The sequence below is a fragment of the Triticum urartu genome, chromosome 6A (assembly GCF_056163025.1).
Source record: "Triticum urartu cultivar PI428250 chromosome 6A, HENAU_Tu73, whole genome shotgun sequence".
Lineage (NCBI taxonomy): Eukaryota > Viridiplantae > Streptophyta > Magnoliopsida > Poales > Poaceae > Triticum > Triticum urartu.
Window position 1 is genome coordinate 3,664,143 of NC_141878.1, and position 144,179 is coordinate 3,808,321.

The 144,179-nt window shown below is 44.0% G+C and overlaps 6 protein-coding genes and 3 long non-coding RNA genes across 18 annotated transcripts; all 9 read right to left on the reverse strand.

Annotated features, from left to right (window-relative positions):
- Window positions 1–12,387: 12,387 nt before the first annotated feature.
- On the reverse strand, window positions 12,388–15,781 carry LOC147962963 (uncharacterized). 4 transcript variants are annotated; one of them, XR_015609499.1, is made up of 7 exons: window positions 15,512–15,781; window positions 15,297–15,391; window positions 15,167–15,217; window positions 14,944–15,077; window positions 14,184–14,648; window positions 13,299–14,079; window positions 12,388–12,679 (listed from the first exon to the last, which is right to left on the reverse strand). It is a non-coding gene; the product is annotated as an uncharacterized LOC147962963 (long non-coding RNA). The 4 variants fall into 4 exon arrangements; XR_015609500.1 differs by having other exon boundaries at window positions 13,299–14,648; window positions 14,956–15,077; XR_015609498.1 differs by having other exon boundaries at window positions 13,299–14,648.
- Window positions 15,782–17,252: 1,471 nt separating this feature from the next.
- Window positions 17,253–19,927, reverse strand: LOC147962964 (wall-associated receptor kinase 3-like). Its single transcript, XM_087529420.1, has 3 exons — window positions 19,672–19,927; window positions 18,856–19,068; window positions 17,253–18,357 (listed from the first exon to the last, which is right to left on the reverse strand). The coding sequence occupies exons 1-3, from the start codon at window positions 19,925–19,927 to the stop codon at window positions 17,369–17,371; spliced, it is 1,458 nt and encodes a 485-aa protein (XP_087385546.1). The 3' UTR covers window positions 17,253–17,368.
- An 11,349-nt stretch (window positions 19,928–31,276) lies between these two features.
- Window positions 31,277–31,771, reverse strand: LOC147962965 (uncharacterized). Its single transcript, XM_087531274.1, has 3 exons — window positions 31,662–31,771; window positions 31,498–31,573; window positions 31,277–31,408 (listed from the first exon to the last, which is right to left on the reverse strand). The coding sequence occupies exons 1-3, from the start codon at window positions 31,769–31,771 to the stop codon at window positions 31,277–31,279; spliced, it is 318 nt and encodes a 105-aa protein (XP_087387400.1).
- Window positions 31,772–45,519: 13,748 nt separating this feature from the next.
- Window positions 45,520–49,482, reverse strand: LOC147962966 (uncharacterized). 5 transcript variants are annotated; one of them, XR_015609491.1, is made up of 7 exons: window positions 48,645–49,481; window positions 48,430–48,524; window positions 48,300–48,350; window positions 48,077–48,210; window positions 47,317–47,781; window positions 46,432–47,212; window positions 45,520–45,811 (listed from the first exon to the last, which is right to left on the reverse strand). It is a non-coding gene; the product is annotated as an uncharacterized LOC147962966 (long non-coding RNA). The 5 variants fall into 5 exon arrangements; XR_015609490.1 differs by having other exon boundaries at window positions 46,432–47,246; XR_015609489.1 differs by having other exon boundaries at window positions 46,432–47,781; window positions 48,089–48,210; window positions 48,645–49,482.
- A 901-nt stretch (window positions 49,483–50,383) lies between these two features.
- Window positions 50,384–53,071, reverse strand: LOC147962967 (wall-associated receptor kinase 3-like). Its single transcript, XM_087529421.1, has 3 exons — window positions 52,804–53,071; window positions 51,987–52,151; window positions 50,384–51,488 (listed from the first exon to the last, which is right to left on the reverse strand). Exons 1-3 carry the CDS (start codon window positions 53,069–53,071, stop codon window positions 50,500–50,502), a joined length of 1,422 nt encoding a protein of 473 aa, XP_087385547.1. The 3' UTR covers window positions 50,384–50,499.
- Window positions 53,072–67,194: 14,123 nt separating this feature from the next.
- Window positions 67,195–67,689, reverse strand: LOC147962968 (uncharacterized). The gene is made up of 3 exons (XM_087531275.1): window positions 67,580–67,689; window positions 67,416–67,491; window positions 67,195–67,326 (listed from the first exon to the last, which is right to left on the reverse strand). The coding sequence occupies exons 1-3, from the start codon at window positions 67,687–67,689 to the stop codon at window positions 67,195–67,197; spliced, it is 318 nt and encodes a 105-aa protein (XP_087387401.1).
- Window positions 67,690–101,454: 33,765 nt separating this feature from the next.
- On the reverse strand, window positions 101,455–105,349 carry LOC147962969 (uncharacterized). Of its 3 annotated transcripts, XR_015609515.1 has the most exons (6): window positions 104,579–105,349; window positions 104,402–104,458; window positions 104,235–104,285; window positions 104,012–104,145; window positions 102,367–103,716; window positions 101,455–101,746 (listed from the first exon to the last, which is right to left on the reverse strand). It is a non-coding gene; the product is annotated as an uncharacterized LOC147962969 (long non-coding RNA). The 3 variants fall into 3 exon arrangements; XR_015609516.1 differs by having other exon boundaries at window positions 101,455–101,695; window positions 102,367–104,145; XR_015609514.1 differs by having other exon boundaries at window positions 102,367–104,145.
- Window positions 105,350–106,319: 970 nt separating this feature from the next.
- On the reverse strand, window positions 106,320–109,007 carry LOC147962970 (wall-associated receptor kinase 3-like). Its single transcript, XM_087529422.1, has 3 exons — window positions 108,740–109,007; window positions 107,923–108,087; window positions 106,320–107,424 (listed from the first exon to the last, which is right to left on the reverse strand). Exons 1-3 carry the CDS (start codon window positions 109,005–109,007, stop codon window positions 106,436–106,438), a joined length of 1,422 nt encoding a protein of 473 aa, XP_087385548.1. The 3' UTR covers window positions 106,320–106,435.
- A 14,102-nt stretch (window positions 109,008–123,109) lies between these two features.
- LOC147962971 (uncharacterized) lies at window positions 123,110–123,604 on the reverse strand. Its single transcript, XM_087531276.1, has 3 exons — window positions 123,495–123,604; window positions 123,331–123,406; window positions 123,110–123,241 (listed from the first exon to the last, which is right to left on the reverse strand). Exons 1-3 carry the CDS (start codon window positions 123,602–123,604, stop codon window positions 123,110–123,112), a joined length of 318 nt encoding a protein of 105 aa, XP_087387402.1.
- Window positions 123,605–144,179: the final 20,575 nt, after the last annotated feature.

Here is a 144,179-nt window from a genome sequence, read left to right on the forward strand (position 1 = left end):
CCTAACCGGTGGCTCCATAAAGTCATCATCATGAGCTGTAGTGGCAGCCATCTTGCCACGACCAACACCAACAATTTTCTTTCTTCTAGCAGTAGCACACCTTTGTAACCTGGGCATGGATATACCTACAATTGGAAAAGAAAAATGTAAATTGCGATGGAGAAAAACGACCGCAATCGGCGACCATGGAGGTGACACTGGCTACCATGGCCAAGCTATACGAAGGGAGAGATGATCACCTGGTATGCTCGTGTGAAGATGAACGATGGACCAATGATGATCTGATGCTTGCGGAGAGGACGAACTAAGGAGAGGTGAAATCGGCGGGGAGTAGAAAAAGAATCGGGGAGAGTGGACCACGTATAGGTATGTAAAATGCGTGCTGGATGCTTTGATTTCGTCCAGCTTTAATTCGTCGGCCAAATTATGGCAGTGCATGAGCCTTTTTTTTGGGTAAGCAATCAAATTAGAGCGCAACCTTTATTTTTGGAAACAGTCGAATTAAATATCAACAGAATAAAGCGAGACATTATGACAGGTCCTAAATGATCCGCATGCAATATTTTTGGAAGGTGGAATCGTGTACTTTTTTCAAATCTGTGATCTTTTAACATTTACATACTTTTTCCAAATCCCCGTATTTTCCCAACTTTGTGTAATTTGATCAAATCCAAGTATTTTTCAAAGCCATGAACTGGTTTTGAAATTCGCAAACTCATTTCAAATCCACATGCTTTTCAAAGTCTGCATTTTTTTCAAATCCGTGTTCCTTTTATAATCCATGAACTTTGTTTGAAATTCACGTACTTGTTTCAAGTTGAAATAATTTTTGAAATCCACATATTTTTGCATAAGAGAAGTCCACATCGGCGTACTTTTTTCAAGTTCGCATAAAATTTTCAACATGAACTCTTTCAAAAAAATGTACCCGAATATGAAAAGGTACATCAATTTAAAAAAATTAAATGAACTTAAAAAACTAAATGAACTTTAAAAAAATACGCATATTTGAAAAAGTACATGAACTTGGAAAAAGTACGCAGATTTAATAAAAAGTACACAAATTTAAAAAAGGTTCACGTATTTGAAAAAAGTAACCAAATTTGAAAATATTACGTGGACTTGGAAAAGGTAGGCAAATTTGAGTCGGAACGGTCAAAATCTGGGTGGGACAACACCAAAACCGGTCAAAACTGTGATCAGGGATGAATCTTGTCCGGTTTCAGGAGTTAAGGGTGCAAGTTGTCCGGTTTTGAAGTTGAATGACTAAATCTAGACTCCGCCAAGAATTAAGGGACGAAAAGTATACTTTTCTCGATATAATATGATGTATATCGGCAAGATTTGATCGTTTCAAAAGTTTGTATGACCATAAGAAAGTCAGTTCAATCTTCTAGTGTCTGATGGCTTATATTCACTTTACATTACAGGTCCCCAACGGGCATGTTGCAACGAAGGGAGGCCGGCACCGTTGCAGTTTGGGATAAAATAAAAGTAATGGCCGGCCGCCCTTGATTGTGAAGTCCAGGTTGCCGGCCGTGCGCGTCCGGACTCTCGTTGTCAAATGCTTGTCGTCTTCATCTTCGCCCTGCTCTATGTGATTCCTGTTTTTTTTTCTCAAATACGCACAAGCATGCGTATCATATATTCATAGAAGAAAAGCCAAGACGGTTGATACAACGCCTTTCGGCAATGTGCCACCCCGAGAGGTTAACACCCACAATCACCGTGACAACATCGGCAACTAACACCCTTGCCCAAACTTAAGCCAAACAATAGCGAAAAGTACGGACACAGAGCACAGGCCGCATCCCCCGGTATCAAACACGTCATAGCACGACAAATCACCTAACCAAACTAGATCAACGCACTCTCCACCGATGGTTCCTAGAAGATCGGCCAGTGGACAGCAGGAGCTAGTCTGACTCGAAGAAGACATGGCCGATGAGGCATCGATGATGGAGTACATAGCGCCCCGAATGCTCATGTCCACAGCAACATCCCGCACATGACAGCCCTGCACCCCAAGCCACACCGCCGAGGCGAGCGAGGCAACCCACCAGCCGCGTGCCCGGACGACACCCCAAGCACCTAGGCAGCGCCTCCAAGAAGGGGACGGCGCCGATACGCCACCGCTGCCTGGCCCGGTGAACCGAGCCTAGAGTTTCCTCCGGTGTCAGTAGAGCGGATGGACATGGCCATGACAACGCCTCCAGGGAGGAGACGGTGCCCACGAGCGTCGCCGTTGCCCTCAGCCGTAGCCGCGCCGGATTTCTCCTTGGCCACGCCCATCATCTCCGGAGCTCAGCAAACTTGAAGTGGGGGGCAAAGCTGCCACCTTGGGCCATCACCGTGGAGAGGGGAAGCGAATGCCGCCGCGCCACATCCGCAGACCACCACGCCGCCTAGTAGGCGCGTCCACCGCAGCCCCTGGTCGAGGGAGACCAGCGCCTGCCTCCACCCGCCGCATCCCCGCCGCCCTCACGGCCAGGGACATCATCGCCTTTGCCGGGACGCCGCCGCACATCCGCCGCAACTCCCAACCAGCCACCATGATGGGACTCCGCTCCGGGGAGAAGACAGCGAATCCGCCTCAGCCTGGGGCCGCCGCCCCAGCATACCAGCACCGGACCACCCGCCGGCGGCAGCCCCGGCGGTGCCCGCGCAGCCCAGGCGGCCAGATCTGGCCGAGCCAGACCAAGCCAGCCCGGCGGCCCCGCGTAGCCTCCATGCCTCGACCAGGTGCCAGCGGGAGCAGCAGGCCGCGCCGCTCGCCCCCGCGCCGCCCGCCATCGCGCCATCACGCCCCGCCGCCAGCGCGCCGCCACCGCTCGATGCAGACGCCCGCGCCTGCCGACACCGCGCGTGGGGAGGAGATGCCCCGCCGCCGCCGACGCCGACCGGGCTTTGCCCGGCGGCACAGCCCGGCGGCAGCGAGGAGAGGGCAGGAGAAGGGAGAGCTCGCTTGGCGGCGCTGGGGTTTGCCCTCCCGCTCGCCGTGCGGGAGCGGCGCGGGAGGGGAGGGAAAAAATAAGACCATGTGCAAATTGCTTGTGCTCTATGTGAAATATTTCTACTGCTGCTGCTGCCTACTGCCCCCTTATGCTTTCTAGTCTGTGATCTTCGTTTAATTTTTGGACAATCAGATTTGTGATATATTGCTTATGCTTTCGAATATAAGGGTCAATTTCTACTGGTGCTATTGCCTACTGTCCCCTATTTTTTTTCCTGTAGACTGTGGACTTAAACCTTGTGTATTCGTCAGTTTAGTCTTAGCAGAAAATAAACGCTGCTTAGTCAGCTGAGTAGATAAGTTTGTTAGAAAGTTTTTTTCCTTAGAAGTAGTCCACACCCGCACGAGCTGGATCGTGGGATGGCGCGATCGTTGTGGCTCGGCTTGGTTGTTTTCTCGGGCCGTTAGTGGCCTCGTTTCCCTTCTGTAACACAATAAGAGGAGAAGAAGAAATGCAGAAAAGTTGCAAGTGTTCGCAACGCAAAACCACTGTCTTCTGAGCACTCTCGTGTGTGTGTGTGTGTGTGTGTGTGTGTGTGTGTGTGTGTGTGTGTGTGTGATCGGTGCTTACAATTGGCAACAGAGCCGTTAGTACGACCCGGCGGTCATGGCGGGAAGCAAGGAGCCCCGGAAGGGCTCCGGCGAGGGGTCGCGAAAGGACTCCGATCGCGGGTCCTGAACTCCATCGCCGACGTGTGGGCGCACGCTCTCGTGGTCTCCCAGGGCTAGGCATAGCCGCACCGTGCGCGAGCGCGAGGTCGTCGCGCCGGTGGTGCAGAGACGCGAGGTGGCCCTCCCAACAGTGTTCCCAACACTGACCCGGAGCAACTACGGTAGCTAGTCTCTCCTGATGAGAGCCATCCTGCAGACTCGCGGGCTATGGGACGCCGTCACCACTGGAATCACCGACTACCACGACGACCGCACCACCCTGGAGGCCGTCCTCCGGGCGGTGCCAGAGGAGATGCTCGCGGTCCTCTCCACGAAGGAGACGGCGAAGCAGGCCTGGGACGCCGTCAAGACCATGCGGATGGGCTCGGCCGCCATGCGCGAGGCCAAGGCCCAGGGCCTCCGTCGAGAATTCGAGGATATCCGTTTCAAGCCCGGCGAGAACGTCGACGACTTTGCGATGAGGCTCACCAGGCTCGTCAACAACCTCTCCATCCATGGTGGTCCCGTCGGGGACGCACGTGTGGTACGTAAGTTCCTTCGTGTTGTGTCCCGCAAATACGCTCAGGTGGCACTCTCCATCGAGACGTTGGTCGACCTCGACACCCTGACGGTGGAGGAGCTCACCGGACGGCTCAAGGTGGCGGAGGAACGCCTCGACCAAGACGGCGGAGGCGAGGATGCCGGTCGCCTTCTGATGACCCTGGAGGACTAGCGTGCGTACGAGAAGCGTACGGCGAACAACGACGCAAGCGGCAGCAACTCGTCAGGTTCACAGGCGCGCGGACTAGGGCGTGGCCGCGGACGTGGCCACGGCGGTGGACGTGGTGAAAAAGGCAAGTCCCCTGCCGGCACTGACGCCGGTGGTGGGAAGAACGGCGGCGGCGACGCGGATCGTGACAAGTGTCACTACTGTGGCATCGCAGGCCACTGGGCCCGGGACAGCCGCAAGAAGAAACGCGAGGAGGAACATGCCCTCCTTGCACAAGGCCAAGTAGGCGAGGACGACGATCCGGGTCTACGGATGCTATGCTACTCTGCCAGTAGGTGCAGGGGGTACTTGCATGCAAAGAACATGAATGAAGGTCGGAGCTGCTCTCTTATGTCTGGATCCTCTTGTCACTCATGGGGATGGAGACATCTGCCGATAGGTATCAGAAGTCGGAGCCTCCCGAAAACAAGGAAGAAGAAGAGGTAGAAGGTGGAGACGTTGGTGGTGAAGGCAGATCCATCCAGTACGAGATTAACATACCTGTCTAAGTTATATCCCGAATATTTACTTTGTTTGTTTATGATGTATCGCTTTTATGTTTTCATTTGTATGGCCAGTTAACCACTCTATCTCTGATGGTGTATACCAATAATACAAATATTCTCCAAGAGATATTTGTGTGTGTTTGTTGATTCATTTGGCACGTTTCAGTATAGCAGTGCTTTTGTGGTTGATTCCGTATGATTTCTGCAACCATGTTGTTCATACTTGTAAATTTCGTATGTTATTAGTACTCAGTGCGAAGTGATTTGATGTTGGTCTGCTTTTCCGTACTACTAACTGATGCTACAAATGTACGGTGTGGTATGTATTTCTGCGTCTTGACTGATTTCTGGTTTTGTTTCTGCAAGTTGCTGGCTTGCTGCTGCTGTGAGAATTTTGTGTTTTCTTTTCTAGTTTTGTCGTTTCTTGTTTCAGTAGCGACGGTTAATAAATGCAAAGAGTTGTTTTTGGGTGTAGGTGGATGGGCTGGCCGGGGTATAGTCCTGCCCCGGCGCACACCACCCTTCGTCACCGACGGCGCCTCCTCCGAGCGGCGGTGGCGACCCCTGCACGTCTTTAGTCATGGTGGTCTCTCTTGGCAGTCGGTCAAAGCTTTGCGGTGGATCCCCGTCGACATCACTTTGGTCCCGACGGCCACGAACCTGTGTTCTCCAGTGTCCATGGCCTGTCGACGCAATACTGGTGCGGATTTTCAGCCTCGACGCTCCGGTAGCTGCGTCCCTTCCAGTTACTTTGGCTTGTCAATGTTCAGACGGCCACGTATATCGCAGCCCGGATCTGCGTCCCCTTCCGTTTCTTGGCTTGCTAGCGGCGTCGGCCACCACCATCCCTCCGCATCGGCTCTCCACCTGCTGCCTTCCCAACCCCGTCCACCCATACGCCATGCCGGCTCCAAACCTCGCATTTTTCGGCGGTGGCAGGTGCAGCCCCACATTGCCCCCTTTTGTGGCGGCGGTGGTCTGGCGTGCGGACTTCTTCATCTTCGGATCCTCGTCTAGCGGCAATGGGATTGCTCGAACTTGCTCGGCTTGCCTGGAGAATGTTCACGCTCCTTCTTCAACTGGGCGAGGCTGAAAAGACTTGCATTCATTAAATTAATTCAGTGGCATCATGGATGCTTACGCTGAATTGGTGATGCATCGAGAATCTCTGCAGCAATCTATTTGATGAAGATCTACGAACGAAAGATGCATACAAAATGGATGGTATCCTCAGCCAACAAGACCCTATGAACGACAGGAAGGGGCTCTCTGCCTACGTGCAACGAAATTAACGCAAGACTCGCTCTGGCGTGTACCACAGCTGCAAAGTTGTTTGCTACAGAAATAACTCAAGAAACTGGCAAAACTGAACATCGATGTGCTTAACATCTGTTGGTCAAATTTGACCACATTCTCAAGGAATATTTTGGAGGAGGTCTTCAAAAGCATTGCTTGGTGCATGGAACCGTTGGGCATCGGTTTCTTCAGGAAAGATTCCTTTTGCCCGATTTTGGAAGATTCCTTCTTTTGTTTTTCTAGACTGGGTTTTCCTTATTTTCGTCCTTTTCCCATATTCTTCTTAATTTGTGTATATTTTATAAATTCACGAACATTTATTTTAATTTACAAACATTTTTTAAATTTTGTAACATTTTTTTGAATTTGCGATCATGCTTTAAATTCATGAACATTTTATAATTTTGTTACCCCCTCCCATCCATATTAATTTGAAAAAAGTTCATTTTACTACCCTGAACAAAGTCAGTGGTTCACATAACCCCATGAAGTCCAAAATGGTTCACTTAACCCCTTAATAAAACCAATAGCGTTCAATACTCGCTCGAAGTGGATTTGGTTAGGTGGTTTTGCTGAGTTGGACCCGGTCAAGGCTGTTTTGTTGGCCGTGGGATCTCCTCCTCCTTCCCTGTGTAGTCTCGGGCCTCTCTAGCCGGCGACGCACCTGCCTGGCCACCGGCGGCGACTGGTGCGGTGAGCCGGGGTCGCCAGCGGTGACTAGTACGTCGGGCTGGGGCTGAACTAGGAGCACGGTCGCTCATTCTTTCCCCATCTCTCTCAAATTTGAGCACCGCATCGAGCACCACAGAGCGCCGCCAACCGTCGACGTAGCCACCGGCCACCCCTCGCCAAACTAGCATGTCCGGAGCCTCCAAAATATCATGCCGGACCTCTGCACCGAAGGATTCAAGCCCAGATGCCCGGAGTCGGCCCAATCGGGTTGTCTTCTCCGGCTGCAGCCGCCGGACGCCGACAAATGATTTGTCACGCATAGGCGAGCCCAGGCCTAACCTTCGCCACAATTAGACTCGCGGTGATCCTGTCTCAGTTTGCCCTCTCCTTTAGAGCTCGCACTCGTGTTGTAGCCGTCATCCACGCGAGCTCAGCGCCGCCGTCCTCCATGGTCGCCGTGCTCGTCATTGCCGAGCTCCCCTTGTGTCTTTATGCTACCTGTCCTGACCCCATAGGTCCGTAGATTACGCCCATCTGGCTAGTCCGCTTGGATTCGTGTCGTAACACCGACATCGTCGGAGTCGTGCCTCTGCCGCCGCTCAGCTCCATTGGTAGCCTGCCTCCGGCCATCCCACAGCCTCCTGCGACCACCCATGGATGTGCGCGAGCGCAAGCTACACCCTGGTAGCCTCCAACACCGCCGTTGTGGCCTCCGGCGAAACACCGCCGTGATTTGAGGTCGCCGGCAGTTAACCTCGGCTGTGCCGACACGAGGCGTCATTAGTTCGAGACAGTGACATGTGGGTCCCCCAATGTTAATGATGCAGTTAGGGCTAAATAAATCCCCTATCAGTTTCTGTGCAACCGAGATGTGGGCCCCATGTGTCATATTTGACTGGCACAGTCAGCGTTGACCGGACCCAGAAGTCAGTGAGAGTGGCTAGGAGAGAGGGACCCACCCTTGGTCAAATACCGCCATTGATTGGTTTTTTAGGCTAGACGCTGACAGGCATTAGTGTGAATGCACCCTCCCTTCTTTAAGATGCCGTTGCAAGAAAAACGATTTAGTCATATGTGTTTTTTTTTTCTATCGTGTCATGATTGTATACTCGGCTTGTGGAGGAATTTGGACTTATTGCCTTCTATCAACTTTGATAATGTTACGGATGTATGGATCCGCAGATGCAAAGGTTGGAAGATTTTAACCCTCCTTTTATGAAAAAAAAGAAAGAAAGAAAAGACGTTCACTTATAGCTACATACCAAGATGAATTGACATCAAACATGACACGTGACACGATGCTCACCACTCAGCAGGATGCCAGTTGAGTTGAAGAGCTACTGTCTTAGAAGGTGCAAATGGACGGGCAGCTCCTGTAAGCATCGTATACTCCCTCTGGTCCCTTTTAGTCTGCATATAAGTTCTGTCCAAAGTCAAAGCACCTCTACTTTGACCAACTTATAGAAGAAAGTAGCAACATCCACAATGCCAAATCAATATTGTTAGATTCATTCTCAAGTGTAGTTTTTTTTTTTTAAGAAAACGCAGAAGATTTGCGTTTCATTGCATTGAAAAGGAAGGGGTTTGAGTTACATCCTCCTAGGAGGCAATCATACAATGCGAGAGTGTTTTAATTAGTGTACATCCCAGGTGTGGGGAATGAGAGCACGCAGGCCCACCGCGCCGGCTTTGGCCCAAAGGGTAGCCTCCTCCTTGATCTTAGCCAATACCACAGTGATTGAAGGGCTAGCTCTGTCGAAGACACAGTCCTTTCGATGCTTCCAAAGCATCCAGTGAATGAGCAATGTTGCAGAGGCGATGCCCTTGCGCATAGGCTTGGGCGTGTGCTGCCGCACAGAGAGCCACCAGGTGTTGGTTGATGGCTTGCTGTCAGGCGGGTTGCGGGGAACCCTCAGCCAGCTCAGGACTTCGTACAATACGTGCCGAGAGAATGGGCAGGCGAGGAGGAGATGCTGGATGGTCTCCCGCGCCTGGTCACAGAGTGGGCAGCGCGCGGGATGCTGCAGGCCGCGACGGGCGAGGCGGTCGGCCGTCCAGCATCGATCTAGGTGGGCGAGCCAATGGAAGAAACGGACCCGGGGCGGCGCCCAGCATTTCCAAGTGAGCTTCCAGGCATCACATCGGGTGGATCCGTGGAACGTGGCAAGGTAGACGGACTACGCAGTGTAGGTGCCCTTGGAGCTCCACTTCTAGAGGAGATGATCTGGCTCGGCGGAGAGCGTCGTGTGCTCGATCATGTGCCAGAGTTGCATGTACTCGCCGATCTCCTGAATCCCAATGGTGCCCTGTATGCTCGGTTCAGTTTCGTTTCTCCAGGAAGGAATCCTAACAATGGATTCCTCCTTATCAACGTCTGAGCCCTTTTCATTTGCGTGTAGTGAAGGACATTGATGTCTCTCATACTGCTCGGTGGCTCGGTGTATGACATTGCAGCCAGTTTCCGGCCAGAAACTTCTCCAACCTCTGTTGACCAGCACATAGGCTTTGCCAGGTCAGCACAAACTAGAACGGCAGAACCAAGTTGTTTTTCTTGAACCCTTCCTCTTCTTTAGCCATAGTTTTCATGCAAATTATCGTGTACCGGCATAGCAATCAAATTATTAATGAAGAACCAAAAGAGAAGTTCCCCGTGTTGAAGAGGTTGTCTCTGTGTACCGTCCTTAATTGGTTTGACCCAGTATACAGATGAAAAGTACCCTCCCTTCTTGAAGATGCTGTTGCAAGAAAGATGACTTGTCATGCATATGTGTTTTTTTATATCTTGTCATGATTGTATACCTGGCTTATTGACGAATTTGGACTTATTGCCTTTTATCAACATTGTTAATGTTATGGATGTATGGATCCACAGATGCAGCGGTCGGGAGATTTATTCATTTGTGAGAAAAAATAAAAAAAGAAAGAAAGAAAGAAAAGACATCCACTACTTGAGCTACGTACCAAGACGAATTGACATCGAACATGACACGTGACACGATGCTCACCACTCTGCAGCTGCAGGGTGCCACTTGAGTTGAAGAATTACTGTCTGAGAAGGTGCAGACGGGCAGCTCCTGTCAGCATCATTTTTTTCGAAAAGGGGACTCCCCGGCCTCTGCATCAGAACGATGCATACGTTTACATTTAAAAGAAAGTAAATAAGGTTTAACAAGGTCTTAAAGTCTGCAAACAAAAGGAACGGCTAGCTCACACAGAGCCTCAACGCCAAAACAGAAAGCCCAACAAACCACAACCGGCTGGCAAAATAAAAAATAGGTAAACTAATCGCCTATCCTATTACATGACCGCCATCCAAACCGGTTGAAGATATCCCGCGCTACCATCTCCCACCGGACAGATCCAGTAACCAAACGCTCCCTGACCTCCGTCGGAGTGAGTAAGGACCACATACAGATCAGCGCAGTAGCCCGGAATAAAACCTGCAAAAAATAAATAGTTGTTCTGTTAAAAGGCAAATCATTTCTGCAATTCCAAATTGCCCATAACAATACACATACTCCTATACGAATGTGTCTAGCTGTTTCGGACTCTATCCCAGCAAGCCACACCCCGAATAACATGTTGACCGAAGTCGGAGGAGTAATGTTAAAGGCAATTTGCACAGAGCGCCACAAACCTCGTGCCAACGGGCAGTCAAAAAAGAGGTGCTTGATAGTCTCGTCCCGATCACAGAAACTACACCTAGTAGAACCTGTCCAGTTGCGCTTAACTAGATTGTCCTTTGTTAAAATTACTTGTTTATGTACAAACCACATAAACACTTTAATCTTCAAAGGGACCTTAACTTTCCAAACATCTTTGGAGCTAGGAATCACACTAGAGTTAATGATATCGATATACATAGATTTAACTGTGAACTCCCCAGATCTAGTAAGCTTCCAACACAACTGATCGGGCTGAGGAGTTAACTAAACCTCCATCAGTCTACGAACCAAGTGAAGCCATGCTTCCCATCGATCACCCACAAGCACCCTCCTAAACTGAATGTTGAGTGGAATGGACTGCATAACCATGGCACCAAGAGCCTCACGATGCTGAACAATATGATATAGGGACAGATACTAGGTCGCCAAAGGCGCGTCGCCAAGCCACGTATCCTCCTAGAATCGAGTGTTGTTGCCATTACCGACAATACACCTAGTTCTGTTAAAGAAGGTAGCTTTGATTCTCATGAGCCCCTTCCATAACAGCGAATCAGTTGGTCTCAGTGTGACCTGGGACAGGGTCTTGGACTGCAGATATTTACTATGTAAAATCTGCGCCCACGTTACCTCTGTCTCAAATGACAACTTATACAGCCACTTACTAAGCAGGCATCTGTTCTTGACTTCAAGATTTTCAATACCAAGGCCCCCTGGTCCTTTGGTCGACAGATAATATCCCATTTGGCCAGTCGATATTTTCTCTTAAGTTCATCACTCTGCCAAAAGAATCGGGATCGATAGAAGTCAAGCCTTTTCCTAACCCCAACTGGGACCTCACCGAGTTAATAAGAATCAACCGGCCTCCATAAGACATGAGTTTTTCTTTCCAGCAACTCAGTTTCTTCTCAAACCGATCCTCGATGCACTTCCACTCGCTGTTTGTTAGCTTACGATGGTGAATGGGAATACCGAGAATTGGGCCTGCTTTGATTTTCTAGGTTGAAACAATTGATGTAGTATCCTTCAAAATAGAATGTGATCAGCTTACAGTCCTTATTGAATCTATGACATTCTGGAGACTGGAGCATGTTCCTTTTCTTGTCCCAGCCAGAAAATTTGATCTAGGAATCATGTTTAAAAAAAAGAATTGTACTGCCTTGACAGTTGATGAATAGATGGGAACTTTTCTCGCCAAAAAAACAATAATCAAACTGAAGATGGAACGAAACAACACTTGCGCACCAGACTTGTACAATAACTGGAGACTAAGTTGTTGTAAGGAAGTGAGAAAATATATCTGTCAAAAAACAACCCACAACTTAATAAGCAGTCAAGTATGTCTCTAGGCCATACCGCCACACTTACAGGCCTCTGTTCTTCACAAACATGCAATTGATTATCATATTCACGTATAACTGTAATACTTTGAGACAATCAGATAGAGCAAACTCGTATACTTGGTAATAATAAAAATCTAACACAGCAAAATTTCTCTATTTGAATATTCTTTCCTAAAGATATGTCATCATAAAACAATATATCTGTTATAACCAGTTATACAATAAGTACCCTAAACATAAATAGCATAATTGGATAGTGAACCTTTGAACTATATGGTGAGAGCAGCCATCTCCGGGAATTTTCAAGTTCTGCTATCGTTAGTGCTTGTTCTACTGAGTTTGGGCACATACGTTGACACTCTCCGGAGCTACTCAGCTGTTGCAAATAACACCAAGGGAGACACAATCCTGTATGAAGCCTTAGTCATGGTATACTGTAATCTTTTCTTTAAGAAAAATGCCCATTACGGGTGATTTCATTAAGAATATTAACAGGTTACATCATATGCCAATGAGTTCAATATATAGAATGACATAAGGGGCAGGAAGCACAACATGTATTTAGTACAGGTAGCATGCCTGCTAATTTAGCTCCCTACCAATGAACTGGCTTTGCTTCTGTGGAATTGTCTTCTTCTCTAATTACCAAAACTGTTGGTCAGCTGCTATTAAATGGTCAATAATATCGTCCGGCTGGATGAGACATCTCTGAGAACCTGAGTGAACAGAGCAAGATGCTTTTATCTTGGATGTGGACTCCAAGTATACTGATTAAGAAGGCAAATAAGGGGGACATCAGAGAAGCAAGTTGTAAGAAAATCATGCTTATTTGCAAGTTAAGATATGTTCAGGTTAAACCACACACTGGGATATCTTAGGGTGATTTGCGTTTTAAATGTACTTTTAAGCTACCTACATGTTTGGTTCTGCATATAAATGAAGATCTCAGCACAAAAAAAATAAAGAGTACACTATTTGTCTCTATCTAAGCAGTTGACCAAGAATTCCGAAGAATTAACCGTATGACAGTAAATTAAATAGTCACCATCTTAAATAGCATAAGAACAACATACACACGAAGAAGAAACTACACGGCATAACTCAATAGCTATTTAAAAGAAGTATTCCATATAATATATAAAACTTGCTTCTTATTCCTTCTATTACCCAGCGACACACAAAGAGAACTCATTATTTAGCTTAAAATCATTACTATTCCATTTTGAGGAAATTCAAAAAAGAAAAATAATTTTAGCAGAACTAAAAGTTACTTATCATTAGTTACCACTATTAATGATATAAAATTCCATCATTTGAAATTGAAACACTAACATACATGTTGTGTGCTGCTCTTTGTTCAAGCATAGGTAAGGAACAAAGTCTTACTTGGATTCTGCAGAAGCGTACCTTCTACCCTTCCACTTCCTCTCATTTCTTCACTACCAGAAAAATGAGCCCGTCAACATTACAGGGTAAAGAAAAATATGTACATCCGTGAAGAAAGCTCATGTAAAATTAGGTAGCAAGGCATGTGAACAAAAGATAGATTAACCTGTTTTTCCGGAAGCCTCAACAAAATGATTAAACAGAAAAATTTGCTTTTTTTTGGAAAAGGAGGATGATCTCCGGCCTCTGCATCTGGAAGATGCATGCGGCCAATTTATTGATTATTCTCAAGGACCTTACAAAGTAGAACAACAATATGCCTGAATCCGCCATCTTGGCAACATCTACCGCTATTCCTATCCAAATGATGAAGGGGTGCAAGCTGGGCCACATATCCAGACCTCTCACCTAAGCCTAACATCTAAAGCCGGAGGCCCCGACCAAAGCCTTCTGCCGGGTTCGGGGCTCAAACCGGTCCGACGCACTCAAATGTGTCATCGCCGCCATCTTTCACTGGTCCATCTTCAGAGCAAATTGAGGTGACAACCTTGGCAGGTCCTCCGCCATCGACGCCAGCACGACGCCAAACGATGACCTCCACCTACGCGAGCCGTGGTAGGTCCTCCGCCATTGACGCCACCACGACGCCAGCCGACGACCTCCACCTACGCGAGTCCATCTCCAAGCAACGGACGTAAATCCATGCTAGGATAGGGCCGCACCACCACCGTCGCCCACCACCCACAAGCGCCACCTAACCCCAAGGTTCCCAAAGCGGCGCCTTCAAGAAGGGAACGGCGCCGTGAGCGCCGCCAATGCCAAACAAAGTTAGGGATTTCGCCTGGGAGACCTAGGGGAAGGTGAATTGAGGAGATCAGTCCATACCGACGCCTCCAAGGAGGGGAACGGCGCCCTCAGGCGTCGCCGTCGGCACGGCCGGTCATGGCCAGCCAGGGATTTCGCCCGAACTAGATCCCTGCCACCAGCAGCGCCTCCTGTACAGAATCGGCGACCAAGAGGAAGCGCGGCCCGACCAGGCTTGCCCGCACGCCGAACAAGGAAGGAGGGGATGGCGCCAGATCGTGCACACCGACCGCCGCAGAAGCCGCCGCCGGCCGCCAACGACCACCGGATCCCGCCGCCCGCGCAGCCGGGACACCAGATCCACCGCCCCCACAGCTGCTAGCCGGCCGTGCCTTGCCAATGGAGCCGACGCTCCAGATCCGGGGTTCCCCACGCAGATGCAGGGCAACCGAGGCCCCGCCGCCACCATCCTTGGCGCCCCGGGCTTGCCCGGCGGCTGCCTCAGGCGGCGGCGATGGATTCCAAACTGGATCAATGGATTCCAAACTGGTAAAATAGAAAACGATATGGAAGTTCTTAATTCAGTGAATTTTTATATTTGTACAATTTAATACTTGACAATTCAGGAGGTAAAAACAACAGCAGGATGTTCCTTGGAACAATAAGAATAAACATGACATGATTTGAAGATGAATAATCGTTTTCTACACAACTTATGGGGTAACTCATAGCTTCATTTTGGTTTCAAGTTTAGCGGTGCTAATTGTCGCTAGCGCACTAAAATCAGGCTAGAGATACCACAATATCAGCAAGCAGCAAGGATCAACAAAAGGTAGGTCACCCAGGTTGCCACCATGTTGAAGCTCTCTGTAGTTAACCAATTCATCCCCTTGAGCCCAGTGGAGAACTTCTGCCGTGTTACTTCCGTTTCCAATTCCTGAATCTTGCATGTATAGCCCTTATAAGGTCCACATTCTGCTTGGAAAAAATATAACAGTTCAAGTATGGTGGCATGACAATGTGCACAGAAAACTTTATTTGATTCGAGATATAATTTTACACACCTGCTCACTGTAAAGTTCTGAATTTCTTAACCCATGTAGAGAGACTTTTCTCTGCAACAACCGAAAGATGCATAAAACAACATTAGAGATAAAAATGAACTAATTTGATTGGTGAATGCACCAAACCCACCTGAAGTTACTACGGGAAAACAGGAGTTCACACTGCACCTGCTATATTGACTACTCAATTTTCGCATCTTTGCTGTAACTGGATCTCTGTTTGATCTATTCAATTTCAATAGGATACATAAGGATAAACATACGATGGCAACCCAAATAAAATATGCAAAGATTTATTCAAGGATAGAGCAAGCTTAGCGTTGCTTTGTTGTGAATATTTCGTACACAATCCGTGGCTTAGCCTGCGCGAACAACCCGAGCGGCGGCGACCGGCGAGCAGGGAGAGGGCAGCCGCGTGGGCTAGGACGCTAGGTAGCCACGAACACGCACATGAACCAGCGGTTCGAGCACCCAAGCAAACGCCCCACCAGCATGCGCTCGTACTCATGCACATGGCAGCAGTGGGGGCAGACCGTCCAGAGCACATCTCTGCGACGGAAACGCCGCCGGGAGCAGCAGGAGCGAAACCGGCGCTGGTGGAGGTGCTCTCCAAGAGGTGGGCCAAGGCCTCTTCAACGACGCGAAGGGCGGTGTCAGCCGGGGATGGGGATCGCGCCGAGGGGCCAGGAGGTTGGCTAGGCGACGGAAGGCCCGCTTGACATCCGGGGTGTCGGGGTTGGGCTGGAGCTGGAGGATGAAGAGGGAATCGGGGCGGCCGGAGGGGAGGAGGCACTCGACGGCAAGGTGGACGCAGCCCCTCGCCGGTACGCCCCCTGGTTGCGGCTCGGGTGAGCTGCCCCTCCGCGGCCGCTTGTGGATAAGCGAGGCCGGGGGCCATCTTATAGAGGCGCTGGGGCGGCAGTAGAGCGGCAGGAGATGGGATAAGCGGCGGGGGGCAGGCGGCGAGCGGCAGCAGACGGGATAAGCGGCGGGCGGCGAGCGGCAGGAGTCTTCGAGAGGGAGCAGGCCACCGCCCGGCAGACTGAAAAGTTTAACCATGAATCAAATTGCAGGAAACGACAGTGACAGGAACCAATACAGAACCAGATGAGCGATCGAGACGGCGCCGCCATGGACTGAACGCAAGCACAGGAAGAAACGCTGAACGTATGCTAAATCTACCTAAATAAGTTGTATAGCAGTTCAAAAAATTTGAAACGGCAAACCAAAGTCACAGCGCATTCGTACCCAACCAGGTACTAAACAAATACACGTGCCATCAAATGAGTTACCGCCAGGCCGCTTTCGACCAAGTGGGTAATTCTCATCGCGAAAACCTTGCCTGGAATAGAGGCTTGGGTATATATACTCACGTATAACCTTGTAATCAGACCAACAAAACGCAAAGCAAAACAGAACCAGGCTCGAGACGAGCCTGTTGCAATACATCGATTTGGTGCCTCGTATTTGTTCCGCGGAGAGAAGCCGATTGCTAGCCCAAGTCAAGTTCGTGTACCTGCGTGTGCTAGTGCTACTACTGTACATCAAGCCAGGTGCTAGCTAGCTTGCTAGCTTTGCAGTGCACTGCTACGGGAGGATTTGGTCTAGCGTTACTAAAGCCAACACACGTGTCGTGCGTGCTGTTTGACTTTTATTGCTTTTCCACAACTCACGGTTGTACAAGGGGTATGGGTACACGCATATAAATATGTTCAAGATAGACTAGAAGCTACCTACTCTGTCTCTACTTCTAATCCTACCTGGTGACTGTTTTTGTGTACGCACGTCGTGGTTAACTCTAACAGGGGTGCTTAAATTGCCCGATCTGTACTAGTGACGTGTCCCTCCCGGATCTGCCCACCGGCTGCAGAAGAGGAAGACGCCATGAGGAGTCAAGGGGAGGGGGAGAGGTGGTGGTGGTGGGAGGGTGTAGTGGCCGGCAATGCAGATGGAGGTGGACGCCGGCGCCAGAGTCGTGGCTAGTGGAAAGAGGGGAGGGGAAGCGCTCAGGAGGGGATTCCAACATGAGAATTGTTCTTGATTTGAGGCAAATATTTTCATTACTGCGTATAAAGTGGTTTGGAATTCTGCACTCAAGGAAAACAATGCCTAACCATAACACTGTTACAAGTTTGTTTAAAAGTACAGCACTTTGAAACACAGTTACAAACCAGCATACAGACATTCAGCCTACCAAATATCTTACACCTTACGAGAGCGGCTCAGTATGAGTAGCTGCTCAGCTATCTCCATCATTGTTGGTCTTTCGTCTACATCAAGGCTAAGGCATTTTAGGGCCATACCTGCAAGAGTATCAAGAAGCCCCAAATCTTTTGTTATTGCAATTTCCTTGTCGAAAAGCTCAGTCATTTTTTCCTTTTTCTTATCGTATTCAAGAAAGCTCTTTAACAAGCTATTATTCTCGGAATGTATGGCCCTCCTACTACTGATAAGCTCCAGGATCACAAATCCAAAGCTGTAGACATCACTTTTTTCGGTGAGTAGGCCTTCCCGTCGATATACTGGATCCATATAATTCATGTCACCGATGACTGATCCTGTGTGTTCCTTGTCTCTAGCAAGCAACCTAGATATGCCGAAGTCGGAAATCTTGGGTACAAAGTTATCATCCAAGAGTATATTTTCTGGCTTGACATCACCGTGCAGAATTCTAATATTTGCTTTTGAGTGCATATAAGCTAGCCCATCAGCTGACTGCGCAGCGATATTCAAACGTGTCTCCAAGTTGAGAGCCACCTTGTTATTGTGGTTGTGAAGAATACCATGGAGGCTACCTTGTGAGATAAACTCATAGACCAGCAGGGGGGCTTCAACTTCGAGGCAACAACCAATGAGCCTAACAATGTTCTTGTGGATGACTTGAGATTGGATGATGACTTCATTTGCAAATTGTTCATTCTCTCGCACGCTACCATTGATTGTCTTCTTTATTGCAACTTCTTTATTGTCAAGAAGGCCCTTGTAAACTTTACCAAATCCACCTTTTCCAATTATGTTGCTATTCTTCAAAAATGGGTTGAGCTCCCCCTTTTTGAAAATTTTAATGCCTGTTGCTTCCTCTAATAGAGGGCCGCCATTATTTTTGTAGAATTTCTTCATCTTCTTCTTCTCATTGTAAAGAATAATAAGGAACGATATTATCGACATGAGAAGAATACCACCTATTGCACCTAGGTGAACATAAAACAAACTTACTTTATATCATTAAAATCGTATTTACAATTCTGGCAGAAATATTTCGTATAAAAAGTTGATAGTTTCTTTTGCTCATCTACTCAGAATTTAAAACAAATTACCACTAGAATTACAAGAAGAAAAAGGAATCTAAATCAAGACCGCCAAGGGGCTGAAACTCGACTGCCGAATCTGAATCCGTAGAACAACGTCAAGGAAATTGAGCTTTTAAAAGACAAGGAAATCATGTAGGTCGTAGATTACAGCCAGGCCATTTATAGAAATTAAGCAGTATATACAACTGAATGATTGAAATCCTTTGAAGCAATCATATGGCTTGCATCCATGAAGAGATGTACAAGCAGTCGGTATGTCATACATGTGTTTATAGATTCTACTCGAACAGATCTCACCCAGTGTGCTGTGTACTAATGTTCGTTGCACCATGATCTATCAACAAAAATACCCACAATGGGGTGCAGTAGAGTACTTACCGGCTGCGACCTTTGCTGCTAGAGGGAAATGATCTATGCAGGTTCCCGCTTTGGTGTGGCCTTTCCATCTAAATTTGCACGGACAGTCATAGCCTCCCAGCCTGTTTCTGCAGACCCCGCCATTTGTGCAGCGATACAGTTGGGGGAGCTTGCATTCATCAATGTCTGAAGAATTAACACTTGGGGATGTTAACGAATTGGTAATGACAGTTTCTCCAAAACGTTTTCAACTACCATTTCATCTAGTTTAAAGCTAGCGCTGGAACACAGAATCAAAGCAAAGCATTTGAATACCTTGAAAGGATGGATTAGTGCACATCTATGATTCTAACACTTTGAGAACCAGAACCACTAGATAATCACATGTTCCCAAGAAAAGGAGAATTGGTTGAGCCCAACTTTCACTTTATTTCTTTGCTGTTTCTCTTCTTGTTGTAAAGAGTGTATCTTGTTGACTTATTAATGTGAAAATAGCGTAGAACAATTGTTCTACGGTTTGCAGTTGAAAAAAAAACTTTAAAGCAAGCACACATATTTTTGCGAGATGACAATTATATTTTACCAAATTTACGGTTCTTCCACTAAGTTAATCTTGCTTATAAAATTAATCTTATTTGGTATACTACCTCTGTAGCGAAGTACTTGTAGTTAGGGGAACTTGTACAGAAACATGTAGAGTCTCCATAACGCCTAAACATGTACTAGTTTCCTCCAGGTACAAGTATTTCGAGGGAGTAGATAAATAAATTGATGATGGAACATGCATGCATGCATGTGGATAAATAAATTGATGGATGGGTAAGCAGGTTTACGTACCTTTGCATCCGTGCTCCGGATCTTGCAGGTAAGGATTACCATGGAAGCCTTTTGAGCAGTTGCAGATGTAGCCTGGTCCATTGAGTGAGTTGAAGCACTCACTGTTGTTGCTGACACACGCGTAGGACCCAGGCTTCTTGCGGGCTATGTCGCACGTCTCGTTCCCGAAAAGGAACGGGGCCTGGCCGCCGTAGTTGTTAATGAACGCCGGCCAGGTCACATAGGTCGTCGAGAAGGTGAAGTTGGACGAGTCCATCAGGACCGCGTAGCTGCAGCGACTGACGTTGTGGAAATATTCACTTGAATTCAATTAAAAATTTGAAATAATTTAAAAATATTTTGAAAAATATTGGAATTGTTGTGCTATACTGAAATTGCTGAAATATTTTGGCCGAAACGTAATATTTCAGTGTCTGCTGAAATTACTGAAATTCAGTGAATTTCACCGAAATCTCACTGAAAGTGAAAACCATGAGCGCAGCAAGGGATGGGTGGGGAAGTGGAGCTTCATGAGATGTGAATATATGGTTCAACAATAGTACTCCGAACGATGCACTGAATATACTTTTTTTCCTATGTTGTGTCTCCAAGAAATGCAGGTTGATCCAGTACAACATGACAAATGAATGAGAACGCCAGCCAGCTAATTGAGGTGGATTATTCTTTTAGTGATAAAGAACGTACCAGTGGACAACAAGGCATGACTCTGATGTAAGCATGCCTGTGATGGCATGCTTATGTGTATTCAACAAATAACATTTTCATTCAACCAATATATCAAGGTGATACAACCCTAGTGAGGAAATATTCAGCCTCTGCATAATGCGATGCTCACATCCAAAAAAAAACCGAGAAGAACATTGTTTTACATTAAAATTAAGAATTCCAATCCAAGTTTTACATGGCCATCCATGATGGGACACAACCTTATTGGTTGATCATCTAGGTGGGTAGATGCCACCTAAAAATGTCTCTTTCCTTGGCCTCTGAAGGATCGGCCAATTACAGAGTGATCATGTACATGCATGAATAATACTTCACTCGGAGAGGTAGTTTGAGCTTCCAATTGTTTTTATCATCAATAGGAACATCACTATTGGAAAGCTCCTCATATCAAGACTTGACAGCAAATCTGCCATTCAGATGCAAGTTCCATCGAAACTCATTCGGTTTGTTTGACAGTTGAATTGGCTCTAGACGTGTGAGCAATTCATTGCACGATACAGGTGATGCCATAATAAGTCTCTACGAAAAGAAATATCAAGGTTTGCTTACGTATATGCATCTCTAATAAATGCAAATAGGAGAAACTCGCATACCAATTGCCAAAAAAAACTGAATCGGCATATGCACTACGACACCATACAGGATACGACTTGGTACGGTATTCTGCAGTTTTTCTTGTGTGGAAATGTGCTATTCTATAGAGTCTAACTCAAATAAACAGCTTGGATTGGCAAAAGAATCTAGTACAGCTTGTCGAACAAAAAATAGCAACTTGCTTTTGTTGCAGAAAAAATAACGCAATATGAGTCAGCATCTACTAGCTAGAAGCTGTATTGACTGGCTTATCTTATGTAAGTCAGCTGTCAGCCCGTATTATTGGCTCCATTATTAGCATCTACTCCCCCCCATTCCAAAATATAAGTCTTTCTAGAGATTCTAACAAGTGACTACATACGGAGCAAAATGAGTGAATCTACACTCTAAAATATGTCTACATACATCCGTATGTTGTTGTTCATTTGAAATGTCTAAAAAGACTTATATTTAGGAACGGAGGGAGTAGGAAGGACTGACTGCATGTGGCATACCTATATACCTATTATTACATACTTATTGATACATGTTTTACGCGTGATGGTAATGTATATTGTCTGTGATAGGCTGGCTGCTCTTGACTTGATTCGCGTTATCAATTGGCTACATTTTATAAGGAGCACGAGGAGACATGGATCTGTCTCAACCAATGGAGATGGGAAGGGCATACAAGACTTCTCGACATACAATTAGTGCACAAGTTTTATATGTCCAAGGTTACACATGAAACATCCATAACCCAACTTGGGAATCACCATCGGAATCGTTTGTGTGGCTACACATCCATACGCCAACTCTGTAGAATCGTGAAGGCAGTACACATTTCAGCACCCTATATACATGTACGTCAAGTTAAATATATGCACACGACTGTTCTGCAGCTACTCCGTTTAGCTGGAATGATAATAGCCATGATGAAATATTAAAAAATATAAAATTCAAGAAAGTTTCTTTTTCCTGCGGGTGTATGCAAATGTTAAATTGCATGAAGAAAAATGCGAACACAACTTACCTTATCGGATCGAGAAGAAAAGAACTTTTGTTGAGACAAGAGAGGAAAATAACTTTTTTTAGGGGTAAGGACATCTCCAACACCAACCCACAAAACAGACACCTCATTTCTCCGCGGACTGGTGAGGACCAGCCCGCAGACACGGATGCGGGAGCCAGCCATCCAAAGATATCCGCATACATTTCAAATCTCATCTCAACGGACCGGACAAAATTCATGCAAACCGGCTGATTTTCATATAAACCAAAAGAAAGCATTTTCATTTTGGATATATTTCATGCAAACCGAATGATTTTCATATAAACTAGAGCACATTAATTATATTCAGACTTTTTTTAAACTAAATCATACTCTCACCTACTCTAAATGACCGCCGGCGCCCGTTCCCCATGTCTGGCCGGCAATGAGCCTGAGAAACTAATGCCCCAGCTCCACCTCTACAGCCAACGAGCCCGCCAAGCTTAGCTTCTGTGGGAGGGGAAGAGTGGTGGCCTTCCCGGGACCCGAGTGTCGGTGCCCTCCCATGCTCCACTCTACCTGGATGCCGGCGGCCCAGGGGGACATGTCGGCATTGTTGTCGTGGCGCCATGCCGCGGCCGTTGCAGAGCTACCAACCTCCTCATTCTCGTCACCGTCGGGCCTGTAAACTCCATTTGCCGACTCATAGATTTCCTTCAAGGCGGCTTCTAATTGTGCCTCATGGAGGCGGTAGCGCCATCTGTCGTGGTGGATTTTACGAGCGGAGTGGTTGGACTCGAGCAGCACCTCCCCATCGGCCAACACCATGTCGGTGTAGTGAGAACGTACCTCACCCATGGTGCTCTCATCATGGGCCGACAAGGACGGTCGCGCAGGCGCGTCATTGGCCGCCTCTATTATTGCTGCTCCCAAGGGATCGCCCTCCGGTGAGCTCGCCCATCTGAAGGGGGTTTATATCCTTCCTCTTTCTCCCCATTGAACCTTCATTAAGCGTTGCTTTTGTGGCATGGATAACCTCTGTAGTACCCTATTTTTTTATTGAAGAGAAGATATATGATTTCCGTATATTCGATAGAATTGTGGAAATAGTGTCTACCTTTAGTTCTAAGTGATATGTGGTCAAGATCTTTTGGATGACACCGGCAAGATATAGATTAGAATTTATCATATCAAATTTGGAACAAAAGGTGAACCAAATTGGTCTAGAAAAAGTACATTCGAAGAAAATGTGCAAATCTGATTCTACTTGACCATACCTACGACAATATTTCTTGATATGTTTGGAGTACCTGGAAGCTCTTAATCATGTAGTTACAACCCGTGTAATTAGCTTCCAAGCAAAAAAAAATTGACCCTAGGGATCATGGTTTTGCTATTCCAAACCTGGTTCAGGATAGCAACTCCTTGATCCAAAAAATAGCTTCTCTTCTCAAATAGCAATCTTGAATTTCCTGCACAAGAGTTTTGTCTGCATTTTTTGTTGTACAATCTGCATTTGGAGTGTGAGCGCTACACATGGTATATTCAAGATTGGCATTGATAACATGATTATTCAATATATTATTCTTAATGGAATCATCAAAGCAGGCACTAATTTTATCTTCATCCCAAACTTTGTCATGGGGCTTTCAAAGGTGACTATTAATATTGGGCCCCTCCAAATTAGTTTGGAGATGATCATGAACGTTTTCCCAATCCTTTCACCAAGGACTTGTACAAATGCAAGAATTCCCATTAAATTTGAAGTTTACTAGCCTTCAACATGAAATGAAGAATATTAATAACAGAAGCCCAAAAGGTGGATTTCGGAGCATAATAGTCCGGTCTCTAAATACAGGAGTTACGAAAATATTTATCATTAAGATTTTTTATTATTAATGAATTAGGATTCTTGATAATTTTCCACTCTATCATAGCCATCATATATTTGTTCATGTGAGCCAAATCTGTGATGCTCAACCCACCTTTATGCATTTATTTACAGTTATCATACCATGCTTTGAAACAAATAGGATTATAAGCATTATCTTTATCAATACCAGTTCATCATAATTTTCAAACGATGGAAGTAAGCTTACAAATGGTGGTTTTACTCAAGAGAATGTTGGACATGTAGTAATAGGAAGAGAAGCAAAGACATATTTAATGAGAGTGAGTCTACCTGCACTTGAGTATAGCCTTAAACTTGTCAATGATGAAGTTGTAGGCTGCAGCTCTATTCATGCCTAGTAGGATGAGAGCGTGACCACAGTGAGCAGTATCAAGATCCATACTCGGGACAGGAAAAATATTCTTAGAGAATAATGAGTGTGTCTGCTAAATAAGATATCATATTTATTTCAGGTAGGAGTTAGGCCGACAAAGAGCTAGTACTGCGGTTGCGTTTAGTTTTATTTTCAGTGTTGTTTTTTCTTGGGGGGGGGGGGGGGGGGGGTTCTACGACTTTAGGTAAACTGTCGCGGTTTGTACCAACAGTTTTGCTAAGTCTCAGCGTTATGTCTCAATTGATGTTATATTCCTTTGATCTTGCATGGATATTCGTATAAAAAATTCCTTTGATCTCAACATATAATCTTCCACCAAAATAAACTAACTAGCATCAACTATAAGATGTAATCAACACTACTAGTCACCCATAGGTACAAAGACTGAACACAAGAGATGAACTAGGGTAGTGAGATGAGATGGTGCTGGTGAAGGTGTTGATGAAGATTGATCCTCACAAAATGAGAGGGTTATTGGTGATGACAATGGCTTCGATTTCCTCCTCACGGAGGGAAGTTTCCCTGACGTAATTGCTCCGCCGGAGAGCAAAAGTGTTCGTCTCCAAGTTCCGTCTCGAGATGGTGGTGCTCCATCTCGAAAGTCCTCCCCTTATTATTTTTAGGGAAAATGGGATGCAGTCGCGCCCTGGTGCCTGGTGGGCACCGGGTGCTACCAAGCGCCCCACCACCCACTAGGGCGCACTGGGGATGGGGTGGGCGGGGGGGGGGGGGGGGGAGACATGCTCTAGTGCCTTGTGGGCACCTGGGTGGCCCCCTCTGGTACTTCTTTGCTCCAGTATTTTTTATTTATGTCAAAATAAAACTCCGTAAAATTATAGCTCATTTGTAGATGTGCATAATAGGTATCTCTGACATAGCTTTTTGAGGTCCAGAATTCCAGCTGACGGCAATCTTCCTCTTTGTGTAAACCTTGGATAATAGTAGAGAAAAGGCATTAGAATTGCTCTACAGAGTGTTATATTGATTAAAAACACTATAAATAATAGTGGGAAAACATGATGCACAATAGACGTATCAGAGAGCCGGAGCTGGTGGTGGACGCCCTAGGTTGACCGGTGCGACACACTTGAGTCTCACGGGAGCGAGATCACCTCCCTCCTCATATGTACTCCCGGATTGCTCAATTTGCTCGACGTCCATCACATGACCTCACCTCCATGAGTCACTCCATTCGCCACTTTACTTCTTTTTTCTAGGACAAAAGGCCTCCACCACCTCAGACAGCAATCCTCATGTGGAAAATAACAGTTTTTCCAAGACTCAAACAATGTAAGTAGGCAGGTGGCTGCATTATTGCCTAACAACTTGTCCAAATTTGTAAGTATGGAAAAATTTGTCACGTCAAATTAAACATCTAACAACTTGTCCAACTCTGACTTACCTATGGATCAAGAACCTTGCTACGGCTACTGCTAGTGGTCGTATCCTGCCAACCAATAAACTCAATCTCTATGTGCCACTTGTCCAACTAGTGCCTGCTACTCTTCTTCTCCTCTAATTATCTTAGATCAGATAACTACTACCAATGGTGATCCGTGTTTGGTATTGTGCGACTCAATCTCCATATTAAAAAATCCAGATCGAATGAAACAAACAGTTCACTCGACAATATCGCTTTCACAGTCACGGGTCTCGGGCCGGTCTCTATTTCAGATGGTTAACCATATGCACATTGCTACTTGCCAAAGAAGAAAAACCAAAACAGTGGTGACATCGTCCAGGAGATTGCATTCCAAAGCCAAGGCTGCATTCATCCCTGGTCATGTATGGTCAAATTTTTTTTCTATCTTCGACCACTAATTACAAAAACACAATTCAAATATTTACCACATAGAAATTAAAGTAACACCAACTGAATTTGTACAGTTATATTTCTGGTCAAGAGACTTGAACTGGATCGTACCACGTGCTCTCACCAGAGAGAATATTTCCCATTGACTAGTCTTGGAACAGACGAACCTATCATGATTGGATTGGCTAGGACAAACTGCAACTTGGTGGCATTATATACTAAATAATCTGTCAATGCATCGCAAACAGTAAAAAAATTTGCAAAGGACATGATTGCTCAAAATAAATGCGAAGCAAACGTACCATGCCAGGCAAAGTCACTAGTTTGCATCAATAATAATGCAACAGCTATAGAACAATTAATAAAAACAAACACGCTCATGACAAGTTGTGCACATACCTATACGGCCTACCTGTCGCTTCAAACTAGTAGCTAGTGGATGCAGGTGCATGCATGTATACGAGAACAATGTGCCTTAACTATTAGACAAGGCACGGGGATAGGCTTCACACGGGAGACGCTTGAGCGTAACCACAGAAAGGTTTTGAGAGTTTGAAGAGGGGCAGTGTATACGAATCTGCAATGAATTGTGATTCAGAGATAAAGCGGCAATCAATGTGAGCATGACATGATTTTTCTGTCCACGGAAGGCCATTGACTCCTCAAATTTCCTCGCACTTAATAACTGTAGTAAAAGTGGTGGTTTCCTCCGTCTCCCGCCAGCTTCGTCGCCGGTCCGCCAGCTTCTGTCCACGGAAGGATCACTACTAATATTTGCAAAAATCATTAATTGTTGAATGTTAGCCATTTTTCTAGTCTGGGTCATGTAGGTATATGTACATATAATTAGAAATAATTCAGAAGTAATACTATCAAAAATAGTTGGGTATGACGTAATACTTTGTAAGCAGATTTTGCTTTGTTGAAGTTTATCAAATATCTTTTCCGTTGCCTTATCGTCCAGAAGCTTTAATCACATATTTACCTTTTAAGATATCGAGAAACATTGGGTATCTACAAACATGAGCAAGGTATGGCAATGGAGATAACAACAGATAGCAGGATGATACTCAGTCAGAACACACACATTAAACAGTTGGCAGAGAGGACGACACTAGATTAACACGACCATTGCTTAGTGTTATGCAAAAAACAAAATCAATGTGAAATCATAAATATCTTGGCACTTTTATTATTAAGGACGAACAGTACATGCTTCAATAAGATGAAGGAAATTTTGGAAGAAAACTAATACACTTGTACTGAAACGTATCAGGTATGTAAAGGAGGATCGCCACATGTGGAAGTGTTATGGCCAGGAAGTTGGCACTTCTTGCAGACTTTATTAATCTTTGGCCTTGTCAAATTCTCTGGGTTTTGAGGAAAACCAGTTCTGTAGTGTCCTTTCTCATGGCAGAATGAACATTTCCGTTGTTTACCTACACCACCTTCCGCAACAGATTTGAGCCTTGCTGTCCTCGGACGTCCTTGCTTCTTGCGTCGGTTAGGTGGAAGCACATCGTCATGCATTTGAGCTTCCAAGATGTCCTCGTCTTCCATTTCATTGGCACACTCATCATCTGATTCTGCAGATAAATGTGTAGACGTTGTGTGCACTTGAGGTATAGCCATAGCATCTTCTTGGGTTGGCAGCAAACGGATCTCCTATAAAGCTTCAGTAATTTTCCTCATTGCAACATGGTGCGCATCAACTGATGCATCACCTTTGGACGATAGGTCCATGCAAGCTTCGAATAACAGGGTACGCCGGTGAGTCCTCGAAGCAGCAGCATCCACGTCGAATCTGCTTTTATTTCCTTCTCGGGCATTGCTCGTCCATCTTTTCTTTGATGTATTTGTCTGGAAGAGTCCGGCACCCAATATGCATCATAACCTAAACAAAAATAAAGAATATAATTTGACTCTAATTTCCTTGGGAAAAGAAGACTAGTACTGAAAGGTTACATTGTTCATACCCTGATTATGTGTGAGCATAATATGCCCATGTGTTCAAACAATCTACAAATACATCTGTATTCCTCTTCATCTTCATTTACATGAACTGGAAACTCCAACTTACTCCAGTTTTCCCTCGTATCACAATCCATGTGAACAGTGATGTATGTGCCATCATCTCTGATTTCTTGGACAAAGTAAGATGCACTCATGTATACCTGGTCGCTGAACTTCGCAAACATGGTGTCCGTGTAAACTTTAGCAGCTTTCCTCTCTATTGGCGAACCACATCTCGGTTGCCTTGCATCCTGTGAATATGAGAAGTGGCAAATTAGTGAGGTATGGGTAATGAATCACGTTTAGAAAATGGAAAAGGTATATTTGTATTGTATTATAAATGTACCTTCGAAGTGTCGAACTCAAGTTTGTCCTCAGCCGCAATCCTATCCGCAATAAATTTATCATATTGTTTAACAAAGTTATGCATGGTTGATGATGGTGAAACTTAGGCTTCGAGCACATGATTCATGCACTCACTGCGTTGCGTTGTCGTCATCTTTGCGAAGAAATAATCTTTGAAGTATGGTGGCGCCCAGCGATCACGTTTATCCCACACATCTTGTAGCCAGGTGTTGCTATGGAGATCATACTCAGCAATAAGTGAGTTCCAAGCACCTTCAAACTCACGTATGGTCCTTGTATGATTAAGAACTCTATGGAGCTTGTCTTTGAAATCAGATGTCTTGCTGTAAAGAGTAGGACCTATATGTTCTTTGGCTTTGTAAAAAATGTGCCATTTACACCACCTATGGATTGTGTTAGGGAATACAGCTTTGATGGCAAGTTCCATGGCCCTGTTCTGGTCTGTATTATTTGTAGAAAATAATTAGAATGTTTGAAGAAAAGAAAACAGGAAAGTGCTTTAAGGGTATGTGGAGAGTAAACCTGTGAGAATTCCAACTGGATGCTTATCTTCGACAGCTTTGAGAAAAGTACTAAACAACCACTTGAAGGCATCCTCTGATTCTTCTATAACCAGTGCGCAGCCAAAGATGATAGTCTGGAAGTGATTGTTTACACCCACAAAAGGAGCAAATGGCATACCATATATATTTGTTTGGTAGGTAGTATCAAATGTAACCACGTCACCAAAGTGCTTGTAACTAAGCCTAGACCAAGCATGCGACCAGAAAACATTTTTTATCTTGCCATCCTTTCCAACATCGACAGCATAAAAGAAATCTTTGCTTGATTTTTGCATTTCTACAAATAGCCGTAATGTCTTCTTGATGTCATCTGTATTTTCTTCAATTCGGATTGATTGTTTAACACTTTGAAAATACGTCCTAGTGTAAGGCAGCATCGATGCTCCTCCAGCAATCCTGGCTAAATATCCATACATTTGAGTTGTGGTGCTATTGTTTTCCATCATATCTTTCATAATGCGTCTGGTGCCCTCACCGATTTTGTTATGTGATTTCCAGTTGCGGGTCATACCTGTACTGGTTGTAAGGGGGTGATTGTGTTCTTGCCGGAGTTGTGTGATGATCCACTTATGTTCTTCATGTCTGTGTATGTGCATCATGGCACCGCAACCTCTCTTCACAGATTTTTGAACCCCCTTAGATGGCTTGCCCTGGGAAAGGAAAGACAAGACAATAGGAAAATTGAATGATCCCACAATCATGAATTAATTTAGTTTGAGTAATAAACGATAAGTAGTACATACCTCGCATGAGCATACAAATTCGATGTAAGTAGTGTCACCAGCAACATTTTGGACTTGTTTACGAATTCTTATACCAAACCCTTTTCTCAACGCGTACATGTTATAAAACTGGAAGGCATCCGTGTCTTCATGGAATACCTGGCCTAAAAAAGGATCCATAATCGTTGCATCACAATATTCTGGTGGAATAGTAACCGGCGCAGTTCTGGAGTCATCACTAATTGTAGAATATAGAATGAGTCAATACTCAGTACAATATCTAGAACAAAAATGACTAATGTGTGCATTACATAGGGAAGACGGGTATAGTAGTATCAGAAATCACCTGCCACTGGTAGTCCTGCCTTGATTAGAACAATCCAGTGAAAAACATCCATCTGTGACACCAGCGACATCTCCTTCAGAAGGAGTGGCCATTAGGTTGCGCTTCAATCTATGGTGTTTCGTTGTGAAATGGTGTGTCTGGGAAGGAGGGATTCTCCTTTTAAATACCCATACGTGAGATAGGAGACTCCACCAGCCATGATCAGTAACTGATTCGGGTTATTAACTCATAGTTATTGGTGTGATTCATTGCCAAATTACTAGGAATTAGTGTTTGTTGCATTCACTAGTAGTGGTTCAGCGTACAAGGCAGTGCACAAGAACTTGCTCAGCTTCCATATTTACGAAAGATTTTAGATTGCTTCTTAATTGCAAGACACCTAGTTAAAGAATCCTCGCTGATTCCGTATTAAAAATTGATGTGTGCTATGATCGTCTGACTTACATTTTTTATTAAGAATTGAACTGGGTACTAGCACTACAGAAGGTGTGGATATTGGTTATTTGCAACAACAAGAAATGTAGTGAGTATGGCGCTGGTAGGGTTAGTTGAGAATAATAACGTAAAATAGTAGTGAGTATGGCGGTCCAGTTTGCATGGATGCGTCAAACCCACAGCAGAGCAGTTGCTACCCTCTGAGCCCGCCATGATATCTGTGGCGCCATTTAGCTGACCCGTGTCGACGCGCAGTTGGCATTTCCCTAAACCGCAGCACACCATCCGCCGAATTTAATGACTTGTCGGTACGTAAAATTTTAAGTTGTTGTCATCGAATATTAAGTATATATCTGAGGTATGATATGCTATGATGGCCAAGTACTAGAGGAGAAAGATTAGTGTATGTATGAAACTGAAGGTAATATTCAGATTTTGTTTTTATTGGAGTATGGGAGACCCAAACGAGTTGAATTGTAAATCCGAAATGGAGGAAATAATTGTAGTCTAATTTGTATGAGGCTTCGTTTAAGAATTATACATGTCGGCGCTAAAAAGTGTGACAACAAGATATGTCCGTGGGAATCTGGACTGACAACATGATACCCAAGGAAACGTATGAACGGATTGACCAATAATTCGGCAGTTGTTCTGGCATAAAATGAAGCAAATAATTGTACTTATTACATATAATGTTCACTACTTTGTCCCAAAATGACAGCTAGTTCGATATACTTATGTAAAATATGAAATAAAGGTAATAAGACCGTCTTCATTTCTTCACGACGACTCCATCCTCGTATTGCCTCACAAGTTGTTTGACGAAATCTGGAAGTGCCGCTACATTATCTCTGATGGTAAGAATGTCCATTAGAATGTTGGCCCTAACATTGTCCATGCAAGTCTGTGTTGAGGATAGGAAGTAAGTAATGCAACACGAGGATGATAGTTTTTTAGTGGAAATTATTGTAAGAAAAATTATGGATGGCTTACTGGATTGAGCTCTTTGGCGACTTCTATCCCATTCCAATTCTTCATGAACTCCAAAGTATAAACACCACTCTCAACCCTGCATAATTGGATGTAACTGGTATATAAATAAACAGTTAAATCTTGAACTATCATGAGATGTAAGGTTATCCAGAAGAATTTCTTACTCAAATCGGTGTCTTGGCACAACAGGTTCGTTATAAGCCCATGTAGTTACATCTTCTTTCCGGTCACTGAAGAAGAGGGTCAAGCATTGTTGCATGGCAGAAGCCAACATAGGTACAATCCAAGTATGTCTACTATATTGCTTAATATCTGCGCTAATTTTAGTCTTACTAGAGTCGAGGATGTAAATAACTCTGTGACGCAAGTTGAATGTATAAAAAGACCAGTGTTTAATGTCGCATAGGGAAACATGAATCTGCATTGACCATATACCCGGCCGTTAGACAAAGCACATTAATCTAGATTAGCGAAAAAATGTACTTGTATCTGAACAACACTTACAGTTTCACACTTGGAGACGTTGTACTTGAGGTGCGGACCAGTGAACTGTTGTCGAAATAATTGCGGGTTCCAACAATCTCCACCAGCAATTGCATGAACCTGCAAACGTCTTCCGTAAATAAAAGTTTGGGTAATAAATCCAAATTTTACGGAGCACGATAACGAGATAACTAACCCCAAAATCAGGCTCAATAAAGTGGCGCTTTCCATAAGCGTCAGTTTCCCCGTACATTTCGAAATCCAGTTGAATGAGCCTTCTAGTGTAAAGACTCATAGTTGGATATTCAACTCTGTCATTTCCTTCAATGAAATTATGGATGTCTGTCCCCGTTAGTTTGATCGCAGTTGGCTTGACATGAGCTACCCAAGTAGAGCTATATGTAGGGGATAATTAATAAACATTGTGAACTTCATAGGTTACTATACTACCAAAAAATTTATGAAAAGTTTAAATACCTGGATACATCTTCAGTCTGATAGTTCTTAATCCAGTTAACTAATACATTCATCACGTCTTCTGGACAGGAATGTACAGCGGCCACGTTGCCAAATGGAGAGTTAATAGAAGACTTGAAGCGCTGACGATGAGGTTTGTCATGGGTAGAAAGACTGAAGTCCAAGTGTTTGGGTTCAGGGTACTCTCGTTTTATGCCACACACATGCTTTAGTTCCCCTTGGCTGTTCTCAACGTACATGTCTTGTAGAATAATGCAGCTAGATGCTGCTATCTCACGTGACATAGAACGTGGTGAGATGGAACGACGGAAGTCCGTAGAATCTGAGAAAAAATGTAGGAAAAGTAATTAAGAAATGTAGATGAGAAAGGAATGAAAATGTATGTAACTAATACCTTTCTTTGGTTCTTGTGCTGGTGTCAGGTCAATGCCGAGATCAAAAGAGGGTGGCTCTATATCGCACAATGAAGGACGTGGGTATGTTTTGTTGAGGTTTAGGCTCGTCTCTTCCTCACCCTTAACCGACCGATTTAAATCGAGTGATCCATTGTAACCTGGTGTACTCATTGATGTAGATGTTCTGGCATGCAAATTATTTGCTGCGGGTATGTTGGGCGTAAATTGCATATGAGCTTGAGCTGAAATGAAATCAGTAACCATTACTTACTAAAATTGCTATTCGTCATCCATGAAAGTTTCGAAAAATACCTGACGGATGCTGCAGCTGAACATGAGAAGGTTGACGAAATACATTGGCGCAGGAATCCATGTTTCCATCTGACAAATTGTCCCCTTGCAGGAATGCTTGCTGAACTATCTGTAAACATATATTCACAACATATTGAATTGCAGACACTATGCTAAACGAGTATAACTAGACAATTATGAAAATACCTTGCTATTATCAGGATTGTTATCTGATGGGACAGAAGCACTTTCAACTCAAAAAGCCGACATCATACCCACATTAGGTCTGTTGTAACAGACATCACTTCTTGGACGTAGCTGCAAGAAAATAATGCATGTAAGGACATAAAAATGAAAATAAAAATGACTAAATAGGTCCTAATTCAATATGATAGACAGACTATAATGTAACAATCAGACTGTTTTCTACCTTCATCATCCCAAACTGGGTTGGCTTGTACTGATTCTTCTCTTTGAGGTCCATACTCATTCTTACTTTTATTGCGTGTTTATCATACGCCATAATTCGTGGGAAGCAATCATGCTTGAGACTCAGCGGACCCAATTCCAAGTTGTCCAAGTAGAATATCTGAATGTAGAATGTAATTATTAATTCAAACTATATGCAAGCTGTTTATGCAAACTTAATTTTGTTAGGTAATGTAAATACCTGCAGAAATATGACACATCCGTTTATATACGTGGCTTTTGTGTCATCACTGAGCTTGTTGGCCAATGCCCGTGCTGCTGCTATAATGTCATTGACGACATACCTCGCCCAGTTCCAGTTAGGGATGTCATCTAAATTCTTGAGCGCCATAAAATATTTAGGACATATATTGTCCAACAAAGTTTGTGGCGCGAGAAATTTTGTCATCAAAAGAAGAATGAAGGCAGTCTTGAAGGCAGCAATTTCCTCATCCGACATTGGTGCTTCATGTTTCTTGCTTAGAATATCAGTGAGTACACTACTCGTGATTTTTTTAAACTCCGGGACATTCAGTCGGATGCATATTACATTTTTTATGTGACTGACTTCTTCCGTGGAAGGAATTCGCAACTCCTTTCCCGAGAATGGGATACCCAGAACTTTGTGAACATCACCATCAGTGAAGTGCAGAAGAGTTCCATCACCCATTCTAATTGCTATTTCTTCAGTGGATACCCTAGATAGAAGGTTGTGACTAAATTCCCGAGAGTTTGTGATTTCCGGTAGTTTCAAAATTCCGTCAAACTTCATTTCAATGACTAAGCGTTTCTTCTCATCGTTAAAATCTTTCACGATGGACGAAATAGAAATGGGTGTGCATCTAGAAACCGGCGCTACGTATTTAACGGGAAGTGATGTTGACCTAACCGGTGGCTCCATAAAGTCATCATCATGAGCTGTAGTGGCAGCCATCTTGCCACGACCAGCACCAACAATTTTCTTTCTTCTAGCAGTAGCACACCTTTGTAACCTGGGCATGGATATACCTACAATTGGAAAAGAAAAATGTAAATTGCGATGGAGAAAAACGACCGCAATCGGCGACCATGGAGGTGACACTGGCTACCATGGCCAAGCTATACGAAGGGAGAGATGATCACATGGTATGCTCGTGTGAAGATGAACGATGGACCAATGATGATCTGATGCTTGCAGAGAGGACGAACTAAGGAGAGGTGAAATCGGCGGGGAGTAGAAAAAGAATCGGGGAGAGTGGACCACGTATAGGTATGTAAAATGCGTGCTGCATGCTTTGATTTCGTCCATCTTTAATTCGTCGGCCAAATTATGGCAGTGCATGAGCCTTTTTTTTGGGTAAGCAATCAAATTAGAGCGCAACCTTTATTTTTGGAAACAGTCGAATTAAATATCAACAGAATAAAGCGAGACATTATGACAGGTCCTAAATGATCCGCATGCAATATTTTTGGAAGGTGGAATCGTGTACTTTTTTCAAATCTGTGATCTTTTAACATTTACATACTTTTTCCAAATCCCCGTATTTTCCCAACTTTGTGTAATTTGATCAAATCCAAGTATTTTTCAAAGCCATGAACTGGTTTTGAAATTCGCAAACTCATTTCAAATCCACATGCTTTTCAAAGTCTGCATTTTTTTCAAATCCGTGTTCCTTTTATAATCCATGAACTTTGTTTGAAATTCACGTACTTGTTTCAAGTTGAAATAATTTTTGAAATCCACATATTTTTGCATAAGAGAAGTCCACATCTGCGTACTTTTTTCAAGTTCGCATAAAATTTTCAACATGAACTCTTTCAAAAAAATGTACCCGAATATGAAAAGGTACATCAATTTAAAAAAATTAAATGAACTTAAAAAACTAAATGAACTTTAAAAAAATACGCATATTTGAAAAGGTACATGAACTTGGAAAAAGTACGCACATTTAATAAAAAGTACACAAATTTAAAAAAGGTTCACGTATTTGAAAAAAGTAACCAAATTTGAAAATATTACGTGGACTTGGAAAAGGTAGGCAAATTTGAGTCGGAACGGTCAAAATCTGGGTGGGACAACACCAAAACCGGTCAAAACTGTGATCAGGGATGAATCTTGTCCGGTTTCAGAAGTTAAGAGTGCAAGTTGTCCGGTTTTGAAGTTGAATGACCAAATCTAGACTCCGCCAAGAATTAAGGGACGAAAAGTATACTTTTCTCGATATAATATGATGTATATCGGCAAGATTTGATCGTTTCAAAAGTTTGTATGACCATAAGAAAGTCAGTTCAATCTTCTAGTGTCTGATGGCTTATATTCACTTTACATTACAGGTCCCCAACGGGCATGTTGCAACGAAGGGAGGCCGGCACCGTTGCAGTTTGGGATAAAATAAAAGTAATGGCCGGCCGCCCTTGATTGTGAAGTCCAGGTTGCCGGCCGTGCGCGTCCGGACTCTCGTTGTCAAATGCTTGTCGTCTTCATCTTCGTCCTGCTCTATGTGATTTCTGTTTTTTTTTCTCAAATACGCACAAGTATGCGTATCATATATTCATAGAAGAAAAGCCAAGACGGTTGATACAACGCCTTTCGGCAATGTGCCACCCCGAGAGGTTAACACCCACAATCACCGTGACAACATCGGCAACTAACACCCTTGCCCAAACTTAAGCCAAACAATGGCGAAAAGTACGGACACAGAGCACAGGCCGCATCCCCCGGTATCAAACACGTCATAGCACGACAAATCACCTAACCAAACTAGATCAACGCACTCTCCACCGATGGTGCCTAGAAGATCGGCCAGTGGACAGCGGGAGCTAGTCTGACTCGAAGAAGACATGGCCGATGAGGCATCGATGATGGAGTACATAGCGCCCCGAATGCTCATGTCCACAGCAACATCCCGCACATGACAGCCCTGCACCCCAAGCCACACCGCCGAGGCGAGCGAGGCAACCCACCAGCCGCGTGCCCGGACGACACCCCAAGCACCTAGGCAGCGCCTCCAAGAAGGGGACGGCGCCGATACGCCACCGCTGCCTAGCCCGGTGAACCGAGCCTAGAGTTTCCTCCGGTGTCAGTAGAGCGGATGGACATGGCCATGACAACGCCTCCAGGGAGGAGACGGTGCCCACGAGCGTCGCCGTTGCCCTCAGCCGTAGCCGCGCCGGATTTCTCCTTGGCCACGACCATCATCTCCGGAGCTCAGCAAACTTGAAGTGGGGGGCAAAGCTACCACCTTGGGCCATCACCGTGGAGAGGGGAACCGAATGCCGCCGCGCCACATCCGCAGACCACCACGCCGCCTAGTAGGCGCGTCCACCGCAGCCCCTGGTCGAGGGAGACCAGCGCCTGCCTCCACCCGCCGCATCCCCGCCGCCCTCACGGCCAGGGACATCATCGCCTTCGCCGGGACGCCGCCGCACATCCGCCGCAACTCCCAACCAGCCACCATGATGGGACTCCGCTCCGGGGAGAAGACAGCGAATCCGCCTCAGCCTGGGGCCGCGGCCCCAGCATACCAGCACCGGACCACCCGCCGGCGGCAGCACCGGCGGTGCCCGCGCAGCCCAGGCGGTCAGTTTAGTCTTAGCAGAAAATAAACGCTGCTTAGTCAGCTGAGTAGATAAGTTTGTTAGAAAGTTTTTTCCTTAGAAGTAGTCCACACCCCGCACGAGCTGGATCGTGGAATGGCGCGATCGTTGTGGCTCGGCTTGGCTGTTTTCTCGGGCCGTTAGTGGCCTCGTTTCCCTTCTGTAACACAATAAGAGGAGAAGAAGAAATGCAAAAAAGTTGCAAGTGTTCGCAATGCAAAACCACTGTCTTCTGAGCACTCTCGTGTGTGTGTGTGTGTGTGTGTGTGTGTGTGTGTGTGTGTGTGTGTGTGTGATCGGTGCTTACAATTGGCAACAGAGCCGTTAGTACGACCCGGCGGTCATGGCGGGAAGCAAGGAGCCCCGGAAGGGCTCCGGCGAGGGGTCGCGAAAGGACTCCGATGGCGGGTCCCGAACTCCATCGCCGACGTGTGGGCGCACGCTCTCGCGGTCTCCCAGGGCTAGGCATAGCTGCACCGTGCGCGAGCGCGAGGTCGCCGCGCCGGTGGTGCAGAGACGCGAGGTGGCCCTCCCAACAGTGTTCCCAACACTGACCCGGAGCAACTACGGCAGCTGGTCTCTCCTGATGAGAGCCATCCTGCAGACTCGCGGGCTATGGGACGCCGTCACCACTGGAATCACCGACTACCACGACGACCGCACCACCCTGGAGGCCGTCCTCCGGGCGGTGCCAGAGGAGATGCTCGCGGTCCTCTCCACGAAGGAGACGGCGAAGCAGGCCTGGGACGCCGTCAAGACCATGCGGATGGGCTCGGCCGCCATGCGCGAGGCCAAGGCCCAGGGCCTCCGTCGAGAATTCGAGGATATCCGTTTCAAGCCCGACGAGAACGTCGACGACTTTGCGATGAGGCTCACCAGGCTCGTCAACAACCTCTCCATCCATGGTGGTCCCGTCGGGGACGCACGTGTGGTACGTAAGTTCCTTCGTGTTGTGTCCCGCAAATACGCTCAGGTGGCACTCTCCATCGAGACGTTGGTCGACCTCGACACCCTGACGGTGGAGGAGCTCACCGGACGGCTCAAGGTGGTGGAGGAACGCCTCGACCAAGACGGCGGAGGCGAGGATGCCGGTCGCCTTCTGATGACCCTGGAGGACTAGCGTGCGTACGAGAAGCGTACGGCGAACAACGGCGCAAGCGGCAGCAACTCGTCAGGTTCACAGGCGCGCGGACTAGGGCGTGGCCGCGGACGTGGCCACGGCGGTGGACGCGGTGAAAAAGGCAAGTCCCCTGCCGGCACTGACGCCGGTGGTGGGAAGAACGGCGGCGGCGACGCGGATCGTGACAAGTGTCACTACTGTGGCATCGCAGGCCACTGGGCCCGGGACAGCCGCAAGAAGAAACGCGAGGAGGAACATGCCCTCCTTGCACAAGGCCAAGTAGGCGAGGACGACGATCCGGGTCTACGGATGCTATGCTACTCTGCCAGTAGGTGCAGGGGGTACTTGCATGCAAAGAACATGAATGAAGGTCGGAGCTGCTCTCTTATGTCTGGATCCTCTTGTCACTCATGGGGATGGAGACATCTGCCGATAGGTATCAGAAGTCGGAGCCTCCCGAAAACAGGGAAGAAGAAGAGGTAGAAGGTGGAGACGTTGGTGGTGAAGGCAGATCCATCCAGTACGAGATTAACATACCTGTCTAAGTTATATCCCGAATATTTACTTTGTTTGTTTATGATGTATCGCTTTTATGTTTTCATTTGTATGGCCAGTTAACCACTCTATCTCTGATGGTGTATACCAATAATACAAATATTCTCCAAGAGATATTTGTGTGTGTTTGTTGATTCATTTGGCACGTTTCAGTATAGCAGTGCTTTTGTGGTTGATTCCGTATGATTTCTGCAACCCTGTTGTTCATACTTGTAAATTTCGTATGTTATTAGTACTCAGTGCGAAGTGATTTGATGTTGGTCTGCTTTTCCGTACTACTAACTGATGCTACAAATGTACGGTGTGGTATGTATTTCTGCGTCTTGACTGATTTCTGGTTTTGTTTCTGCAAGTTGCTGGCTTGCTGCTGCTGTGAGAATTTTGTGTTTTCTTTTCTAGTTTTGTCGTTTCTTGTTTCAGTAGCGACGGTTAATAAATGCAAAGAGTTGTTTTTGGGTGTAGGTGGATGGGCTGGCCGGGGTATGGTCCTGCCCCGGCGCACACCACCCTTCGTCGCCGACGGCGCCTCCTCCGAGCGGCGGTGGCGACCCCTGCATGTCTTTAGTCATGGTGGTCTCTCTTGGCAGTCGGTCAAAGCTTTGCGGTGGATCCCCGTCGACATCACTTTGGTCCCGACGGCCACGAACCTGTGTTCTCCAGTGTCCATGGCCTGTCGACGCAATGCTGGTGCGGATTTTCAGCCTCGACGCTCCGGTAGCTGCGTCCCTTCCAGTTACTTTGGCTTGTCAATGTTCAAGAGGCCACGTATATCGCAGCCCGGATCTGCGTCCCCTTCCGTTTCTTGGCTTGCTAGCGGCGTCGGCCACCACCATACCTCCGCATCGGCTCTCCGCCTGCTGCCTTCCCAACCCCGTCCACCCATACGCCATGCCGGCTCCAAACCTCGCATTTTTCGGCGGTGGCAGGTGCAGCCCCACATTGCCCCCTTTTGTGGCGGCGGTGGTCTGGCGTGCGGACTTCTTCATCTTCGGATCCTCGTCTAGCGGCAATGGGATTGCTCGAACTTGCTCGGCTTGCCTGGAGAATGTTCAGGCTCCTTCTTCAACTGGGCGAGGCTGAAAAGACTTGCATTCATTAAATTAATTCAGTGGCATCATGGATGCTTACGCTGAATTGGTGATGCATCGAGAATCTCTGCAGCAATCTATTTGATGAAGATCTACGAACGAAAGATGCATACAAAATGGATGGTATCCTCAGCCAACAAGACCCTATGAACGACAGGACAGGAAGACCCTATGAAATCGAGCACCACAGAGCGCCGCCAACCGTCGACGTAGCCACCGGCCACCCCTCGCCAAACTAGCATGTCCGGAGCCTCCAAAATATCATGCCGGACCTCTGCACCGAAGGATTCAAGCCCAGATGCCCGGAGTCGGCCCAATCGGGTTGTCTTCTCCGGCTGCAGCCGCCGGACGCCGACAAATGATTTGTCACGCATAGGCGAGCCCAGGCCTAACCTTCGCCACAATTAGACTCGCGGTGATCCTGTCTCAGTTTGCCCTCTCCTTTAGAGCTCGCACTCGTGTTGTAGCCGTCATCCACGCGAGCTCAGCGCCGCCGTCCTCCATGGTCGCCGTGCTCGTCGTTGCCGAGCTCCCCTTGTGTCTTTATGCTACCTGTCGTGACCCCATAGGTCCGTAGATTACGCCCATCTGGCTAGTCCGCTTGGATTCGTGTCGTAACACCGACATCGTCGGAGTCGTGCCTCTGCCGCCGCTCAGCTCCATTGGTAGCCTGCCTCCGGCCATCCCACAGCCTCCTGTGACCACCCATGGATGTGCGCGAGCGCAAGCTACACCCTGGTAGCCTCCAACACCGCCGTTGTGGCCTCCGGCGAAACACCGCCGTGATTTGAGGTCGCCGGCAGTTAACCTCGGCTGTGCCGACACGAGGCGTCATTAGTTCGAGACAGTGACATGTGGGTCCCCCAATGTTAATGATGCAGTTAGGGCTAAATAAATCCCCTATTAGTTTCTGTGCAACCGAGATGTGGGCCCCATGTGTCATATTTGACTGGCACAGTCGGCGTTGACCGGACCCAGAAGTCAGTGAGAGTGGCTAGGAGAGAGGGACCCACCCTTGGTCAAATACCGCCATTGATTGGTTTTTTAGGCTAGACGCTGACAGGCATTAGTGTGAATGCACCCTCCCTTCTTTAAGATGCCGTTGCAAGAAAAACGATTTAGTCATATGTGTTTTTTTTTTCTATCGTGTCATGATTGTATACTCGGCTTGTGGAGGAATTTGGACTTATTGCCTTCTATCAACTTTGATAATGTTACGGATGTATGGATCCGCAGATGCAAAGGTTGGAAGATTTTAACCCTCCTTTTATGAAAAAAAAGAAAGAAAGAAAAGACGTTCACTTATAGCTACATACCAAGATGAATTGACATCAAACATGACACGTGACACGATGCTCACCACTCAGCAGGATGCCAGTTGAGTTGAAGAGCTACTGTCTTAGAAGGTGCAAATGGACGGGCAGCTCCTGTAAGCATCGTATACTCCCTCTGGTCCCTTTTAGTCTGCATATAAGTTCTGTCCAAAGTCAAAGCACCTCTACTTTGACCAACTTATAGAAGAAAGTAGCAACATCCACAATGCCAAATCAATATTGTTAGATTCATTCTCAAGTGTAGTTTTTTTTTTGAGAAAACGCAGAAGATTTGCGTTTCATTGCATTGAAAAGGAAGGGGTTTGAGTTACATCCTCCTAGGAGGCAATCATACAATGCGAGAGTGTTTTAATTAGTGTACATCCCAGGTGTGGGGAATGAGAGCACGCAGGCCCAACGCGCCGGCTTTGGCCCAAAGGGTAGCCTCCTCCTTGATCTTAGCCAATACCACAGTGATTGAAGGGCTAGCTCTGTCGAAGACACAGTCCTTTCGATGCTTCCAAAGCATCCAGTGAATGAGCAATGTTGCAGAGGCGATGCCCTTGCGCATAGGCTTGGGCGTGTGCTGCCGCACAGAGAGCCACCAGGTGTTGGTTGATGGCTTGCTGTCAGGCGGGTTGCGGGGAACCCTCAGCCAGCTCAGGACTTCGTACAATACGTGCCGAGAGAATGGGCAGGCGAGGAGGAGATGCTGGATGGTCTCCCGCGCCTGGTCACAGAGTGGGCAGCGCGCGGGATGCTGCAGGCCGCGAGGGGCGAGGCGGTCGGCCGTCCAGCATCGATCTAGGTGGGCGAGCCAATGGAAGAAACGGACCCGGGGCGGCGCCCAGCATTTCCAAGTGAGCTTCCAGGCATCACATCGGGTGGATCCGTGGAACGTGGCAAGGTAGACGGACTGCGCAGTGTAGGTGCCCTTGGAGCTCCACTTCTAGAGGAGATGATCTGGCTCGGCGGAGAGCGTCGTGTGCTCGATCATGTGCCAGAGTTGCATGTACTCGCCGATCTCCTGAATCCCAATGGTGCCCTGTATGCTCGGTTCAGTTTCGTTTCTCCAGGAAGGAATCCTAACAATGGATTCCTCCTTATCAACGTCTGAGCCCTTTTCATTTGCGTGTAGTGAAGGACATTGATGTCTCTCATACTGCTCGGTGGCTCGGTGTATGACATTGCAGCCAGTTTCCGGCCAGAAACTTCTCCAACCTCTGTTGACCAGCACATAGGCTTTGCCAGGTCAGCACAAACTAGAACGGCAGAACCAAGTTGTTTTTCTTGAACCCTTCCTCTTCTTTAGCCATAGTTTTCATGCAAATTATCGTGTACCGGCATAGCAATCAAATTATTAATGAAGAACCAAAAGAGAAAAGTTCCCCGTGTTGAAGAGGTTGTCTCTGTGTACCGTCCTTAATTGGTTTGACCCAGTATACAGATGAAAAGTACCCTCCCTTCTTGAAGATGCTGTTGCAAGAAAGATGACTTGTCATGCATATGTGTTTTTTTATATCTTGTCATGATTGTATACCTGGCTTATTGACGAATTTGGACTTATTGCCTTTTATCAACATTGTTAATGTTATGGATGTATGGATCCACAGATGCAGCGGTCGGGAGATTTATTCATTTGTGAGAAAAAATAAAAAAAGAAAGAAAGAAAGAAAAGACATCCACTACTTGATTTACGTACCAAGACGAATTGACATCGAACATGACACGTGACACGATGCTCACCACTCTGCAGCTGCAGGGTGCCACTTGAGTTGAAGAAGTACTGTCCGAGAAGGTGCAGACGGGCAGCTCCTGTCAGCATCATTTTTTTCGAAAAAGGGACTCCCCGGCCTCTGCATCAGAACGATGCATACGTTTACATTTAAAAGAAAGTAAATAAGGTTCAACAAGGTCTTAAAGTCTGCAAACAAAAGGAACGGCTAGCTCACACAGAGCCTCAACGCCAAAACAGAAAGCCCAACAAGCCACAACCGGCTGGCAAAATAAAAAATAGGTAAACTAATCGCCTATCCTATTACATGACCACCATCCAAACCGGTTGAAGATATCCCGCGCTACCATCTCCCACCGGACAGATCCAGTAACCAAACGCTCCCTGACCTCCGTCGGAGTGAGTAAGGACCACATACAGATCAGCGCAGTAGCCCGGAATAAAACCTGCAAAAAATAAATAGTTGTTCTGTTAAAAGGCAAATCATTTCTGCAATTCCAAATTGCCCATAACAATACACATACTCCTATACGAATGTGTCTAGCTGTTTCGGACTCTATCCCAGCAAGCCACACCCCGAATAACATGTTGACCGAAGTCGGAGTAATGTTAAAGGCAATTTGCACAGAGCGCCACAAACCTCGTGCCAACGGGCAGTCAAAAAAGAGGTGCTTGATAGTCTCGTCCCGATCACAGAAACTACACCTAGTAGAACCTGTCCAGTTGCGCTTAACTAGATTGTCCTTTGTTAAAATTACTTGTTTATGTACAAACCACATAAACACTTTAATCTTCAAAGGGACCTTAACTTTCCAAACATCTTTGGAGCTAGGAATCACACTAGAGTTAATGATATCGATATACATAGATTTAACTGTGAACTCCCCAGATCTAGTAAGCTTCCAACACAACTGATCGGGCTGAGGAGTTAACTGAACCTCCATCAGTCTACGAACCAAGTGAAGCCATGCTTCCCATCGATCACCCACAAGCACCCTCCTAAACTGAATGTTGAGTGGAATGGACTGCATAACCATGGCACCAAGAGCCTCACGATGCTGAACAATATGATATAGGGACAGATACTAGGTCGCCAAAGGCGCGTCGCCAAGCCACGTATCCTCCCAGAATCGAGTGTTGTTACCATTACCGACAATACACCTAGTTCTCTTAAAGAAGGTAGCTTTGATTCTCATGAGCCCCTTCCAGAACAGCGAATCAGTTGGTCTCAGTGTGACCTGGGACAGGGTCTTGGACTGCAGATATTTACTATGTAAAATCTGCGCCCACGTTACCTCTGTCTCAAATGACAACTTATACAGCCACTTACTAAGCAGGCATCTGTTCTTGACTTCAAGATTTTCAATACCAAGGCCCCCTGGTCCTTTGGTCGACAGATAATATCCCATTTGGCCAGTCGGTATTTTCTCTTAAGTTCATCACTCTGCCAAAAGAATCGGGATCGATAGAAGTCAAGCCTTTTCCTAACCCCAACTGGGACCTCAAAGAAGGATAAGAGGAACATAGGTAAACTCGTGAGCACCGAGTTAATAAGAATCAACCGGCCTCCATAAGACATGAGTTTTTCTTTCCAGCAACTCAGTTTCTTCTCAAACCGATCCTCGATGCACTTCCACTCGCTGTTTGTTAGCTTACGATGGTGAATGGGAATACCGAGAATTGGGCCTGCTTTGATTTTCTAGGTTGAAACAATTGATGTAGTATCCTTCAAAATAGAATGTGATCAGCTTACAGTCCTTATTGAATCTATGACATTCTGGAGACTGGAGCATGTTCCTTTTCTTGTCCCAGCCAGAAAATTTGATCTAGGAATCCTGTTTAAAAAAAAAGAATTGTACTGCCTTGACAGTTGATGAATAGATGGGAACTTTTCTCGCCAAAAAAACAATAATCAAACTGAAGATGGAACGAAACAACACTTGCGCACCAGACTTGTACAATAGCTGGAGACTAAGTTGTTGTAAGGAAGTGAGAAAATATATCTGTCAAAAAACAACCCACAACTTAATAAGCAGTCAAGTATGTCTCTAGGCCATACCGCCACACTTACAGGCCTCTGTTCTTCACAAACATGCAATTGATTATCATATTCACGTATAACTGTAATACTTTGAGACAATCAGATAGAGCAAACTCGTATACTTGGTAATAATAAAAATCTAACACAGCAAAATTTCTCTATTTGAATATTCTTTCCTAAAGATATGTCATCATAAAACAATATATCTGTTATAACCAGTTATACAATAAGTACCCTAAACATAAATAGCATAATTGGATAGTGAACCTTTGAACTATATGGTGAGAGCAGCCATCTCCTGGAATTTTCAAGTTCTGCTATCGTTAGTGCTTGTTCTACTGAGTTTGGGCACATACGTTGACACTCTCCGGAGCTACTCAGCTGTTGCAAATAACACCAAGGGAGACACAATCCTGTATGAAGCCTTAGTCATGGTATACTGTAATCTTTTCTTTAAGAAAAATGCCCATTACGGGTGATTTCATTAAGAATATTAACAGGTTACATCATATGCCAATGAGTTCAATATATAGAATGACATAAGGGGCAGGAAGCACAACATGTATTTAGTACAGGTAGCATGCCTGCTAATTTAGCTCCCTACCAATGAACTGGCTTTGCTTCTGTGGAATTGTCTTCTTCTCTAATTACCAAAACTGTTGGTCAGCTGCTATTAAATGGTCAATAATATCGTCCGGCTGGATGAGACATCTCTGAGAACCTGAGTGAACAGAGCAAGATGCTTTTATCTTGGATGTGGACTCCAAGTATACTGATTAAGAAGGCAAATAAGGGGGACATCAGAGAAGCAAGTTGTAAGAAAATCATGCTTATTTGCAAGTTAAGATATGTTCAGGTTAAACCACACACTGGGATATCTTAGGGTGATTTGCGTTTTAAATGTACTTTTAAGCTACCTACATGTTTGGTTCTGCATATAAATGAAGATCTCAGCACAAAAAAAAATAAAGAGTACACTATTTGTCTCTATCTAAGCAGTTGACCAAGAATTCCGAAGAATTAACCGTATGACAGTAAATTAAATAGTCACCATCTTAAATAGCATAAGAACAACATACACACGAAGAAGAAACTACACGGCATAACTCAATAGCTATTTAAAAGAAGTATTCCATATAATATATAAAACTTGCTTCTTATTCCTTCTATTACCCAGCGACACACAAAGAGAACTCATTATTTAGCTTAAAATCATTACTATTCCATTTTGAGGAAATTCAAAAAAGAAAAATAATTTTAGCAGAACTAAAAGTTACTTATCATTAGTTACCACTATTAATGATATAAAATTCCATCATTTGAAATTGAAACACTAACATACATGTTGTGTGCTGCTCTTTGTTCAAGCATAGGTAAGGAACAAAGTCTTACTTGGATTCTGCAGAAGCGTACCTTCTACCCTTCCACTTCCTCTCATTTCTTCACTACCAGAAAAATGAGCCCGTCAACATTACAGGGTAAAGAAAAATATGTACATCCGTGAAGAAAGCTCATGTAAAATTAGGTAGCAAGGCATGTGAACAAAAGATAGATTAACCTGTTTTTCCGGAAGCCTCAACAAAATGATTAAACAGAAAAATTTCCTTTTTTTTGGAAAAGGAGGATGATCTCCGGCCTCTGCATCTGGAAGATGCATGCGGCCAATTTATTGATTATTCTCAAGGACCTTACAAAGTAGAACAACAATATGCCTGAATCCGCCATCTTGGCAACATCTACCGCTATTCCTATCCAAATGATGAAGGGGTGCAAGCTGGGCCACATATCCAGACCTCTCACCTAAGCCTAACATCTAAAGCCGGAGGCCCCGACCAAAGCCTTCTGCCGGGTCCGGGGCTCAAACCGGTCCGACGCACTCAAATGTGTCATCGCCGCCATCTTCCACTGGTCCATCTTCAGAGCAAATTGAGGTGACAACCTTGGCAGGTCCTCCGCCATCGACGCCAGCACGACGCCAAACGACGACCTCCACCTACGCGAGCCTTGGTAGGTCCTCCGCCATTGACGCCACCACGACGCCAGCCGACGACCTCCACCTACGCGAGTCCATCTCCAAGCAACGGACGTAAATCCATGCTAGGATAGGGCCGCACCACCGCCGTCGCCCACCACCCACAAGCGCCACCTAACCCCAAGGTTCCCAAAGCGGCGCCTTCAAGAAGGGAATGGCGCCGTGAGCGCCGCCGCTGCCAAACAAAGTTAGGGCTTTCGCCTGGGAGACCTAGGGGAAGGTGAATTGAGGAGATCAGTCCATACCGACGCCTCCAAGGAGGGGAACGGCGCCCTCAGGCGTCGCCGTCGGCACGGCCGGTCATGGCCGGCCAGGGATTTCGCCCGAACTAGATCCCTGCCACCAGCAGCGCCTCCTGTACAGAATCGGCGACCAAGAGGAAGCGAGGCCCGACCAGGCTTGCCCGCACGCCGAACAAGGAAGGAGGGGATGGCGCCAGATCGTGCACACCGACCGCCGCAGAAGCCGCCGCCGGCCGCCAACGACCACCGGATCCCGCCGCCCGCGCAGCCGGGACACCAGATCCACCGCCCCCACAGCTGCTAGCCGGCCGTGCCTTGCCAATGGAGCCGCCGCTCCAGATCCGGGGTTCCCCACGCAGATGCAGGGCAACCGAGGCCCCGCCGCCACCATCCTTGGCGCCCCGGGCTTGCCTGGCGGCTGCCTCAGGCGGCGGCGATGGATTCCAAACTGGATCAATGGATTCCAAACTGGTAAAATAGAAAACGATATGGAAGTTCTTAATTCAGTGAATTTTTATATTTGTACAATTTAATACTTGACAATTCAGGAGGTAAAAACAACAGCAGGATGTTCCTTGGAACAATAAGAATAAACATGACATGATTTGAAGATGAATAATCGTTTTCTACACAACTTATGGGGTAACTCATAGCTTCATTTTGGTTTCAAGTTTAGCAGTGCTAATTGTCGCTAGCGCACTAAAATCAGGCTAGAGATACCACAATATCAGCAAGCAGCAAGGATCAACAAAAGGTAGGTCACCCAGGTTGCCACCATGTTGAAGCTCTCTGTAGTTAACCAATTCATCCCCTTGAGCCCAGTGGAGAACTTCTGCCGTGTTACTTCCGTTTCCAATTCCTGAATCTTGCATGTATAGCCCTTATAAGGTCCACATTCTGCTTGGAAAAAATATAACAGTTCAAGTATGGTGGCATGACAATGTGCACAGAAAACTTTATTTGATTCGAGATATAATTTTACACACCTGCTCACTGTAAAGTTCTGAATTTCTTAACCCATGTAGAGAGACTTTTCTCTGCAACAACCGAAAGATGCATAAAACAACATTAGAGATAAAAATGAACTAATTTGATTGGTGAATGCACCAAACCCACCTGAAGTTACTACGGGAAAACAGGAGTTCACACTGCACCTGCTATATTGACTACTCAATTTTCGCATCTTTGCTGTAACTGGATCTCTGTTTGATCTATTCAATTTCAATAGGATACATAAGGATAAACATACGATGGCAACCCAAATAAAATATGCAAAGATTTATTCAAGGATAGAGCAAGCTTAGCGTTGCTTTGTTGTGAATATTTCGTACACAATCCGTGGCTTAGCCTGCGCGAACAACCCGAGCGGCGGCGACCGGCGAGCAGGGAGAGGGCAGCCGCGTGGGCTAGGACGCTAGGTAGCCACGAACACGCACATGAACCAGCGGTTCGAGCACCCAAGCAAACGCCCCACCAGCATGCGCTCGTACTCATGCACATGGCAGCAGTGGGGGCAGACCGTCCAGAGCACATCTCTGCGACGGAAACGCCGCCGGGAGCAGCAGGAGCGAAACCGGCGCTGGTGGAGGTGCTCTCCAAGAGGTGGGCGAAGGCCTCTTCAACGACGCGAAGGGCGGTGTCAGCCGGGGATGGGGATCGCGCCGAGGGGCCAGGAGGTTGGCTAGGCGACGGAAGGCCCGCTTGACATCCGGGGTGTCGGGGTTGGGCTGGAGCTGGAGGATGAAGAGGGAATCGGGGCGGCCGGAGGGGAGGAGGCACTCGACGGCAAGGTGGACGCAGCCCCTCGCCGGTACGCCCCCTGGTTGCGGCTCGGGTGAGCTGCCCCTCCGCGGCCGCTTGTGGATAAGCGAGGCCGGGGGCCATCTTATAGAGGCGCTGGGGCGGCAGTAGAGCGGCAGGAGATGGGATAAGCGGCGGGGGGCAGGCGGCGAGCGGCAGCAGACGGGATAAGCGGCGGGCGGCGAGCGGCAGGAGTCTTCGAGAGGGAGCAGGCCACCGCCCGGCAGACTGAAAAGTTTAACCATGAATCAAATTGCAGGAAACGACAGTGACAGGAACCAATACAGAACCAGATGAGCGATCGAGACGGCGCCGCCATGGACTGAACGCAAGCACAGGAAGAAACGCTGAACGTATGCTAAATCTACCTAAATAAGTTGTATAGCAGTTCAAAAAATTTGAAACGGCAAACCAAAGTCACAGCGCATTCGTACCCAACCAGGTACTAAACAAATACACGTGCCATCAAATGAGTTACCGCCAGGCCGCTTTCGACCAAGTGGGTAATTCTCATCGCGAAAACCTTGCCTGGAATAGAGGCTTGGGTATATATACTCACGTATAACCTTGTAATCAGACCAACAAAACGCAAAGCAAAACAGAACCAGGCTCGAGACGAGCCTGTTGCAATACATCGATTTGGTGCCTCGTATTTGTTCCGCGGAGAGAAGCCGATTGCTAGCCCAAGTCAAGTTCGTGTACCTGCGTGTGCTAGTGCTACTACTGTACATCAAGCCAGGTGCTAGCTAGCTTGCTAGCTTTGCAGTGCACTGCTACGGGAGGATTTGGTCTAGCGTTACTAAAGCCAACACACGTGTCGTGCGTGCTGTTTGACTTTTATTGCTTTTCCACAACTCACGGTTGTACAAGGGGTATGGGTACACGCATATAAATATGTTCAAGATAGACTAGAAGCTACCTACTCTGTCTCTACTTCTAATCCTACCTGGTGACTGTTTTTGTGTACGCACGTCGTGGTTAACTCTAAGGGGTGCTTAAATTGCCCGATCTGTACTAGTGACGTGTCCCTCCCGGATCTGCCCACCGGCTGCAGAAGAGGAAGACGCCATGAGGAGTCAAGGGGAGGGGGAGAGGTGGTGGTGGTGGGAGGGTGTAGTGGCCGGCAATGCAGACGGAGGTGGACGCCGGTGCCAGAGTGGTGGCTAGTGGAAAGAGGGGAGGGGAAGCGCTCAGGAGGGGATTCCAACATGAGAATTGTTCTTGATTTGAGGCAAATATTTTCATTACTGCGTATAAAGTGGTTTGGAATTCTGCACTCAAGGAAAACAATGCCTAACCATAACACTGTTACAAGTTTGTTTAAAAGTACAGCACTTTGAAACACAGTTACAAACCAGCATACAGACATTCAGCCTACCAAATATCTTACACCTTACGAGAGCGGCTCAGTATGAGTAGCTGCTCAGCTATCTCCATCATTGTTGGTCTTTCGTCTACATCAAGGCTAAGGCATTTTAGGGCCATACCTGCAAGAGTATCAAGAAGCCCCAAATCTTTTGTTATTGCAATTTCCTTGTCGAAAAGCTCAGTCATTTTTTCCTTTTTCTTATCGTATTCAAGAAAGCTCTTTAACAAGCTATTATTCTCGGAATGTATGGCCCTCCTACTACTGATAAGCTCCAGGATCACAAATCCAAAGCTGTAGACATCACTTTTTTCGGTGAGTAGGCCTTCCCGTCGATATACTGGATCCATATAATTCATGTCACCGATGACTGATCCTGTGTGTTCCTTGTCTCTAGCAAGCAACCTAGATATGCCGAAGTCGGAAATCTTGGGTACAAAGTTATCATCCAAGAGTATATTTTCTGGCTTGACATCACCGTGCAGAATTCTAATATTTGCTTTTGAGTGCATATAAGCTAGCCCATCAGCTGACTGCGCAGCGATATTCAAACGTGTCTCCAAGTTGAGAGCCACCTTGTTATTGTGGTTGTGAAGAATACCATGGAGGCTACCTTGTGAGATAAACTCATAGACCAGCAGGGGGGCTTCAACTTCGAGGCAACAACCAATGAGCCTAACAATGTTCTTGTGGATGACTTGAGATTGGATGATGACTTCATTTGCAAATTGTTCATTCTCTCGCACGCTACCATTGATTGTCTTCTTTATTGCAACTTCTTTATTGTCAAGAAGGCCCTTGTAAACTTTACCAAATCCACCTTTTCCAATTATGTTGCTATTCTTCAAAAATGGGTTGAGCTCCCCCTTTTTGAAAATTTTAATGCCTGTTGCTTCCTCTAATAGAGGGCCGCCATTATTTTTGTAGAATTTCTTCATCTTCTTCTTCTCATTGTAAAGAATAATAAGGAACGATATTATCGACATGAGAAGAATACCACCTATTGCACCTAGGTGAACATAAAACAAACTTACTTTATATCATTAAAATCGTATTTACAATTCTGGCAGAAATATTTCGTATAAAAAGTTGATAGTTTCTTTTGCTCATCTACTCAGAATTTAAAACAAATTACCACTAGAATTACAAGAAGAAAAAGGAATCTAAATCAAGACCGCCAAGGGGCTGAAACTCGACTGCCGAATCTGAATCCGTAGAACAACGTCAAGGAAATTGAGCTTTTAAAAGACAAGGAAATCATGTAGGTCGTAGATTACAGCCAGGCCATTTATAGAAATTAAGCAGTATATACAACTGAATGATTGAAATCCTTTGAAGCAATCATATGGCTTGCATCCATGAAGAGATGTACAAGCAGTCGGTATGTCATACATGTGTTTATAGATTCTACTCGAACAGATCTCACCCAGCGTGCTGTGTACTAATGTTCGTTGCACCATGAGCTATCAACAAAAATACCCACAATGGGGTGCAGTAGAGTACTTACCGGCTGCGACCTTTGCTGCTAGAGGGAAATGATCTATGCAGGTTCCCGCTTTGGTGTGGCCTTTCCATCTAAATTTGCACGGACAGTCATAGCCTCCCAGCCTGTTTCTGCAGACCCCGCCATTTGTGCAGCGATACAGTTGGGGGAGCTCGCATTCATCAATGTCTGAAGAATTAACACTTGGGGATGTTAACGAATTGGTAATGACAGTTTCTCCAAAACGTTTTCAACTACCATTTCATCTAGTTTAAAGCTAGCGCTGGAACACAGAATCAAAGCAAAGCATTTGAATACCTTGAAAGGATGGATTAGTGCACATCTATGATTCTAACACTTTGAGAACCAGAACCACTAGATAATCACATGTTCCCAAGAAAAGGAGAATTGGTTGAGCCCAACTTTCACTTTATTTCTTTGCTGTTTCTCTTCTTGTTGTAAAGAGTGTATCTTGTTGACTTATTAATGTGAAAATAGCGTAGAACAATTGTTCTACGGTTTGCAGTTGAAAAAAAAAACTTTAAAGCAAGCACACATATTTTTGCGAGATGACAATTATATTTTACCAAATTTACGGTTCTTCCACTAAGTTAATCTTGCTTATAAAATTAATCTTATTTGGTATACTACCTCTGTAGCGAAGTACTTGTAGTTAGGGGAACTTGTACAGAAACATGTAGAGTCTCCATAACGCCTAAACATGTACTAGTTTCCTCCAGGTACAAGTATTTCGAGGGAGTAGATAAATAAATTGATGATGGAACATGCATGCATGCATGTGGATAAATAAATTGATGGATGGGTAAGCAGGTTTACGTACCTTTGCATCCGTGCTCCGGATCTTGCAGGTAAGGATTACCATGGAAGCCTTTTGAGCAGTTGCAGATGTAGCCTGGTCCATTGAGCGAGTTGAAGCACTCACTGTTGTCACTGACACACGCGTAGGACCCAGGCTTCTTGCGGGCTACGTCGCACGTCTCGTTCCCGATAGCCCAATCCATGACGAACGGGGCCTGGCCGCCGTAGTTGTTAATGAACGCCGGCCAGGTCACATAGGTCGTCGAGAAGGTGAAGTTGGACGAGTCCATCAGGACCGCGTAGCTGCAGCGACTGACGTTGTGGAAATATTCACTTGAATTCAATTAAAAATTTGAAATAATTTAAAAATATTTTGAAAAATATTGGAATTGTTGTGCTATACTAAAATTGCTGAAATATTTTGGCCGAAACGTAATATTTCAGTGTCTGCTGAAATTACTGAAATTCAGTGAATTTCACCGAAATCTCACTGAAAGTGAAAACCATGAGCGCAGCAAGGGATGGGTGGGGAAGTGGAGCTTCATGAGATGTGAATATATGGTTCAACAATAGTACTCCGAACGATGCACTGAATATACTTTTTTTCCTATGTTGTGTCTCCAAGAAATGCAGGTTGATCCAGTACAACATGACAAATGAATGAGAACGCCAGCCAGCTAATTGAGGTGGATTATTCTTTTAGTGATAAAGAACGTACCAGTGGACAACAAGGCATGACTCTGATGTAAGCATGCCTGTGATGGCATGCTTATGTGTATTCAACAAATAACATTTTCATTCAACCAATATATCAAGGTGATACAACCCTAGTGAGGAAATATTCAGCCTCTGCATAATGCGATGCTCCCATCCAAAAAAAAAAACCGAGAAGAACATTGTTTTACATTAAAATTAAGAATTCCAATCCAAGTTTTACATGGCCATCCATGATGGGACACAACCTTATTGGTTGATCATCTAGGTGGGTAGATGCCACCTAAAAATGTCTCTTTCCTTGGCCTCTGAAGGATCGGCCAATTACAGAGTGATCATGTGCATGCATGAATAATACTTCACTCGAAGAGGTAGTTTGAGCTTACAATTGTTTTTATCATCAATAGGAACATCACTATTGGAAAGCTCCTCATATCAAGACTTGACAGCAAATCTGCCATTCAGATGCAAGTTCCATCGAAACTCATTCGGTTTGTTTGACAGTTGAATTGGCTCTAGACGTGTGAGCAATTCATTGCACGATACAGGTGATGCCATAATAAGTCTCTACGAAAAGAAATATCAAGGTTTGCTTACGTATATGCATCTCTAATAAATGCAAATAGGAGAAACTCGCATACCAATTGCCAAAAAAAACTGAATCGGCATATGCACTACGACACCATACAGGATACGACTTGGTACGGTATTCTGCAGTTTTTCTTGTGTGGAAATGTGCTATTCTATAGAGTCTAACTCAAATAAACAACTTGGATTGGCAAAAGAATCTAGTACAGCTTGTCGAACAAAAAATAGCAACTTGCTTTTGTTGCAGAAAAAATAACGCAATATGAGTCAGCATCTACTAGCTAGAAGCTGTATTGACTGGCTTATCTTATGTAAGTCAGCTGTCAGCCCGTATTATTGGCTCCATTATTAGCATCTACTCCCCCCCATTCCAAAATATAAGTCTTTCTAGAGATTCTAACAAGTGACTACATACGGAGCAAAATGAGTGAATCTACACTCTAAAATATGTCTACATACATCCGTATGTTGTTGTTCATTTGAAATGTCTAAAAAGACTTATATTTAGGAACGGAGGGAGTAGGAAGGACTGACTGCATGTGGCATACCTATATACCTATTATTACATACTTATTGATACATGTTTTACGCGTGATGGTAATGTATATTGTCTGTGATAGGCTGGCTGCTCTTGACTTGATTCGCGTTATCAATTGGCTACATTTTATAAGGAGCACGAGGAGACATGGATCTGTCTCAACCAATGGAGATGGGAAGGGCATACAAGACTTCTCGACATACAATTAGTGCACAAGTTTTATATGTCCAAGGTTACACATGAAACATCCATAACCCAACTTGGGAATCACCATCGGAATCGTTTGTCTGGCTACACATCCATACGCCAACTCTGTAGAATCGTGAAGGCAGTACACATTTCAGCACCCTATATACATGTACGTCAAGTTAAATATATGCACACGACTGTTCTGCAGCTACTCCGTTTAGCTGGAATGATAATAGCCATGATGAAATATTAAAAAATATAAAATTCAAGAAAGTTTCTTTTTCCTGCGGGTGTATGCAAATGTTAAATTGCATGAAGAAAAATGCGAACACAACTTACCTTATCGGATCGAGAAGAAAAGAACTTTTGTTGAGACAAGAGAGGAAAATAACTTTTTTTAGGGGTAAGGACATCTCCAACACCAACCCACAAAACAGACACCTCATTTCTCCGCGGACTGGTGAGGACCAGCCCGCAGACACGGATGCGGGAGCCAGCCATCCAAAGATATCCGCATACATTTCAAATCTCATCTCAACGGACCGGACAAAATTCATGCAAACCGGCTGATTTTCATATAAACCAAAAGAAAGCATTTTCATTTTGGATATATTTCATGCAAACCGAATGATTTTCATATAAACTAGAGCACATTAATTATATTCAGACTTTTCTTAAACTAAACCATACTCTCACCTACTCTAAATGACCGCCGGCGCCCGTTCCCCATGTCTGGCCGGCAATGAGCCTGAGAAACTAATGCCCCAGCTCCACCTCTACAGCCAACGAGCCCGCCAAGCTTAGCTTCTGTGGGAGGGGAAGAGTGGTGGCCTTCCCGGGACCCGAGTGTCGGTGCCCTCCCATGCTCCACTCTACCTGGATGCCGGCGGCCCAGGGGGACATGTCGGCATTGTTGTTGTGGCGCCATGCCGCGGCCGTTGCAGAGCTACCAACCTCCTCATTCTCGTCACCGTCGGGCCTGTAAACTCCATTTGCCGACTCATAGATTTCCTTCAAGGCGGCTTCTAATTGTGCCTCATGGAGGCGGTAGCGCCATCTGTCGTGGTGGATTTTACGAGCGGAGTGGTTGGACTCGAGCAGCACCTCCCCATCGGCCAACACCATGTCGGTGTAGTGAGAACGTACCTCACCCATGGTGCTCTCATCATGGGCCGACAAGGGCGGTCGCGCAGGCGCGTCATTGGCCGCCTCTATTATTGCTGCTCCCAAGGGATCGCCCTCTGGTGAGCTCGCCCATCTGAAGGGGGTTTATATCCTTCCTCTTTCTCCCCACTGAACCTTCATTAAGCGTTGCTTTTGTGGCATGTATAACCTCTGTAGTACCCTATTTTTTTATTGAAGAGAAGATATATGATTTCCGTATATTCGATAGAATTGTGGAAATAGTGTCTACCTTTAGTTCTAAGTGATATGTGGTCAAGATCTTTTGAATGACACCGGCAAGATATAGATTAGAATTTATCATATCAAATTTGGAACAAACGGTGAACCAAATTGGTCTAGAAAAAGTACATTCGAAGAAAATGTGCAAATCTGATTCTACTTGACCATACCTACGACAATATTTCTTGATATGTTTGGAGTACCTGGAAGCTCTTAATCATGTAGTTACAACCCGTGTAATTAGCTTCCAAGCAAAAAAAAAATTGACCCTAGGGATCATGGTTTTGCTATTCCAAACCTGGTTCAGGATAGCAACTCCTTGATCCAAAAAATAGCTTCTCTTCTCAAATAGCAATCTTGAATTTCCTGCACAAGAGTTTTGTCTGCATTTTTTGTTGTACAATCTGCATTTGGAGTGTGAGCGCTACACATGGTATATTCAAGATTGGCATTGATAACATGATTATTCAATATATTATTCTTAATGGAATCATCAAAGCAGGCACTAATTTTCTCTTCATCCCAAACTTTGTCATGGGGCTTTCAAAGGTGACTATTAATATTGGGCCCCTCCAAATTAGTTTGGAGATGATCATGAACGTTTTCCCAATCCTTTCACCAAGGACTTGTACAAATGCAAGAGTTCCCATTAAATTTGAAGTTTACTAGCCTTCAACATGAAATGAAGAATATTAATAACAGAAGCCCAAAAGGTGGATTTCGGAGCATAATAGTCCGGTCTCTAAATACAGGAGTTACGAAAATATTTATCATTAAGATTTTTTATTATTAATGAATTAGGATTCTTGATAATTTTCCACTCTATCATAGCCATCATATATTTGTTCATGTGAGCCAAATCTGTGATGCTCAACCCACCTTTATGCATTTATTTACAGTTATCATACCATGCTTTGAAACAAATAGGATTATAAGCATTATCTTTATCAATACCAGTTCATCATAATTTTCAAACGATGGAAGTAAGCTTACAAATGGTGGTTTTACTCAAGAGAATGTTGGACATGTAGTAATAGGAAGAGAAGCAAAGACATATTTAATGAGAGTGAGTCTACCTGCACTTGAGTATAGCCTTAAACTTGTCAATGATGAAGTTGTAGGCTGCAGCTCTATTCATGCCTAGTAGGATGAGAGCGTGACCACAGTGAGCAGTATCAAGATCCATACTCGGGACAGGAAAAATATTCTTAGAGAATAATGAGTGTGTCTGCTAAATAAGATATCATATTTATTTCAGGTAGGAGTTAGGCCGACAAAGAGCTAGTAGTGCGGTTGCGTTTAGTTTTATTTTCTTATTTCGTCTCAAGTGTTGTTTTTTCTTGGGGGGGGGGGGGGGTCTACGACTTTAGGTAAACTGTCGCGGTTTGTACCAACAGTTTTGCTATGTCTCAGCGTTATGTCTCAATTGATGTTATATTCCTTTGATCTTGCATGGATATTCGTATAAAAAATTCCTTTGATCTCAACATATAATCTTCCACCAAAATAAACTAACTAGCATCAACTATAAGATGTAATCAACACTACTAGTCACCCATAGGTACAAAGACTGAACACAAGAGATGAACTAGGGTAGTGAGATGAGATGGTGCTGGTGAAGGTGTTGATGAAGATTGATCCTCACAAAATGAGAGGGTTATTGGTGATGACGATGGCTTCGATTTCCTCCTCACGGAGGGAAGTTTCCCCGACGTAATTGCTCCGCCGGAGAGCAAAAGTGTTCGTCTCCAAGTTCCGTCTCGAGATGGTGGTGCTCCATCTCGAAAGTCCTCCCCTTATTATTTTTAGGGAAAATGGGATGCAGTCGCGCCCTGGTGCCTGGTGGGCACCGGGTGCTACCAAGCGCCCCACCACCCACTAGGGCGCACTGGGGATGGGGTGGGCGGGGGGGGGGGGAGACATGCTCTAGTGCCTTGTGGGCACCTGGGTGGCCCCCTCCGGTACTTCTTTGCTCCAATATTTTTTATTTATGTCAAAATAAAACTCCGTAAAATTATAGCTCATTTGTAGATGTGCATAATAGGTATCTCTGACATAGCTTTTTGAGGTCCAGAATTCCAGCTGACGGCAATCTTCCTCTTTGTGTAAACCTTGGATAATAGTAGAGAAAAGGCATTAGAATTGCTCTACAGAGTGTTATATTGATTAAAAACACTATAAATAATAGTAGGAAAACATGATGCACAATAGACGTATCATAGAGCCGGAGCTGGTGGTGGACGCCCTAGGTTGACCGGTGCGACACACTTGAGTCTCACGGGAGCGAGATCACCTCCCTCCTCGTATGTACTCCCGGATTGCTCAATTTGCTCGACGTCCATCACATGACCTCACCTCCATGAGTCACTCCATTCGCCACTTTACTTCTTTTTTCTAGGACAAAAGGCCTCCACCACCTCAGACAGCAATCCTCATGTGGAAAATAACAGTTTTTCCAAGACTCAAACAATGTAAGTAGGCAGGTGGCTGCATTATTGCCTAACAACTTGTCCAAATTTGTAAGTATGGAAAAATTTGTCACGTCAAATTAAACATCTAACAACTTGTCCAACTCTGACTTACCTATGGATGAAGAACCTTGCTACGGCTACTGCTAGTGGTCGTATCCTGCCAACCAATAAACTCAATCTCTATGTGCCACTTGTCCAACTAGTGCCTGCTACTCTTCTTCTCCTCTAATTATCTTAGATCAGATAACTACTACCAATGGTGATCCGTGTTTGGTATTGTGCGACTCAATCTCCATATTAAAAAATCCAGATCGAATGAAACCAACAGTTCACTCGACAATATCGCTTTCACAGTCACGGGTCTCGTGCCGGTCTCTATTTCAGATAGTTAACCATATGCACATTGCTACTTGCCAAAGAAGAAAAACCAAAACAGTGGTGACATCGTCCAGGAGATTGCATTCCAAAGCCAAGGCTGCATTCATCCCTGGTCATGTATGGTCAAATTTTTTTTCTATCTTCGACCACTAATTACAAAAACACAATTCAAATATTTACCACATAGAAATTAAAGTAACACCAACTGAATTTGTACAGTTATATTTCTGGTCAAGAGACTTGAACTGGATCGTACCACGTGCTCTCACCAGAGAGAATATTTCCCATTGACTAGTCTTGGAACAGATGAACCTATCATGATTGGATTGGCTAGGACAAACTGCAACTTGGTGGCATTATATACTAAATAATCTGTCAATGCATCGCAAACAGTAAAAAAAAATTGCAAAGGACATGATTGCTCAAAATAAATGCGAAGCAAACGTACCATGCCAGGCAAAGTCACTAGTTTGCATCAATAATAATGCAACAGCTATAGAACAATTAATAAAAACAAACACGCTCATGACAAGTTGTGCACATACCTATACGGCCTACCTGTCGCTTCAAACTAGTAGCTAGTGGATGCAGGTGCATGCATGTATACGAGAACAATGTGCCTTAACTATTAGACAAGGCACGTGGATAGGCTTCACACGGGAGACGCTTGAGCGTAACCACAGAAAGGTTTTGAGAGTTTGAAGAGGGGCAGTGTATATGAATCTGCAATGAATTGTGATTCAGAGATAAAGCGGCAATCAATGTGAGCATGACATGATTTTTCTGTCCACGGAAGGCCATTGACTCCTCAAATTTCCTCGCACTTAATAACTATAGTAAAAGGGGTGGTTTCCTCCGTCTCCCGCCAGCTTCGTCGCCGGTCCGCCTCGTCTCCGGTGGCCTTAGGGCCATGATGGTGCAGTGAATCCCAGCCCTTGCCGTCGGGAGGGTTCCGTCGTTAGATGTTTCTTCAAATTTTGTTAGGGTTTGTGTCCTGCTCAGGAACACAAGACGGCAATAGCTTTCTGAAGAAGGACTGAAGTTGTTCCCGCCTAGTCCCCGTTCAGATGGTGCGTCTAGTATCGTCGGTGGGTGTGTGGAGGTGTGTCTTCAGTGGATCTATCATTGGTAATAACCGAGGAGCATATAAGCCAGGCTAAAATGCTCGGTATCACTGTTGGACAACTCCTCGAGATCGAGCCCATGTCTCTGCTTAGAGAGGAGGAAATAAAACGGAAATATGTCCGTGGCCAACATTTGGTCGAGTCCGAGGAGGTCAAGAATCTCCGAACGAGAATGTATGAATTGCATGATTGGTACATGAAAATTACCAAGAGTTCCAATCAAGAGTCCCACATGGTGAATGTCAAGGAAGATCATTACTTCCATAAGCTAGCTCTATCCGTTGATTATTCAGAACTATTTCAGTTATTCAATCAAGATGCACTCGACAAATCTGTAGTCAGTTGCTATTGTCTGTAAGTGATTTCTTTTTGTAAAGTAAGTCTCAAGCTAGCTTTAGTGCTCATTGATCGATCATTACCTGTAATTATCCTCACTATATTCTTTTTTGTGGTATTATGCAGGATGAAGATATATGAAATGAAAAAAGTTAAACGCTATGGCATTGGGTTCATTGACCCAAATACCATTAATGAACACACATAGAAATTGGAATGGTATAAACAAGATGTAGAGAATAAAATTCTAGAGTTCTTGAAGCGCCTCAATACCAATGAAGATATACTACTTCCCTTACAACTTCCTATGAGTCACACTGTCTTGTACTACAAATTCTGTTTTTACTTACTAGCTAGCTAGATGTTAATAATTAAGTGTATAGGGTTTAGGGTAGTTGATTAGTGTTATGCACATGCCCGCTTAATTAAGACATGCAAACGTGTGCGCATGCAGTTACCATTGGATCTTGTTAGACATTAGAGTTGAAGAAGTAAAAGTTGAAGTACTGGACTCACTACTTAAAAAAGATAGTGACTTCACCATCGTGAATGGAATAGTTGACAGGTAATTTCAATCATTATTAACTATATTTTGGCCTATTTAGTTCGTCATTTCCTTGTATCAACTATTTAATAACCTCTTTATTAATTTTCTTTGTCGGCGGGCAGGGGTTGGGCAAAGTTCATCAAGGTGACTCTAGGCAAATGGCGACAAAAACTGTTCTGGTATTGACCAAAGGTAAGTAATACTCCCTCCGGTCCTTTTTACTCTGCATATTAGGTTTGTCTGAAGTCAATCTCATTCAACTTTGACCAAGTTTATATAAAAAATTATAGACATTCACATAACAACACCAATATCATTAGATTCATCTTGGAATATATTTTCATATTATATTTATTAGATATTATAGATGCTAATAATTTTTAATATAAATTTGGTCAAACTTAGCAAAGTTTGACTTTCGGCAAATCCAATGTGCAGAGTAAAAAGGACCGGAGGGAGTAATTAAGTAGTACTAGCTAGCTACCATCCCTTTATTTCTTGTTTTAATGCCATTAATTAATTATCATGCTTGACTAATTATTATCAGGTTAAATTCTATTCTCATAAAGGCCCTGAAGCAGGAGCCGGAGACTGATGTGTGTGCATACTACGTTTGCGATAACATTTGAATCATGACGTCTGAAAGTAGCAAATCTGCTAGACAGCAATGGGTACGTTTGCCAGAACACTATTCACAAATTTTACATGATTATCGATATCTAGTCACACAACTGATAATACACATGCATATTGATCTCCTTCTTAATAGTTCAAAGACGTGCGGGACCAACTCCTACCAACAGAGCGCATACGAGCACTTCAAGATGAAATATCGGGATTTTTGCTCGACCAGGTCATAGATCCAAAGAAGAATACTATTAGCCGCTACCGCCCCATGAACCACTCCCAATTGTCATCGTGCTCCGAAGGCACGAAAACAACATGTAGGAGAAATAGTATATATACCTAATTGTATACAACACGTAGGCACGAATGAAACACACCCAATTGTCGTGAATAATGGTGGTTGTGAGTATATATATATATATATATATATATATATATATATATATATACATATATATATATATATATATATATATATACATATATATATATATAGGACGGCAGTTTGGGACACCTAGGTGCCCAGGCACCTTGCCTAGATGCCATTAGATCTGATATTGGGTATGACCCGTTAAGAAATAGGTGTATATTTTATGCATTTTATATCCATTGGTAAGAAAATTAGTTTCCATATGTCTGTGCGAACTTTCCAAAAATAATTGATGCATGCGAATTGAATACCTTGCTATGAAAGTTGAATGGCGTGGAATGTGCATTAATGGTCCATCTTTTTTGAAAAAACATACCGAAATGATACATGGTTTTGGAAAGGGTATAACATGGAAAGGGTATTGCCTTCCAAAAAATAGGGCTGTCATCAATGGTCAATCGTTTTTGGCGAAATTAAACCGAGCTGATTTCCCGTCGGATACCTTCCAAATTTTTTGCAGGGCGTGTGTATTATGGAAATGGTATAACTAGGCAATGAAATACCTTCCAAAGATGGGCCTCTAATTAATGTAATTTTTTTGAAATAATGAAACCGAAATAATTCCCGCACGCAATGGCATGTATGGTAGTTGATAGGTAAAATATAAAGGATCACTACTAATATTTGCAAAAATCATTAATTGTTGAATGTTAGCCATTTTTCTAGTCTGGGTCATGTAGGTATATGTACATATAATTAGAAATAATTCAGAAGTAATACTATCAAAAATAGTTGGGTATGACGTAATACTTTGTAAGCAGATTTTGCTTTGTTGAAGTTTATCAAATATCTTTTCCGTTGCCTTATCGTCTAGAAGCTTTAATCACATATTTACCTTTTAAGATATCGAGAAACATTGGGTATCTACAAACATGAGCAAGGTATGGCAATGGAGATAACAACAGATAGCAGGATGATACTCAGTCAGAACACACACATTAAACAGTTGGCAGAGAGGACGACACTAGATTAACACGACCATTGCTTAGTGTTATGCAAAAAACAAAATCAATGTGAAATCATAAATATCTTGGCACTGTTATTATTAAAGACGAACAGTACATGCTTCAATAAGATGAAGGAAATTTTGGAAGAAAACTAATACACTTGTACTGAAACGTATCAGGTATGTAAACGAGGATCGCCACATGTGGAAGTGTTATGGCCAGGAAGTTGGCACTTCTTGCAGACTTTATTAATCTTTGGCCTTGTCAAATTCTCTGGGTTTTGAGGACAACCAGTTCTGTAGTGTCCTTTCTCATGGCAGAATGAACATTTCCGTTGTTTACCTACACCACCTTCCGCAACAGATTTGAACCTTGCTGTCCTCGGACGTCCTCGCTTCTTGCGTCGGTTAGGTGGAAGCACATCGTCATGCATTTGAGCTTCCAAGATGTCCTCGTCTTCCATTTCATTGGCGCACTCATCATCTGATTCTGCAGATAAATGTGTAGACGTTGTGTGGACTTGAGGTATAGCCATAGCATCTTCTTGGGTTGGCAGCAAACGGATCTCCTGTAAAGCTTCAGTAATTTTCCTCATTGCAACATGGTGCGCATCAACTGATGCATCACCTTTGGACGATAGGTCCATGCAAGCTTCGAATAACAGGGTACGCCGGTGAGTCCTCGAAGTAGCAGCATCCACGTCGAATCTGCTTTTATTTCCTTCTCGGGCATTGCTCGTCCATCTTTTCTTGATGTATTTGTCTGGAAGAGTCCAGCACCCAATATGCACCATAACCTGAACAAAAATAAAGAATATAATTTGACTCTAATTTCCTTGGGAAAAGAAGACTAGTACTGAAAGGTTACATTGTTCATACCCTGATTATGTGTGAGCATAATATGCCCATGTGTTCAAACAATCTACAAATACATCTGTATTCCTCTTCATCTTCATTTACATGAACTGGAAACTCCAACTTACTCCAGTTTTCCCTCGTATCACAATCCATGTGAACAGTGATGTATGTGCCATCATCTCTGATTTCTTGGACAAAGTAAGATGCACTCATGTATACCTGGTCGCTGAACTTCGCAAACATGGTGTCCGTGTAAACTTTAGCAGCTTTCCTCTCTATTGGCGAACCACATCTCGGTTGCCTTGCATCCTGTGAATATGAGAAGTGGCAAATTAGTGAGGTATGGGTAATGAATCACGTTTAGAAAATGGAAAAGGTATATTTGTATTGTATTATAAATGTACCTTCGAAGTGTCGAACTCAAGTTTGTCCTCAGCCGCAATCCTATCCGCAATAAATTTATCGTATTGTTTAACAAAGTTATGCATGGTTGATGATGGTGAAACGTAGGCTTTGAGCACATGATTCATGCACTCACTGCGTTGCGTTGTCGTCATCTTTGCGAAGAAATAATCTTTGAAGTATGGTGGCGCCCAGCGATCACGTTTATCCCACACATCTTGTAGCCAGGTGTTGCTATGGAGATCATACTCAGCAATAAGTGAGTTCCAAGCACCTTCAAACTCACCTATGGTCCTTGTATGATTAAGAACTCTATGGAACTTGTCTTTGAAATCAGATGTCTTGCTGTAAAGAGTAGGACCTATATGTTCTTTGGCTTTGTAAAAAATGTGCCATTTACACCACCTATGGATTGTGTTAGGGAATACAGCTTTGATGGCAAGTTCCATGGCCCTGTTCTGGTCTGTATTATTTGTAGAAAATAATTAGAATGTTTGAAGAAAAGAAAACAGGAAAGTGCTTTAAGGGTATGTGGAGAGTAAACCTGTGAGAATTCCAACTGGATGCTTATCTTCGACAGCTTTGAGAAAAGTACTAAACAACCACTTGAAGGCATCCTCTGATTCTTCTATAACCAGTGCGCAGCCAAAGATGATAGTCTGGAAGTGATTGTTTACACCCACAAAAGGAGCAAATGGCATACCATATATATTTGTTTGGTAGGTAGTATCAAATGTAACCACGTCACCAAAGTGCTTGTAACTAAGCCTAGACCAAGCATGCGACCAGAAAACATTTTTTATCTTGCCATCCTTTCCAACATCGACAGCATAAAAGAAATCTTTGCTTGATTTTTGCATTTCTACAAATAGCCGTAATGTCTTCTTGATGTCATCTGTATTTTCTTCAATTCGGATTGATTGTTTAACACTTTGAAAATACGTCCTAGTGTAAGGCAGCATCGATGCTCCTCCAGCAATCCCGGCTAAATATCCATACATTTGAGTTGTGGTGCTATTGTTTTCCATCATATCTTTCATAATGCGTCTGGTGCCCTCACCGATTTTGTTATGTGATTTCCAGTTGCGGGTCATACCTGTACTGGTTGTAAGGGGGTGATTGTGTTCTTGCCGGAGTTGTGTGATGATCCACTTATGTTCTTCATGTCTGTGTATGTGCATCATGGCACCGCAACCTCTCTTCACAGATTTTTGAACCCCCTTAGATGGCTTGCCCTGGGAAAGGAAAGACAAGACAATAGGAAAATTGAATGATCCCACAATCATGAATTAATTTAGTTTCAGTAATAAACGATAAGTAGTACATACCTCGCATGAGCATACAAATTCGATGTAAGTAGTGTCACCAGCAACATTTTGGACTTGTTTACGAATTCTTATACCAAACCCTTTTCTCAACGCGTACATGTTATAAAACTGGAAGGCATCCGTGTCTTCATGGAATACCTGGCCTAAAAAAGGATCCATAATCGTTGCATCACAATATTCTGGTGGAATAGTAACCAGCACAGTTCTGGAGTCATCACTAATTGTAGAATATAGAATGAGTCAATACTCAGTACAATATCTAGAACAAAAATGACTAATGTGTGCATTACATAGGGAAGACGGGTATAGTAGTATCAGAAATCACCTGCCACTGGTAGTCCTGCCTTGATTAGAACAATCCAGTGAAAAACATCCATCCGTGACACCAGCGACATCTCCTTCAGAAGGAGTGGCCATTAGGTTGCGCTTCAATCTATGGTGTTTCGTTGTGAAATGGTGTGTCTGGGAAGGAGGGATTCTCCTTTTAAATACCCATACGTGAGATAGGAGACTCCACCAGCCATGATCAGTAACTGATTCGGGTTATTAACTCATAGTTATTGGTGTGATTCATTGCCAAATTACTAGGAATTAGTGATTTGTTGCATTCACTAGTAGTGGTTCAGCGTACAAGGCAGTGCACAAGCACTTGCTCAGCTTCCATATTTACGAAAGATTTTAGATTGCTTCTTAATTGCAAGACACCTAGTTAAAGAATCCTCGCTGATTCCGTATTAAAAATTGATGTGTGCTATGATCGTCTGACTTACATTTTTTATTAAGAATTGAACTGGGTACTAGCACTATAGAAGGTGTGGATATTGGTTATTTGCAACGACGAGAAATGTAGTGAGCATGGCGCTGGTAGGGTTAGTTGAGAATAATAACGTAAAATAGTAGTGAGTATGGCGGTCCGGTTTGCATGGATGCGTCAAACCCACAGCAGAGCAGTTGCTACCCTCTGAGCCCGCCATGATATCTGTGGCGCCATTTAGCTGACCCGTGTCGACGCGCAGTTGGCATTTCCCTAAACCGCAGCACACCATCCGCCGAATTTAATGACTTGTCGGTACGTAAAATTTTAAGTTGATGTCATCGAATATTAAGTATATATCTGAGGTATGATATGCTATGATGGCCAAGTACTAGAGGAGAAAGATTAGTGTATGTATGAAACTGAAGGTAATATTCAGATTTTGTTTTTATTGGAGTATGGGAGACCCAAACGAGTTGAATTGTAAATCCGAAATGGAGGAAATAATTGTAGTCTAATTTGTATGAGGCTTCGTTTAAGAATTATACATGTCGGCGCTAAAAAGTGTGACAACAAGATATGTCCGTGGGAATCTGGACTGACAACATGATACCCAAGGAAACGTATGAACGGATTGACCAATAATTCGGCAGTTGTTCTGGCATAAAATGAAGCAAATAATTGTACTTATTACATATAATGTTCACTACTTTGTCCCAAAATGACAGCTAGTTCGATATACTTATGTAAAATATGAAATAAAGGTAATAAGACCGTCTTCATTTCTTCACGACGACTCCATCCTCGTATTGCCTCACAAGTTGTTTGACGAAATCTGGAAGTGCCGCTACATTATCTCTGATGGTAAGAATGTCCATTAGAATGTTGGCCCTAACATTGTCCATGCAAGTCTGTGTTGAGGATAGGAAGTAAGTAATGCAACACGAGGATGATAGTTTTTCAATGGAAATTATTGTAAGAAAAATTATGGATGGCTTACTGGATTGAGCTCTTTGGCGACTTCTATCCCATTCCAATTCTTCATGAACTCCAAAGTATAAACACCACTCTCAACCCTGCATAATTGGATGTAACTGGTATATAAATAAACAGTTAAATCTTGAACTATCATGAGATGTAAGGTTATCCAGAAGAATTTCTTACTCAAATCGGTGTCTTGGCACAACAGGTTCGTTATAAGCCCATGTAGTTACATCTTCTTTCCAGTCACTGAAGAAGAGGGTCAAGCATTGTTGCATGGCAGAAGCCAACATAGGTACAATCCAAGTATGTCTACTATATTGCTTAATATCTGCGCTAATTTTAGTCTCACTAGAGTCAAGGATGTAAATAACTCTGTGACGCAAGTTGAATGTATAACAAGACCAGTGTTTAATGTCGCATAGGGAAACATGAATCTGCATTGACCATATACCCGGCCGTTAGACAAAGCACATTAATCTAGATTAGCGAAAAAATGTACTTGTATCTGAACAACACTTACAGTTTCACACTTGGAGACGTTGTACTTGAGGTGCGGACCAGTGAACTGTTGTCGAAATAATTCCGCGTTCCAACAATCTCCACCAGCAATTGCATGAACCTGCAAACGTCTTCCGTAAATAAAAGTTTGGGTAATAAATCCAAATTTTACGGAGCACGATAACGAGATAACTAACCCCAAAATCAGGCTCAATAAAGTGGCGCTTTCCATAAGCGTCAGTTTCCCCGTACATTTCGAAATCCAGTTGAATGAGCCTTCTAGTGTAAAGACTCATAGTTGGATATTCAACTCTGTCATTGCCTTCAATGAAATTATGGATGTCTGTCCCCGTTAGTTTGATCGCAGTTGGCTTGACATGAGCTACCCAAGTAGAGCTATATGTAGGGGATAATTAATAAACATTGTGAACTTCATAGGTTACTATACTACCAAAAAATTTATGAAAAGTTTAAATACCTGGATACATCTTCAATCTGATAGTTCTTAATCCAGTTAACTAATACATTCATCACGTCTTCTGGACAGGAATGTACAGCGGCCACGTTGCCAAATGGAGAGTTAATAGAAGACTTGAAGCGCTGACGATGAGGTTTGTCATGGGTAGAAAGACTGAAGTCCAAGTGTTTGGGTTCAGGGTACTCTCGTTTTATGCCACACACATGCTTTAGTTCCCCTTGGCTGTTCTCAACGTACATGTCTTGTAGAATAATGCAGCTAGATGCTGCTATCTCACGTGACATAGAACGTGGTGAGATGGAACGACGGAAGTCCGTAGAATCTGAGAAAAAATGTAGGAAAAGTAATTAAGAAATGTAGATGAGAAAGGAATGAAAATGTATGTAACTAATACCTTTCTTTGGTTCTTGTGCTGGTGTCAGGTCAATGCCGAGATCAAAAGAGGGTGGCTCTATATCGCACAATGAAGGACGTGGGTATGTTTTGTTGAGGTTTAGGCTCGTCTCTTCCTCACCCTTAACCGACCGATTTAAATCGAGTGATCCATTGTAACCTGGTGTACTCATTGATGTAGATGTTCTGGCATGCAAATTATTTGCTGCGGGTATGTTGGGCGTAAATTGCATATGAGCTTGAGCTGAAATGAAATCAGTAACCATTACTTACTAAAATTGCTATTCGTCATCCATGAAAGTTTCGAAAAATACCTGACGGATGCTGCAGCTGAACATGAGAAGGTTGACGAAATACATTGGCGCAGGAATCCATATTTCCATCTGACAAATTGTCCCCTTGCAGGAATGCTTGCTGAACTATCTGTAAACATATATTCACAACGTATTGAATTGCAGACACTATGCTAAACGAGTATAACTAGACAATTATGAAAATACCTTGCTATTATCAGGATTGTTATCTGATGGGACAGAAGCACTTTCAACTCAAAAAGCCGACATCATACCCACATTAGGTCTGTTGTAACAGACATCACTTCTTGGACGTAGCTGCAAGAAAATAATGCATGTAAGGACATAAAAATGAAAATAAAAATGACTAAATAGGTCCTAATTCAATATGATAGACAGACTATAATGTAACAATCAGACTGTTTTCTACCTTCATCATCCCAAACTGGGTTGGCTTGTACTGATTCTTCTCTTTGAGGTCCATACTCATTCTTACTTTTATTGCGTGTTTATCATACGCCATAATTCGTGGGAAGCAATCATGCTTGAGACTCAGCGGACCCAATTCCAAGTTGTCCAAGTAGAATATCTGAATGTAGAATGTAATTATTAATTCAAACTATATGCAAGCTGTTTATGCAAACTTAATTTTGTTAGGTAATGTAAATACCTGCAGAAATATGACACATCCGTTTATATACGTGGCTTTTGTGTCATCACTGAGCTTGTTGGCCAATGCCCGTGCTGCTGCTATAATGTCATTGACGACATACCTCGCCCAGTTCCAGTTAGGGATGTCATCTAAATTCTTGAGCGCCATAAAATATTTAGGACATATATTGTCCAACAAAGTTTGTGGCGCGAGAAATTTTGTCATCAAAAGAAGAATGAAGGCAGTCTTGAAGGCAGCAATTTCCTCATCCGACATTGGTGCTTCATGTTTCTTGCTTAGAATATCAGTGAGTACACTTCTCGTGATTTTTTTAAACTCCGGGACATTCAGTCGGATGCATATTACATTTTTTATGTGACTGACTTCTTCCGTGGAAGGAATTCGCAACTCCTTTCCCGAGAATGGGATACCCAGAACTTTGTGAACATCACCATCAGTGAAGTGCAGAAGAGTTCCATCACCCATTCTAATTGCTATTTCTTCAGTGGATACCCTAGATAGAAGGTTGTGACTAAATTCCCGAGAGTTTGTGATTTCCGGTAGTTTCAAAATGCCGTCAAACTTCATTTCAATGACTAAGCGTTTCTTCTCATCGTTAAAATCTTTCACGATGGACGAAATAGAAATGGGTGTGCATCTAGAAACCGGCGCTACGTATTTAACGGGAAGTGATGTTGACCTAACCGGTGGCTCCATAAAGTCATCATCATGAGCTGTAGTGGCAGCCATCTTGCCACGACCAACACCAACAATTTTCTTTCTTCTAGCAGTAGCACACCTTTGTAACCTGGGCATGGATATACCTACAATTGGAAAAGAAAAATGTAAATTGCGATGGAGAAAAACGACCGCAATCGGCGACCATGGAGGTCACACTGGCTACCATGGCCAAGCTATACGAAGGGAGAGATGATCACCTGGTATGCTCGTGTGAAGATGAACGATGGACCAATGATGATCTGATGCTTGCGGAGAGGACGAACTAAGGAGAGGTGAAATCGGCGGGGAGTAGAAAAAGAATCGGGGAGAGTGGACCACGTATAGGTATGTAAAATGCGTGCTGGATGCTTTGATTTCGTCCAGCTTTAATTCGTCGGCCAAATTATGGCAGTGCATGAGCCTTTTTTTTGGGTAAGCAATCAAATTAGAGCGCAACCTTTATTTTTGGAAACAGTCGAATTAAATATCAACAGAATAAAGCGAGACATTATGACAGGTCCTAAATGATCCGCATGCAATATTTTTGGAAGGTGGAATCGTGTACTTTTTTCAAATCTGTGATCTTTTAACATTTACATACTTTTTCCAAATCCCCGTATTTTGCCAACTTTGTGTAATTTGATCAAATCCAAGTATTTTTCAAAGCCATGAACTGGTTTTGAAATTCGCAAACTCATTTCAAATCCACATGCTTTTCAAAGTCTGCATTTTTTTCAAATCCGTGTTCCTTTTATAATCCATGAACTTTGTTTGAAATTCACGTACTTGTTTCAAGTTGAAATAATTTTTGAAATCCACATATTTTTGCATAAGAGAAGTCAACATCGGCGTACTTTTTTCAAGTTCGCATAAAATTTTCAACATGAACTCTTTCAAAAAAATGTACCCGAATATGAAAAGGTACATCAATTTAAAAAAATTAAATGAACTTAAAAAACTAAATGAACTTTAAAAAAATACGCATATTTGAAAAAGTACATGAACTTGGAAAAAGTACGCAGATTTAATAAAAAGTACACAAATTTAAAAAAGGTTCACGTATTTGAAAAAAGTAACCAAATTTGAAAATATTACGTGGACTTGGAAAAGGTAGGCAAATTTGAGTCGGAACGGTCAAAATCTGGGTGGGACAACACCAAAACCGGTCAAAACTGTGATCAGGGATGAATCTTGTCCGGTTTCAGGAGTTAAGGGTGCAAGTTGTCCGGTTTTGAAGTTGAATGACTAAATCTAGACTCCGCCAAGAATTAAGGGACGAAAAGTATACTTTTCTCGATATAATATGATGTATATCGGCAAGATTTGATCGTTTCAAAAGTTTGTATGACCATAAAAAAGTCAGTTCAATCTTCTAGTGTCTGATGGCTTATATTCACTTTACATTACAGGTCCCCAACGGGCATGTTGCAACGAAGGGAGGCCGGCACCGTTGCAGTTTGGGATAAAATAAAAGTAATGGCCGGCCGCCCTTGATTGTGAAGTCCAGGTTGCCGGCCGTGCGCGTCCGGACTCTCGTTGTCAAATGCTTGTCGTCTTCATCTTCGCCCTGCTCTATGTGATTCCTGTTTTTTTTTCTCAAATACGCACAAGCATGCGTATCATATATTCATAGAAGAAAAGCCAAGACGGTTGATACAACGTCTTTCGGCAATGTGCCACCCCGAGAGGTTAACACCCACAATCACCGTGACAACATCGGCAACTAACACCCTTGCCCAAACTTAAGCCGGTGTATTTAATGTTTTAACGGGTTGGGCAGCTGTAAACCCGATATACCTCGATCGGATGATGAGTTGATCGAACGGTTGATACTCTAGATGCCCAGGCACCTAGGTGCCCCAAACAATTTACCTATATATATATATATATATATATATATATATATATAATAATGTAAGGTGCGTTTTTTCAATTTTTTCATCAGTTCACCGTCGAAATTTATTTGTCTATCCGTGGTGGTACTAATTTTATGTGTGCACGTCTATTTTTTTAGCAATCTAGAATTCTATAGTTGGCCCGCACACGCTGTCGCTCGGCAAAGCCAGCCCACTTATTTGCCTGCCCATGTAGCCGAGAAAACTCTTTTACTCGCCCTGTGCGATAGATAGTCTGCAATCGCACAGGTCGCCCAAGACTGGGCCGGACCGTTTTGTTTGTCCGAGCAAACTTTTTGTATTTTTAATTTATTTCGTAACTCATAATTTTCAAAAAAGTTCAGAACTTGAATTTTTGTAAAATTTCCGATTTCTTTTTTGAGTCACAATATTGTCTTCCCCTTTTAAAAATGTTTCGAACGGTAATTTGTTTTCTCGTTCCGATTTTTTTTCATATCCATAAATATTAAAAAAAATGTTACGGTTTTAAAAACATGTATTTAAAAAATATTCGATTGTAGAAATATATTCTTGTTTTAGTAAAATGTTCACATATTTAAAATAATGTCTGCGTATGTCTATTTATTTTTCGTAACATATTTTTCAAATTTATTTTTACATCCGAGGTGCTACTAAATTTTTGTGCATATAGTCTATTTTTTAGCACTCCAGAATTTTATACATGGCGTGCACAGGCTGTGCCCAGCAAAGCCTTTCCCATGTAGCCGCGAAAAGCCTTTTTTTCACCTTTGCGGTAGATAGTCGGCCATCGCACATTCGGCCGAAGACTGGGCCGGCTCGTTTTAGTTTTCCGTTCAAATTTATTTGTATTTTTACTTTATTTCACAATTCAAAATTTTCAAAAAAATCAGAACTTGAATTTTTGTAAATTTCCGGATTTTTTAGTTACAATATCATCTCCCCCTTTTGAAAAATGTTTGGAACATTAATTTATTTTCTTGTTCTGTTTTTTTTTTCAAATTTATAAATATTCAAAAAAGTTGAGCTTTGAACAACATCTATTTTAAAAAATATTCTATTTTTGAAATATATTATTGCTTTACTAAAATGTTGACAGGTTCAAAATAATGTCTGCGTTTGAAAACATATTTCATAAATTTGTTTGAATGTTCAAAACAAGTTCCGTTTTCAAAAGTCGGTCACAAATAATAAAATGTTTGGGTTTTGATAAAAGTTTAATGTCTTCAGAAAATTATGTTGTTTCAAATTTTGGTCATGTTTTTTGCAAGATGTACGGAATATTATAAAATTTGTTGGTAATTAAAAAAATATGTTTTCAAGAATATTCGGGTATTCATATTTTAAAAAAGTGAAAAAATATTTGAAATCTGACGTTGCACTTTGATTTTTGAAATATATTGTTGTTTTAGTAAAATGTTCACAGATTCAGAATAATGTCTGCGTTGGAGAACATATTTGATAAATTTGTTTTGAATGTTCAAAACATGTTCCGTTTCCAAAAGTCGGTCACAAATAATAAAATGTTCAGGTTTTAATAAAAGGTTCATGTCTTTGGAAAATGATGTTGTTTCAAATTTTGGTCTTGTTTTTTGCAAAATGTATGGAATACTATAAACATTGTTCGTAATTTTAAAAAACCACATTTCCAAGAATATTTGGTAATTCAAATTTTTAAAAAGGTCAAAAAATGTTTTAAATCTGACGTTGCACTGTCTTCTTAATTATTCGCGCCGGCCATTGCTTACCAGTAGGCGTTTATTGCCGTGGCTAGTGGCACACGATCGAATAAGGTCATGTGTTCGATCGTTCAACACGTGGATTTTTGGATTATTACTCGTGCCTTGCAAACACAGCTTATTTCGGTGCCAGCCAGTGGGCTGGCCCAGACAAGAACTGTTATGAGTCTCACGCGCTATTTGACACAACAAGCATCATATAGTAGCTCCTACGCAGCTGCCCTAAGAAAAGAAAAACATATATGTATAGATTTTGTTCCATCCATTCCGTATGTAGTTCCCTATTTTTATTGGATATTCCCCGGATGGGCCAAACTGGACCTACCATGTATTTCTTTTTTCTGTCGCGCAGATGAGCAGCAAAAACCAAAGTACGCAAGGGGAATGGACTATGAAAAAAAAGGTATCAGTTGGGTGGTCGCCGCCACGCTGACCAGCCCCACCACTATCAAGATCTGGCGCTCCAAAGATGACCCGTGAGAAGACCGCAGCTCCTCGCTCTGTCGCCCATCACTGTGGAGACCGTTTTTTAGAACACACAAATTATCTCTCCTGCTTCTTGCAAAAAGAGTATCTCCCCGTTGCAACGCACGGGCATATGTGCTAGTATATATATGATCGGTTCTACAAGAAATTCTATTTTTATATATGCATAACATGTACAATATGTAGTATGTTAAAATACCAGCAAACGAAAAAGAATTAAATGGAAAAGACAGAATTAAAGGAAAAACAAATCAAGAATCCAAAACCCCCCAAACATTTTAGTACCGGTTGGTGTTACCAACCGGTACTAAAGGGCTCCCCGCCCCCGGCGCTGGCTCGTGCCACGTGGTGGCCCTTTAGCAACGGTTCGTGCAGAACCGGTTCTAAAGGGGAGGACCTTTAGTTCCCACCCTTTAGTGCCGGTTGCAGAACCGGCACTAAAGGCCCTTACGAACCGGTGCTGTAGTCCGGTTCTGCACTAGTGATGTTTCTTATGTTGCCCGGATGCAAGGTTACATAATAAGCAATATCACTATATTGCATATCTTGGAAGTCAAATCATGCGACTGATTTGTTCACCAGGTCTCTACCAACTTCTATGTTTGAGAAATGTGTTCATGGAATTGGTATATGACGACTTTGGAATATGCAAGAGTCAGGGGGAGTATCTTCCTGAATTGTTCCTATTAAAAGCATCATATTATACTCTTTTTCCCTTCATGAGTTTACTTTATAGGTTCTCATAAAGGTTTTTAATGAGGTAATATCAACACAAGACCATATGTCATATTTTTGTTTTCCCCACCGGGTTTTTAAAAAAAGTATATACGACATATTTATTGTCCTTTAATTCTATGGGTTTTTCTCATATTGAGTTAAACAGACAATAATCATTATATGTTGCGGCATTTTCTCCTTATTTTTCCTACTGGGTTTGAAGGAGTTTTGGCAACATATCAAACACCTCTATCCTCATTTTTTCCCACAGGATTTTGGAGGAAACTTTATCAAGATGATGTCTGCTCACAAGATCAAGCATTAATTAGGGGGTGTTAGAATAAATTAACCATGTGTTAATTATGGGATTAATACCTGCTTGTACTAACCGCAGGCAGTTGTAAAACTGCCGTGTCGGTTCCTGCCGAACAGGCACCTCCTCTAAACAGACACCTTTTCCAATGGTGTCCTTTCGCTTGTATAAATAGCAGATGCCATCTCGTAAAGAAGATAGTTGATTCATTTTCCTCTCAACAGTTTGGAATCCGTGTTTCCGGTAAAAGTTCAATAGAACTAATTAAGAACATATAAAAAAATAGCATATAGGATCACCACGAGGCAAACCCGAAACGTCACAACGAGATCTGTTCCAAGTAGAATCAATAATCATGCCCGCGCCCCTTACATAGTTGTTCATGCATGTATCACATAGGAGAACTGCTTGTACATCTCTTCATTCATATATACGCGCCCCTTACATAGTTGTTCCAAAGGATTTCAACCATTCGGTTGTATACTGCTCAATTTCATCAGAGTTTCAATCCTTTTCCACTTTTGATTTAGATTCTTTTTTCATCTCATAATTCCAGTTGGGATGTTTTTTAGATTCCGAGAACATGAACACAAGAAACTCAATTTAATTATTATTTCTGGTAAAACCAACAGTGTAATTAATTTTTTTGACCCCCTGACCGTAGAACAATAGTTCTACGGTATATTTTCAATTAAAATAAATATTTACAAGTACAAGTACAAGTATCAAGTGTTGGGGAACGTTGCAGAAAACAAAAATTTTCCTACGGTTTCACCAAGATCCATCTAGGAGTTCATCTAGCAACGAGTGATTAGATGCATCTACGTACCTTGTAGATTGCGAGCGGAAGCGTTCAAAGAACGGGGATGATGTAGTCGAACACGACGTGATTCAAATCACCGATGATCTTAGCACCGAACGGACGGTGCCTCCGCGTTCAACACACGTACAGAACGGATGACGTCTCCTCCTTTCTTGATCCAGCAAGGAGGGAAGAGAGGTTGATGAAGATCCAGCAACACGACGGCGTGGTGGTGGATGCAGGGCGTCACAGTAGCAGGGTTTCGCCTATACTGCGAGAGAGAGACGTAACGGGGAGAGAGGATGCACCAAAGGCTGAGGTATGAAATCCCTCCTCTCCCCCACTATATATAGGAGGGCCAAGGGGGGGTGGTGCGCAGCCTAGAAGATCCAATCTCCTAGGTGCGGCGGCCAGGGGAGGGTTTCCCTCCCCCCCAAGGCACCTCGGGGTGCCTTCCACCACTTGGACTCCTCCGTGGTGGAAACCCTAGGCGCATGGGCCTAGTAGGGCTGGTGCCCTTGGCCCATGTAGGCCAAGGCGCACCCCTACAGCCCATGTGGCCCCCCGGGACAGGTGGCCCCACCCGGTGGGCCCACGGGACCCCTCCGGTGGTCCCGGTACAATACCGATAACCCCGAAACTTGTCCCGATGGCCGAAACAGCACTTCCTATATATAATTCTTTACCTCCGGACCATTCCGGAACTCCTCGTGACGTCCGGGATCTCATCCGGGACTCCGAACAACATTCGGATTACTGCATATACATATCTTCATAACCCTAGCGTCACCGAACCTTAAGTGTGTAGACCCTACGGGTTCGGGAGACAAGCAGACATGACCGAGACGACTCTCCGGTTAATAACCAACAGCGGGATCTGGATACCCATGATGGCTCCCACATGCTCCACGATGATCTCATCGGATGAACCACGATGTCGAGGATTAATCAACCCCGTATACAATTCCCTTTGTCAATCGGTATGTTACTTGCCCGAGACTCGATCATCGGTATCCCAATACCTTGTTCAATCTCGTTACCGGCAAGTCACTTTACTCGTACCGTAATGCATGATCCCGTGACCAACCACTTGGTCACCTTGAGCTCATAATGATGATGCATTACCGAGTGGGCCCAGTGATACCTCTCCGTTATATGGAGTGACAAATCCCAGTCTCGATCCGTGTCAACCCAACAGACACTTTCGGAGATACCTGTAATGCACCTTTATAGTCACCCAGTTACGTTGTGACGTTTGATACACCCAAAGCACTCCTACGGTATCCGGGAGTTACACGATCTCATGGTCAAAGGAAAAGATACTTGACATTGGAAAAGCTCTAGCAAGCGAACTACACGATCTTTGTGCCATGCTTAGGATTGGGTCTTGTCCATCACATCATTCTCCTAATGATGTGATCCCGTTATCAATGACATCCAATGTCCATAGCCAGGAAACCATGACTATCTGTTGATCAACGAGCTAGTCAACTAGAGGCTTACTAGGGACATATTATGGTCTATGTATTCACACGTGTATTACGATTTCCGGATAATACAGTTATAGCATGAATAAAGACAATTATCATGAACAAAGAAATATAATAATAATGCTTTTATTATTGCCTCTAGGGCATATTTCCAACAGTCTCCCACTTGCACTAGAGTCAATAATCTAGTTACATTGAGATGAATCGAACACCCATGGAATTCTGGTGTTGATCATGTTTTGCCCTAGGGAGAGGTTTAGTCAACGGATCTGCTATATTCAGGTCCGTATGTACTTTACAAATCTCTATGTCTCCATCTTGAACATTTTCACGAATGGAGTTGAAGCGACGCTTGATGTGCCTTGTCTTCTTGTGAAACCTGGGCTCCTTGGCAAGTGCAATAGCTCCAGTGTTGTCACAAAAGAGTTTGATTGGCCCCGACGCATTGGGTATGACTCCTAGGTCGGTGATGAACTCCTTCACCCATATAGCTTCATGTGCTGCCTCCGAGGCTGTCATGTACTCCGCTTCACATGTAGATCCCGCCACGACGCTCTGTTTGCAGCTGCACCAGCTCACTGCTCCACCATTCAACATATACACGTATCCGGTTTGTGACTTAGAGTCATCTAGATCTGTGTCGAAGCTAGCGTCGACGTAACCCTTTACGACGAGCTCTTCGTCACCTCCATAAACGAGAAACATGTCCTTTGTCCTTTTCAGGTACTTCAGGATATTCTTGACCGCTGTCCAGTGTTCCTTGCCGGGATTACTTTGGTACCTTCCTACCAAACTTACGGCAAGGTTTACATCAGGTCTGGTACACAGCATGGCATACATAATAGAACCTATGGCTGAGGCATAGGGGATGACACTCATCTCTTCTATCTCTTCTGCCGTGGTCGGACATTGAGCTGAGCTCAATTTCATACCTTGCAAAACAGGCAAGAACCCTTTCTTGGACTGATCCATTTTGAACTTCTTCAAAATCTTATCAAGGTATGTGCTTTGTGAAAGACCTATGAGGCGTCTTGATCTATCTCTATAGATCTTGATGCCTAATATATAAGCAGCTTCTCCAAGGTCCTTCATTGAAAAACTCTTATTCAAGTAGGCCTTGATGCTGTCCAAGAGTTCTATATCATTTCCCATCAAAAGTATGTCATCTACATATAGTATGAGAAATGCTACAGAGCTCCCACTCACTTTCTTGTAAACGCAGGCTTCTCCATAAGTCTGCGTAAACCCAAACGCTTTGATCATCTCATCAAAGCGAATGTTCCAACTCCGAGATGCTTGCACCAGCCCATAAATCGAGCGTTGGAGCTTGCACACCTTGTCAGCATTCTTAGGATCGACAAAACCTTCCGGCTGCATCATATACAACTCTTCCTTAAGGAAACCATTAAGGAATGCCGTTTTGACGTCCATTTGCCATATCTCATAATCGTAGAATGCGGCAATTGCTAACATGATTCGGACGGACTTTAGCTTCGCTACCGGTGAGAAAGTCTCATCGTAGTCAATTCCTTGAACTTGTCGATAACCCTTAGCGACAAGCCGAGCTTTATAGATGGTCACATTACCATCCGCGTCTGTCTTCTTCTTGAAGATCCATTTATTTTCTATGGCTCGCCGTTCAACGGGCAAGTCAGTCAAAGTCCATACTTCGTTTTCATACATGGATCCTATCTCGGATTTCATGGCTTCTAGCCATTTGTCGGAATCCGGGCCCGCCATCGCTTCTTCATAGTTCGTAGGTTCACTGTTGTCTAACAACATGATTTCCAAGACAGGGTTGCCGTACCACTCTGGTGCGGAACGTGTCCTTGTGGACCTTCGAATTTCAGTAGGAGCTTGATCAGAAGTATCTTGATCATCATTAATAACTTCCTCTCTAGTCGGTGCAGGCACCTCAGGAACATTTTCTTGAGTTGCGCCATTTACCGGTTCAAGAGGCAATACTTCATCAAGTTCTACTTTCCTCCCACTTACTTCTTTCGAGAGAAACTCTTTCTCTAGAAAGGACCCATTCTTGGCAACAAAGATCTTGCCTTCGGATCTGAGGTAGAAGGTATACCCATAAGTTTCTTTAGGGTATCCTATGAAGACGCATTTTTCCGACTTGGGTTCGAGCTTTTCAGGTTGAAGTTTCCTGACATAAGCATCGCATCCCCAAACTTTTAGAAACGACAGCTTAGGTTTCTTCCCAAACCATAATTCATACGGTGTGGTCTCAACGGATTTCGACGGAGCCCTATTTAAAGTGAATGCGGCAGTCTCTAAAGCATAGCCCCAAAAAGATAGCGGTAAATCGGCAAGAGACATCATAGATCGCACCATATCTAATAGAGTGCGATTACGACGTTCGGACACACCGTTACGCTGAGGTGTTCCAGGCGGCGTGAGTTGTGAAACTATTCCACATTTTCTTAAGTGTGTGCCAAATTCGTGACTCAAGTATTCTCCTCCACGATCTGATCGTAGAAACTTGATTTTTCTGTCACGTTGATTCTCAACCTCACTCTGAAATTCTTTGAACTTTTCAAAGGTTTCAGATTTGTGTTTCATTAAGTAGACATACCCATATCTACTCAAGTCATCAGTTAGGGTGAGAACATAACGATAGCCACCGCGAGCCTCAACACTCATTGGACCGCGCACATCAGTATGTATGATTTCCAATAAGTTGGTTGCTCGCTCCATTGTTCCTGAGAACGGAGTCTTGGTCATTTTACCCATGAGGCATGGTTCGCACGTGTCAAATGATTCATAATCAAGAGACTCTAAAAGTCCATCTGCATGGAGCTTCTTCATGCGTTTGACACCTATGTGACCAAGGCGGCAGTGCCACAAGTATGTGGGACTATCATTATCAACTTTACATCTTTTGGTATTCACACTATGAATATGTGTAGTAATACGCTCGAGATTCATTAAGAATAAACCATTGACTATCGGAGCATGACCATAAAACATATCTCTCATATAAATAGAACAACCATTATTCTCGGATTTAAATGAGTAGCCATCTCGTATTAAACGAGATCCTGATACAATGTTCATGCTCAGACATGGCACTAAATAACAATTATTGAGGTTTATAATTAATCCCGTAGGTAAATGTAGAGGTAGCGTGCCGACAGCGATCACATCGACCTTGGAACCATTCCCGACGTGCATCGTCACCTCGTCCCTTTCCAGTTTCCGTTTATTCCGCAGCTCCTATGGTGAGTTACAAATATGAGCAACGGCACCGGTATCAAATACCTAGGAGTTACTACGAGTACTGGTAAGGTACACATCAATTACATGTATATCAAATATACCATTGGTGTTGCCGGCCTTCTTATCCGCTAAGTATTTGGGGCAGTTCCGCTTCCAGTGACCCTTCCCTTTGCAATAAAAGCACTCTGTCTCAGGCTTGGGTCCATTCTTTGACTTCTTCCCGACAGCTTGCTTGCCGGGCGAAGCAACTTCCTTGCCGTCCTTCTTGAAGTTCTTTTTACCCTTGCCCCTTTTGAACTTAGTGGTTTTATTCATCATCAACACTTGATGTTCCTTCTTGACTTCTACCTCTGCTGATTTCAGCATAGAAAATACTTCAGGAATGGTCTTTACCATCCCCTGCATATTGAAGTTCATCACAAAGCTCTTGTAGCTTGGTGGAAGCGACTGGAGGATTCTGTCAATGACCGCGTCATCCGGGAGATTAACTCCCAGCTGAGTCAAGCGGTTATGTAACCCAGACATAGTGAGTATGTGCTCACTGACAGAACTATTTTCCTCCATCTTACAGCTGAAGAACTTATCGGAGACTTCATATCTCTCGATCCGGGCATGAGCTTGAAAAACCATTTTTAGCTCTTCGAACATCTCATATGCTCCATGTCTCTCAAAACGCTTTTGGAGCCCCGGTTCTAAGCTGTAAAGCATGCCGCACTGAATGAGGGAGTAGTCATCAGTACGTGTCTGCCAAGCGTTCATAGCGTCTTGGTTCTGTGGGACGGGTGGATCACCTAGCGGTGCTTGTAGGACATAATCTTTCTTGGCAGCTATGAGGATGATCCTCAGGTTCCGGACCCAGTTTGTATAGTTGCTGCCATCGTCTTTCAGCTTGGTTTTCTCTAGGAACGCGTTGAAATTGAATACAACGTTGGCCATTTGATCTACAGGACATATTATAAAGATTTTAGACTAAGTTCATGATAATTAAGTTCATCTAATCAAATTATTAATGAACTCCCACTCAGATTAGACATCCCTCTAGTCATCTAAGTGTTACACGATCCAAGTCGACTAAGCCGTGTCCGATTAACACGTGAGACGGACTAGTCATCGTCGGTGAACATCTCCATGTTGATCGTATCTTCCATACGACTCGTGTTCGACCTTTCGGTCTCTGTGTTCCGAGGCCATGTCTTCACATGCTAGGCTCGTCAAGTTAACCCTAAGTGTTTTTGCATGTGTAAAACTTCTTACACCCGTTGTATCTGAACGAAAGGATCTATCACACCCGATTAACACGTGGTGCTTCGAAGCGACGAACTGTAGCAACGGTGCACAGTTAGGGGAGAACACTTCTTGAAATTGTTGTAAGGGATCATCTTATTTACTACCGTCGTTTTAAGTAAACAAGATGCAAAACATGATAAACATCATATGCAATCAAATAATAATAGTGACATGATATGGCCAATATCACATAGCTCCTTTGATCTCCATCTTGGGGCTCCATGATCATCCTGTCACCGTCATACTCATCGACATGTAAGTCGTGATTCCTATTACAAGAACATGATCAATCTCATACATCACATATATCATTCATCACATCCTTTTGGCCATATCACATCACATAGCATACCCTGCAAAAACAAGTTAGACGTCCTCTAATTGTTGTTTGCATGTTTTACGTGGCTGCTATGGGTTTCTAGCAAGAACGTTTCTTACCTACGCAAAGACCACAACGTGATAAGCCAATTGCTATTTACCCTTCATAAGGACCCTTTTCATCGAATCCGATCCGACTAAAGTAGGAGAGACAGACACCCGCTGGCCACCTTATGCAACTAGTGCATGTCAGTCGGTGGAACCTGTCTCACGTAAGAATACGTGTAAGGTCGGTCCGGGCCGCTTCATCCCACGATGCCGCCGAATCAAGATAAGACTAGTAACGGCAAGCATATTGAACAAAATCAACGCCCACAACTACTTTGTGTTCTACTCGTGCAAGAGAACTACGCATAGACCTAGCTCATGATGCCACTGTTGGGGAACGTTGCAGAAAACAAAAATTTTCCTACGGTTTCACCAAGATCCATCTAGGAGTTCATCTAGAAACGAGTGATTAGATGCATCTACGTACCTTGTAGATCGCGAGCGGAAGCGTTCAAAGAACGGGGATGATGTAGTCGAACACGACGTGATTCAAATCACCGATGATCTTAGCACCGAACGGGCGGTGCCTCCGCGTTCAACACACGTACAGAACGGATGACGTCTCCTCCTTTCTTGATCCAGCAAGGGGGGAAGAGAGGTTGATGAAGATCCAGCAACACGACGGCGTGGTGGTGGATGCAGGGCGTCACAGTAGCAGGGTTTCGCCTATACTGCGAGAGAGAGACGTAACGGGGAGAGAGGAAGCACCAAAGGCTGAGGTATGAAATCCCTCCTCTCCCCACTATATATAGGAGGGCCAAGGGGGGTGGTGCGCAGCCTAGGAGATCCAATCTCCTAGGTGCGGTGGCCAGGGGAGGGTTTCCCTCCCCCCCAAGGCACCTCGGGGTGCCTTCCACCACTTGGACTCCTCCGTGGTGGAAACCCTAGGCGCATGGGCCTAGTAGGGCTGGTGCCCTTGGCCCATGTAGGCCAAGGCGCACCCCTACAGCCCATGTGGCCCCCCGGGACAGGTGGCCCCACCCGGTGGGCCCACGGGACCCCTCCGGTGGTCCCGGTACAATACCGATAACCCCGAAACTTGTCCCGATGGCCGAAACAGCACTTCCTATATATAATTCTTTACCTCCGGACCATTCCGGAACTCCTCGTGACGTCCGGGATCTCATCCGGGACTCCGAACAACATTCGGATTACTGCATATACATATCTTCATAACCCTAGCGTCACCGAACCTTAAGTGTGTAGACCCTACGGGTTCGGGAGACAAGCAGACATGACCGAGACGACTCTCCGGTCAATAACCAACAGCAGGATCTGGATACCCATGATGGCTCCCACATGCTCCACGATGATCTCATCGGATGAACCACGATGTCGAGGATTAATCAACCCCGTATACAATTCCCTTTGTCAATCGGTATGTTACTTGCCCGAGACTCGATCGTCGGTATCCCAATACCTTGTTCAATCTCGTTACCGGCAAGTCACTTTACTCGTACCGTAATGCATGATCCCGTGACCAACCACTTGGTCACCTTGAGCTCATAATGATGATGCATTACCGAGTGGGCCCAGTGATACCTCTCCATTATATGGAGTGACAAATCCCAGTCTCGATCCGTGTCAACCCAACAGACACTTTCGGAGATACCTGTAATGCACCTTTATAGTCACCCAGTTACGTTGTGACGTTTGATACACCCAAAGCACTCCTACGGTATCCGGGAGTTACACGATCTCATGGTCAAAGGAAAAGATACTTGACATTGGAAAAGCTCTAGCAAACGAACTACACGATCTTTGTGCCATGCGTAGGATTGGGTCTTGTCCATCACATCATTCTCCTAATGATGTGATCCCGTTATCAATGACATCCAATGTCCATAGCCAGGAAACCATGACTATCTGTTGATCAACGAGCTAGTCAACTAGAGGCTTACTAGGGACATATTATGGTCTATGTATTCACACGTGTATTACGATTTCCGGATAATACAGTTATAGCATGAATAAAGACAATTATCATGAACAAAGAAATATAATAATAATGCTTTTATTATTGCCTCTAGGGCATATTTCCAACATCAAGGCCTCAGCCAATTCCAGCGGGTAACAGTGTAATTAATTGTAAATTTAATTAGTGATTCAGACTGAGTTTGCATTTTGTCCATCTAGGTGCAATAGCGGGTGTTCTTCTTCTGGTGATTATATCGTTTCTTGTTATTCTTCACAAGGAGAAAAAGAAGGCGAAAGAATTTTACAGAAAGAACGGTGGCCCTACATTAGAGAAGGCAAATGTGATTAAACTTTTCAGAAAGGATGAGCTCAAGCCAATTTTGGTGAAGAGCAAATTAATTGGAAAAAGTTGCTTTGGTGAAGTTTACAAGGGCATTCTTGACAATAAACTAGTTGCAGTAAAGAAGCCGATTAATGGTTCTGTGCTAGAGAGTGACCAATTTGCAAATGAAGTAATCATCCAATCTCAAGTCATCCACAAGAACATTGTTAGACTCATTGGTTGTTGCCTTGAAGTCGATCCCCCATGCTGGTCTATGAGTTTATCTCGCAAGGTAGCCTCCATGACATTCTTCACAACAGCAATAACAAGGTGGCTCTCAACTTGGATGCACGTCTAAGTATTGCTCCACATTCAGTCGATGGTCTAGCTTATATGCACTCAAAAACAAATACTATAATTCTACACGGCGATGTCAAACCAGCTAATATACTTTTGGATGATAACTTCATACCCAAGATTTCAGACTTCGGCATATCTAGGCTGATTGCATGTGACAAGGAACACACTGCATCAATCATTGGCGACATGAATTATATGGATGCGGTGTATCTACAAGAAGGCTTACTCACTGAAAAAAGTGATGTCTGTTAGAATAAGTTGTATTGAGATAGGAAAGTTGTTTTAAGTTGTAATCTTTCTCTATCTCTTCTTCTGTTCTGACTCTCCTATCGATCTCTCTCTGTACGATCTACGATCGATCTGTTCTTCTTGTAAGCCACGACATCTACTCAATATATACAAGTGCGGCCCGAGAAAAGGGTTTAATGCTTCCATCATAATTTTATATGGTCATCAGAGCCTCTTCCTCCTCTAGATTGAATCTCATCTAGCTCCAGGGAAAGCCATGACCGGAACCACATCATCCGCCCTCGCCAGCACCATGAGTGCGCTCACCACCGATTCATCAGCCTCCCTCTTCGCCCCATCATCAAGCACCACCCACGCCATGTCCATTGGACCACCACCTCAAGAGAAGCTAACCAGGAGCAATTTTCTCCTGTGGAAGGCCATCGTGTTGCCTCAAATCGAAGGCGCTCAGATGCAGCACTTCCTCGAGCTGACGAGCCAAGCGCCGCCGGCCACTCTCACCGTCACCAAGGACGGGAAGGAGGAACAAGTCGTCAACATGGCGCGAGTCCTCTGGTTCGCACAGCAGCAGCAGCTTCAAGGGTACTTGATGGGATCCTTCTCCCGCGAGATCCTTGCCCAAGTCATCACGCTTCAGACGCCGCACGAGGTATGGGCTGCCATCCATGCCACCTTCGCAGCTCAAAGTCAGGCGCAGTCGATCAATACTAGAATCGCTTTGCACAATCTTCAGAAGGGGAATTTGAGTATGGCGGACTACCTTGCAAAAGTCAAATCTCTCACCGATGAGATTGCATGTGCTGGTGGAACACTTCTCACTGATGGCGAGATCACATCGCATATTCTTGCTGGACTCGATCTCGACTACAATCCGGTTGTCTCTGTACTTGCCGCCCATGTGGAGCCTGTCACCGTGGCTGAACTCTACAGCAAGCTTCTTTCGTTCGATGCCCGGATCAATCTGCTTCATGGCCTGAATCCACGACAATCCTCTGCAAACACCATCTCTCGCGGGCGTGGAGGAGGTGGTCGTGGGCGTGGTCTTCAGTCACGTAGCCGCAGCAACAGCAGCAGTGGGCGCGGGCGTGGCGCTGCTCAGTACGGGTGCTCAGGTATGGGCGCCCACAACCAGAACGGAGGAAGCGGAGGCGGCCACAATCAGAATCTGAACAATCAGAGAGGCGGAGGCGGCTACAATCAGTACGAGGATTGAGCTCTTTGGCGACTTCTATCCCATTCCAATTCTTCATGAACTCCAAAGTATAAACACCACTCTCAACCCTGCATAATTGGATGTAACTGGTATATAAATAAACAGTTAAATCTTGAACTATCACGAGATGTAAGGTTATCCAGAAGAATTTCTTACTCAAATCGGTGTCTTGGCACAACAGGTTCGTTATAAGCCCATGTAGTTACATCTTCTTTCCCGTCACTGAAGAAGAGGGTCAAGCATTGTTGCATGGCAGAAGCCAACATAGGTACAATCCAAGTATGTCTACTATATTGCTTAATATCTGCGCTAATTTTAGTCTTACTAGAGTCAAGGATGTAAATAACTCTGTGACGCAAGTTGAATGTATAACAAGACCAGTGTTTAATGTCGCATAGGGAAACATGAATCTGCATTGACCATATACCCGGCCGTTAGACAAAGCACATTAATCTAGATTAGCGAAAAAATGTACTTGTATCTGAACAACACTTACAGTTTCACACTTGGAGACGTTGTACTTGAGGTGCGGACCAGTGAACTATTGTCGAAATAATTCCGGCTTCCAACAATCTCCACCAGCAATTGCATGAACCTGCAAACGTCTTCCGTAAATAAAAGTTTGGGTAATAAATCCAAATTTTACGGAGCACGATAACGAGATAACTAACCCCAAAATCAGGCTCAATAAAGTGGCGCTTTCCATAAGCGTCAGTTTCCCCGTACATTTCGAAATCCAGTTGAATGAGCCTTCTAGTGTAAAGACTCATAGTTGGATATTCAACTCTGTCATTGCCTTCAATGAAATTATGGATGTCTGTCCCCGTTAGTTTGATCGCAGTTGGCTTGACATGAGCTACCCAAGTAGAGCTATATGTAGGGGATAATTAATAAACATTGTGAACTTCATAGGTTACTATACTACCAAAAAATTTATGAAAAGTTTAAATACCTGGATACATCTTCAGTCTGATAGTTCTTAATCCAGTTAACTAATACATTCATCACGTCTTCTGGACAGGAATGTACAGCGGCCACGTTGCCAAATGGAGAGTTAATAGAAGACTTGAAGCGCTGACGATGAGGTTTGTCATGGGTAGAAAGACTGAAGTCCAAGTGTTTGGGTTCAGGGTACTCTCGTTTTATGCCACACACATGCTTTAGTTCCCCTTGGCTGTTCTCAACGTACATGTCTTGTAGAATAATGCAGCTAGATGCTGCTATCTCACGTGACATAGAACGTGGTGAGATGGAACGACGGAAGTCCGTAGAATCTGAGAAAAAATGTAGGAAAAGTAATTAAGAAATGTAGATGAGAAAGGAATGAAAATGTATGTAACTAATACCTTTCTTTGGTTCTTGTGCTGGTGTCAGGTCAATGCCGAGATCAAAAGAGGGTGGCTCTATATCGCACAATGAAGGACGTGGGTATGTTTTGTTGAGGTTTAGGCTGGTCTCTTCCTCACCCTTAACCGACCGATTTAAATCGAGTGATCCATTGTAACCTGGTGTACTCATTGATGTAGATGTTCTGGCATGCAAATTATTTGCTGCGGGTATGTTGGGCGTAAATTGCATATGAGCTTGAGCTGAAATGAAATCAGTAACCATTACTTACTAAAATTGCTATTCGTCATCCATGAAAGTTTCGAAAAATACCTGACGGATGCTGCAGCTGAACATGAGAAGGTTGACGAAATACATTGGCGCAGGAATCCATATTTCCATCTGACAAATTGTCCCCTTGCAGGAATGCTTGCTGAACTATCTGTAAACATATATTCACAACGTATTGAATTGCAGACACTATGCTAAACGAGTATAACTAGACAATTATGAAAATACCTTGCTATTATCAGGATTGTTATCTGATGGGACAGAAGCACTTTCAACTCGAAAAGCCGACATCATACCCACATTAGGTCTGTTGTAACAGACATCACTTCTTGGACGTAGCTGCAAGAAAATAATGCATGTAAGGACATAAAAATGAAAATAAAAATGACTAAATAGGTCCTAATTCAATATGATAGACAGACTATAATGTAACAATCAGACTGTTTTCTACCTTCATCATCCCAAACTGGGTTGGCTTGTACTGATTCTTCTCTTTGAGGTCCATACTCATTCTTACTTTTATTGCGTGTTTATCATACGCCATAATTCGTGGGAAGCAATCATGCTTGAGACTCAGCGGACCCAATTCCAAGTTGTCCAAGTAGAATATCTGAATGTAGAATGTAATTATTAATTCAAACTATATGCAAGCTGTTTATGCAAACTTAATTTTGTTAGGTAATGTAAATACCTGCAGAAATATGACACATCTGTTTATATACGTGGCTTTTGTGTCATCACTGAGCTTGTTGGCCAATGCCCGTGCTGCTGCTATAATGTCATTGACGACATACCTCGCCCAGTTCCAGTTAGGGATGTCATCTAAATTCTTGAGCGCCATAAAATATTTAGGACATATATTGTCCAACAAAGTTTGTGGCGCGAGAAATTTTGTCATCAAAAGAAGAATGAAGGCAGTCTTGAAGGCAGCAATTTCCTCATCCGACATTGGTGCTTCATGTTTCTTGCTTAGAATATCAGTGAGTACACTACTCGTGATTTTTTTAAACTCCGGGACATTCAGTCGGATGCATATTACATTTTTTATGTGACTGACTTCTTCCGTGGAAGGAATTCGCAACTCCTTTCCCGAGAATGGGATACCCAGAACTTTGTGAACATCACCATCAGTGAAGTGCAGAAGAGTTCCATCACCCATTCTAATTGCTATTTCTTCAGTGGATACCCTAGATAGAAGGTTGTGACTAAATTCCCGAGAGTTTGTGATTTCCGGTAGTTTCAAAATTCCGTCGAACTTCATTTCAATGACTAAGCGTTTCTTCTCATCGTTAAAATCTTTCACGATGGACGAAATAGAAATGGGTGTGCATCTAGAAACCGGCGCTACGTATTTAACGGGAAGTGATGTTGACCTAACCGGTGGCTCCATAAAGTCATCATCATGAGCTGTAGTGGCAGCCATCTTGCCACGACCAACACCAACAATTTTCTTTCTTCTAGCAGTAGCACACCTTTGTAACCTGGGCATGGATATACCTACAATTGGAAAAGAAAAATGTAAATTGCGATGGAGAAAAACGACCGCAATCGGCGACCATGGAGGTGACACTGGCTACCATGGCCAAGCTATACGAAGGGAGAGATGATCACATGGTATGCTCGTGTGAAGATGAACGATGGACCAATGATGATCTGAAGCTTGCGGAGAGGACGAACTAAGGAGAGGTGAAATCGGCGGGGAGTAGAAAAAGAATCGGGGAGAGTGGACCACGTATAGGTATGTAAAATGCGTGCTGCATGCTTTGATTTCGTCCATCTTTAATTCGTCGGCCAAATTATGGCATTGCATGAGCCTTTTTTTTTGGGTAAGCAATCAAATTAGAGCGCAACCTTTATTTTTGGAAACAGTCGAATTAAATATCAACAGAATAAAGCGAGACATTATGACAGGTCCTAAATGATCCGCATGCAATATTTTTGGAAGGTGGAATCGTGTACTTTTTTCAAATCTGTGATCTTTTAACATTTACATACTTTTTCCAAATCCCCGTATTTTCCCAACTTTGTGTAATTTGATCAAATCCAAGTATTTTTCAAAGCCATGAACTGGTTTTGAAATTCGCAAACTCATTTCAAATCCACATGCTTTTCAAAGTCTGCATTTTTTTCAAATCCGTGTTCCTTTTATAATCCATGAACTTTGTTTGAAATTCACGTACTTGTTTCAAGTTGAAATAATTTTTGAAATCCACATATTTTTGCATAAGAGAAGTCCACATCTGCGTACTTTTTTCAAGTTCGCATAAAATTTTCAACATGAACTCTTTCAAAAAAATGTACCCGAATATGAAAAGGTACATCAATTTAAAAAAATTAAATGAACTTAAAAAACTAAATGAACTTTAAAAAAATACGCATATTTGAAAAGGTACATGAACTTGGAAAAAGTACGCACATTTAATAAAAAGTACACAAATTTAAAAAAGGTTCACGTATTGGAAAAAAGTAACCAAATTTGAAAATATTACGTGGACTTGGAAAAGGTAGGCAAATTTGAGTTGGAACGGTCAAAATCTGGGTGGGACAACACCAAAACCGGTCAAAACTGTGATCAGGGATGAATCTTGTCCGGTTTCAGAAGTTAAGAGTGCAAGTTGTCCGGTTTTGAAGTTGAATGACCAAATCTAGACTCCGCCAAGAATTAAGGGACGAAAAGTATACTTTTCTCGATATAATATGATGTATATCGGCAAGATTTGATCGTTTCAAAAGTTTGTATGACCATAAGAAAGTCAGTTCAATCTTCTAGTGTCTGATGGCTTATATTCACTTTACATTACAGGTCCCCAACGGGCATGTTGCAACGAAGGGAGGCCGGAACCGTTGCAGTTTGGGATAAAATAAAAGTAATGGCCGGCCGCCCTTGATTGTGAAGTCCAGGTTGCCGGCCGTGCGCGTCCGGACTCTCGTTGTCAAATGCTTGTCGTCTTCATCTTCGTCCTGCTCTATGTGATTTCTGTTTTTTTTTCTCAAATACGCACAAGTATGCGTATCATATATTCATAGAAGAAAAGCCAAGACGGTTGATACAACGCCTTTCGGCAATGTGCCACCCCGAGAGGTTAACACCCACAATCACCGTGACAACATCGGCAACTAACACCCTTGCCCAAACTTAAGCCAAACAATGGCGAAAAGTACGGACACAGAGCACAGGCCGCATCCCCCGGTATCAAACACGTCATAGCACGACAAATCACCTAACCAAACTAGATCAACGCACTCTCCACCGATGGTGCCTAGAAGATCGGCCAGTGGACAGCGGGAGCTAGTCTGACTCGAAGAAGACATGGCCGATGAGGCATCGATGATGGAGTACATAGCGCCCCGAATGCTCATGTCCACAGCAACATCCCGCACATGACAGCCCTGCACCCCAAGCCACACCGCCGAGGCGAGCGAGGCAACCCACCAGCCGCGTGCCCGGACGACACCCCAAGCACCTAGGCAGCGCCTCCAAGAAGGGGACGGCGCTGATACGCCACCGCTGCCTGGCCCGGTGAACCGAGCCTAGAGTTTCCTCCGGTGTCAGTAGAGCGGATGGACATGGCCATTACAACGCCTCCAGGGAGGAGACGGTGCCCACGAGCGTCGCCGTTGCCCTCAGCCGTAGCCGCGCCGGATTTCTCCTTGGCCACGCCCATCATCTCCGGAGCTCAGCAAACTTGAAGTGGGGGGCAAAGCTGCCACCTTGGGCCATCACCGTGGAGAGGGGAACCGAATGCCGCCGCGCCACATCTGCAGACCACCACGCCGCCTAGTAGGCGCGTCCACCGCAGCCCCTGGTCGAGGGAGACCAGCGCCTGCCTCCACCCGCCGCATCCCCGCCGCCCTCACGGCCAGGGACATCATCGCCTTCGCCGGGACGCCGCCGCACATCCGCCGCAACTCCCAACCAGCCACCATGATGGGACTCCGCTCCGGGGAGAAGACAGCGAATCCGCCTCAGCCTGGGGCCGCCGCCCCAGCATACCAGCACCGGACCACCCGCCGACGGCAGCCCCGGCGGTGCCCGCGCAGCCCAGGCGGCCAGATCTGGCCGAGCCAGACCAAGCCAGCCCGGCGGCCCCGCGCAGCCTCCACGCCTCGGCCAGGTGCCAGCGGGAGCAGCAGGCCGCGCCGCTCGCCCCCGCGCCGCCCGCCATCGCGCCATCACGCCCCGCCGCCAGCGCGCCGCCACCGCTCGATGCAGACGCCCGCGCCTGCCGACACCGCGCGTGGGGAGGAGATGCCCCGCCGCCGCCGACGCCGACCGGGCTTTGCCCGGCGGCACAGCCCGGCGGCGGCGAGGAGAGGGCAGGAGAAGGGAGAGCTCGCTTGGCGGCGCTGGGGTTTGCCCTCCCGCTCGCCGTGCGGGAGCGGCGCGGGAGGGGAGGGAAAAAATAAGACCATGTGCAAATTGCTTGTGCTCTATGTGAAATATTTCTACTGCTGCTGCTGCCTACTGCCCCCTTATGCTTTCTAGTCTGTGATCTCCGTTTAATTTTTGGACAATCAGATTTGTGATATATTGCTTATGCTTTCGAATATAAGGGTCAATTTCTACTGGTGCTATTGCCTACTGTCCCCTATTTTTTTTCCTGTAGACTGTGGACTTAAACCTTGTGTATTCGTCAGTTTAGTCTTAGCAGAAAATAAACGCTGCTTAGTCAGCTGAGTAGATAAGTTTGTTAGAAAGTTTTTTTCCTTAGAAGTAGTCCACACCCCGCACGAGCTGGATCGTGGAATGGCGCGATCGTTGTGGCTCGGCTTGGCTGTTTTCTCGGGCCGTTAGTGGCCTCGTTTCCCTTCTGTAACACAATAAGAGGAGAAGAAGAAATGCAGAAAAGTTGCAAGTGTTCGCAACGCAAAACCACTGTCTTCTGAGCACTCTCGTGTGTGTGTGTGTGTGTGTGTGTGTGTGTGTGTGTGTGTGTGTGTGTGATCGGTGCTTACAATTGGCAACAGAGCCGTTAGTACGACCCGGCGGTCATGGCGGGAAGCAAGGAGCCCCGGAAGGGCTCCGGCGAGGGGTCGCGAAAGGACTCCGATGGCGGGTCCCGAACTCCATCGCCGACGTGTGGGCGCACGCTCTCGCGGTCTCCCAGGGCTAGGCATAGCCGCACCGTGCGCGAGCACGAGGTCGCCGCGCCGGTGGTGCAGAGACGCGAGGTGGCCCTCCCAACAGTGTTCCCAACACTGACCCGGAGCAACTGCGGCAGCTGGTCTCTCCTGATGAGAGCCATCCTGCAGACTCGCGGGCTATGGGACGCCGTCACCACTGGAATCACCGACTACCACGATGACCGCACCACCCTGGAGGCCGTCCTCCGGGCGGTGCCAGAGGAGATGCTCGCGGTCCTCTCCACGAAGGAGACGGCGAAGCAGGCCTGGGACGCCGTCAAGACCATGCGGATGGGCTCGGCCGCCATGCGCGAGGCCAAGGCCCAGGGCCTCCGTCGAGAATTCGAGGATATCCGTTTCAAGCCCGACGAGAACGTCGACGACTTTGCGATGAGGCTCACCAGGCTCGTCAACAACCTCTCCATCCATGGTGGTCCCTTCGGGGACGCACGTGTGGTACGTAAGTTCCTTCGTGTTGTGTCCCGCAAATACGCTCAGGTGGCACTCTCCATCGAGACATTGGTCGACCTCGACACCCTGACGGTGGAGGAGCTCACCGGACGGCTCAAGGTGGCGGAGGAACGCCTCGACCAAGACGGCGGAGGCGAGGATGCCGGTCGCCTTCTGATGACCCTGGAGGACTAGCGTGCGTACGAGAAGCGTACGGCGAACAACGGCGCAAGCGGCAGCAACTCGTCAGGTTCACAGGCGCGCGGACTAGGGCGTGGCCGCGGACGTGGCCACGGCGGTGGACGCGGTGAAAAAGGCAAGTCCCCTGCCGGCACTGACGCCGGTGGTGGGAAGAACGGCGGCGGCGACGCGGATCGTGACAAGTGTCACTACTGTGGCATCGCAGGCCACTGGGCCCGGGACAGCCGCAAGAAGAAACGCGAGGAGGAACATGCCCTCCTTGCACAAGGCCAAGTAGGCGAGGACGACGATCCGGGTCTACGGATGCTATGCTACTCTGCCAGTAGGTGCAGGGGGTACTTGCATGCAAAGAACATGAATGAAGGTCGGAGCTGCTCTCTTATGTCTGGATCCTCTTGTCACTCATGGGGATGGAGACATCTGCCGATAGGTATCAGAAGTCGGAGCCTCCCGAAAACAAGGAAGAAGAAGAGGTAGAAGGTGGAGACGTTGGTGGTGAAGGCAGATCCATCCAGTACGAGATTAACATACCTGTCTAAGTTATATCCCGAATATTTACTTTGTTTGTTTATGATGTATCGCTTTTATGTTTTCATTTGTATGGCCAGTTAACCACTCTATCTCTGATGGTGTATACCAATAATACAAATATTCTCCAAGAGATATTTGTGTGTGTTTGTTGATTCATTTGGCACGTTTCAGTATAGCAGTGCTTTTGTGGTTGATTCCGTATGATTTCTGCAACCCTGTTGTTCATACTTGTAAATTTCGTATGTTATTAGTACTCAGTGCGAAGTGATTTGATGTTGGTCTGCTTTTCCGTACTACTAACTGATGCTACAAATGTACGGTGTGGTATGTATTTCTGCGTCTTGACTGATTTCTGGTTTTGTTTCTGCAAGTTGCTGGCTTGCTGCTGCTGTGAGAATTTTGTGTTTTCTTTTCTAGTTCTGTCGTTTCTTGTTTCAGTAGCGACGGTTAATAAATGCAAAGAGTTGTTTTTGGGTGTAGGTGGATGGGCTGGCCGGGGTATGGTCCTGCCCCGGCGCACACCACCCTTCGTCACCGACGGCGCCTCCTCCGAGCGGCGGTGGCGACCCCTGCACGTCTTTAGTCATGGTGGTCTCTCTTGGCAGTCGGTCAAAGCTTTGCGGTGGATCCCCGTCGACATCACTTTGGTCCCGACGGCCACGAACCTGTGTTCTCCAGTGTCCATGGCCTGTCGACGCAATGCTGGTGCGGATTTTCAGCCTCGACGCTCCGGTAGCTGCGTCCCTTCCAGTTACTTTGGCTTGTCAATGTTCAGGCGGCCATGTATATCGCAGCCCGGATCTGCGTCCCCTTCCGTTTCTTGGCTTGCTAGCGGCGTCGGCCACCACCATCCCTCCGCATCGGCTCTCCGCCTGCTGCCTTCCCAACCCCGTCCACCCATACGCCATGCCGGCTCCAAACCTCGCATTTTTCGGCGGTGGCAGGTGCAGCCCCACATTGCCCCCTTTTGTGGCGGCGGTGGTCTGGCGTGCGGACTTCTTCATCTTCGGATCCTCGTCTAGCGGCAATGGGATTGCTCGAACTTGCTCGGCTTGCCTGGAGAATGTTCAGGCTCCTTCTTCAACTGGGCGAGGCTGAAAAGACTTGCATTCATTAAATTAATTCAGTGGCATCATGGATGCTTACGCTGAATTGGTGATGCATCGAGAATCTCTGCAGCAATCTATTTGATGAAGATCTACGAACGAAAGATGCATACAAAATGGATGGTATCCTCAGCCAACAAGACCCTATGAACGACAGGACAGGAAGACCCTATGAAATCGAGCACCACAGAGCGCCGCCAACCGTCGACGTAGCCACCGGCCACCCCTCGCCAAACTAGCATGTCCGGAGCCTCCAAAATATCATGCCGGACCTCTGCACCGAAGGATTCAAGCCCAGATGCCCGGAGTCGGCCCAATCGGGTTGTCTTCTCCGGCTGCAGCCGCCGGACGCCGACAAATGATTTGTCACGCATAGGCGAGCCCAGGCCTAACCTTCGCCACAATTAGACTCGCGGTGATCCTGTCTCAGTTTGCCCTCTCCTTTAGAGCTCGCACTCGTGTTGTAGCCGTCATCCACGCGAGCTCAGCGCCGCCGTCCTCCATGGTCGCCGTGCTCGTCGTTGCCGAGCTCCCCTTGTGTCTTTATGCTACCTGTCGTGACCCCATAGGTCCGTAGATTACGCCCATCTGGCTAGTCCGCTTGGATTCGTGTCGTAACACCGACATCGTCGGAGTCGTGCCTCTGCCGCCGCTCAGCTCCATTGGTAGCCTGCCTCCGGCCATCCCACAGCCTCCTGTGACCACCCATGGATGTGCGCGAGCGCAAGCTACACCCTGGTAGCCTCCAACACCGCCGTTGTGGCCTCCGGCGAAACACCGCCGTGATTTGAGGTCGCCGGCAGTTAACCTCGGCTGTGCCGACACGAGGCGTCATTAGTTCGAGACAGTGACATGTGGGTCCCCCAATGTTAATGATGCAGTTAGGGCTAAATAAATCCCCTATTAGTTTCTGTGCAACCGAGATGTGGGCCCCATGTGTCATATTTGACTGGCACAGTCAGCGTTGACCGGACCCAGAAGTCAGTGAGAGTGGCTAGGAGAGAGGGACCCACCCTTGGTCAAATACCGCCATTGATTGGTTTTTTAGGCTAGACGCTGACAGGCATTAGTGTGAATGCACCCTCCCTTCTTTAAGATGCCGTTGCAAGAAAAACGATTAGTCATATGTGTTTTTTTTTTCTATCGTGTCATGATTGTATACTCGGCTTGTGGAGGAATTTGGACTTATTGCCTTCTATCAACTTTGATAATGTTACGGATGTATGGATCCGCAGATGCAAAGGTTGGAAGATTTTAACCCTCCTTTTATGAAAAAAAAGAAAGAAAGAAAAGACGTTCACTTATAGCTACATACCAAGATGAATTGACATCAAACATGACACGTGACACGATGCTCACCACTCAGCAGGATGCCAGTTGAGTTGAAGAGCTACTGTCTTAGAAGGTGCAAATGGACGGGCAGCTCCTGTAAGCATCGTATACTCCCTCTGGTCCCTTTTAGTCTGCATATAAGTTCTGTCCAAAGTCAAAGCACCTCTACTTTGACCAACTTATAGAAGAAAGTAGCAACATCCACAATGCCAAATCAATATTGTTAGATTCATTCTCAAGTGTAGTTTTTTTTTTGAGAAAACGCAGAAGATTTGCGTTTCATTGCATTGAAAAGGAAGGGGTTTGAGTTACATCCTCCTAGGAGGCAATCATACAATGCGAGAGTGTTTTAATTAGTGTACATCCCAGGTGTGGGGAATGAGAGCACGCAGGCCCAACGCGCCGGCTTTGGCCCAAAGGGTAGCCTCCTCCTTGATCTTAGCCAATACCACAGTGATTGAAGGGCTAGCTCTGTCGAAGACACAGTCCTTTCGATGCTTCCAAAGCATCCAGTGAATGAGCAATGTTGCAGAGGCGATGCCCTTGCGCATAGGCTTGGGCGTGTGCTGCCGCACAGAGAGCCACCAGGTGTTGGTTGATGGCTTGCTGTCAGGCGGGTTGCGGGGAACCCTCAGCCAGCTCAGGACTTTGTACAATACGTGCCGAGAGAATGGGCAGGCGAGGAGGAGATGCTGGATGGTCTCCCGCGCCTGGTCACAGAGTGGGCAGCGCGCGGGATGCTGCAGGCCGCGACGGGCGAGGCGGTCGGCCGTCCAGCATCGATCTAGGTGGGCGAGCCAATGGAAGAAACGGACCCGGGGCGGCGCCCAGCATTTCCAAGTGAGCTTCCAGGCATCACATCGGGTGGATCCGTGGAACGTGGCAAGGTAGACGGACTGCGCAGTGTAGGTGCCCTTGGAGCTCCACTTCTAGAGGAGATGATCTGGCTCGGCGGAGAGCGTCGTGTGCTCGATCATGTGCCAGAGTTGCATGTACTCGCCGATCTCCTGAATCCCAATGGTGCCCTGTATGCTCGGTTCAGTTTCGTTTCTCCAGGAAGGAATCCTAACAATGGATTCCTCCTTATCAACGTCTGAGCCCTTTTCATTTGCGTGTAGTGAAGGACATTGATGTCTCTCATACTGATCGGTGGCTCGGTGTATGACATTGCAGCCAGTTTCCGGCCAGAAACTTCTCCAACCTCTGTTGACCAGCACATAGGCTTTGCCAGGTCAGCACAAACTAGAACGGCAGAACCAAGTTGTTTTTCTTGAACCCTTCCTCTTCTTTAGCCATAGTTTTCATGCAAATTATCGTGTACCGGCATAGCAATCAAATTATTAATGAAGAACCAAAAGAGAAAAGTTCCCCGTGTTGAAGAGGTTGTCTCTGTGTACCGTCCTTAATTGGTTTGACCCAGTATACAGATGAAAAGTACCCTCCCTTCTTGAAGATGCTGTTGCAAGAAAGATGACTTGTCATGCATATGTGTTTTTTTATATCTTGTCATGATTGTATACCTGGCTTATTGACGAATTTGGACTTATTGCCTTTTATCAACATTGTTAATGTTATGGATGTATGGATCCACAGATGCAGCGGTCGGGAGATTTATTCATTTGTGAGAAAAAATAAAAAAAGAAAGAAAGAAAGAAAAGACATCCACTACTTGATTTACGTACCAAGACGAATTGACATCGAACATGACACGTGACACGATGCTCACCACTCTGCAGCTGCAGGGTGCCACTTGAGTTGAAGAAGTACTGTCCGAGAAGGTGCAGACGGGCAGCTCCTGTCAGCATCATTTTTTTCGAAAAAGGGACTCCCCGGCCTCTGCATCAGAACGATGCATACGTTTACATTTAAAAGAAAGTAAATAAGGTTCAACAAGGTCTTAAAGTCTGCAAACAAAAGGAACGGCTAGCTCACACAGAGCCTCAACGCCAAAACAGAAAGCCCAACAAGCCACAACCGGCTGGCAAAATAAAAAATAGGTAAACTAATCGCCTATCCTATTACATGACCGCCATCCAAACCGGTTGAAGATATCCCGCGCTACCATCTCCCACCGGACAGATCCAGTAACCAAACGCTCCCTGACCTCCGTCGGAGTGAGTAAGGACCACATACAGATCAGCGCAGTAGCCCGGAATAAAACCTGCAAAAAATAAATAGTTGTTCTGTTAAAAGGCAAATCATTTCTGCAATTCCAAATTGCCCATAACAATACACATACTCCTATACGAATGTGTCTAGCTGTTTCGGACTCTATCCCAGCAAGCCACACCCCGAATAACATGTTGACCGAAGTCGGAGTAATGTTAAAGGCAATTTGCACAGAGCGCCACAAACCTCGTGCCAACGGGCAGTCAAAAAAGAGGTGCTTGATAGTCTCGTCCCGATCACAGAAACTACACCTAGTAGAACCTGTCCAGTTGCGCTTAACTAGATTGTCCTTTGTTAAAATTACTTGTTTATGTACAAACCACATAAACACTTTAATCTTCAAAGGGACCTTAACTTTCCAAACATCTTTGGAGCTAGGAATCACACTAGAGTTAATGATATCGATATACATAGATTTAACTGTGAACTCCCCAGATCTAGTAAGCTTCCAACACAACTGATCGGGCTGAGGAGTTAACTGAACCTCCATCAGTCTACGAACCAAGTGAAGCCATGCTTCCCATCGATCACCCACAAGCACCCTCCTAAACTGAATGTTGAGTGGAATGGACTGCATAACCATGGCACCAAGAGCCTCACGATGCTGAACAATATGATATAGGGACAGATACTAGGTCGCCAAAGGCGCGTCGCCAAGCCACGTATCCTCCCAGAATCGAGTGTTGTTACCATTACCGACAATACACCTAGTTCTCTTAAAGAAGGTAGCTTTGATTCTCATGAGCCCCTTCTAGAACAGCGAATCAGTTGGTCTCAGTGTGACCTGGGACAGGGTCTTGGACTGCAGATATTTACTATGTAAAATCTGCGCCCACGTTACCTCTGTCTCAAATGACAACTTATACAGCCACTTACTAAGCAGGCATCTGTTCTTGACTTCAAGATTTTCAATACCAAGGCCCCCTGGTCCTTTGGTCGACAGATAATATCCCATTTGGCCAGTCGGTATTTTCTCTTAAGTTCATCACTCTGCCAAAAGAATCGGGATCGATAGAAGTCAAGCCTTTTCCTAACCCCAACTGGGACCTCAAAGAAGGATAAGAGGAACATAGGTAAACTCGTGAGCACCGAGTTAATAAGAATCAACCGGCCTCCATAAGACATGAGTTTTTCTTTCCAGCAACTCAGTTTCTTCTCAAACCGATCCTCGATGCACTTCCACTCGCTGTTTGTTAGCTTACGATGGTGAATGGGAATACCGAGAATTGGGCCTGCTTTGATTTTCTAGGTTGAAACAATTGATGTAGTATCCTTCAAAATAGAATGTGATCAGCTTACAGTCCTTATTGAATCTATGACATTCTGGAGACTGGAGCATGTTCCTTTTCTTGTCCCAGCCAGAAAATTTGATCTAGGAATCCTGTTTAAAAAAAAAAGAATTGTACTGCCTTGACAGTTGATGAATAGATGGGAACTTTTCTCGCCAAAAAAACAATAATCAAACTGAAGATGGAACGAAACAACACTTGCGCACCAGACTTGTACAATAGCTGGAGACTAAGTTGTTGTAAGGAAGTGAGAAAATATATCTGTCAAAAAACAACCCACAACTTAATAAGCAGTCAAGTATGTCTCTAGGCCATACCGCCACACTTACAGGCCTCTGTTCTTCACAAACATGCAATTGATTATCATATTCACGTATAACTGTAATACTTTGAGACAATCAGATAGAGCAAACTCGTATACTTGGTAATAATAAAAATCTAACACAGCAAAATTTCTCTATTTGAATATTCTTTCCTAAAGATATGTCATCATAAAACAATATATTTGTTATAACCAGTTATACAATAAGTACCCTAAACATAAATAGCATAATTGGATAGTGAACCTTTGAACTATATGGTGAGAGCAGCCATCTCCTGGAATTTTCAAGTTCTGCTATCGTTAGTGCTTGTTCTACTGAGTTTGGGCACATACGTTGACACTCTCCGGAGCTACTCAGCTGTTGCAAATAACACCAAGGGAGACACAATCCTGTATGAAGCCTTAGTCATGGTATACTGTAATCTTTTCTTTAAGAAAAATGCCCATTACGGGTGATTTCATTAAGAATATTAACAGGTTACATCATATGCCAATGAGTTCAATATATAGAATGACATAAGGGGCAGGAAGCACAACATGTATTTAGTACAGGTAGCATGCCTGCTAATTTAGCTCCCTACCAATGAACTGGCTTTGCTTCTGTGGAATTGTCTTCTTCTCTAATTACCAAAACTGTTGGTCAGCTGCTATTAAATGGTCAATAATATCGTCCGGCTGGATGAGACATCTCTGAGAACCTGAGTGAACAGAGCAAGATGCTTTTATCTTGGATGTGGACTCCAAGTATACTGATTAAGAAGGCAAATAAGGGGGACATCAGAGAAGCAAGTTGTAAGAAAATCATGCTTATTTGCAAGTTAAGATATGTTCAGGTTAAACCACACACTGGGATATCTTAGGGTGATTTGCGTTTTAAATGTACTTTTAAGCTACCTACATGTTTGGTTCTGCATATAAATGAAGATCTCAGCACAAAAAAAAATAAAGAGTACACTATTTGTCTCTATCTAAGCAGTTGACCAAGAATTCCGAAGAATTAACCGTATGACAGTAAATTAAATAGTCACCATCTTAAATAGCATAAGAACAACATACACACGAAGAAGAAACTACACGGCATAACTCAATAGCTATTTAAAAGAAGTATTCCATATAATATATAAAACTTGCTTCTTATTCCTTCTATTACCCAGCGACACACAAAGAGAACTCATTATTTAGCTTAAAATCATTACTATTCCATTTTGAGGAAATTCAAAAAAGAAAAATAATTTTAGCAGAACTAAAAGTTACTTATCATTAGTTACCACTATTAATGATATAAAATTCCATCATTTGAAATTGAAACACTAACATACATGTTGTGTGCTGCTCTTTGTTCAAGCATAGGTAAGGAACAAAGTCTTACTTGGATTCTGCAGAAGCGTACCTTCTACCCTTCCACTTCCTCTCATTTCTTCACTACCAGAAAAATGAGCCCGTCAACATTACAGGGTAAAGAAAAATATGTACATCCGTGAAGAAAGCTCATGTAAAATTAGGTAGCAAGGCATGTGAACAAAAGATAGATTAACCTGTTTTTCCGGAAGCCTCAACAAAATGATTAAACAGAAAAATTTGCTTTTTTTTGGAAAAGGAGGATGATCTCCGGCCTCTGCATCTGGAAGATGCATGCGGCCAATTTATTGATTATTCTCAAGGACCTTACAAAGTAGAACAACAATATGCCTGAATCCGCCATCTTGGCAACATCTACCGCTATTCCTATCCAAATGATGAAGGGGTGCAAGCTGGGCCACATATCCAGACCTCTCACCTAAGCCTAACATCTAAAGCCGGAGGCCCCGACCAAAGCCTTCTGCCGGGTCCGGGGCTCAAACCGGTCCGACGCACTCAAATGTGTCATCGCCGCCATCTTCCACTGGTCCATCTTCAGAGCAAATTGAGGTGACAACCTTGGCAGGTCCTCCGCCATCGACGCCAGCACGACGCCAAACGACGACCTCCACCTACGCGAGCCTTGGTAGGTCCTCCGCCATTGACGCCACCACGACGCCAGCCGACGACCTCCACCTACGCGAGTCCATCTCCAAGCAACAGACGTAAATCCATGCTAGGATAGGGCCGCACCACCGCCGTCGCCCACCACCCACAAGCGCCACCTAACCCCAAGGTTCCCAAAGCGGCGCCTTCAAGAAGGGAACGGCGCCGTGAGCGCCGCCGCTGCCAAACAAAGTTAGGGCTTTCGCCTGGGAGACCTAGGGGAAGGTGAATTGAGGAGATCAGTCCATACCGACGCCTCCAAGGAGGGGAACGGCGCCCTCAGGCGTCGCCGTCGGCACGGCCGGTCATGGCCGGCCAGGGATTTCGCCCGAACTAGATCCCTGCCACCAGCAGCGCCTCCTGTACAGAATCGGCGACCAAGAGGAAGCGCGGCCCGACCAGGCTTGCCCGCACGCCGAACAAGGAAGGAGGGGATGGCGCCAGATCGTGCACACCGACCGCCGCAGAAGCCGCCGCCGGCCGCCAACGACCACCGGATCCCGCCGCCCGCGCAGCCGGGACACCAGATCCACCGCCCCCACAGCTGCTAGCCGGCCGTGCCTTGCCAATGGAGCCGCCGCTCCAGATCCGGGGTTCCCCACGCAGATGCAGGGCAACCGAGGCCCCGCCGCCACCATCCTTGGCGCCCCGGGCTTGCCTGGCGGCTGCCTCAGGCGGCGGCGATGGATTCCAAACTGGATCAATGGATTCCAAACTGGTAAAATAGAAAACGATATGGAAGTTCTTAATTCAGTGAATTTTTATATTTGTACAATTTAATACTTGACAATTCAGGAGGTAAAAACAACAGCAGGATGTTCCTTGGAACAATAAGAATAAACATGACATGATTTGAAGATGAATAATCGTTTTCTACACAACTTATGGGGTAACTCATAGCTTCATTTTGGTTTCAAGTTTAGCAGTGCTAATTGTCGCTAGCGCACTAAAATCAGGCTAGAGATACCACAATAGCAGCAAGCAGCAAGGATCAACAAAAGGTAGGTCACCCAGGTTGCCACCATGTTGAAGCTCTCTGTAGTTAACCAATTCATCCCCTTGAGCCCAGTGGAGAACTTCTGCCGTGTTACTTCCGTTTCCAATTCCTGAATCTTGCATGTATAGCCCTTATAAGGTCCACATTCTGCTTGGAAAAAATATAACAGTTCAAGTATGGTGGCATGACAATGTGCACAGAAAACTTTATTTGATTCGAGATATAATTTTACACACCTGCTCACTGTAAAGTTCTGAATTTCTTAACCCATGTAGAGAGACTTTTCTCTGCAACAACCGAAAGATGCATAAAACAACATTAGAGATAAAAATGAACTAATTTGATTGGTGAATGCACCAAACCCACCTGAAGTTACTACGGAAAACAGGAGTTCACACTGCACCTGCTATATTGACTACTCAATTTTCGCATCTTTGCTGTAACTGGATCTCTGTTTGATCTATTCAATTTCAATAGGATACATAAGGATAAACATACGATGGCAACCCAAATAAAATATGCAAAGATTTATTCAAGGATAGAGCAAGCTTAGCGTTGCTTTGTTGTGAATATTTCGTACACAATCCGTGGCTTAGCCTGCGCGAACAACCCGAGCGGCGGCGACCGGCGAGCAGGGAGAGGGCAGCCGCGTGGGCTAGGACGCTAGGTAGCCACGAACACGCACATGAACCAGCGGTTCGAGCACCCAAGCAAACGCCCCACCAGCATGCGCTCGTACTCATGCACATGGCAGCAGTGGGGGCAGACCGTCCAGAGCACATCTCTGCGACGGAAACGCCGCCGGGAGCAGCAGGAGCGAAACCGGCGCTGGTGGAGGTGCTCTCCAAGAGGTGGGCGAAGGCCTCTTCAACGACGCGAAGGGCGGTGTCAGCCGGGGATGGGGATCGCGCCGAGGGGCCAGGAGGTTGGCTAGGCGACGGAAGGCCCGCTTGACATCCGGGGTGTCGGGGTTGGGCTGGAGCTGGAGGATGAAGAGGGAATCGGGGCGGCCGGAGGGGAGGAGGCACTCGACGGCAAGGTGGACGCAGCCCCTCGCCGGTACGCCCCCTGGTTGCGGCTCGGGTGAGCTGCCCCTCCGCGGCCGCTTGTGGATAAGCGAGGCCGGGGGCCATCTTATAGAGGCGCTGGGGCGGCAGTAGAGCGGCAGGAGATGGGATAAGCGGCGGGGGGCAGGCGGCGAGCGGCAGCAGACGGGATAAGCGGCGGGCGGCGAGCGGCAGGAGTCTTCGAGAGGGAGCAGGCCACCGCCCGGCAGACTGAAAAGTTTAACCATGAATCAAATTGCAGGAAACGACAGTGACAGGAACCAATACAGAACCAGATGAGCGATCGAGACGGCGCCGCCATGGACTGAATGCAAGCACAGGAAGAAACGCTGAACGTATGCTAAATCTACCTAAATAAGTTGTATAGCAGTTCAAAAAATTTGAAACGGCAAACCAAAGTCACAGCGCATTCGTACCCAACCAGGTACTAAACAAATACACGTGCCATCAAATGAGTTACCGCCAGGCCGCTTTCGACCAAGTGGGTAATTCTCATCGCGAAAACCTTGCCTGGAATAGAGGCTTGGGTATATATACTCACGTATAACCTTGTAATCAGACCAACAAAACGCAAAGCAAAACAGAACCAGGCTCGAGACGAGCCTGTTGCAATACATCGATTTGGTGCCTCGTATTTGTTCCGCGGAGAGAAGCCGATTGCTAGCCCAAGTCAAGTTCGTGTACCTGCGTGTGCTAGTGCTACTACTGTACATCAAGCCAGGTGCTAGCTAGCTTGCTAGCTTTGCAGTGCACTGCTACGGGAGGATTTGGTCTAGCGTTACTAAAGCCAACACACGTGTCGTGCGTGCTGTTTGACTTTTATTGCTTTTCCACAACTCACGGTTGTACAAGGGGTATGGGTACACGCATATAAATATGTTCAAGATAGACTAGAAGCTACCTACTCTGTCTCTACTTCTAATCCTACCTGGTGACTGTTTTTGTGTACGCACGTCGTGGTTAACTCTAACAGGGGTGCTTAAATTGCCCGATCTGTACTAGTGACGTGTCCCTCCCGGATCTGCCCACCGGCTGCAGAAGAGGAAGACGCCATGAGGAGTCAAGGGGAGGGGGAGAGGTGGTGGTGGTGGGAGGGTGTAGTGGCCGGCAATGCAGACGGAGGTGGACGCCGGCGCCAGAGTCGTGGCTAGTGGAAAGAGGGGAGGGGAAGCGCTCAGGAGGGGATTCCAACATGAGAATTGTTCTTGATTTGAGGCAAATATTTTCATTACTGCGTATAAAGTGGTTTGGAATTCTGCACTCAAGGAAAACAATGCCTAACCATAACACTGTTACAAGTTTGTTTAAAAGTACAGCACTTTGAAACACAGTTACAAACCAGCATACAGACATTCAGCCTACCAAATATCTTACACCTTACGAGAGCGGCTCAGTATGAGTAGCTGCTCAGCTATCTCCATCATTGTTGGTCTTTCGTCTACATCAAGGCTAAGGCATTTTAGGGCCATACCTGCAAGAGTATCAAGAAGCCCCAAATCTTTTGTTATTGCAATTTCCTTGTCGAAAAGCTCAGTCATTTTTTCCTTTTTCTTATCGTATTCAAGAAAGCTCTTTAACAAGCTATTATTCTCGGAATGTATGGCCCTCCTACTACTGATAAGCTCCAGGATCACAAATCCAAAGCTGTAGACATCACTTTTTTCGGTGAGTAGGCCTTCCCGTCGATATACTGGATCCATATAATTCATGTCACCGATGACTGATCCTGTGTGTTCCTTGTCTCTAGCAAGCAACCTAGATATGCCGAAGTCGGAAATCTTGGGTACAAAGTTATCATCCAAGAGTATATTTTCTGGCTTGACATCACCGTGCAGAATTCTAATATTTGCTTTTGAGTGCATATAAGCTAGCCCATCAGCTGACTGCGCAGCGATATTCAAACGTGTCTCCAAGTTGAGAGCCACCTTGTTATTGTGGTTGTGAAGAATACCATGGAGGCTACCTTGTGAGATAAACTCATAGACCAGCAGGGGGGCTTCAACTTCGAGGCAACAACCAATGAGCCTAACAATGTTCTTGTGGATGACTTGAGATTGGATGATGACTTCATTTGCAAATTGTTCATTCTCTCGCACGCTACCATTGATTGTCTTCTTTATTGCAACTTCTTTATTGTCAAGAAGGCCCTTGTAAACTTTACCAAATCCACCTTTTCCAATTATGTTGCTATTCTTCAAAAATGGGTTGAGCTCCCCCTTTTTGAAAATTTTAATGCCTGTTGCTTCCTCTAATAGAGGGCCGCCATTATTTTTGTAGAATTTCTTCATCTTCTTCTTCTCATTGTAAAGAATAATAAGGAACGATATTATCGACATGAGAAGAATACCACCTATTGCACCTAGGTGAACATAAAACAAACTTACTTTATATCATTAAAATCGTATTTACAATTCTGGCAGAAATATTTCGTATAAAAAGTTGATAGTTTCTTTTGCTCATCTACTCAGAATTTAAAACAAATTACCACTAGAATTACAAGAAGAAAAAGGAATCTAAATCAAGACCGCCAAGGGGCTGAAACTCGACTGCCGAATCTGAATCCGTAGAACAACGTCAAGGAAATTGAGCTTTTAAAAGACAAGGAAATCATGTAGGTCGTAGATTACAGCCAGGCCATTTATAGAAATTAAGCAGTATATACAACTGAATGATTGAAATCCTTTGAAGCAATCATATGGCTTGCATCCATGAAGAGATGTACAAGCAGTCGGTATGTCATACATGTGTTTATAGATTCTACTCGAACAGATCTCACCCAGCGTGCTGTGTACTAATGTTCGTTGCACCATGAGCTATCAACAAAAATACCCACAATGGGGTGCAGTAGAGTACTTACCGGCTGCGACCTTTGCTGCTAGAGGGAAATGATCTATGCAGGTTCCCGCTTTGGTGTGGCCTTTCCATCTAAATTTGCACGGACAGTCATAGCCTCCCAGCCTGTTTCTGCAGACCCCGCCATTTGTGCAGCGATACAATTGGGGGAGCTCGCATTCATCAATGTCTGAAGAATTAACACTTGGGGATGTTAACGAATTGGTAATGACAGTTTCTCCAAAACGTTTTCAACTACCATTTCATCTAGTTTAAAGCTAGCGCTGGAACACAGAATCAAAGCAAAGCATTTGAATACCTTGAAAGGATGGATTAGTGCACATCTATGATTCTAACACTTTGAGAACCAGAACCACTAGATAATCACATGTTCCCAAGAAAAGGAGAATTGGTTGAGCCCAACTTTCACTTTATTTCTTTGCTGTTTCTCTTCTTGTTGTAAAGAGTGTATCTTGTTGACTTATTAATGTGAAAATAGCGTAGAACAATTGTTCTACGGTTTGCAGTTGAAAAAAAAAACTTTAAAGCAAGCACACATATTTTTGCGAGATGACAATTATATTTTACCAAATTTACGGTTCTTCCACTAAGTTAATCTTGCTTATAAAATTAATCTTATTTGGTATACTACCTCTGTAGCGAAGTACTTGTAGTTAGGGGAACTTGTACAGAAACATGTAGAGTCTCCATAACGCCTAAACATGTACTAGTTTCCTCCAGGTACAAGTATTTCGAGGGAGTAGATAAATAAATTGATGATGGAACATGCATGCATGCATGTGGATAAATAAATTGATGGATGGGTAAGCAGGTTTACGTACCTTTGCATCCGTGCTCCGGATCTTGCAGGTAAGGATTACCATGGAAGCCTTTTGAGCAGTTGCAGATGTAGCCTGGTCCATTGAGCGAGTTGAAGCACTCACTGTTGTCGCTGACACACGCGTAGGACCCAGGCTTCTTGCGGGCTACGTCGCACGTCTCGTTCCCGATAGCCCAATCCATGACGAACGGGGCCTGGCCGCCGTAGTTGTTAATGAACGCCGGCCAGGTCACATAGGTCGTCGAGAAGGTGAAGTTGGACGAGTCCATCAGGACCGCGTAGCTGCAGCGACTGACGTTGTGGAAATATTCACTTGAATTCAATTAAAAATTTGAAATAATTTAAAAATATTTTGAAAAATATTGGAATTGTTGTGCTATACTGAAATTGCTGAAATATTTTGGCCGAAACGTAATATTTCAGTGTCTGCTGAAATTACTGAAATTCAGTGAATTTCACCGAAATCTCACTGAAAGTGAAAACCATGAGCGCAGCAAGGGATGGGTGGGGAAGTGGAGCTTCATGAGATGTGAATATATGGTTCAACAATAGTACTCCGAACGATGCACTGAATATACTTTTTTTCCTATGTTGTGTCTCCAAGAAATGCAGGTTGATCCAGTACAACATGACAAATGAATGAGAACGCCAGCCAGCTAATTGAGGTGGATTATTCTTTTAGTGATAAAGAACGTACCAGTGGACAACAAGGCATGACTCTGATGTAAGCATGCCTGTGATGGCATGCTTATGTGTATTCAACAAATAACATTTTCATTCAACCAATATATCAAGGTGATACAACCCTAGTGAGGAAATATTCAGCCTCTGCATAATGCGATGCTCCCATCCAAAAAAAAAAACCGAGAAGAACATTGTTTTACATTAAAATTAAGAATTCCAATCCAAGTTTTACATGGCCATCCATGATGGGACACAACCTTATTGGTTGATCATCTAGGTGGGTAGATGCCACCTAAAAATGTCTCTTTCCTTGGCCTCTGAAGGATCGGCCAATTACAGAGTGATCATGTGCATGCATGAATAATACTTCACTCGAAGAGGTAGTTTGAGCTTACAATTGTTTTTATCATCAATAGGAACATCACTATTGGAAAGCTCCTCATATCAAGACTTGACAGCAAATCTGCCATTCAGATGCAAGTTCCATCGAAACTCATTCGGTTTGTTTGACAGTTGAATTGGCTCTAGACGTGTGAGCAATTCATTGCACGATACAGGTGATGCCATAATAAGTCTCTACGAAAAGAAATATCAAGGTTTGCTTACGTATATGCATCTCTAATAAATGCAAATAGGAGAAACTCGCATACCAATTGCCAAAAAAAACTGAATCGGCATATGCACTACGACACCATACAGGATACGACTTGGTACGGTATTCTGCAGTTTTTCTTGTGTGGAAATGTGCTATTCTATAGAGTCTAACTCAAATAAACAACTTGGATTGGCAAAAGAATCTAGTACAGCTTGTCGAACAAAAAATAGCAACTTGCTTTTGTTGCAGAAAAAATAACGCAATATGAGTCAGCATCTACTAGCTAGAAGCTGTATTGACTGGCTTATCTTATGTAAGTCAGCTGTCAGCCCGTATTATTGGCTCCATTATTAGCATCTACTCCCCCCCATTCCAAAATATAAGTCTTTCTAGAGATTCTAACAAGTGACTACATACGGAGCAAAATGAGTGAATCTACACTCTAAAATATGTCTACATACATCCGTATGTTGTTGTTCATTTGAAATGTCTAAAAAGACTTATATTTAGGAACGGAGGGAGTAGGAAGGACTGACTGCATGTGGCATACCTATATACCTATTATTACATACTTATTGATACATGTTTTACGCGTGATGGTAATGTATATTGTCTGTGATAGGCTGGCTGCTCTTGACTTGATTCGCGTTATCAATTGGCTACATTTTATAAGGAGCACGAGGAGACATGGATCTGTCTCAACCAATGGAGATGGGAAGGGCATACAAGACTTCTCGACATACAATTAGTGCACAAGTTTTATATGTCCAAGGTTACACATGAAACATCCATAACCCAACTTGGGAATCACCATCGGAATCGTTTGTCTGGCTACACATCCATACGCCAACTCTGTAGAATCGTGAAGGCAGTACACATTTCAGCACCCTATATACATGTACGTCAAGTTAAATATATGCACACGACTGTTCTGCAGCTACTCCGTTTAGCTGGAATGATAATAGCCATGATGAAATATTAAAAAATATAAAATTCAAGAAAGTTTCTTTTTCCTGCGGGTGTATGCAAATGTTAAATTGCATGAAGAAAAATGCGAACACAACTTACCTTATCGGATCGAGAAGAAAAGAACTTTTGTTGAGACAAGAGAGGAAAATAACTTTTTTTAGGGGTAAGGACATCTCCAACACCAACCCACAAAACAGACACCTCATTTCTCCGCGGACTGGTGAGGACCAGCCCGCAGACACGGATGCGGGAGCCAGCCATCCAAAGATATCCGCATACATTTCAAATCTCATCTCAACGGACCGGACAAAATTCATGCAAACCGGCTGATTTTCATATAAACCAAAAGAAAGCATTTTCATTTTGGATATATTTCATGCAAACCGAATGATTTTCATATAAACTAGAGCACATTAATTATATTCAGACTTTTCTTAAACTAAACCATACTCTCACCTACTCTAAATGACCGCCGGCGCCCGTTCCCCATGTCTGGCCGGCAATGAGCCTGAGAAACTAATGCCCCAGCTCCACCTCTACAGCCAACGAGCCCGCCAAGCTTAGCTTCTGTGGGAGGGGAAGAGTGGTGGCCTTCCCGGGACCCGAGTGTCGGTGCCCTCCCATGCTCCACTCTACCTGGATGCCGGCGGCCCAGGGGGACATGTCGGCATTGTTGTTGTGGCGCCATGCCGCGGCCGTTGCAGAGCTACCAACCTCCTCATTCTCGTCACCGTCGGGCCTGTAAACTCCATTTGCCGACTCATAGATTTCCTTCAAGGCGGCTTCTAATTGTGCCTCATGGAGGCGGTAGCGCCATCTGTCGTGGTGGATTTTACGAGCGGAGTGGTTGGACTCGAGCAGCACCTCCCCATCGGCCAACACCATGTCGGTGTAGTGAGAACGTACCTCACCCATGGTGCTCTCATCATGGGCCGACAAGGGCGGTCGCGCAGGCGCGTCATTGGCCGCCTCTATTATTGCTGCTCCCAAGGGATCGCCCTCTGGTGAGCTCGCCCATCTGAAGGGGGTTTATATCCTTCCTCTTTCTCCCCACTGAACCTTCATTAAGCGTTGCTTTTGTGGCATGTATAACCTCTGTAGTACCCTATTTTTTTATTGAAGAGAAGATATATGATTTCCGTATATTCGATAGAATTGTGGAAATAGTGTCTACCTTTAGTTCTAAGTGATATGTGGTCAAGATCTTTTGAATGACACCGGCAAGATATAGATTAGAATTTATCATATCAAATTTGGAACAAACGGTGAACCAAATTGGTCTAGAAAAAGTACATTCGAAGAAAATGTGCAAATCTGATTCTACTTGACCATACCTACGACAATATTTCTTGATATGTTTGGAGTACCTGGAAGCTCTTAATCATGTAGTTACAACCCGTGTAATTAGCTTCCAAGCAAAAAAAAAATTGACCCTAGGGATCATGGTTTTGCTATTCCAAACCTGGTTCAGGATAGAAACTCCTTGATCCAAAAAATAGCTTCTCTTCTCAAATAGCAATCTTGAATTTCCTGCACAAGAGTTTTGTCTGCATTTTTTGTTGTACAATCTGCATTTGGAGTGTGAGCGCTACACATGGTATATTCAAGATTGGCATTGATAACATGATTATTCAATATATTATTCTTAATGGAATCATCAAAGCAGGCACTAATTTTCTCTTCATCCCAAACTTTGTCATGGGGCTTTCAAAGGTGACTATTAATATTGGGCCCCTCCAAATTAGTTTGGAGATGATCATGAACGTTTTCCCAATCCTTTCACCAAGGACTTGTACAAATGCAAGAGTTCCCATTAAATTTGAAGTTTACTAGCCTTCAACATGAAATGAAGAATATTGATAACAGAAGCCCAAAAGGTGGATTTCGGAGCATAATAGTCCGGTCTCTAAATACAGGAGTTACGAAAATATTTATCATTAAGATTTTTTATTATTAATGAATTAGGATTCTTGATAATTTTCCACTCTATCATAGCCATCATATATTTGTTCATGTGAGCCAAATCTGTGATGCTCAACCCACCTTTATGCATTTATTTACAGTTATCATACCATGCTTTGAAACAAATAGGATTATAAGCATTATCTTTATCAATACCAGTTCATCATAATTTTCAAACGATGGAAGTAAGCTTACAAATGGTGGTTTTACTCAAGAGAATGTTGGACATGTAGTAATAGGAAGAGAAGCAAAGACATATTTAATGAGAGTGAGTCTACCTGCACTTGAGTATAGCCTTAAACTTGTCAATGATGAAGTTGTAGGCTGCAGCTCTATTCATGCCTAGTAGGATGAGAGCGTGACCACAGTGAGCAGTATCAAGATCCATACTCGGGACAGGAAAAATATTCTTAGAGAATAATGAGTGTGTCTGCTAAATAAGATATCATATTTATTTCAGGTAGGAGTTAGGCCGACAAAGAGCTAGTAGTGCGGTTGCGTTTAGTTTTATTTTCTTATTTCGTCTCAAGTGTTGTTTTTTCTTGGGGGGGGGGGGGGGGGGGTCTACGACTTTAGGTAAACTGTCGCGGTTTGTACCAACAGTTTTGCTATGTCTCAGCGTTATGTCTCAATTGATGTTATATTCCTTTGATCTTGCATGGATATTCGTATAAAAAATTCCTTTGATCTCAACATATAATCTTCCACCAAAATAAACTAACTAGCATCAACTATAAGATGTAATCAACACTACTAGTCACCCATAGGTACAAAGACTGAACACAAGAGATGAACTAGGGTAGTGAGATGAGATGGTGCTGGTGAAGGTGTTGATGAAGATTGATCCTCACAAAATGAGAGGGTTATTGGTGATGACGATGGCTTCGATTTCCTCCTCACGGAGGGAAGTTTCCCCGACGTAATTGCTCCGCCGGAGAGCAAAAGTGTTCGTCTCCAAGTTCCGTCTCGAGATGGTGGTGCTCCATCTCGAAAGTCCTCCCCTTATTATTTTTAGGGAAAATGGGATGCAGTCGCGCCCTGGTGCCTGGTGGGCACCGGGTGCTACCAAGCGCCCCACCACCCACTAGGGCGCACTGGGGATGGGGTGGGCGGGGGGGGGGGGGGGGGAGACATGCTCTAGTGCCTTGTGGGCACCTGGGTGGCCCCCTCTGGTACTTCTTTGCTCCAGTATTTTTTATTTATGTCAAAATAAAACTCCGTAAAATTATAGCTCATTTGTAGATGTGCATAATAGGTATCTCTGACATAGCTTTTTGAGGTCCAGAATTCCAGCTGACGGCAATCTTCCTCTTTGTGTAAACCTTGGATAATAGTAGAGAAAAGGCATTAGAATTGCTCTACAGAGTGTTATATTGATTAAAAACACTATAAATAATAGTAGGAAAACATGATGCACAATAGACGTATCATAGAGCCGGAGCTGGTGGTGGACGCCCTAGGTTGACCGGTGCGACACACTTGAGTCTCACGGGAGCGAGATCACCTCCCTCCTCGTATGTACTCCCGGATTGCTCAATTTGCTCGACGTCCATCACATGACCTCACCTCCATGAGTCACTCCATTCGCCACTTTACTTCTTTTTTCTAGGAAAAAAGGCCTCCACCACCTCAGACAGCAATCCTCATGTGGAAAATAACAGTTTTTCCAAGACTCAAACAATGTAAGTAGGCAGGTGGCTGCATTATTGCCTAACAACTTGTCCAAATTTGTAAGTATGGAAAAATTTGTCACGTCAAATTAAACATCTAACAACTTGTCCAACTCTGACTTACCTATGGATGAAGAACCTTGCTACGGCTACTGCTAGTGGTCGTATCCTGCCAACCAATAAACTCAATCTCTATGTGCCACTTGTCCAACTAGTGCCTGCTACTCTTCTTCTCCTCTAATTATCTTAGATCAGATAACTACTACCAATGGTGATCCGTGTTTGGTATTGTGCGACTCAATCTCCATATTAAAAAATCCAGATCGAATGAAACCAACAGTTCACTCGACAATATCGCTTTCACAGTCACGGGTCTCGTGCCGGTCTCTATTTCAGATAGTTAACCATATGCACATTGCTACTTGCCAAAGAAGAAAAACCAAAACAGTGGTGACATCGTCCAGGAGATTGCATTCCAAAGCCAAGGCTGCATTCATCCCTGGTCATGTATGGTCAAATTTTTTTTCTATCTTCGACCACTAATTACAAAAACACAATTCAAATATTTACCACATAGAAATTAAAGTAACACCAACTGAATTTGTACAATTATATTTCTGGTCAAGAGACTTGAACTGGATCGTACCACGTGCTCTCACCAGAGAGAATATTTCCCATTGACTAGTCTTGGAACAGATGAACCTATCATGATTGGATTGGCTAGGACAAACTGCAACTTGGTGGCATTATATACTAAATAATCTGTCAATGCATCGCAAACAGTAAAAAAAATTGCAAAGGACATGATTGCTCAAAATAAATGCGAAGCAAACGTACCATGCCAGGCAAAGTCACTAGTTTGCATCAATAATAATGCAACAGCTATAGAACAATTAATAAAAACAAACACGCTCATGACAAGTTGTGCACATACCTATACGGCCTACCTGTCGCTTCAAACTAGTAGCTAGTGGATGCAGGTGCATGCATGTATACGAGAACAATGTGCCTTAACTATTAGACAAGGCACGTGGATAGGCTTCACACGGGAGACGCTTGAGCGTAACCACAGAAAGGTTTTGAGAGTTTGAAGAGGGGCAGTGTATATGAATCTGCAATGAATTGTGATTCAGAGATAAAGCGGCAATCAATGTGAGCATGACATGATTTTTCTGTCCACGGAAGGCCATTGACTCCTCAAATTTCCTCGCACTTAATAACTATAGTAAAAGGGGTGGTTTCCTCCGTCTCCCGCCAGCTTCGTCGCCGGTCCGCCTCGTCTCCGGTGGCCTTAGGGCCATGATGGTGCAGTGAATCCCAGCCCTTGCCGTCGGGAGGGTTCCGTCGTTAGATGTTTCTTCAAATTTTGTTAGGGTTTGTGTCCTGCTCAGGAACACAAGACGGCAACAGCTTTCTGAAGAAGGACTGAAGTTGTTCCCGCCTAGTCCCCGTTCAGATGGTGCGTCTAGTATCGTCGGTGGGTGTGTGGAGGTGTGTCTTCAGTGGATCTATCATTGGTAATAACCGAGGAGCATATAAGCCAGGCTAAAATGCTCGGTATCACTGTTGGACAACTCCTCGAGATCGAGCCCATGTCTCTGCTTAGAGAGGAGGAAATAAAACGGAAATATGTCCGTGGCCAACATTTGGTCGAGTCCGAGGAGGTCAAGAATCTCCGAACGAGAATGTATGAATTGCATGATTGGTACATGAAAATTACCAAGAGTTCCAATCAAGAGTCCCACATGGTGAATGTCAAGGAAGATCATTACTTCCATAAGCTAGCTCTATCCGTTGATTATTCAGAACTATTTCAGTTATTCAATCAAGATGCACTCGACAAATCTGTAGTCAGTTGCTATTGTCTGTAAGTGATTTCTTTTTGTAAAGTAAGTCTCAAGCTAGCTTTAGTGCTCATTGATCGATCATTACCTGTAATTATCCTCACTATATTCTTTTTTGTGGTATTATGCAGGATGAAGATATATGAAATGAAAAAAGTTAAACGCTATGGCATTGGGTTCATTGACCCAAATACCATTAATGAACACACATAGAAATTGGAATGGTATAAACAAGATGTAGAGAATAAAATTCTAGAGTTCTTGAAGCGCCTCAATACCAATGAAGATATACTACTTCCCTTACAACTTCCTATGAGTCACACTGTCTTGTACTACAAATTCTGTTTTTACTTACTAGCTAGCTAGATGTTAATAATTAAGTGTATAGGGTTTAGGGTAGTTGATTAGTGTTATGCACATGCCCGCTTAATTAAGACATGCAAACGTGTGCGCATGCAGTTACCATTGGATCTTGTTAGACATTAGAGTTGAAGAAGTAAAAGTTGAAGTACTGGACTCACTACTTAAAAAAGATAGTGACTTCACCATCGTGAATGGAATAGTTGACAGGTAATTTCAATCATTATTAACTATATTTTGGCCTATTTAGTTCGTCATTTCCTTGTATCAACTATTTAATAACCTCTTTATTAATTTTCTTTGTCGGCGGGCAGGGGTTGGGCAAAGTTCATCAAGGTGACTCTAGGCAAATGGCGACAAAAACTGTTCTGGTATTGACCAAAGGTAAGTAATACTCCCTCCGGTCCTTTTTACTCTGCATATTAGGTTTGTCTGAAGTCAATCTCATTCAACTTTGACCAAGTTTATATAAAAAATTATAGACATTCACATAACAACACCAATATCATTAGATTCATCTTGGAATATATTTTCATATTATATTTATTAGATATTATAGATGCTAATAATTTTTAATATAAATTTGGTCAAACTTAGCAAAGTTTGACTTTCGGCAAATCCAATGTGCAGAGTAAAAAGGACCGGAGGGAGTAATTAAGTAGTACTAGCTAGCTACCATCCCTTTATTTCTTGTTTTAATACCATTAATTAATTATCATGCTTGACTAATTATTATCAGGTTAAATTCTATTCTCATAAAGGCCCTGAAGCAGGAGCCGGAGACTGATGTGTGTGCATACTACATTTGCGATAACATTTGAATCATGACGTCTGAAAGTAGCAAATCTGCTAGACAGCAATGGGTACGTTTGCCAGAACACTATTCACAAATTTTACATGATTATCGATATCTAGTCACACAACTGATAATACACATGCATATTGATCTCCTTCTTAATAGTTCAAAGACGTGCGGGACCAACTCCTACCAACAGAGCGCATACGAGCACTTCAAGATGAAATATCGGGATTTTTGCTCGACCAGGTCATAGATCCAAAGAAGAATACTATTAGCCGCTACCGCCCCATGAACCACTCCCAATTGTCATCGTGCTCCGAAGGCACGAAAACAACATGTAGGAGAAATAGTATATATACCTAATTGTATACAACACGTAGGCACGAATGAAACACACCCAATTGTCAATTGTCGTGAATAATGGTGGTTGTGAGTATATATATATATATATATATATATATATATATATATATATATATATATATAGGACGGCAGTTTGGGACACCTAGGTGCCCAGGCACCTTGCCTAGATGCCATTAGATCTGATATTGGGTATGACCCGTTAAGAAATAGGTGTATATTTTATGCATTTTATATCCATTGGTAAGAAAATTAGTTTCCATATGTCTGTGCGAACTTTCCAAAAATAATTGATGCATGCGAATTGAATACCTTGCTATGAAAGTTGAATGGCGTGGAATGTGCATTAATGGTCCATCTTTTTTGAAAAAACATACCGAAATGATACATGGTTTTGGAAAGGGTATAACATGGAAAGGGTATTGCCTTCCAAAAAATAGGGCTGTCATCAATGGTCAATCGTTTTTGGCGAAATTAAACCGAGCTGATTTCCCGTCGGATACCTTCCAAATTTTTTGCAGGGCGTGTGTATTATGGAAATGGTATAACTAGGCAATGAAATACCTTCCAAAGATGGGCCTCTAATTAATGTAATTTTTTTGAAATAATGAAACCGAAATAATTCCCGCACGCAATGGCATGTATGGTAGTTGATAGGTAAAATATACAGGATCACTACTAATATTTGCAAAAATCATTAATTGTTGAATGTTAGCCATTTTTCTAGTCTGGGTCATGTAGGTATATGTACATATAATTAGAAATAATTCAGAAGTAATACTATCAAAAATAGTTGGGTATGACGTAATACTTTGTAAGCAGATTTTGCTTTGTTGAAGTTTATCAAATATCTTTTCCGTTGCCTTATCGTCTAGAAGCTTTAATCACATATTTACCTTTTAAGATATCGAGAAACATTGGGTATCTACAAACATGAGCAAGGTATGGCAATGGAGATAACAACAGATAGCAGGATGATACTCAGTCAGAACACACACATTAAACAGTTGGCAGAGAGGACGACACTAGATTAACACGACCATTGCTTAGTGTTATGCAAAAAACAAAATCAATGTGAAATCATAAATATCTTGGCACTGTTATTATTAAGGACGAACAGTACATGCTTCAATAAGATGAAGGAAATTTTGGAAGAAAACTAATACACTTGTACTGAAACGTATCAGGTATGTAAAGGAGGATCGCCACATGTGGAAGTGTTATGGCCAGGAAGTTGGCACTTCTTGCAGACTTTATTAATCTTTGGCCTTGTCAAATTCTCTGGGTTTTGAGGACAACCAGTTCTGTAGTGTCCTTTCTCATGGCAGAATGAACATTTCCGTTGTTTACCTACACCACCTTCCGCAACAGATTTGAGCCTTGCTGTCCTCGGACGTCCTCGCTTCTTGCGTCGGTTAGGTGGAAGCACATCGTCATGCATTTGAGCTTCCAAGATGTCCTCGTCTTCCATTTCATTGGCGCACTCATCATCTGATTCTGCAGATAAATGTGTAGACGTTGTGTGGACTTGAGGTATAGCCATAGCATCTTCTTGGGTTGGCAGCAAACGGATCTCCTGTAAAGCTTCAGTAATTTTCCTCATTGCAACATGGTGCGCATCAACTGATGCATCACCTTTGGACGATAGGTCCATGCAAGCTTCGAATAACAGGGTACGCCGGTGAGTCCTCGAAGTAGCAGCATCCACGTCGAATCTGCTTTTATTTCCTTCTCGGGCATTGCTCGTCCATCTTTTCTTGATGTATTTGTCTGGAAGAGTCCAGCACCCAATATGCACCATAACCTGAACAAAAATAAAGAATGTAATTTGACTCTAATTTCCTTGGGAAAAGAAGACTAGTACTGAAAGGTTACATTGTTCATACCCTGATTATGTGTGAGCATAATATGCCCATGTGTTCAAACAATCTACAAATACATCTGTATTCCTCTTCATCTTCATTTACATGAACTGGAAACTCCAACTTACTCCAGTTTTCCCTCGTATCACAATCCATGTGAACAGTGATGTATGTGCCATCATCTCTGATTTCTTGGACAAAGTAAGATGCACTCATGTATACCTGGTCGCTGAACTTCGCAAACATGGTGTCCGTGTAAACTTTAGCAGCTTTCCTCTCTATTGGCGAACCACATCTCGGTTGCCTTGCATCCTGTGAATATGAGAAGTGGCAAATTAGTGAGGTATGGGTAATGAATCACGTTTAGAAAATGGAAAAGGTATATTTGTATTGTATTATAAATGTACCTTCGAAGTGTCGAACTCAAGTTTGTCCTCAGCCGCAATCCTATCCGCAATAAATTTATCGTATTGTTTAACAAAGTTATGCATGGTTGATGATGGTGAAACGTAGGCTTTGAGCACATGATTCATGCACTCACTGCGTTGCGTTGTCGTCATCTTTGCGAAGAAATAATCTTTGAAGTATGGTGGCGCCCAGCGATCACGTTTATCCCACACATCTTGTAGCCAGGTGTTGCTATGGAGATCATACTCAGCAATAAGTGAGTTCCAAGCACCTTCAAACTCACCTATGGTCCTTGTATGATTAAGAACTCTATGGAACTTGTCTTTGAAATCAGATGTCTTGCTGTAAAGAGTAGGACCTATATGTTCTTTGGCTTTGTAAAAAATGTGCCATTTACACCACCTATGGATTGTGTTAGGGAATACAGCTTTGATGGCAAGTTCCATGGCCCTGTTCTGGTCTGTATTATTTGTAGAAAATAATTAGAATGTTTGAAGAAAAGAAAACAGGAAAGTGCTTTAAGGGTATGTGGAGAGTAAACCTGTGAGAATTCCAACTGGATGCTTATCTTCGACAGCTTTGAGAAAAGTACTAAACAACCACTTGAAGGCATCCTCTGATTCTTCTATAACCAGTGCGCAGCCAAAGATGATAGTCTGGAAGTGATTGTTTACACCCACAAAAGGAGCAAATGGCATACCATATATATTTGTTTGGTAGGTAGTATCAAATGTAACCACGTCACCAAAGTGCTTGTAACTAAGCCTAGACCAAGCATGCGACCAGAAAACATTTTTTATCTTGCCATCCTTTCCAACATCGACAGCATAAAAGAAATCTTTGCTTGATTTTTGCATTTCTACAAATAGCCGTAATGTCTTCTTGATGTCATCTGTATTTTCTTCAATTCGGATTGATTGTTTAACACTTTGAAAATACGTCCTAGTGTAAGGCAGCATCGATGCTCCTCCAGCAATCCCGGCTAAATATCCATACATTTGAGTTGTGGTGCTATTGTTTTCCATCATATCTTTCATAATGCGTCTGGTGCCCTCACCGATTTTGTTATGTGATTTCCAGTTGCGGGTCATACCTGTACTGGTTGTAAGGGGGTGATTGTGTTCTTGCCGGAGTTGTGTGATGATCCACTTATGTTCTTCATGTCTGTGTATGTGCATCATGGCACCGCAACCTCTCTTCACAGATTTTTGAACCCCCTTAGATGGCTTGCCCTGGGAAAGGAAAGACAAGACAATAGGAAAATTGAATGATCCCACAATCATGAATTAATTTAGTTTCAGTAATAAACGATAAGTAGTACATACCTCGCATGAGCATACAAATTCGATGTAAGTAGTGTCACCAGCAACATTTTGGGCTTGTTTACGAATTCTTATACCAAACCCTTTTCTCAACGCGTACATGTTATAAAACTGGAAGGCATCCGTGTCTTCATGGAATACCTGGCCTAAAAAAGGATCCATAATCGTTGCATCACAATATTCTGGTGGAATAGTAACCAGCGCAGTTCTGGAGTCATCACTAATTGTAGAATATAGAATGAGTCAATACTCAGTACAATATCTAGAACAAAAATGACTAATGTGTGCATTACATAGGGAAGACGGGTATAGTAGTATCAGAAATCACCTGCCACTGGTAGTCCTGCCTTGATTAGAACAATCCAGTGAAAAACATCCATCCGTGACACCAGCGACATCTCCTTCAGAAGGAGTGGCCATTAGGTTGCGCTTCAATCTATGGTGTTTCGTTGTGAAATGGTGTGTCTGGGAAGGAGGGATTCTCCTTTTAAATACCCATACGTGAGATAGGAGACTCCACCAGCCATGATCAGTAACTGATTCGGGTTATTAACTCATAGTTATTGGTGTGATTCATTGCCAAATTACTAGGAATTAGTGATTTGTTGCATTCACTAGTAGTGGTTCAGCGTACAAGGCAGTGCACAAGCACTTGCTCAGCTTCCATATTTACGAAAGATTTTAGATTGCTTCTTAATTGCAAGACACCTAGTTAAAGAATCCTCGCTGATTCCGTATTAAAAATTGATGTGTGCTATGATCGTCTGACTTACATTTTTTATTAAGAATTGAACTGGGTACTAGCACTATAGAAGGTGTGGATATTGGTTATTTGCAACGACGAGAAATGTAGTGAGCATGGCGCTGGTAGGGTTAGTTGAGAATAATAACGTAAAATAGTAGTGAGTATGGCGGTCCGGTTTGCATGGATGCGTCAAACCCACAGCAGAGCAGTTGCTACCCTCTGAGCCCGCCATGATATCTGTGGCGCCATTTAGCTGACCCGTGTCGACGCGCAGTTGGCATTTCCCTAAACCGCAGCACACCATCCGCCGAATTTAATGACTTGTCGGTACGTAAAATTTTAAGTTGATGTCATCGAATATTAAGTATATATCTGAGGTATGATATGCTATGATGGCCAAGTACTAGAGGAGAAAGATTAGTGTATGTATGAAACTGAAGGTAATATTCAGATTTTGTTTTTATTGGAGTATGGGAGACCCAAACGAGTTGAATTGTAAATCCGAAATGGAGGAAATAATTGTAGTCTAATTTGTATGAGGCTTCGTTTAAGAATTATACATGTCGGCGCTAAAAAGTGTGACAACAAGATATGTCCGTGGGAATCTGGATTGACAACATGATACCCAAGGAAACGTATGAACGGATTGACCAATAATTCGGCAGTTGTTCTGGCATAAAATGAAGCAAATAATTGTACTTATTACATATAATGTTCACTACTTTGTCCCAAAATGACAGCTAGTTCGATATACTTATGTAAAATATGAAATAAAGGTAATAAGACCGTCTTCATTTCTTCACGACGACTCCATCCTCGTATTGCCTCACAAGTTGTTTGACGAAATCTGGAAGTGCCGCTACATTATCTCTGATGGTAAGAATGTCCATTAGAATGTTGGCCCTAACATTGTCCATGCAAGTCTGTGTTGAGGATAGGAAGTAAGTAATGCAACACGAGGATGATAGTTTTTCAATGGAAATTATTGTAAGAAAAATTATGGATGGCTTACTGGATTGAGCTCTTTGGCGACTTCTATCCCATTCCAATTCTTCATGAACTCCAAAGTATAAACACCACTCTCAACCCTGCATAATTGGATGTAACTGGTATATAAATAAACAGTTAAATCTTGAACTATCATGAGATGTAAGGTTATCCAGAAGAATTTCTTACTCAAATCGGTGTCTTGGCACAACAGGTTCGTTATAAGCCCATGTAGTTACATCTTCTTTCCAGTCACTGAAGAAGAGGGTCAAGCATTGTTGCATGGCAGAAGCCAACATAGGTACAATCCAAGTATGTCTACTATATTGCTTAATATCTGCGCTAATTTTAGTCTCACTAGAGTCAAGGGTGTAAATAACTCTGTGACGCAAGTTGAATGTATAACAAGACCAGTGTTTAATGTCGCATAGGGAAACATGAATCTGCATTGACCATATACCCGGCCGTTAGACAAAGCACATTAATCTAGATTAGCGAAAAAATGTACTTGTATCTGAACAACACTTACAGTTTCACACTTGGAGACGTTGTACTTGAGGTGCGGACCAGTGAACTGTTGTCGAAATAATTCCGCGTTCCAACAATCTCCACCAGCAATTGCATGAACCTGCAAACGTCTTCCGTAAATAAAAGTTTGGGTAATAAATCCAAATTTTACGGAGCACGATAACGAGATAACTAACCCCAAAATCAGGCTCAATAAAGTGGCGCTTTCCATAAGCGTCAGTTTCCCCGTACATTTCGAAATCCAGTTGAATGAGCCTTCTAGTGTAAAGACTCATAGTTGGATATTCAACTCTGTCATTGCCTTCAATGAAATTATGGATGTCTGTCCCCGTTAGTTTGATCGCAGTTGGCTTGACATGAGCTACCCAAGTAGAGCTATATGTAGGGGATAATTAATAAACATTGTGAACTTCATAGGTTACTATACTACCAAAAAATTTATGAAAAGTTTAAATACCTGGATACATCTTCAATCTGATAGTTCTTAATCCAGTTAACTAATACATTCATCACGTCTTCTGGACAGGAATGTACAGCGGCCACGTTGCCAAATGGAGAGTTAATAGAAGACTTGAAGCGCTGACGATGAGGTTTGTCATGGGTAGAAAGACTGAAGTCCAAGTGTTTGGGTTCAGGGTACTCTCGTTTTATGCCACACACATGCTTTAGTTCCCCTTGGCTGTTCTCAACGTACATGTCTTGTAGAATAATGCAGCTAGATGCTGCTATCTCACGTGACATAGAACGTGGTGAGATGGAACGACGGAAGTCCGTAGAATCTGAGAAAAAATGTAGGAAAAGTAATTAAGAAATGTAGATGAGAAAGGAATGAAAATGTATGTAACTAATACCTTTCTTTGGTTCTTGTGCTGGTGTCAGGTCAATGCCGAGATCAAAAGAGGGTGGCTCTATATCGCACAATGAAGGACGTGGGTATGTTTTGTTGAGGTTTAGGCTCGTCTCTTCCTCACCCTTAACCGACCGATTTAAATCGAGTGATCCATTGTAACCTGGTGTACTCATTGTTGTAGATGTTCTGGCATGCAAATTATTTGCTGCGGGTATGTTGGGCGTAAATTGCATATGAGCTAGAGCTGAAATGAAATCAGTAACCATTACTTACTAAAATTGCTATTCGTCATCCATGAAAGTTTCGAAAAATACCTGACGGATGCTGCAGCTGAACATGAGAAGGTTGACGAAATACATTGGCGCAGGAATCCATATTTCCATCTGACAAATTGTCCCCTTGCAGGAATGCTTGCTGAACTATCTGTAAACATATATTCACAACGTATTGAATTGCAGACACTATGCTAAACGAGTATAACTAGACAATTATGAAAATACCTTGCTATTATCAGGATTGTTATCTGATGGGACAGAAGCACTTTCAACTCGAAAAGCCGACATCATACCCACATTAGGTCTGTTGTAACAGACATCACTTCTTGGACGTAGCTGCAAGAAAATAATGCATGTAAGGACATAAAAATGAAAATAAAAATGACTAAATAGGTCCTAATTCAATATGATAGACAGACTATAATGTAACAATCAGACTGTTTTCTACCTTCATCATCCCAAACTGGGTTGGCTTGTACTGATTCTTCTCTTTGAGGTCCATACTCATTCTTACTTTTATTGCGTGTTTATCATACGCCATAATTCGTGGGAAGCAATCATGCTTGAGACTCAGCGGACCCAATTCCAAGTTGTCCAAGTAGAATATCTGAATGTAGAATGTAATTATTAATTCAAACTATATGCAAGATGTTTATGCAAACTTAATTTTGTTAGGTAATGTAAATACCTGCAGAAATATGACACATCCGTTTATATACGTGGCTTTTGTGTCATCACTGAGCTTGTTGGCCAATGCCCGTGCTGCTGCTATAATGTCATTGACGACATACCTCGCCCAGTTCCAGTTAGGGATGTCATCTAAATTCTTGAGCGCCATAAAATATTTAGGACATATATTGTCCAACAAAGTTTGTGGCGCGAGAAATTTTGTCATCAAAAGAAGAATGAAGGCAGTCTTGAAGGCAGCAATTTCCTCATCCGACATTGGTGCTTCATGTTTCTTGCTTAGAATATCAGTGAGTACACTTCTCGTGATTTTTTTAAACTCCGGGACATTCAGTCGGATGCATATTACATTTTTTATGTGACTGACTTCTTCCGTGGAAGGAATTCGCAACTCCTTTCCCGAGAATGGGATACCCAGAACTTTGTGAACATCACCATCAGTGAAGTGCAGAAGAGTTCCATCACCCATTCTAATTGCTATTTCTTCAGTGGATACCCTAGATAGAAGGTTGTGACTAAATTCCCGAGAGTTTGTGATTTCCGGTAGTTTCAAAATGCCGTCAAACTTCATTTCAATGACTAAGCGTTTCTTCTCATCGTTAAAATCTTTCACAATGGACGAAATAGAAATGGGTGTGCATCTAGAAACCGGCGCTACGTATTTAACGGGAAGTGATGTTGACCTAACCGGTGGCTCCATAAAGTCATCATCATGAGCTGTAGTGGCAGCCATCTTGCCACGACCAACACCAACAATTTTCTTTCTTCTAGCAGTAGCACACCTTTGTAACCTGGGCATGGATATACCTACAATTGGAAAAGAAAAATGTAAATTGCGATGGAGAAAAACGACCGCAATCGGCGACCATGGAGGTGACACTGGCTACCATGGCCAAGCTATACGAAGGGAGAGATGATCACCTGGTATGCTCGTGTGAAGATGAACGATGGACCAATGATGATCTGATGCTTGCGGAGAGGACGAACTAAGGAGAGGTGAAATCGGCGGGGAGTAGAAAAAGAATCGGGGAGAGTGGACCACGTATAGGTATGTAAAATGCGTGCTGGATGCTTTGATTTCGTCCAGCTTTAATTCGTCGGCCAAATTATGGCAGTGCATGAGCCTTTTTTTTGGGTAAGCAATCAAATTAGAGCGCAACCTTTATTTTTGGAAACAGTCGAATTAAATATCAACAGAATAAAGCGAGACATTATGACAGGTCCTAAATGATCCGCATGCAATATTTTTGGAAGGTGGAATCGTGTACTTTTTTCAAATCTGTGATCTTTTAACATTTACATACTTTTTCCAAATCCCCGTATTTTCCCAACTTTGTGTAATTTGATCAAATCCAAGTATTTTTCAAAGCCATGAACTGGTTTTGAAATTCGCAAACTCATTTCAAATCCACATGCTTTTCAAAGTCTGCATTTTTTTCAAATCCGTGTTCCTTTTATAATCCATGAACTTTGTTTGAAATTCACGTACTTGTTTCAAGTTGAAATAATTTTTGAAATCCACATATTTTTGCATAAGAGAAGTCCACATCGGCGTACTTTTTTCAAGTTCGCATAAAATTTTCAACATGAACTCTTTCAAAAAAATGTACCCGAATATGAAAAGGTACATCAATTTAAAAAAATTAAATGAACTTAAAAAACTAAATGAACTTTAAAAAAATACGCATATTTGAAAAAGTACATGAACTTGGAAAAAGTACGCAGATTTAATAAAAAGTACACAAATTTAAAAAAGGTTCACGTATTTGAAAAAAGTAACCAAATTTGAAAATATTACGTGGACTTGGAAAAGGTAGGCAAATTTGAGTCGGAACGGTCAAAATCTGGGTGGGACAACACCAAAACCGGTCAAAACTGTGATCAGGGATGAATCTTGTCCGGTTTCAGGAGTTAAGGGTGCAAGTTGTCCGGTTTTGAAGTTGAATGACTAAATCTAGACTCCGCCAAGAATTAAGGGACGAAAAGTATACTTTTCTCGATATAATATGATGTATATCGGCAAGATTTGATCGTTTCAAAAGTTTGTATGACCATAAGAAAGTCAGTTCAATCTTCTAGTGTCTGATGGCTTATATTCACTTTACATTACAGGTCCCCAACGGGCATGTTGCAACGAAGGGAGGCCGGCACCGTTGCAGTTTGGGATAAAATAAAAGTAATGGCCGGCCGCCCTTGATTGTGAAGTCCAGGTTGCCGGCCGTGCGCGTCCGGACTCTCGTTGTCAAATGCTTGTCGTCTTCATCTTCGCCCTGCTCTATGTGATTCCTGTTTTTTTTTCTCAAATACGCACAAGCATGCGTATCATATATTCATAGAAGAAAAGCCAAGACGGTTGATACAACGCCTTTCGGCAATGTGCCACCCCGAGAGGTTAACACCCACAATCACCGTGACAACATCGGCAACTAACACCCTTGCCCAAACTTAAGCCGGTGTATTTAATGTTTTAACGGGTTGGGCAGCTGTAAACCCGATATACCTCGATCGGATGATGAGTTGATCGAACGGTTGATACTCTAGATGCCCAGGCACCTAGGTGCCCCAAACAATTTACCTATATATATATATATATATATATATAAAATAATGTAAGGTGCGTTTTTTCAATTTTTTCATCAGTTCACCGTCGAAATTTATTTGTCTATCCGTGGTGGTACTAATTTTATGTGCGCACGTCTATTTTTTTAGCAATCTAGAATTCTATAGTTGGCCCGCACACGCTGTCGCTCGGCAAAGCCAGCCCACTTATTTGCCTGCCCATGTAGCCGAGAAAACTCTTTTACTCGCCCTGTGCGATAGATAGTCTGCAATCGCACAGGTCGCCCAAGACTGGGCCGGACCGTTTTGTTTGTCCGAGCAAACTTTTTGTATTTTTAATTTATTTCGTAATTCATAATTTTCAAAAAAGTTCAGAACTTGAATTTTTGTAAAATTTCCGATTTCTTTTTTGAGTCACAATATTGTCTTCCCCTTTTAAAAATGTTTCAAACGGTAATTTGTTTTCTCGTTCCGATTTTTTTTCATATCCATAAATATTAAAAAAAATGTTACGGTTTTAAAAACATGTATTTAAAAAATATTCGATTGTAGAAATATATTCTTGTTTTAGTAAAATGTTCACATATTTAAAATAATGTCTGCGTATGTCTATTTATTTTTCGTAACATATTTTTCAAATTTATTTTTACATCCGAGGTGCTACTAAATTTTTGTGCATATAGTCTATTTTTTAGCACTCCAGAATTTTATACATGGCGTGCACAGGCTGTGCCCAGCAAAGCCTTTCCCATGTAGCCGCGAAAAGCCTTTTTTTCACCTTTGCGGTAGATAGTCGGCCATCGCACATTCGGCCGAAGACTGGGCCGGCTCGTTTTAGTTTTCCGTTCAAATTTATTTGTATTTTTACTTTATTTCACAATTCAAAATTTTCAAAAAAATCAGAACTTGAATTTTTGTAAATTTCCGGATTTTTTAGTTACAATATCATCTCCCCCTTTTGAAAAATGTTTGGAACATTAATTTATTTTCTTGTTCTGTTTTTTTTTTCAAATTTATAAATATTCAAAAAAGTTGGGCTTTGAACAACATCTATTTTAAAAAATATTCTATTTTTGAAATATATTATTGCTTTACTAAAATGTTGACAGGTTCAAAATAATGTCTGCGTTTGAAAACATATTTCATAAATTTGTTTGAATGTTCAAAACAAGTTCCGTTTTCAAAAGTCGGTCACAAATAATAAAATGTTTGGGTTTTGATAAAAGTTTAATGTCTTCAGAAAATTATGTTGTTTCAAATTTTGGTCATGTTTTTTGCAAGATGTACGGAATATTATAAAATTTGTTGGTAATTAAAAAAATATGTTTTCAAGAATATTCGGGTATTCATATTTTAAAAAAGTGAAAAAATATTTGAAATCTGACGTTGCACTTCGATTTTTGAAATATATTGTTGTTTTAGTAAAATGTTCACAGATTCAGAATAATGTCTGCGTTGGAGAACATATTTGATAAATTTGTTTTGAATGTTCAAAACATGTTCCGTTTCCAAAAGTCGGTCACAAATAATAAAATGTTCAGGTTTTAATAAAAGGTTCATGTCTTTGGAAAATGATGTTGTTTCAAATTTTGGTCTTGTTTTTTGCAAAATGTATGGAATACTATAAACATTGTTCGTAATTTTAAAAAACCACATTTCCAAGAATATTTGGTAATTCAAATTTTTAAAAAGGTCAAAAAATGTTTTAAATCTGACGTTGCACTGTCTTCTTAATTATTCGCGCCGGCCATTGCTTACCAGTAGGCGTTTATTGCCGTGGCTAGTGGCACACGATCGAATAAGGTCATGTGTTCGATCGTTCAACACGTGGATTTTTGGATTATTACTCGTGCCTTGCAAACACAGCTTATTTCGGTGCCAGCCAGTGGGCTGGCCCAGACAAGAACTGTTATGAGTCTCACGCGCTATTTGACGCAACAAGCATCATATAGTAGCTCCTACGCAGCTGCCCTAAGAAAAGAAAAACATATATGTATAGATTTTGTTCCATCCATTCCGTATGTAGTTCCCTATTTTTATTGGATATTCCCCGGATGGGCCAAACTGGACCTACCATGTATTTCTTTTTTCTGTCGCACAGATGAGCAGCAAAAACCAAAGTACGCAAGGGGAATGGACTATGAAAAAAAAGGTATCAGTTGGGTGGTCGCCGCCACGCTGACCAGCCCCACCACTATCAAGATCTGGCGCTCCAAAGATGACCCGTGAGAAGACCGCAGCTCCTCGCTCTGTCGCCCATCACTGTGGAGACCGTTTTTTAGAACACACAAATTATCTCTCCTGCTTCTTGCAAAAAGAGTATCTCCCCGTTGCAACGCACGGGCATATGTGCTAGTATATATATGATCGGTTCTACAAGAAATTCTATTTTTATATATGCATAACATGTACAATATGTAGTATGTTAAAATACCAGCAAACGAAAAAGAATTAAATGGAAAAGACAGAATTAAAGGAAAAACAAATCAAGAATCCAAAACCCCCCAAACATTTTAGTACCGGTTGGTGTTACCAACCGGTACTAAAGGGCTCCCCGCCCCCGGCGCTGGCTCGTGCCACGTGGTGGCCCTTTAGCAACGGTTCGTGCAGAACCGGTTCTAAAGGGGGGGACCTTTAGTTCCCACCCTTTAGTGCCGGTTGCAGAACCGGCACTAAAGGCCCTTACGAACCGGTGCTGTAGTCCGGTTCTGCACTAGTGATGTTTCTTATGTTGCCCGGATGCAAGGTTACATAATAAGCAATATCACTATATTGCATATCTTGGAAGTCAAATCATGCGACTGATTTGTTCACCAGGTCTCTACCAACTTCTATGTTTGAGAAATGTGTTCATGGAATTGGTATATGACGACTTTGGAATATGCAAGAGTCAGGGGGAGTATCTTCCTGAATTGTTCCTATTAAAAGCATCATATTATACTCTTTTTCCCTTCATGAGTTTACTTTATAGGTTCTCATAAAGGTTTTTAATGAGGTAATATCAACACAAGACCATATGTCATATTTTTGTTTTCCCCACCGGGTTTTTAAAAAAAGTATATACGACATATTTATTGTCCTTTAATTCTATGGGTTTTTCTCATATTGAGTTAAACAGACAATAATCATTATATGTTGCGGCATTTTCTCCTTATTTTTCCTACTGGGTTTGAAGGAGTTTTGGCAACATATCAAACACCTCTATCCTCATTTTTTCCCACAGGATTTTGGAGGAAACTTTATCAAGATGATGTCTGCTCACAAGATCAAGCATTAATTAGGGGGTGTTAGAATAAATTAACCATGTGTTAATTATGGGATTAATACCTGCTTGTACTAACCGCAGGCAGTTGTAAAACTGCCGTGTCGGTTCCTGCCGAACAGGCACCTCCTCTAAACAGACACCTTTTCCAATGGTGTCCTTTCGCTTGTATAAATAGCAGATGCCATCTCGTAAAGAAGATAGTTGATTCATTTTCCTCTCAACAGTTTGGAATCCGTGTTTCCGGTAAAAGTTCAATAGAACTAATTAAGAACATATAAAAAAATAGCATATAGGATCACCACGAGGCAAACCCGAAACGTCACAACGAGATCTGTTCCAAGTAGAATCAATAATCATGCCCGCGCCCCTTACATAGTTGTTCATGCATGTATCACATAGGAGAACTGCTTGTACATCTCTTCATTCATATATACGCGCCCCTTACATAGTTGTTCCAAAGGATTTCAACCATTCGGTTGTATACTGCTCAATTTCATCAGAGTTTCAATCCTTTTCCACTTTTGATTTAGATTCTTTTTTCATCTCATAATTCCAGTTGGGATGTTTTTTAGATTCCGAGAACATGAACACAAGAAACTCAATTTAATTATTATTTCTGGTAAAACCAACAGTGTAATTAATTTTTTTGACCCCCTGACCGTAGAACAATAGTTCTACGGTATATTTTCAATTAAAATAAATATTTACAAGTACAAGTACAAGTATCAAGTGTTGGGGAACGTTGCAGAAAACAAAAATTTTCCTACGGTTTCACCAAGATCCATCTAGGAGTTCATCTAGCAACGAGTGATTAGATGCATCTACGTACCTTGTAGATTGCGAGCGGAAGCGTTCAAAGAACGGGGATGATGTAGTCGAACACGACGTGATTCAAATCACCGATGATCTTAGCACCGAACGGACGGTGCCTCCGCGTTCAACACACGTACAGAACGGATGACGTCTCCTCCTTTCTTGATCCAGCAAGGAGGGAAGAGAGGTTGATGAAGATCCAGCAACACGACGGCGTGGTGGTGGATGCAGGGCGTCACAGTAGCAGGGTTTCGCCTATACTGCGAGAGAGAGACGTAACGGGGAGAGAGGATGCACCAAAGGCTGAGGTATGAAATCCCTCCTCTCCCCCACTATATATAGGAGGGCCAAGGGGGGGTGGTGCGCAGCCTAGAAGATCCAATCTCCTAGGTGTGGCGGCCAGGGGAGGGTTTCCCTCCCCCCCAAGGCACCTCGGGGTGCCTTCCACCACTTGGACTCCTCCGTGGTGGAAACCCTAGGCGCATGGGCCTAGTAGGGCTGGTGCCCTTGGCCCATGTAGGCCAAGGCGCACCCCTACAGCCCATGTGGCCCCCCGGGACAGGTGGCCCCACCCGGTGGGCCCACGGGACCCCTCCGGTGGTCCCGGTACAATACCGATAACCCCGAAACTTGTCCCGATGGCCGAAACAGCACTTCCTATATATAATTCTTTACCTCCGGACCATTCCGGAACTCCTCGTGACGTCCGGGATCTCATCCGGGACTCCGAACAACATTCGGATTACTGCATATACATATCTTCATAACCCTAGCGTCACCGAACCTTAAGTGTGTAGACCCTACGGGTTCGGGAGACAAGCAGACATGACCGAGACGACTCTCCGGTCAATAACCAACAGCGGGATCTGGATACCCATGATGGCTCCCACATGCTCCACGATGATCTCATCGGATGAACCACGATGTCGAGGATTAATCAACCCCGTATACAATTCCCTTTGTCAATCGGTATGTTACTTGCCCGAGACTCGATCATCGGTATCCCAATACCTTGTTCAATCTCGTTACCGGCAAGTCACTTTACTCGTACCGTAATGCATGATCCCGTGACCAACCACTTGGTCACCTTGAGCTCATAATGATGATGCATTACCGAGTGGGCCCAGTGATACCTCTCCGTTATATGGAGTGACAAATCCCAGTCTCGATCCGTGTCAACCCAACAGACACTTTCGGAGATACCTGTAATGCACCTTTATAGTCACCCAGTTACGTTGTGACGTTTGATACACCCAAAGCACTCCTACGGTATCCGGGAGTTACACGATCTCATGGTCAAAGGAAAAGATACTTGACATTGGAAAAGCTCTAGCAAGCGAACTACACGATCTTTGTGCCATGCTTAGGATTGGGTCTTGTCCATCACATCATTCTCCTAATGATGTGATCCCGTTATCAATGACATCCAATGTCCATAGCCAGGAAACCATGACTATCTGTTGATCAACGAGCTAGTCAACTAGAGGCTTACTAGGGACATATTATGGTCTATGTATTCACACGTGTATTACGATTTCCGGATAATACAGTTATAGCATGAATAAAGACAATTATCATGAACAAAGAAATATAATAATAATGCTTTTATTATTGCCTCTAGGGCATATTTCCAACAGTCTCCCACTTGCACTAGAGTCAATAATCTAGTTACATTGAGATGAATCGAACACCCATGGAATTCTGGTGTTGATCATGTTTTGCCCTAGGGAGAGGTTTAGTCAACGGATCTGCTATATTCAGGTCCGTATGTACTTTACAAATCTCTATGTCTCCATCTTGAACATTTTCACGAATGGAGTTGAAGCGACGCTTGATGTGCCTTGTCTTCTTGTGAAACCTGGGCTCCTTGGCAAGTGCAATAGCTCCAGTGTTGTCACAAAAGAGTTTGATTGGCCCCGACGCATTGGGTATGACTCCTAGGTCGGTGATGAACTCCTTCACCCATATAGCTTCATGTGCTGCCTCCGAGGCTGTCATGTACTCCGCTTCACATGTAGATCCCGCCACGACGCTCTGTTTGCAGCTGCACCAGCTCACTACTCCACCATTCAACATATACACGTATCCGGTTTGTGACTTAGAGTCATCTAGATCTGTGTCGAAGCTAGCGTCGACGTAACCCTTTACGACGAGCTCTTCGTCACCTCCATAAACGAGAAACATGTCCTTTGTCCTTTTCAGGTACTTCAGGATATTCTTGACCGCTGTCCAGTGTTCCTTGCCGGGATTACTTTGGTACCTTCCTACCAAACTTACGGCAAGGTTTACATCAGGTCTGGTACACAGCATGGCATACATAATAGAACCTATGGCTGAGGCATAGGGGATGACACTCATCTCTTCTATCTCTTCTGCCGTGGTCGGACATTGAGCTGAGCTCAATTTCATACCTTGCAAAACAGGCAAGAACCCTTTCTTGGACTGATCCATTTTGAACTTCTTCAAAATCTTATCAAGGTATGTGCTTTGTGAAAGACCTATGAGGCGTCTTGATCTATCTCTATAGATCTTGATGCCTAATATATAAGCAGCTTCTCCAAGGTCCTTCATTGAAAAACTCTTATTCAAGTAGGCCTTGATGCTGTCCAAGAGTTCTATATCATTTCCCATCAAAAGTATGTCATCTACATATAGTATGAGAAATGCTACAGAGCTCCCACTCACTTTCTTGTAAACGCAGGCTTCTCCATAAGTCTGCGTAAACCCAAACGCTTTGATCATCTCATCAAAGCGAATGTTCCAACTCCGAGATGCTTGCACCAGCCCATAAATCGAGCGTTGGAGCTTGCACACCTTGTCAGCATTCTTAGGATCGACAAAACCTTCCGGCTGCATCATATACAACTCTTCCTTAAGGAAACCATTAAGGAATGCCGTTTTGACGTCCATTTGCCATATCTCATAATCGTAGAATGTGGCAATTGCTAACATGATTCGGACGGACTTTAGCTTCGCTACCGGTGAGAAAGTCTCATCGTAGTCAATTCCTTGAACTTGTCGATAACCCTTAGCGACAAGCCGAGCTTTATAGATGGTCACATTACCATCCGCGTCTGTCTTCTTCTTGAAGATCCATTTATTTTCTATGGCTCGCCGTTCAACGGGCAAGTCAGTCAAAGTCCATACTTCGTTTTCATACATGGATCCTATCTCGGATTTCATGGCTTCTAGCCATTTGTCGGAATCCGGGCCCGCCATCGCTTCTTCATAGTTCGTAGGTTCACTGTTGTCTAACAACATGATTTCCAAGACAGGGTTGCCGTACCACTCTGGTGCGGAACGTGTCCTTGTGGACCTTCGAATTTCAGTAGGAGCTTGATCAGAAGTATCTTGATCATCATTAATAACTTCCTCTCTAGTCGGTGCAGGCACCTCAGGAACATTTTCTTGAGTTGCGCCATTTACCGGTTCAAGAGGCAATACTTCATCAAGTTCTACTTTCCTCCCACTTACTTCTTTCGAGAGAAACTCTTTCTCTAGAAAGGACCCATTCTTGGCAACAAAGATCTTGCCTTCGGATCTGAGGTAGAAGGTATACCCATAAGTTTCTTTAGGGTATCCTATGAAGACGCATTTTTCCGACTTGGGTTCGAGCTTTTCAGGTTGAAGTTTCCTGACATAAGCATCGCATCCCCAAACTTTTAGAAACGACAGCTTAGGTTTCTTCCCAAACCATAATTCATACGGTGTGGTCTCAACGGATTTCGACGGAGCCCTATTTAAAGTGAATGCGGCAGTCTCTAAAGCATAGCCCCAAAAAGATAGCGGTAAATCGGCAAGAGACATCATAGATCGCACCATATCTAATAGAGTGCGATTACGACGTTCGGACACACCGTTACGCTGAGGTGTTCCAGGCGGCGTGAGTTGTGAAACTATTCCACATTTTCTTAAGTGTGTGCCAAATTCGTGACTCAAGTATTCTCCTCCACGATCTGATCGTAGAAACTTGATTTTTCTGTCACGTTGATTCTCAACCTCACTCTGAAATTCTTTGAACTTTTCAAAGGTTTCAGATTTGTGTTTCATTAAGTAGACATACCCATATCTACTCAAGTCATCAGTTAGGGTGAGAACATAACGATAGCCACCGCGAGCCTCAACACTCATTGGACCGCACACATCAGTATGTATGATTTCCAATAAGTTGGTTGCTCGCTCCATTGTTCCTGAGAACGGAGTCTTGGTCATTTTACCCATGAGGCATGGTTCGCACGTGTCAAATGATTCATAATCAAGAGACTCTAAAAGTCCATCTGCATGGAGCTTCTTCATGCGTTTGACACCTATGTGACCAAGGCGGCAGTGCCACAAGTATGTGGGACTATCATTATCAACTTTACATCTTTTGGTATTCACACTATGAATATGTGTAGTAATACGCTCGAGATTCATTAAGAATAAACCATTGACTATCGGAGCATGACCATAAAACATATCTCTCATATAAATAGAACAACCATTATTCTCGGATTTAAATGAGTAGCCATCTCGTATTAAACGAGATCCTGATACAATGTTCATGCTCAGACATGGCACTAAATAACAATTATTGAGGTTTATAATTAATCCCGTAGGTAAATGTAGAGGTAGCGTGCCGACAGCGATCACATCGACCTTGGAACCATTCCCGACGTGCATCGTCACCTCGTCCCTTTCCAGTTTCCGTTTATTCCGCAGCTCCTATGGTGAGTTACAAATATGAGCAACGGCACCGGTATCAAATACCTAGGAGTTACTACGAGTACTGGTAAGGTACACATCAATTACATGTATATCAAATATACCATTGGTGTTGCCGGCCTTCTTATCCGCTAAGTATTTGGGGCAGTTCCGCTTCCAGTGACCCTTCCCTTTGCAATAAAAGCACTCTGTCTCAGGCTTGGGTCCATTCTTTGACTTCTTCCCGACAGCTTGCTTGCCGGGCGCAGCAACTTCCTTGCCGTCCTTCTTGAAGTTCTTTTTACCCTTGCCCCTTTTGAACTTAGTGGTTTTATTCATCATCAACACTTGATGTTCCTTCTTGACTTCTACCTCTGCTGATTTCAGCATAGAAAATACTTCAGGAATGGTCTTTACCATCCCCTGCATATTGAAGTTCATCACAAAGCTCTTGTAGCTTGGTGGAAGCGACTGGAGGATTCTGTCAATGACCGCGTCATCCGGGAGATTAACTCCCAGCTGAGTCAAGCGGTTATGTAACCCAGACATAGTGAGTATGTGCTCACTGACAGAACTATTTTCCTCCATCTTACAGCTGAAGAACTTATCGGAGACTTCATATCTCTCGATCCGGGCATGAGCTTGAAAAACCATTTTTAGCTCTTCGAACATCTCATATGCTCCATGTCTCTCAAAACGCTTTTGGAGCCCCGGTTCTAAGCTGTAAAGCATGCCGCACTGAATGAGGGAGTAGTCATCAGTACGTGTCTGCCAAGCGTTCATAGCGTCTTGGTTCTGTGGGACGGGTGGATCACCTAGCGGTGCTTGTAGGACATAATCTTTCTTGGCAGCTATGAGGATGATCCTCAGGTTCCGGACCCAGTCCGTATAGTTGCTGCCATCGTCTTTCAGCTTGGTTTTCTCTAGGAACGCGTTGAAATTGAATACAACGTTGGCCATTTGATCTACAGGACATATTATAAAGATTTTAGACTAAGTTCATGATAATTAAGTTCATCTAATCAAATTATTAATGAACTCCCACTCAGATTAGACATCCCTCTAGTCATCTAAGTGTTACACGATCCAAGTCGACTAAGCCGTGTCCGATTAACACGTGAGACGGACTAGTCATCGTCGGTGAACATCTCCATGTTGATCGTATCTTCCATACGACTCGTGTTCGACCTTTCGGTCTCTGTGTTCCGAGGCCATGTCTTCACATGCTAGGCTCGTCAAGTTAACCCTAAGTGTTTTTGCATGTGTAAAACTTCTTACACCCGTTGTATCTGAACGAAAGGATCTATCACACCCGATTAACACGTGGTGCTTCGAAGCGACGAACTGTAGCAACGGTGCACAGTTAGGGGAGAACACTTCTTGAAATTGTTGTAAGGGATCATCTTATTTACTACCGTCGTTTTAAGTAAACAAGATGCAAAACATGATAAACATCATATGCAATCAAATAATAATAGTGACATGATATGGCCAATATCACATAGCTCCTTTGATCTCCATCTTGGGGCTCCATGATCATCCTGTCACCGTCATACTCATCGACATGTAAGTCGTGATTCCTATTACAAGAACATGATCAATCTCATACATCACATATATCATTCATCACATCCTTTTGGCCATATCACATCACATAGCATACCCTGCAAAAACAAGTTAGACGTCCTCTAATTGTTGTTTGCATGTTTTACGTGGCTGCTATGGGTTTCTAGCAAGAACGTTTCTTACCTACGCAAAGACCACAACGTGATAAGCCAATTGCTATTTACCCTTCATAAGGACCCTTTTCATCGAATCCGATCCGACTAAAGTAGGAGAGACAGACACCCGCTGGCCACCTTATGCAACTAGTGCATGTCAGTCGGTGGAACCTGTCTCACGTAAGAATACGTGTAAGGTCGGTCCGGGCCGCTTCATCCCACGATGCCGCCGAATCAAGATAAGACTAGTAACGGCAAGCATATTGAACAAAATCAACGCCCACAACTACTTTGTGTTCTACTCGTGCAAGAGAACTACGCATAGACCTAGCTCATGATGCCACTGTTGGGGAACGTTGCAGAAAACAAAAATTTTCCTACGGTTTCACCAAGATCCATCTAGGAGTTCATCTAGAAACGAGTGATTAGATGCATCTACGTACCTTGTAGATCGCGAGCGGAAGCGTTCAAAGAACGGGGATGATGTAGTCGAACACGACGTGATTCAAATCACCGATGATCTTAGCACCGAACGGGCGGTGCCTCCGCGTTCAACACACGTACAGAACGGATGACGTCTCCTCCTTTCTTGATCCAGCAAGGGGGGAAGAGAGGTTGATGAAGATCCAGCAACACGACGGCGTGGTGGTGGATGCAGGGCGTCACAGTAGCAGGGTTTCGCCTATACTGCGAGAGAGAGACGTAACGGGGAGAGAGGAAGCACCAAAGGCTGAGGTATGAAATCCCTCCTCTCCCCACTATATATAGGAGGGCCAAGGGGGGTGGTGCGCAGCCTAGGAGATCCAATCTCCTAGGTGCGGTGGCCAGGGGAGGGTTTCCCTCCCCCCCAAGGCACCTCGGGGTGCCTTCCACCACTTGGACTCCTCCGTGGTGGAAACCCTAGGCGCATGGGCCTAGTAGGGCTGGTGCCCTTGGCCCATGTAGGCCAAGGCGCACCCCTACAGCCCATGTGGCCCCCCGGGACAGGTGGCCCCACCCGGTGGGCCCACGGGACCCCTCCGGTGGTCCCGGTACAATACCGATAACCCCGAAACTTGTCCCGATGGCCGAAACAGCACTTCCTATATATAATTCTTTACCTCCGGACCATTCCGGAACTCCTCGTGACGTCCGGGATCTCATCCGGGACTCCGAACAACATTCGGATTACTGCATATACATATCTTCATAACCCTAGCGTCACCGAACCTTAAGTGTGTAGACCCTACGGGTTCGGGAGACAAGCAGACATGACCGAGACGACTCTCCGGTCAATAACCAACAGCAGGATCTGGATACCCATGATGGCTCCCACATGCTCCACGATGATCTCATCGGATGAACCACGATGTCGAGGATTAATCAACCCCGTATACAATTCCCTTTGTCAATCGGTATGTTACTTGCCCGAGACTCGATCGTCGGTATCCCAATACCTTGTTCAATCTCGTTACCGGCAAGTCACTTTACTCGTACCGTAATGCATGATCCCGTGACCAACCACTTGGTCACCTTGAGCTCATAATGATGATGCATTACCGAGTGGGCCCAGTGATACCTCTCCATTATATGGAGTGACAAATCCCAGTCTCGATCCGTGTCAACCCAACAGACACTTTCGGAGATACCTGTAATGCACCTTTATAGTCACCCAGTTACGTTGTGACGTTTGATACACCCAAAGCACTCCTACGGTATCCGGGAGTTACACGATCTCATGGTCAAAGGAAAAGATACTTGACTTTGGAAAAGCTCTAGCAAACGAACTACACGATCTTTGTGCCATGCGTAGGATTGGGTCTTGTCCATCACATCATTCTCCTAATGATGTGATCCCGTTATCAATGACATCCAATGTCCATAGCCAGGAAACCATGACTATCTGTTGATCAACGAGCTAGTCAACTAGAGGCTTACTAGGGACATATTATGGTCTATGTATTCACACGTGTATTACGATTTCCGGATAATACAGTTATAGCATGAATAAAGACAATTATCATGAACAAAGAAATATAATAATAATGCTTTTATTATTGCCTCTAGGGCATATTTCCAACATCAAGGCCTCAGCCAATTCCAGCGGGTAACAGTGTAATTAATTGTAAATTTAATTAGTGATTCAGACTGAGTTTGCATTTTGTCCATCTAGGTGCAATAGCGGGTGTTCTTCTTCTGGTGATTATATCGTTTCTTGTTATTCTTCACAAGGAGAAAAAGAAGGCGAAAGAATTTTACAGAAAGAACGGTGGCCCTACATTAGAGAAGGCAAATGTGATTAAACTTTTCAGAAAGGATGAGCTCAAGCCAATTTTGGTGAAGAGCAAATTAATTGGAAAAAGTTGCTTTGGTGAAGTTTACAAGGGCATTCTTGACAATAAACTAGTTGCAGTAAAGAAGCCGATTAATGGTTCTGTGCTAGAGAGTGACCAATTTGCAAATGAAGTAATCATCCAATCTCAAGTCATCCACAAGAACATTGTTAGACTCATTGGTTGTTGCCTTGAAGTCGATCCCCCATGCTGGTCTATGAGTTTATCTCGCAAGGTAGCCTCCATGACATTCTTCACAACAGCAATAACAAGGTGGCTCTCAACTTGGATGCACGTCTAAGTATTGCTCCACATTCAGTCGATGGTCTAGCTTATATGCACTCAAAAACAAATACTATAATTCTACACGGCGATGTCAAACCAGCTAATATACTTTTGGATGATAACTTCATACCCAAGATTTCAGACTTCGGCATATCTAGGCTGATTGCATGTGACAAGGAACACACTGCATCAATCATTGGCGACATGAATTATATGGATGCGGTGTATCTACAAGAAGGCTTACTCACTGAAAAAAGTGATGTCTGTTAGAATAAGTTGTATTGAGATAGGAAAGTTGTTTTAAGTTGTAATCTTTCTCTATCTCTTCTTCTGTTCTGACTCTCCTATCGATCTCTCTCTGTACGATCTACGATCGATCTGTTCTTCTTGTAAGCCACGGCATCTACTCAATATATACAAGTGCGGCCCGAGAAAAGGGTTTAATGCTTCCATCATAATTTTATATGGTCATCAGAGCCTCTTCCTCCTCTAGATTGAATCTCATCTAGCTCCAGGGAAAGCCATGACCGGAACCACATCATCCGCCCTCGCCAGCACCATGAGTGCGCTCACCACCGATTCATCAGCCTCCCTCTTCGCCCCATCATCAAGCACCACCCACGCCATGTCCATTGGACCACCACCTCAAGAGAAGCTAACCAGGAGAAATTTTCTCCTGTGGAAGGCCATCGTGTTGCCTCAAATCGAAGGCGCTCAGATGCAGCACTTCCTCGAGCTGACGAGCCAAGCGCCGCCGGCCACTCTCACCGTCACCAAGGACGGGAAGGAGGAACAAGTCGTCAACATGGCGCGAGTCCTCTGGTTCGCACAGCAGCAGCAGCTTCAAGGGTACTTGATGGGATCCTTCTCCCGCGAGATCCTTGCCCAAGTCATCACGCTTCAGACGCCGCACGAGGTATGGGCTGCCATCCATGCCACCTTCGCAGCTCAAAGTCAGGCGCAGTCGATCAATACTAGAATCGCTTTGCACAATCTTCAGAAGGGGAATTTGAGTATGGCGGACTACCTTGCAAAAGTCAAATCTCTCACCGATGAGATTGCATGTGCTGGTGGAACACTTCTCACTGATGGCGAGATCACATCGCATATTCTTGCTGGACTCGATCTCGACTACAATCCGGTTGTCTCTGTACTTGCCGCCCATGTGGAGCCTGTCACCGTGGCTGAACTCTACAACAAGCTTCTTTCGTTCGATGCCCGGATCAATCTGCTTCATGGCCTGAATCCACGACAATCCTCTGCAAACACCATCTCTCGCGGGCGTGGAGGAGGTGGTCGTGGGCGTGGTCTTCAGTCACGTAGCCGCAGCAACAGCAGCAGTGGGCGCGGGCGTGGCGCTGCTCAGTACGGGTGCTCAGGTATGGGCGCCCACAACCAGAACGGAGGAAGCGGAGGCGGCCACAATCAGAATCTGAACAATCAGAGAGGCGGAGGCGGCTACAATCAGTACGAGGATTGAGCTCTTTGGCGACTTCTATCCCATTCCAATTCTTCATGAACTCCAAAGTATAAACACCACTCTCAACCCTGCATAATTGGATGTAACTGGTATATAAATAAACAGTTAAATCTTGAACTATCACGAGATGTAAGGTTATCCAGAAGAATTTCTTACTCAAATCGGTGTCTTGGCACAACAGGTTCGTTATAAGCCCATGTAGTTACATCTTCTTTCCCGTCACTGAAGAAGAGGGTCAAGCATTGTTGCATGGCAGAAGCCAACATAGGTACAATCCAAGTATGTCTACTATATTGCTTAATATCTGCGCTAATTTTAGTCTTACTAGAGTCAAGGATGTAAATAACTCTGTGACGCAAGTTGAATGTATAACAAGACCAGTGTTTAATGTCGCATAGGGAAACATGAATCTGCATTGACCATATACCCGGCCGTTAGACAAAGCACATTAATCTAGATTAGCGAAAAAATGTACTTGTATCTGAACAACACTTACAGTTTCACACTTGGAGACGTTGTACTTGAGGTGCGGACCAGTGAACTATTGTCGAAATAATTCCGGCTTCCAACAATCTCCACCAGCAATTGCATGAACCTGCAAACGTCTTCCGTAAATAAAAGTTTGGGTAATAAATCCAAATTTTACGGAGCACGATAACGAGATAACTAACCCCAAAATCAGGCTCAATAAAGTGGCGCTTTCCATAAGCGTCAGTTTCCCCGTACATTTCGAAATCCAGTTGAATGAGCCTTCTAGTGTAAAGACTCATAGTTGGATATTCAACTCTGTCATTGCCTTCAATGAAATTATGGATGTCTGTCCCCGTTAGTTTGATCACAGTTGGCTTGACATGAGCTGCCCAAGTAGAGCTATATGTAGGGGATAATTAATAAACATTGTGAACTTCATAGGTTACTATACTACCAAAAAATTTATGAAAAGTTTAAATACCTGGATACATCTTCAGTCTGATAGTTCTTAATCCAGTTAACTAATACATTCATCACGTCTTCTGGACAGGAATGTACAGCGGCCACGTTGCCAAATGGAGAGTTAATAGAAGACTTGAAGCGCTGACGATGAGGTTTGTCATGGGTAGAAAGACTGAAGTCCAAGTGTTTGGGTTCAGGGTACTCTCGTTTTATGCCACACACATGCTTTAGTTCCCCTTGGCTGTTCTCAACGTACATGTCTTGTAGAATAATGCAGCTAGATGCTGCTATCTCACGTGACATAGAACGTGGTGAGATGGAACGACGGAAGTCCGTAGAATCTGAGAAAAAATGTAGGAAAAGTAATTAAGAAATGTAGATGAGAAAGGAATGAAAATGTATGTAACTAATACCTTTCTTTGGTTCTTGTGCTGGTGTCAGGTCAATGCCGAGATCAAAAGAGGGTGGCTCTATATCGCACAA

Excerpts from the sequence above, each read along its gene's own strand:
- LOC147962971 (XM_087531276.1), bottom strand. The coding sequence starts at position 123,604 with ATGTTGGCTTCTGCCATGCAACAATGCTTGACCCTCTTCTTCAGTGAC. Across the intron at positions 123,407-123,494 it reads GTGCCAAGACACCGATTTGA|GGTTGAGAGTGGTGTTTATA; the intron begins GTAAGAAATTCT and ends CCAATTATGCAG. Across the intron at positions 123,242-123,330 it reads TCGCCAAAGAGCTCAATCCA|ACTTGCATGGACAATGTTAG; the intron begins GTAAGCCATCCA and ends TCCTCAACACAG.
- LOC147962967 (XM_087529421.1), bottom strand. The coding sequence starts at position 53,071 with ATGGACTCGTCCAACTTCACCTTCTCGACGACCTATGTGACCTGGCCG. Across the intron at positions 52,152-52,803 it reads TCCGGAGCACGGATGCAAAG|ACATTGATGAATGCGAGCTC; the intron begins GTACGTAAACCT and ends TTAATTCTTCAG. Across the intron at positions 51,489-51,986 it reads AGCAGCAAAGGTCGCAGCCG|GTGCAATAGGTGGTATTCTT; the intron begins GTAAGTACTCTA and ends ATGTTCACCTAG.
- LOC147962965 (XM_087531274.1), bottom strand. The coding sequence starts at position 31,771 with ATGTTGGCTTCTGCCATGCAACAATGCTTGACCCTCTTCTTCAGTGAC. Across the intron at positions 31,574-31,661 it reads GTGCCAAGACACCGATTTGA|GGTTGAGAGTGGTGTTTATA; the intron begins GTAAGAAATTCT and ends CCAATTATGCAG. Across the intron at positions 31,409-31,497 it reads TCGCCAAAGAGCTCAATCCA|ACTTGCATGGACAATGTTAG; the intron begins GTAAGCCATCCA and ends TCCTCAACACAG.
- LOC147962970 (XM_087529422.1), bottom strand. The coding sequence starts at position 109,007 with ATGGACTCGTCCAACTTCACCTTCTCGACGACCTATGTGACCTGGCCG. Across the intron at positions 108,088-108,739 it reads TCCGGAGCACGGATGCAAAG|ACATTGATGAATGCGAGCTC; the intron begins GTACGTAAACCT and ends TTAATTCTTCAG. Across the intron at positions 107,425-107,922 it reads AGCAGCAAAGGTCGCAGCCG|GTGCAATAGGTGGTATTCTT; the intron begins GTAAGTACTCTA and ends ATGTTCACCTAG.
- LOC147962964 (XM_087529420.1), bottom strand. The coding sequence starts at position 19,927 with ATGGACTCGTCCAACTTCACCTTCTCGACGACCTATGTGACCTGGCCG. Across the intron at positions 19,069-19,671 it reads TCCGGAGCACGGATGCAAAG|AAACTGTCATTACCAATTCG; the intron begins GTACGTAAACCT and ends AACGTTTTGGAG. Across the intron at positions 18,358-18,855 it reads AGCAGCAAAGGTCGCAGCCG|GTGCAATAGGTGGTATTCTT; the intron begins GTAAGTACTCTA and ends ATGTTCACCTAG.
- LOC147962968 (XM_087531275.1), bottom strand. The coding sequence starts at position 67,689 with ATGTTGGCTTCTGCCATGCAACAATGCTTGACCCTCTTCTTCAGTGAC. Across the intron at positions 67,492-67,579 it reads GTGCCAAGACACCGATTTGA|GGTTGAGAGTGGTGTTTATA; the intron begins GTAAGAAATTCT and ends CCAATTATGCAG. Across the intron at positions 67,327-67,415 it reads TCGCCAAAGAGCTCAATCCA|ACTTGCATGGACAATGTTAG; the intron begins GTAAGCCATCCA and ends TCCTCAACACAG.